This window comes from Callorhinchus milii, unplaced genomic scaffold (genome assembly GCF_018977255.1).
Source record: "Callorhinchus milii isolate IMCB2004 unplaced genomic scaffold, IMCB_Cmil_1.0 Scaffold3, whole genome shotgun sequence".
NCBI classification, from domain to species: Eukaryota; Metazoa; Chordata; class Chondrichthyes; order Chimaeriformes; family Callorhinchidae; genus Callorhinchus; species Callorhinchus milii.
The window spans coordinates 6,679,906-6,796,199 of NW_024704744.1; the positions used below are offsets into that span (position 1 = coordinate 6,679,906).

General features: G+C 43.7%; 3 protein-coding genes across 4 annotated transcripts; 1 reads left to right on the forward strand and 2 right to left on the reverse strand.

The window, feature by feature from the left end:
• Window positions 1-8,380: 8,380 nt before the first annotated feature.
• On the forward strand, window positions 8,381-16,364 carry rab23 (RAB23, member RAS oncogene family). The gene is made up of 6 exons (XM_007894070.2): window positions 8,381-8,849; window positions 11,323-11,408; window positions 11,923-12,079; window positions 13,384-13,466; window positions 14,155-14,247; window positions 15,005-16,364. Exons 1-6 carry the CDS (start codon window positions 8,695-8,697, stop codon window positions 15,130-15,132), a joined length of 702 nt encoding a protein of 233 aa, XP_007892261.1. The 5' UTR covers window positions 8,381-8,694; the 3' UTR covers window positions 15,133-16,364.
• A 1,804-nt stretch (window positions 16,365-18,168) lies between these two features.
• Window positions 18,169-30,256, reverse strand: bag2 (BCL2 associated athanogene 2). 2 transcript variants are annotated; one of them, XM_042333232.1, is made up of 4 exons: window positions 30,020-30,256; window positions 23,922-24,036; window positions 22,448-22,802; window positions 18,169-18,226 (listed from the first exon to the last, which is right to left on the reverse strand). In XM_042333232.1, exons 1-4 carry the CDS (start codon window positions 30,131-30,133, stop codon window positions 18,169-18,171), a joined length of 642 nt encoding a protein of 213 aa, XP_042189166.1. In that variant the 5' UTR covers window positions 30,134-30,256. The 2 variants fall into 2 exon arrangements, with proteins under 2 accessions (XP_042189166.1, XP_042189167.1); XM_042333233.1 differs by lacking the exon at window positions 18,169-18,226 and having other exon boundaries at window positions 22,155-22,802.
• A 5,016-nt stretch (window positions 30,257-35,272) lies between these two features.
• On the reverse strand, window positions 35,273-74,353 carry znf451 (zinc finger protein 451). Its single transcript, XM_042333582.1, has 15 exons — window positions 74,301-74,353; window positions 67,418-67,504; window positions 66,515-66,598; window positions 59,197-59,322; window positions 54,839-54,953; window positions 52,785-52,932; window positions 48,906-49,032; window positions 47,608-47,767; window positions 46,996-47,143; window positions 44,848-46,433; window positions 41,586-41,750; window positions 39,583-39,713; window positions 39,147-39,333; window positions 37,400-37,486; window positions 35,273-36,223 (listed from the first exon to the last, which is right to left on the reverse strand). The coding sequence occupies exons 2-15, from the start codon at window positions 67,484-67,486 to the stop codon at window positions 36,177-36,179; spliced, it is 3,180 nt and encodes a 1,059-aa protein (XP_042189516.1). The 5' UTR covers window positions 67,487-67,504; window positions 74,301-74,353; the 3' UTR covers window positions 35,273-36,176.
• Between the last annotated feature and the right edge of the window lie 41,941 nt (window positions 74,354-116,294).

Below are 116,294 nucleotides of genomic sequence, written 5' to 3' on the forward strand. Positions count from 1 at the left end.
GACAGCACTGAGTGTGAGAGAGAGACACAGCACTGAGTGTGAGAGAGAGACACAGCACTGAGTGTGAGAGAGACACAGCACTGAGTGTGAGAGAGACACAGCACTGAGTGTGAGAGAGACACAGCACTGAGTGTGAGAGAGACACAGCACTGAGTGTGAGAGAGACACAGCACTGAGTGTGAGAGAGAGACACAGCACTGAGTGTGAGAGAGAGACACAGCACTGAGTGTGAGAGAGACACAGCACTGAGTGTGAGAGAGAGACACAGCACTGAGTGTGTGAGAGAGAGACACAGCACTGAGTGTGAGAGAGAGACACAGCACTGAGTGTGAGAGAGAGACACAGCACTGAGTGTGAGAGAGAGACACAGCACTGAGTGTGAGAGAGAGAGACACAGCACTGAGTGTGAGAGAGAGAGACACAGCACTGAGTGTGAGAGAGAGAGACACAGCACTGAGTGTGAGAGAGAGAGACACAGCACTGAGTGTGAGAGAGAGAGACACAGCACTGAGTGTGAGAGAGAGAGAGACACAGCACTGAGTGTGAGAGAGAGAGACACAGCACTGAGTGTGAGAGAGAGACAGCACTGAGTGTGAGAGAGAGACACAGCACTGAGTGAGAGAGAGAGACACAGCACTGAGTGTGAGAGAGAGAGAGAGCACTGAGTGAGAGAGACAACACTGAGTGTGAGAGAGACACAGCACTGAGTGTGAGAGAGAGAGAGAGAGAGACACAGCACTGAGTGTGAGAGAGAGACACAGCACTGAGTGAGAGAGAGAGACACAGCACTGAGTGTGAGAGAGAGACACAGCACTGAGTGTGAGAGAGAGACACAGCACTGAGTGTGAGAGAGACACAGCACTGAGTGTGAGAGAGAGAGACACAGCACTGAGTGTGAGAGAGAGACACAGCACTGAGTGTGAGAGAGAGAGACACAGCACTGAGTGTGAGAGAGAGACACAGCACTGAGTGTGAGAGAGAGACACAGCACTGAGTGTGAGAGAGAGAGAGAGACACAGCACTGAGTGTGTGAGAGAGACACAGCACTGAGTGTGTGAGAGAGAGACACAGCACTGAGTGTGTGAGAGAGAGACACAGCACTGAGTGTGAGAGAGAGACACCGCACTGAGTGTGGAGAGAGAGAGAGACACAGCACTGAGTGTGAGAGAGAGAGACACAGCACTGAGTGTGAGAGAGAGAGACACAGCACTGAGTGTGAGAGAGAGACACAGCACTGAGTGTGAGAGAGAGAGACACAGCACTGAGTGTGAGAGAGAGACACAGCACTGAGTGTGAGAGAGAGACACAGCACTGAAGTGAGAGAGAGAGAGACTGAAAGTGAGGTAAACTTTGTGTGTGGAGGAGGCGTAGTTTACTGGGGAACTAAGTTAATACAGTTTTATTTTTCCTTTACTGCCATTCCCGGGCATTTGGCTCCAGAAACAAAATCATTTGGTGGCGTTGGATTCAGGATAACCATCTTCCTGACCACTGCTGGGTTTCAGATCTTCTATGTCGCTGCTGCTGATGGAAAATGGTTAATGTTATAATGTTAGTGCACATGTAAAGTTGAGGCACTTAACTCCACCTAAAAAAGAGAACAATTCTTACACCATTAACACCCAACTTTGCCTTTTCTCTCTTCTGTGAAGTCCGCTTTCAAGATCTCTTAATTCCACGAAAGCATAAATCGTCCACTGAACCATGTAGTCAAATCTTACTTCTCTCTGTCCCTTTGCAGTATGGTATTTTTAATTTTATCACTTATGACTCTGCTTCCACCCTGTGTTCAAAATACAAAGTCAAGTCCTCTTTAAATTCTTTGCTTAAAACAGCTGATGCAGTGAGAGGATTTGGTGAGGGAGCGAAAAAAAAACATTCTTGATTTCCCCAGATTGTACATGGGCCCGTTTACAAGTCCCAGTGATCCATCTTTATTATAAACTAAGTAAGCACTTCAGCGTCTTGGAACGTCCTCCTGACGTGAAAGGCGCTTGTACGAATGTAATCTTGTTGTTGCGAAGGGCACTATACAAATGGAAGTTGTTAATTTGTACGGTTCTTTTGAAGAACCGCTCAACTGGCTTTCAAATTAAGATTAAATCGAAGAACTTTTCATAAATCATATAATCTTAGATATTTTTTTAGTCAAAATGGTCTTATAGGCTAAAGACCAGTGGAATTTAAGGCAGGAGAAGTTTCCTGTTGGGCAGGGAAATTAAAGGGACCAACCTGAAATGTGAGCTTGAATGATAGGCGCGAAAACCTGCGGAGAGGGCTGTTGGGCGGAGGAGTTGGAGACCGAAGGGGATGGGGAAGCAAAATCTGACAGACAAAGCGACGACTAACTTTCTGCATCACCTATGAATATTTTACCATTGTCAAACTCTTGGCGGAAATGCGCTTTTGTTCCATTTTGTTTTTGAATATTTATGAAGTAAAGTTCTTTCAGTTTTGAAGATCACATGAAGATAGACAGCCTTCTGTTAGCTGAAAATAATAATCCTTGCATTAGGTATAGTGCCTTATCACGTCGCTGAGATGTCTCAAAGTGCTCACAGAATATACTGTATTTTTACTGTATTTTGTGGGTGAATTGCAGCAGCTAATTGCGCACAGCAGTGTCCCACATACAGTCATGGATTGAATGACTAATTTTTTTGGGGAGGGATTATTATTCCAGGAAACAACAACAGCATTACATTTGTATTGCAATCCACAAGCGACTAATAACCAGGTTCCTACTTAATACCAGATAAACAGAGCCATGTGGAGTAAGGAAACTTGCCTAAGGTTTCACCCTGCCCAGGAGTTCGCTCGCTTGCGAGGCGAGTGCACTAACTACTACACTACAGGACTGCACATGTTGTATAACTTATTAAAAAATAACCTGAGTAGAGATACTTTTCTTGTTTTCCAGTTCTCAAGAGTATAGAAAATATTGGTGTTAGCTTTGTTAAAACATCTGAGCAGTACAGTAAGAAGCTGGAAGCTGAGCTTCGGAAGCAACGGTTTCACTTCAGAGTAAGTTTTTTTTAAATACAGTGCACGTTAGGTTTTAAGAAATTAAATGGAAAACATTTGGTTGCCTCCCTCCCTCAAGTACTGACCTCTGCTCCTTTCTCTCTCGCCATTCCCTCTTTGAACCCCTCCGCGCTGCCCACAGCCCGGAAACAGCCCTGGGGGTCACAGTCACTAATGACATTCTGAACATCTGTGATCAGGGCTCCCTCTGGCTCCTTGTTCTCTCGACCTCTGGCGCCTTTGACACTGTTGACCACTCCATCCTCATATGCTTTACTCAATCTTCACGGATCTGCCCTTACCTGATTCGATTCCTATCTCTCTCACCGTCTCCACTTTGTTGCCTCTAACAATTTCTCCTCCAGCCCCCGCACTGTCACATCTGGCGTCCCCCAGGGCTCTGTCCTTGGCCCTCTCCTCTTTAATATCTACATGCTCCCCCTTGGTGACATTATCCGCAGACATGGGGTCAACTTCCACATGTATGCAGATGACACCCAACTCTATCTTTACCTCCACCCTCAACTCCAGGACCACTGCTGTGGTGAGGGCAAATGTCCTACAATTGAATGTGAACAAGACGGAGGCCCTCCTGATTGGCTCGCGCCAGCGCCTCAGCACCTCAGCTCTGGCAGCATCAACCCCCATGGTTGCACACTACAACTCACCAAGCCAGTCAGGAGCCCAGGGTATTGTTCTACCCTCAACTGTCTTTTCTCTCGTCATTCCTGAAATGACATCATGAAAATGTGCTTTATCAAATGCCAGGATTATCATGTCGTTAAAATGAATGGGTTGATCGGGTGGGGGACATAAAACAGGCAGCGTTCGCTGAGCGGTGAGCACAGCAGGGCTGGTCGGAGATTGGCAGCCAGTGGAGAGGGAGTGGTTGATTCTGGCTTGCAGGGGAACGAGGAGTCGAAGCTGCGTGGCCAGAAATGGTGTGGGGGTGAGGTTGAGAATGCTTCAAGTGTTTTTTTTTCTTGGAAAGAGGAAAGAGTCCTGTAGCTCAGTGGTTAGAGCACTCGCCTCGCAAGCGAGACACCTGGGCTCAATTCCAGGCAGAGGGCGAAACCTTGGGCAAGTTTCCTTACTCCACACACCGAATAATAATCCCTCCAAAACAATAATAAATTGGTCATTTTCAATCCGCGACTGTTTGTGGGACACTGCTGTGCGCAATTGGCTGCCGCGTTTCATCCACAAATATACAGTCAATTCACTTCACAGTATATTCTGCGAAACGCTTTGAGACGTCGAGAAGACGTGAAAAGCGCTTATTCAGATTGATGTCCAATGTGATTTAATGATCCTATTTTTAAAAAAATGACACGTTACAAAAATGGCTTTAAAGGATTGTCGCTCGGTAAAATCCTGTTACACAAGTGTATGTTGTTTTGATGTAAAAATGAATAACCTATATTAATTTGTACCAATGTTGGGGATCAGAGGAAAAAGATCAAAATCTTAATGTAAAGATTAGGTGTTGTGGCCATGGGACTGTCAAATTACCTGGCAACCCTGTAACAACACAAATTGGTTTATAATAATCCTTTCATTTGATATAGCGCTTTTCACGTCTTCTCGACGTCTCAAAGCGCTTCACAGAATATACTGTAAATTGAATTGAGAAATAAGGAAATTTGCCCAAAGGTATAGCTCTGCCGGAAATTGAAACCAGGTCTCTCGCTTGTGAGGCGAATGCTCTAACCACTGAGCTGCAGGACTGTGAACAGGACTCAGCTGCAGGACTCCTAGACATTATGTAACAATGTCTAGGACCCATTTGGTACCACTACAAAGAGAAAAACATCTTTTCAGTTTGTTTGGAACAGATTAAATGTTGACATTTTTCAGGATTAAAAGGATTTTTCCGCCCTCGAGCAATGAGAATCAGAGTTACTTCTGTTGTAGAAACGGTATCAAGGGCCTATTCTTACTGTTGAACACAAGCTGGAGGTGTTCTGTTGAATGCTTCCTTATAGTAATAATAATAATCCTTGCACGTATTCGAGATGTATATTCACAGAATATACTGTAAAGTGTAGTGACTCTTATTTTGTGGGCGAAACGCGGCGGCCAATGGACACAGCAGTATCCCACAAACAGTCATGGATTGAAGTGTCCCAATTTTTTTTTGAGGAATTATTACCCCCGGAAAAGCAATTCGCCAATCGACTAACAACTGGGTTCCTGCTTACTGCTCGGTAAACAGAGGTGTGTGGAGAAAGAAAACTTGCCCAACATTTCACCCTGCCTGGGATCGAACCCAGGTCTCTCGCTTGCGAGGCGAGTGCTCTAATCACTGAGCCTCAAGACTCCACAACTGCCACTGAAATAAATACATTTCCATTACTGTCCCAGCATCTTCACTTCATCTTGTCTTACGACTTCTCCTTCCACCCCCGCACAGCTACATTCAGTGTTCCTCAAGGCGTCAGTCCTCTGCTTTTCACCACTTGGTGATATCATCCACAGACTATGGGGTCCACTTTCACATCTATGTAGATGATATCCAATTCTATCTCTGCCTCTACCCTTGACTCCAGAACCACCATTTGTTCTGACTGATTGCCTGTCAGAAATTAATAGACATGCAGCCCGGCTGAGATTAATAAACTCAATGCAGACCAGGACTCGAATGAGTGAGGTCCTGGTCTCTACACTGCAGCTCTCAACAGAAAACTCACTTCCTTCTGGTGCTGTACATTCTTTTTAAAAACTAATTTCATCTGCGACATCAGATCTAAACTACAAGCCGATACTTCTTAACATTGATCTTGTAGGAATTCACTTCAAGTAAATTTAAGATCTGCTTAAAATATAAGAAGCATGAATAAGCAGCACAACATGAAGCCTCCTGGGAAGTGCCGAGAAAGGGGAGACCACAGTGTGATTTGAAAGATAAAATCTAATCTTGAGGTCCAGTTGATAATTAATTGATATAAACTTTATTTGGCGCATTATATCCTCTGGATATAAAAGTCCCAATATAAATATAAATTTGTATAGTGTGTTTATTGTGATACCCTTTCAATTCCTTTATCAGATAATTGCCATACAATATTCCTAGGTATTTAAATTTAAAAATTAACCCTTTTTTATGCTTGTATAAAAAGCTGTTCCATGGATGACCACAATTTTACTTAATAATGGTTGATTAGAAATCTTCATAATCTTTGAGCAAGTTCTTGTTCAATAAACTGCTACGTTGTATGTAATATCTTTTGTTTGAATTAGGCTTGAGCAACTTAAAATGTTCAGATGACGGTCTAGATTGGATTTAGTGTACTGTGTTGCAAATTTACAGTTTGCATTTTATCATTGGCTTTTTTTTCTCGTTTCATAGATGTTTTGAAACTTTGATAATGTAATATTAAGCATTTAAGGAATTTAATGATAATAATAATAATCCTTATATTTGGTATTGCGTGTTTGACATTGGACGATGACCCGAAGAACTTCACAAGATATACGAATGTGTATCGGATAAGTAAATTGCAGAGACTGTTTTTTTGTTCTTCATTAGGGAACCGGGTGTGTTAATTGAAACAGAATCATGTAGGTACGGTTATTTGGTTTATTCATTACAATTATTTGAACTGTATTGACAGCATAAAGTTTTTTTTATTTTGTTTGCCATTTAAACCACCACCAAAAAAAATTACATTTGTGTAGAGCTTTTCAGGTAGGAAGGATGTCCCAAGTTAGGGATTTGGTCTCGAGCTGCGAGTTGGGATTAGGAAGGATGGAGGGCAGGGTAGGAGGGTGACCGAAGGCATGATCGAAGAGGAACGTCTTGAGATGGGCCTTGAAGGAGACAAGGGAGGGAGTGAGGGGAAGGAAATGTGGGATGGAGTTGCAAAGGGTGGGGGCAGAGAGGCTGAAGGCCCGACCACTGATGGTGGGGGACATTGAGTAGGCCGGAGCCCGCTGAGCAGACAGGTCGATGTGGAGTTAGCAGATCAAAGAGGTAAGGAGGAGGGAGCAAGGCTGTGGAGTGCTTTGAAGGCGAGGCTGAGGTTTTTGAACTCTATTCTCTGGGGGATGGGAAGCCAGTGGAACCGGGCGAGGGTGGGGATGATAGGATCACGGAGCCAGATACATGAGAGACCACGAGCTGCAGAGTTCTGGACGATCTGCAGCTTGTAGAGGGAAGAGTTGGGAAAGCCGACAAGCAGGGAGTTAGCGTAGTCAAGCCTGGATGTGATGAATGCGCCAAGACTATTTTACCTCCCGAAGGCAGAAAATCATTTTGTCCAAACACTGTGTACCTTTTCATTAATTCAACAACAAAAAAACACAAGTAAACCTCTGAACTAACAGCAATTTTGCCAAGAACAAACCCAAATACCTTAAAATAACCCAACCACAGGTTTAGAAGTGCTTGGGATTTGCACATAATTGTGGAGTGAATTGGTCGAAGGGTATTGGAATTAAACTGAGGCTGTAAAGTGAAATTAAGATGAAAAACAGATTTAAATTTTAAACAAGGAATGAACCTTATAAATCTGTGTGAAATTCTATACTTTTTAATGTGTTTTATTGTCCTTTCCCTTTTCTTTGGTGGAATGATGATGGGTTGAATCTCAGCTATCCACTTACATTATTTGTTCAGCCCATTAATCTCATTCAGTAGAACAAATGTAAAATGTGCAGCATCAGACTCATGCGCATGAACAGTGCTATATAAATGTAAGTTGTTGTTAGCAAAGGAACCTTTTGAATTTATGGTTCACTGTTAAAACAACTGAGAGGTCTTTCCCTTGCCAACTTCCTCCCTTCTTGAAGGCACCGTGGACTCCCTTTCCTTCTACTGAACGTGTGGGGGAAAGGTTACAACTTCATATGCAACAGTCACCTTTTAGTAACTCATCGATGTGGCCATTATTCATTTGTTGAATATTGGCAGGCTGTGCAGGAAGTGTCACAGCCCAAACCCAGTCCTGTCCTCACCTGACATCCACTCCTCCAAGGAGTGAGAATCCCGGTAACTTTTTTCTTTTTTCTCTCTCATATTGAAGTCAATCCCAGGTAACTCAGCACAACTGGCAATGGGATCTGGGCCTTTCAGGTAACCGCTCGACTGGTACTGACTTCCTGCTCATCCCTCGCACCCTCTGCCCCACCATCGGAGGTCGCGCTTTCAGCCACTACGCCCCGAAACTCTGGAAGCCTCTCCCTCAATCCCTCCGCCTTGCCTCCCCCCTCTCCCCTTTTTCAAATCCTGCATGAAAACCTTCCTCTTCGATTGTGCTTACGGCCACCTCCCCAGCTCCGAGTCAGGCTCCGCCACTGTTAAGAGCTCTGAGACGTGTGGAAGGTGCTATATAAGTGCAAGTTGTTGTTATTGTAAGTATGGTGATTATGTCAAATGGTAATACTAATTTCTCATGCATTATGACCTACTTGTCACAAATTTATTCTTGGGGAGGCACTCATAGAACATCAAATGAAAAAATCTTTGGGTTTTATTTATTATAAGATGCAAATGCTGTTTAATTTCCATTGGGGGTTACATAAAACAAATCCCTAGAGTTAAAGCAAAACTGTCTTTTGCAGGTGAATGAACTGGAGGGGGACTGCTTCACTTACAACTGCAGGTAGTGTGGTCGGAAGGCCATAGACATCAACAAGTGTGTAACCACAGTCAAAACATACAGTTCAGCCATGTTGGAAGAGGATATGGAAGTGGCCATCAAGGTGGTGGTGGTTGGAAATGGGGCAGTGGGGAAATCGAGCATGATCCAACGGTACTGCAAGGGTATTTTCACCAAAGACTACAAGAAAACCATTGGTGTGGATTTCCTGGAAAGGCAAATTCAGTGAGTAATGACCTCTTCTCTGGTGCACTAATAAAAACATGAGAGATTCAACAGCTATTTAAGATGGGGGAGAAGAAACTACACATAATCCTTTTACACATGGCTGCAGAATGTCCATAGTGTTGTTTATTTTGCAAACCCCCTACAGTCTCTACAGAGGAAAATGTATGGGCAGAAAAAAAGTTAAAAGAACATATTAAAATTGAAATGTGTTTGCTCGGGGCAAGTTTCCTCAAGGTATATTTGAAGTTAAAACATCATGAACTGCAGGAAACATTTGAGTATGTTAAGTCTGGTAAATGATTTACATTTATATAACATGAGACGAGGGGAGTTCCAGAGGATAGTGGAATAGTGGAGTCCTGTTGCTAAGTGGTTAGAGCACTACCAAGCGAGAGGACCTGGGTTTGATTCCCGGCAGGGGCAAAACGTTGGGAAAGTTTTCTTACTCCACACACCTCTGTTCACCTGGCGGTAAATAGGAACCCGGTTGTGAGTCAATTAGTGGATGGCATTTCTGGGGGTAATAATCCCTTCGGAAAAAAAATTGGTCACTAAATCCACGACTGCTGTGTGCAATTTGCTGCCACATTTCACCCAAAAATATAGTCAATTCACTACAATATATTCTGTGAAGTGCTTTGAGATGCCTCAAAGATGTGATAAGGCGCTATATCAAGTGCAAGGATTATTATTATGTATTTTAGTTGCTGAAGGCTTGCACGTCTGATGGTGGATCAGAGGGAGCGGAGGATTTGGTGTAAGAAAGGAGTCAATTTGGGTAATGTGGTGAAGTTGAACAAAATGGGTCTTGGATAGGAACCTAATGTCAGGAAGAAGAGCTGAGGATTGAACCGAATACTAGGATTGTGCATTAGTTTGTGTTTGTGAGAGAGGCTAATGAATTTGAGGAGGGTCATAACTGGATGTGAGGAGACGTTGAAGAGAGATGGGGAGGATGGTTTCCGTCTTACCCATTTTGAAATGTAGGAAATTTTGGCTCATCCAGGCCTCGATGAGCAAGCAGACAGAATAGAGGTGGAGAAATAGATTTACATGTCATCCGCATACATAAGATTAATAATAATAATCTTTGCATTTGATATGGCGCCTTATCACGTCATTGAGACGTCTCAAAGCGGTTCAAGGGATATACTGTAAAGTGTAGTGTCTCTGTATTTTGTGGATGAAACATGGCAGCCAATTCCGTACAACACTGTCCCATAAATAGTTGTCGATTGAGTGACCAAATTTTTATTTTTTTGGAGTGGTTTTGCTCCTTGCTTTGGACACAGGATGTATTTATGCTTCATAAGCACACTTCACCACCATTCTTTCATTGTCAGCTGAAATGAAAGCTCCAAGTACGCCCATCTTTTCGTTGACTCTCCTGTTACTTTGAAATGTACTTCTAAAGCCTTTACTATAATGACAACTGATCTCTTTGTGATCCAAATCCTTTCATATATAATAAAGGATTAGGCAGTGTACTTGAGCAGTCCATTATTTCTCGAGTGTTGAGTCCTGTAGCTCAGTGATTAGAGTACTTGCTCCGCAAGCGAGAGAACTGAGTTCGATTCCCAGCTGGGCAATAGGTTGGACAAGTTTCCTTACTCCACACGCTTCTGTTTACCTAGTAGTAGGTAGGAACCCAGTTGTTAGTCGATTGGCGGATCGCTTTTCCTTCAAAAAAAAATTCATAAATTGGTCACTTCAATCCACGATTGTTTGTGGACCACTGCTGTGCGCAATTGGCTGCCGAGCTTCGCCCACAAAATATACAGTCATTTCACTTTACAGTATATTCTGTGAAGCGCTTTGAGACATCTCAAAGACGTGATAAGGCACTATATCAAATGCAAGGATTATTATTATTATGAAGAGAAGAATATGATTTTGTGCCATTGATTTATTTATGCAGGTTTCCCTTTACTAGGCTGCGAGGTGAGGGTCGTTCACCTTAGTTTGTTCTTGGGTGTCTCTAGGTTGGCTTTGGCAGGGAAATGCGATCATTATTTCTTGTTAAGCCATTGAAATTATAGCCTTTTTAAAACGAGTGAACACAATTAAGTCAAACTAATTGAATCATTAAAATTCCTGCAAGTAAAACTTTGGCTGCACATCTTATTGCATCTTATTGTTTTTGATTGGCAATTGTGTTCAGAGCCTAATTAAGGAGAAGGATTTTTAGTTTTCTATTTGAGAGCATTAAACGGATTCAAAGAACTTCTGTAGTGTTAGAACAAAGTAAGTGGGACAGTCCTTAGATACCACAGTGGTCATGAGCTGCAATTTTTGTTGCCAAACAGCTGTGGTTTGAGGTCTGAGCTATTTGGAAGTGGTTATTTGCAATTAACCGCATTAAGCCTGAATTCACATTCCATCAAACGTTTCTCGTGGACAGCATTTAGATGCTTTTTTTAAAATGGAATTTGAATACAGGATTTGATCTGAATGCCACTATATCTTTCAGAGTTAATGATGAGGACGTCAGGTTGATGCTGTGGGACACAGCCGGGCAAGAGGAGTTTGATGCTATAACAAAAGCGTACTATAGAGGTAAGTTAAGAACCATTCAAAATTTATAAAAGATTGCTGGTTTTGTTATCGTATTTCAGCTTGTCAATAGCTAAAATATTTAACCATTGTACAATAATCTGCATAGAAATGATTGTTTTGGGGCTGAATTTTCCATTTCTCAAAATAAAATGTTTTAGAACAGACATTGCAGATTACATGTAATAAAAATTACGTTCAATGTGGCATATGGTCTCAGTATTCCTGGAGTGATGAATGGAATCTAAGCATCTGCCTCCCACAAAGCCTTTCCTGAAAACATGGAATTAAGCCCTTCTGAGTATTTTTTTTAGATCAGTCGGGTGTCTGACACATGAGGAAACCCATCACCATTCTAAAGAGTATCCAAATCAACCTGCGATTTCCATGTATTTCATACGTTTATTTATGAAATAAAGTTCATGTTCAAAGATCAGTACAATGCAGTATATCGGAGATAGTCACAAAATTAGTAATTCTTAATGTGTTGATTGTTCTTGTGTTTGTATAACCTTAGGTGCCCAGGCCTGTGTCCTGGTGTTCTCAACTACTGACAGAGAGTCTTTCGAGGTTATCCCTGGTTGGAAGGAGAAAGTAGAGGCTGAAGTTGGAGATATCCCCACAGTCTTAGTACAGAACAAAATTGACTTACTGGATGATACAGTGATTAAAAAGTAAGAGGATATTCACTTTACTAATAGCTCATTGTCATTCAGTATTTGAGCATGGCCTTTGAAGTACATTTTTAGACACATTTTCTTTACACCTGTCGACTCTGAGTGTTCCAGGGGACAAAGGCAATTACCTTTATTTAAAACATTTAGGTTGACCAAAAAGTTATTGGTTAATGTTGATAATAAAAATCCTTGCATTCGATATAGTTTCTTTAACATTAGGGGACATCTCAAAATGCTTTACAGTGCAGTGGCTATAGATTTTGTAAGTTAAATGTGGACCAGGAACAATGTTGATTATTTTCCTAAGCCCCAGAGGGTAATGATAAATCACCAGGGATTTGTTGCCTTGTGGTGATTAAATGGAAGACAAAAGGGTATGGAGTTCAACCTAAAGTGGCTGGGCTGTAACCTTGAATAAATAGAAAGAGGTCCAGGAAGGTGAAGGAGAAGAGCAAGGATTAAAAACAGTAATAATAATAATCCTTGCATTTAATAGAGCACCTTATCATGTCATTGAGAAATCTCAAAACACTCCTCAGAATATATTGTAAAGTGAATTATAAAGCAATGAGGAGGATCTGCAGCATATTACTTGCCTGGTGTGAACAAATGAGTCATTTTAAGGGATAAGTTGTGAATAAAAGCACAGGTGTTTTTAAGTAAGTATAAAATACTGATAAATGTTATTGAAATTCACCAGCAAAGGTCGATCTCCCTATTTGGATAATGGTTGCAAGGTTGATATCATATCTGCACCATTAAGTGTCATTCATGAACCATCAACGTGCCTTGAAATACTGCAGACCTTCAACGTCAGTAAAAATATTATCTCTCTTACATTTCCTTCCTTAACCTTCCCCTCGCTTTTTTTAAGAACTGTTATTTTATTACCTTTGAAAGGGGGAAGGGATGAGTCAAACCACTGGGATTTGACCCCAATACCTTTTGGTACTCAACCAACTGAACTAACAAAGATGCAGCTGCTCTTGAACTAGAATTCTACAAAGTTCTTAGATTAGCAGTAGTAAAGGTTCCTCTACAAATATGGAAAGGATGAAATTCAGAATTAAACATGATTTGCTGACTCAGAGTTCCTGAAAGCTTGCATTGTGACTTGCTTGTTGTACTTCAGTATGTCTTTGCAACTCCAGAACAAAGTTCATAAGACATCTCAACTGTTATAGCTGTGTTGTGCAATGTCTCCCCTTACTCAATTTTATAGAAATTATGTGTGCTGTATTACCTATGAAATGCTCAGATTGTTCACTAATCATTTTGTTTTTCTTCTGATTTGGAAATAGTGAAGAGGCAGAGGGTTTGGCTAAAAGATTGAAGTTGAGATTTTATCGGGCTTCTGTGAAGGAGGATCTAAACGTGAATGAAGGTGAGTGTTCCTGGCAGAACTTTGTCTCTGGAATCGGGTGCACCAGTTTTGCTCTGCGCTTCCTGTATGGTGTTTCTGAGGAGCCTTGCCTAATATATGCTGCCCTTAGATTGCTTGGTAATTAACAGAGGTGCTTATTACCTGCCCACAAACATGAACCCACACGTGTACATACAGGAGCCAATGCAATGGGCCAGAAGGTTGCCTTCTGTGATACAAGAATAGGAAGTGTTGTGCCAACCTTTGGGAACTCCACTCCAATACTCCCAGAGGTTAATTGTGTAGTTTACATGGGCCAATAGGACATATTGATGGTTTCTGGCAGTGTCATAATTTTGGCAACTATCAGTGCTGTGGGAGCCTGTCTCTCGTCCCAATCTCAGGGAGTTGAAAAGGATTTGCACAGAAGATATTATGTATAATGAGGTGATCTTGGTGAAACAATAGTTTAATTGGATCAGTTTATATCACCTCTTTGATGAGTTTTAGGAAAACAAATCTTAGATAAACTCAGTGTATTTAATAATAGTCCTTGCATTTGATATAGCGCCTTATCAAAGTGCTTCACAGGGTTTACTGTGAAGTGGATTGACTGTGCATTTTGTGGGTGAGAATAGTTTTAAAACGATAAAATCAGTGGGAGACTGCATTTCAGAGAATCCAGATTAACATCCATTTGTTCACACAGTTTTCAAGTATCTGGCTGACAAGTACCTTCTGCGGCTCAAACAGCAAACAACAGAAGAACAGGAACAAGTGCACACAACAAGCAATCGAATAGGTATCTAGTGATTCATTTTGTAATTGCTATTGTCACAAGTCCAAAGTAAAACAACCAGAACTGTTAAGCAAGTGAATTGTGATGAAAATATTTCTGATAGCTGCAAGGAGAACCACATTCATCTGAATTACTGCAAAAGGTCGCATTTCACCTAAAGACAACATCTCCTACAATGCAGCGCTCCCCCAGTATTGCACTGGAATATCAGCCTGGACTACGAGTTTAAGTCCCAATATGGGCCTTTTGAGGCATGAGTGCTACCAACTGTGCCAAGCGGGCACCTTAAAGCTATTATATAAAATATTTCTTTCCATAGAGGGCCATCGGAATATAGAATACTCTTCTGCAAACTATTGTTGAAACATCAATTGAAAAGTTGGTTGTGCATCCATTGAGTTGTTTAAATTTGAAATAAACTGGAATTCCCCGAACTAATGTTGAAATGCTGCTTCGTGGGAAAGATCAAAATTGTTGCCTTGCTGGTTCAACAGTTGAGCAATCAACTTTTGGGTTAAAAACATTTGAACAAAGTTAGAGGAACGTTCTCCCTTCCCCCACCCCGTGGCAGCCATCAACTGGAACCTTGTCGTGATTGGAATGCCCCATGATGTGATAATTATTACCCGTGGTTGAAAGTGTTGCTTCCCATTAGGTACTTTTTACCCATCTGGTCTTATTGGCAGTCGCTAGTAACCATGGTTAGTTTAGTCATGTTAAAATACAATTGATTGAAATCTGCCTCCTTGGTTTCTTCCAGGTGTGTTCAACACAGCGGGTGGAAGTCACTCTGGCCAGAATTCCAGCATGATTAATGGGGAGATCATTAACCTTCGGCCAAACAAGCAGAGAACCAAGAAGAACAAAAACCCTTTTAGTAGCTGCTGAATACTCTAGCAGTTGAATCCTGCTGCAGTATATATAGTCTCTGCAATTGTTCAGATCAGTCAGGGTTACAATCTAGGTATCTCGGTCCTTCGGAGAGACGGTTTAATACAGTGAAGACCTGCAGTACTTGGCAGTTGGCTAACCCAAACTCTGCTTTGTGAAGACGTCAGAAAACAATCATTCAGTCTGAATTTGGAATAGGTTTTCAGAGTTCAGAATGAGACTCCTGGTGAGTGTAAGCGGGATGACTATCACAAGCTTGTCTAATTCATGTAAGGTTTTGTTTTAATTGATTGATATGTTTGATTGTTTACAAGCTAGTCACCTATGTTCTGAGACAGATGTGTTTGTGCTGCGCTGCCTCTCTGGAAACGATCTGCTCTTGCAGTATCTAGAAGGAAAGCAGTGGCGGATTCAATGTGATGATGTTCTAGCAAAGCACAATGCTTTGAGCTAGAGAGGATTCCAATACCTGGACTAAGGAACACCAGATCAAAAGTGTGATGCATTCCTTCAGGGTATTTACTAAAAAGCCTTTTTGTGTTTTAATGAATTATGAAATTCTATTGTCATTTGAACAGATGCAAAGAAAGCATTGCCATTTGTGCTTTAGATTTGTGATTGTTAATTGACATAACTAACTCCTATAAATTGTGCAATATTTCTGTGTTGGATGCAGCCTGAAGCAAATTACTTTGCTACTAGGAGCAGTTTTATCTAAAGGTGGTTTTTGAGTTGATAATTGTACTGTTTAGATATTTTAGGTAAGGAACCATTTTTGCCATTCAGTAATAATATTCACCGTTTCTAGTCTTAAGATGGGTCATTTGCTTTTTGTATGCTTGACATTTTACGATGTAATCATGTCTGTCAATTGTACGCATGGCATATTAGGAAAACTTCCTTCACGGGTCTTAACATTATTCCAAGGAAGAGAATTACACGAGTGCCAAGATGGGCCTGCAATTCTTGCTTTGCCTTTTTGTCTTGGAACAGGTAGACTGAGAAAGCTGTGAAAATCTCACACTTGGAGAATGCGAATGGCAAATAATCACAACAGATTAAAGCTGCATTACTTGCCAGCTGGAAAATCACTCTTGAATAATCCTGCCGTTTGCATCGTTTTTGGGGGGTGGGAAGGGGAGAAAATAAAATCTTGACTGTGTGCTTAAAAACAAAATATGCATCGCACCTTTAGTGCGCTCGGTCCGGATTACATTTGGCAACTGCACCACGTTCAGGCTCCAGCTGCTGTTTGCGCCCTGAGCAACAGCACCAGCATCAAACAGTCTCAGCTTCCCCCCGGCTGATTAGACAGAGCTGAGGAAGCCCTGTTTGGATTATTTAAAGCTTATTGTGTTCATGTGAGTTTACAGTTAGAGAAACGTGCACCCTTTGTGGTGCCTTTGTCGCCCTATGTTCCTATCTTTCAGAATTTGATGCTGGGGAGAACACAGTCTTTATGTAAAATTGTAAAATGAGTCACCAGATGAGTAAAGGCACAGCCCAGTGTGGAGCGGAGTCAGCTAGCCCAGGAAAGACCAGGGTTCAATTCCTGCTCTACTCAGTGAGCTGGTGTCCTACGCAGTTAATGTAAGTACTGTTAGATATTGTCTTTACAAAAGATGTGCACAATTAATATTTATAAAAATGCAACGGTTCCTCATCGTGAGAGGGAATAGGACATTATAATTCCAGGTTGGTGGGCAGACATGGAACAAACGCATTCGGCCCTTCAAGACGATTCCTTCCACCGACCACTTACAAATTTGCTCCAGCGGGGATTTTACCCAATTTTTCTTTTCTCCCCCTTCCCCCACCCCAACCTCCACCGCCATCCCCATAGTATTATAGCACTGTACTAGAATCCTGCAAGATTCTCTCTGCCCACACTCACTTTAAAAGACTATCAAAATTAACACTACGCTCATTATATAGCTGTTGGATTTTTAGGCTTCCGATTTGTTTACTTGGTTCTGGAACATTTGCTACATCACTCCCCTCACTGGAACCTGCAAAATTCTTTTTTTTTAAGATTTTGGTTCTGGATAATGGTGGAGATGACTGACTGAGGCCTAACGAGTAATCCAGATTTATTAGTTGGTGGAATATTGGTTTCTTGAACAATAAGCATGTCAAAACAGTCAGCTATTCTGCAGCTTTGATTCCTCTTGCACGTGTCGAGGATTCCACTCTGGTCATTGGAAGATTCCCTCTTCTTGATATTAACTTGGTTACACAGCAATATCACTCTGTTAGGGCAAGTGGAACTAATTTTGAGCAAGAATTTTCATGTAACTATGTTTCTTTTATTATAGCTCATAAAAATATCAATGAATTTCATTTTAAATTCTGTGAATAATGGCGGCAATAATAATGGCGTTTGTCGAAGGTATTACAAATATTTGTGCATCTGTATAAGTTTTGAATAAGTTAAAAATGTACTGCTCTTTGGGTTCCGGAGAATTCTTTGATTTTACTTATGAAATTCCATAAACTGAGCATTAATGATTATGGAAAAGACCAGTGTACAGTAAACCTCACAAGTCATATCAGATGGGACCGTACATTTAATATGACTTATGCAAAGTATGAGTTATGTCAAACTTACATAGAATATAAACTCTTGAATGGGACTTGGACAGATGTATGTCTTAGGAAATTATACAATTTATACAGATCAGACTTTAGTGAGTTTTACTGTATTTTGAAAGCTGAAAGTTTTCAATGAGTTAAATATAAGAATCCCAGCTTTTCTTTTCTCGTTCTATGATAAATATGATAGATATGATAAATACCTTTCAGAAGTAAAATTATATTTTTAGCAACAAACCTTTGTGCAACAAAGCTGTTGTATATTCTAAAATATATACAGTATATTGATATTTGATACAGGTTGTTTCAAAGCTTCTAAAAAGGCTTGAAATGTGACTGCTGCTTCAAAATTCCAAATTGTTTCATGCAAACAATTTACTGGGGACCCTTACGTAGTGTTGGCAAACCATTTATGCTGACGTTTTACAGTGGCAGTCAGCCTTAATTTGATTTGCTAAAGATATTTTTCTGTACAGTGCAATTTAAGTGGCCTTCGCTGCTGCGTTCAGAATTTATCTAGTATATGTCATATTATAGTATCACAGGCTTAATGCATGTGTTCTAGACCTTTGCCCCTTCTGGTTTACATGATGTGATCCATCAGAAAGCTTTACACCTTAAGTTCTCCTGGTCACTTGATGTGTTGCTACCTTCGGGACTCTAGCTCTGAAAGCTGCTTTTATGTTAACAATATACACGGTATATAATTACTACAATGGACATGTATGGAATAGAGATTTGGGCAATGGCAATTTCTTAACCTCTAACCAGTACCCAAACAAATCAAATTTTACTTTTACAATTTAACATTCCTCAATTCCTGTGTTGCAGCCTTTTGTGGAGCTCTTGTGGAGTAGTGTGTTGATATCTGGGAGAAGCACTAAGGAAGAGATTTCACATGTTATTATTGGATCATGAAAAACAACCTTGTACACACCATGTGCTCATACTTACCTAAATATAGATATTAATTACTGCCTTTAACTCTCTCTGGCTACCTGCCAAATTGCTATGCCCTGACAAATTATGCATATTTCATTTTCTTCACTTCATTTCATCCCTCCAATAAACCCTGAGTTTTCCCAAACAAACAGGGCTGCACCAGCACTGTTCTGCAATGTCTGGTTGGTTTGGCTTTGAATTCTTTTCGCTCTATTTAGGTTTGGCTGAGAGTGCAAGCTCACCACACGTGAGCATATTCCAGCAAAGGAGGAGGCATTTGGTCCATCAACCCATTAATTGGCTCCCATGTTTCACCCATAAAACACACAGTAAATCCACTTGACAATATATTTTGTCAAGTGCTTTGACGACATATTAAGGTGCTGCATCAAATGCAAGGTTTAGTATTATTATTAAGGAAACGTGGGCAAGTGTTTGTACCTGATGTGCTTCTTGCTGGTTTGTCACTTAAATGATGGGCTGCAGTTTTTATTTGTAGAAGATGTAAAATCCCGGAGTTTTATGGATATTTTGCACTGCGGACTCATTTCCATACGTAGATGTAAAAATATTGTGAACTAAATCAAACCATATTGATCCTGTCAGAGTCTGACGATTGTTTATTGCACAGAGGTACTGGGTACAGACAGGTCTGCTATATCATGTCAAATCTTCACAGTTCAGTTTGGTCCATTTTTTTCTGTTTTTAATTCCATTAGGTAGAGCTTCTATTTAGGATTCAAGGCTGCTTGTTCTGTGTAAATTAAACTGGATTGGTAGGAGGGAGAGGAAACATACCCACTCACTCAATACCTGCCACCTTAACTCACCCAGAACTTAAAAGTTCAGTGTTAAGACTTAAACAACACTTATTATTAAGGAAAACTAAGGTAGATTTGATTTTCCTGTCACTGTTATGTAAAGGAATACTTGCACACAATCTATATACGGTAATTTCAAGCGGAACTCATATATTTTCAAATCAGATTTAGTTTTTGGTTTGTTTGAATATTCGAAAAATAATGGAATGGAGCAACAATGCTGCTGTATACTTTTTCTGACCCAGAACCAAATATAAATGGTATAAAATGACTCTTATTATTTGCCTTGATTCATTTCATTTTCCTCCCTAAACTTTCAATTTAAATTAGGCTCCAGTTGTCATGTATTGCGGTGTGATAAAGTACATTTTCTGCACTACGTGGTCAATTTCTCCACTTGCAAGCAGTACATTACACAGTACAAGTGTGATTTTCATCAGTTGAGCTGTTCAACTTCCTGCAGGGACAATTTACTACAACTGCAATTAAACCTGATTGTGTTTATTCACCAAATGTACATTGATTTGTCCTTTGGACTGTGATGCATTGTAAAGTTGTCCAACATGCAAGTGATTCTAAATTTGTTATTGGATTTGTACTTCAAGGTGTGAAATAATTGTTTTGTGGTTTACTTTAACTAGTGTTGAATTCTTAAAATGCTCCTTATTTGGTTGCACAAATGTTCATATGCATGTCTGTTGCAATAGTGCCACACTCAAACTAATCACACTACACCTTAGCAAATTTATTTTGTTATGTCTGTATTGATCTTATAGATATTTAATAAAAATCACCTTAAGTTTTGAATTCTTTGCTTTTTTTCCCCCCCTTTTGCCAGGTCTTTGGATTTTGTTGCCGTTTTCAGTAATTCTGCACTGTACTTTATAAGAAAGGAAACTTAAATATTTATAGCATTTTATCGCTTCAAAGAAACTTGCAGCACTTTACATGAATTGTTTTTTGAAGAGAAACAACAGCCATTTGTGGCACAAAGGCCCAACAGCCAATTTATCTGGAGGATTATTGGGAAGGATAAAGAAACACCCCATTGCTGCAGTACAGCACCTCACGAGTGACCACTGGATTGTCAGCCGAGAACCATGAACTCAAATCCCAATGTGAGGCTTGAATCCACAACCCTCAGACCCGGAGGCAAAAGGGCTACAAATTGATTACTAGATGTAGAATCAAAGCTTAATTTTAACACATATGCCTTTCTACCCCCAACCTCTGGAACTCCATCCCGGAGCCCTTCCAGCCTTGCCTCTTCTTGCCTCCTTCAAGTTTGTCTCAAGACCTTCCTCCAGTCATCTTCCCACCCCCACCACCCTTGCTCTCCACCTCTCCAACCCCCAGCTCGGGTGCAAACCCTTCATGGTGCAGTGAAGGTCCACTGGACCGTGAAGGGTTTGCACTCGAGTTGGGGGTTGGAATCAAGGGGTGAAGAGCCTTGGGACATCCTCCTGATTTGAAAGGCGCTATATAAATCCAAGTTGTTAACTGTAGTAATGGGGAACCACGAGTGCCCGACTGAGGTCAGCTGACTCAGCACAGGGCTGGGGATCAAAACTGGAACTGTCAAAATATCCAAATTAAAAACAAAAAAATCTTTGTAACATTAAATCACAACAAATAGATGTTTGTCTTTTTTTAACACTTTATTTTTAATGCAGTGGAAGTGTGCATTGTGCAGAAAGTGCTTGTGTGATTTTGTGTTTTTTTTTAAAAAAAGCCCTGGAATTTACATAGGAATGTAAAACACACTTCATATATTCTGCAACATGACTGCAAACATAACCAACTATTGTTTTACTACAAACCAGCAGACATCATGCAATCTTACAAGCCATTGTTTTCCAAAGCTATTACATTGAAACCATCAGATGGAGATAACCTTGTTGTAATCCATTATTTGTTTTAACCAATGAAAATGTCAACTGGGGCAAAATTTGCAGCATCTCTATAACTTGATACGAGGAACCCAAGATGAAACGGCAAAATTTATGTTCCTTAACACTGCCTGCAATCGGTGATTTCCTCCTCCACAGAACCTTTGCTCAACCCGGGTTCTATCCTTATTCTTTCCCGGGGTCCTGCTCAAATCTACTTTGCTAAAAGCATTACAGGAGTGGAAAATAGATTTATTTCATCTTCCAGGAAGCATCGAGAAAGGCAACGGGATTGAGTTCAGACACGGATCAAGTGACAAGATTCCTTAATGTTTCGTAATGTGTTCCTTATGTTATCAAAATCTGCAAACTATCTCAAAATCAGCCAAATAAATTCTATTTCTCTCCCCCCCCCCCCCCCCCAACTACCAACTAACCAACTCTATATTTTTACTATGTCCTGTTTTCTCTCCATGCCTCTTAATAACCTTATTCCTCAACAACGGGAAGAAATATTTTCTATGTTCCCTTGTTCTAGATTAATTTACCAGAGGGAAAAGTTCTTCCCTTTTGACTGTCATTTCCCTTTATTACTGTAACTTCAATCAAATAACACTTTAACTTCTACAGCGGAATGGAACAAACCCCAGGCATCTCAAATTGATAGCTTGATTTCAGGTTGTTTAACTACCTCCAAGGCTAAAATTTATTTTGCCAACAAAATACACAGTCACTACGGTCTATAGTAAATCACGTGAAGCACTTTGAGGCATCAATGATATGATAAGGTGCTATATTAAATGCAAGGATTATTATTCCATATGTGGGGAATCCAAATTGAGTGCAATGTTCCATTAGGACTATATCTATTTCTTTGTTTAGGATTTCTTTATTAGGATTAGTCCGGTGGCTGGTAGTCCTAGTTGTTAGACATCTCTTGCGGGAAACTTTAGAATTGTAATGTGTACCTTTTCCAATGAGCTACTGTTTAAATTGTTTTATTTCCGCCTGGCACAGTGACGTGGAGTTTATAATGGATGGCTATTAATGGTAGGCTTCTCTTTCTGTTGATCCAAGAGCCTGATAGACTTGTCTGCGTTGCTCACGTTCCTGATCAAGGTTTCCAATCTCCTTTTAAGTTTCTTCTGATCCTCCAAGGCGCAGCCTATCATTATGGCTTGAAACTTCTGATCGACCGGGCCAGGCAGAGCCTCTGAGGTGCAGGCATTATGCATGGCCATAAGACGATCCTTCGCACTGCCCAAGTCTTTGAGGATCTGGTTAGCGATCTCATCGATCAAGGCGGTGGCTTTCCCCAGGAATTCCTCCTGCTGAGGGCTACGAATGATCTCCAGGGAAATGTTAACAGTTAGAGTACGGTCCAAGAGGCGATTCGCTGTCAAATTAAGTTCTTCCCTTTCCCCTGTTTGAAGACGAATATCAAATGATGAACGAAAATGTTTACAACTTTCTAATTCAATGAGAACGATGCACAAGATGCCACTGATAGGAGCAGATCTTTTGATCACTTCCTCTGCCTTTTCTCCCTACACCTTCATGCCACATATCTATCCATCTGCTCTTTAAATGTCTTGATTGAGTGATTGATTGATTCTGTCTCTATTGGCCTTCTGGAGAAGAGCATTCGACAATTAATACAGTCAATCCATTTTATAGTCTGTGAAGCGCTTTGAGATGTCTCAATGACGTGGTAGGGCGCTGTATCAAATGCAAGGATTATTTTTATTATAAATCTGCTTTGATCAGCCAGGTGTCTGACATATGTGGAAACCCATCATGATGCTTAAGGGCACGCAAACCAGAGTTCCCTGCAGCCCACCTACACGTGGCCATTCCTGTGTATTTTATCCTGTGAATTCTCCAAATAAGTCACCTAATCTAATTCCATAATAATTGTTTCTACAATTTCTTTGATATTCCCCTTTAAAATAATGAGTGAGTGAATAATCGAGTAAGAGAATTCCACATTCCACCTTTTGTCGAATTATTTTTTCTAAGCTCTTTAATTCCTTTAGTGATTACGTTACAGTTTACAGCAGAAGTGCAGTTCAAGAGCCACAGTTAAAACATAACAGCATAATATTTGCAGCACATAATAAGGCCATTCAGCTGATCGTGTCTGTGCTGGACTCAAAGAGCCATTCAGTCCTATTCCCCCCTCGCTCCCTACTTTTCAAACCTGCCTCAACATTTACTTCTTTGACCACACTTTCGGTCGTCTCCATCCCACCACCCCTTTTCACCTCTTCCCCTGGCTCAGGTGCTCAGCCAGCTGTGGGAAGTTATTATTAATATCCTTGTAATTGAAGCAAGCGCCAGTAAATAAAGGGCATTAATATACTGTAATTTTTCACCGAATTGAAGATAGTAATATCTAAGTGGGGCTAGTTTTAGGTGAAGAGGCTGCATTGTATGATGTTAAGCACCATCGTAACTCAAGCACAGTGTCACTTTGTTAAGTCACTCAACACATGAAGACACTCTCCAAATATAGGTGAACTGTGTTTACTCAAGCACTCACCATCACTAATATTCCTCATTTCTTGGCTGCTTTGTACACTCTGGATCAGCTCCAGCAGGGACTCCTTCTCTTGTTCTATGGAGATTGCTGCTTCACGCATCGATTCAACCCTGAGACAATCACATTGACATTATTAACAGTTATGGAAGAAATAATGTAAAGTCCTGTAGCGTAGTGGTTAGCACACTCACCACACAAGCCAGAGGACCTGGGTTCTATTTCCAGGCAGAACAAAACCTTAGTTAAGTTCCTGTTTACCTAGTTGGAACCTGGTTGTTAGTCGATTGGCGGATAACTTTCCAGGTGTAATAATCCCTTAAAATAAAGAATTTGGTCACTTAATCCACGACTGTTTGTGGGACACTTTTGTTTCGTCCACAAAATACACAGTCAATTGACTTTACAGCATATTCTGTGAAGCACTTTGAGATGTCTCAACAATGTGACAAGGCGCTATATCAAATGCAAGGATTATTATAAATAAAACAGACCTTCAGAAATTAACTTTCACAACTTCATTGGGCTCTGCTGGAGGGAACAAGTGACACAGTTACAGGGTAGCCCCAGTCTGCTGAACACAGGACCTGGGACTCAGAGTCCTATATTGACACATACAGGATCATTTGCGCTTAGTGACCTACACCAATAATAATAATAATAATCCAGGTATTTAATATAACCAATATGTTTCAAAGTTCTTGATGGCTAATTGCTGTAAATATAGTGACTGAGTATTTTGTAGGCAAATGCAGCATCTATATGTAATCACTGTAAGGTCCCACACACATCCACAAATGATTAATTTATCAAAATAATAATAATCCTTGCATTTGGTATCGCACTTGATCACATCTTTGAGGCATCTCAAAGCGCTTCACAGAATATACTGTAAAGTGAATTGACTGTATATTTGTGGGCGAAACGGGGCAGCCAATTGAAACCTGAAGGATTCTTGGTCAACAACACCAGATGATCCACTCCTCTCTTTGAATTGTGCTGCATGAATAAGCAGATGGGACCTTGGTTTAAAGTCTTGTTCAAAGGATGGTCCCTCTCAAACTCAGCCCTCCCAGGCATTGCACTGGTCAGTCTAGACTATGAGCTCATAAGATCATAAGAACTCCAGTTCCAATGTGTATTTCTGACTCAGAGGCACGAGTGATACCAACTGCATAGGCCTTCACCTCTTGAGAGTTGTGTGAAGGTTCATGCTTTCTTCTGTGTACCAACAGTTCCCACTACGTGCACTATATAGCAATCAGATACTTGAATTTTATGATCTCCTTTGCTCTGGGGAGCTCAGGCCCATTGTAGTAGCTCTTACTACAAACAAACAGGAGCATGCAATGCACACACACAGATAAGCACACTACTAGGACACATGGTAGAACAAGAAACTGCAAATAGTTTGAAAAGGGAAATAAACAACTTTTTGTCACGTAAAAAGGCTTCGAGGTTTGTAAATTTATAATAATGGTAATTATCTTTGCATTTGATATCATGCATCCTTGGGGATGAGCCTTGGGACATCCTTCCGACGTGAAAGGCGCTATACAAATGTGATCTTGTTGTTGCATTGTCACAATGTTGAGACGTCTCAAAACGCTTCACAGGAAACACTGTAAAGTGCAGTGACTGTATTTTGTGGACAAAAGCCCACACAGCAATATCACACAATCATGGAGTGAGTGACCAGTTTTATTTGGGGGATTGTTGGCCAGAACACCGGAAGAAATGCCCTTCACTTTTCGAATAGTACCATGGGATCTTTAATATCCAGCTGAACAGACAGATGGGATCTCAGTTTAATGTCTCATCCGAAGGACAGCATCTCCGACAATGCAACACCCCCCAGCGCTGCATTGGAACATCAGCTTAGACAATGCGATTCCAAGTCTCAATGTTGGGCTTGAACCCACAACCTTCTGACTCAGAGGCAAGAGTACTACCACTGAACCAGGTTGGGAAATTGGATGGGCAGGCTCGCTGAATCAATGGCCTAAACCTGCCTCACTCATATGGTAACTGCTATATATATTTCTTCTGCTTCAGCTGAGTACAGCTAACTCAGCTGGAGACTGGAGATTGAACCATGGAATATTATGTTGTCTGGGATATTTTCTTGTCTGGGATATAGAATCATTGAAATTTATGTCAGAAAGAGACCATTTGACTGGCTCTCAGAATAAGATGTTCATTCAATTCTACTGCCCTGCCTTATCTCCAAACCACTTCAAGTCTCTATCATTCATAAACCTACTTATTCCCTCTTAAAATCCATAATGTGAAGTCCTGCAGCTTAGTGGTTAGAGTGTACGCCTCTCGACCGAGAGGACCTGGGCTTGATTCCTGGCAGGGCGAAACATTGGGCAAGTTTCCTTACTACGCTCTCCTCTGTTTACCTAGCAGTAAGTAGGAATCCGGTTGTTAGTCAATTGGCGGATTTCTTTCCGGGGTTAATAATCCCTCCAAAAAATAAACTATTTGGTCACTCAATCCACGATTGTTTGTGGGACACTGCTGTTCGCTGCTGCGTTTCATCCAGAAAATATACAATCAATTCACTTTACAGTGTATTCTGTGAAGCACTTTGAGATGTCCTGAAGACGTGATAAGGCGCTAAATAAAATACAAGGATTATTATTATTATAATAGACTCTGCTTCCAATTCCTTGTCTGCATGGCTGCTTTCACACTATTCTTGGGGGGTCAGCCAGGTGTCTGACACATGCGGAAACCCATTACCGTGCTTAAGAGTATCTAAACCAAGCTGAGCATTCCATGCATCCTACCTACATGTAGAAATTCCAGAGATAGATTGCTGGAAGGATGGATTCTGCTTACCTAATTCTGGAAAGTATTAGGCGCAGGTTGACCAGAGCCAAAGATTGGGGACCTGGAGTTTGTGTTGGGGTAACTGCTGGAGTCTGACCAGCTAAAACTGCATTGCTTGCCATTGATATTGCTGTTCGGCAAGTTTTCCCGCTACTTGTCGCACTAGAACCACGCTACCCGTTAGGTCTTTGGCTTGCAACAACAACAACAGGATTACATTTGTACAGCGCCTTTCACGTTGGGAGGACGTCCCAAGGCGCTGGACAGAGTACAGCATTACAGCGTCTCAGACCCAAGCTGTAGTTGGGGGGGAAGGAAGGGAAGGGGAAGGGGGGTGGCCGATGGCATGGTCGAAGAGGAGGGTCTTGAGGCGGGACTTGAAGGAGGCTAAAGAGGGGGCGAGGCGGAGTGATTGGGGGATAGAATTCCAGAGGTTGGGGGCAGAGTGGCTGAAAGCTCTCCCGCCAATGGTGGGGCGGGTGGGTCAGGGGACATGGAGCAGGCCAGAGCCGGCTGAGCGGAAGGAACGGGCGGGTTGGTAGGGGGTTAGGAGGACACAGAGGTAAGGTGGGGCGAGGCAAGGATAACAGTAGCTGGTTGGGAAGTGTCCCTGCTCCCAGTGACTGGTCTGCTCTTCCAGATCCTGCCAATGTCATCAGCAGTGCCCTGGAATACTGCGGACCTGCCCGGCTTATGAACTGGACCACAGAGACCGCCAGCCAGAGGGCTGACTCGATTCCCACATTCGATTGCCAAAAGTGTCATCTCGTTTGCCCCCTTACTGACTTGGCGCAAATGAAGAATCGCCAGGTTTTCTCTCACAATCTCTCGCAAAGCCACGAGTAGAGGCTAACCTTTCTTATGGGGATGTGGAGGGCAAATCAGCAAGTCAAAACAACAGGAGCATTGCAGCTACAGGTGGTACGTGATTTAGGGAATCCTTTCAAAGGAAGACAGAAAAAGAGCAATTGCAAAAGGCAACAATAGAGAAACATACCCACGTGGGAAGAATCTTAATATAATAATAATAATATAATAATAATCCTTGCATTTGATATAGCGCTTTTCACGTCGGGAGGACGTTCCAAAGCACTTCACAGAACACACTGTAAAGTGAATTGACTGTATATTTGTGGGCGAACGCGGCAGCCAATTGCGCACAGCAATGTCCCACAAACAGTCGTAGATTCAAAATGACCAATTTATTATTGTTTTGGGTTTTTGGAGGGATTATTATTAGGCTCTATGTGGAGTAAGGAAACTTGCCCAAGGTTTCGCCCTCTGCCTGGAAATGAACGCAGGTCTCTCGCTTGCAAAGCGAGTGCTCTAACCACTGAGCTACAGGACTCTGTTTCAGTTCTATTGAAACCCCAGACAACAAGTATATGTCATCAGACCACTGGTCTGGAACAGAGGTCTGGCTCAATTCCGATATTCCGTTGTCAAGCATTGGAGCCAGTTCAGCTCCATTGAGTCCCCACTTTCACAGTAGAACAATGTGGCTTTATTAATTGAGCTATTGGGCAAAAAAGACAAAGCGCTAAATCCAACACAGTTAGCATTCATACAGCGCCTTTCACATCAGGAAGATGTCTCAAAGCACTTCACGCAGCTTGCCGGGCAGCCAAACTGGGGGGAGGGAGAGAGATAGAAAGGATGAAGGGAAAGATGACAACAACAACAACAACTTTCATTTATATAGCACCCTTCATGCGAGGTGGAGTCTTGGAGAGCTTAAAAGACCAAAGTAGCGGTTAAAGAGGTACTGTATATCTTAAGGTGAGTTTTAACAATGGGGAGGAAGGGGACAAGTCAAAAGGACTCTGGGATGGAGTTCTAGCAAGTGAGGGCAGAATGGCTGAAAGCTCTCCCACCTACTTAACAAGGAATTAGAAAAATACATGAGGATAAATACTGATGTGGAATAAGCATCATTGCTTATCTAACTAGGACTACCCTAGCCATTAGGATTTTATTTTAATAGGAACAATAATCCCTGCATTTGCCGAACGTTTCGCCCAGGCCGGACGAATATTAGGCAAGTTTCTTTACTGAACACACCCCGGTTTACCGAGCAGGGAGTAGGAACCCAGTTGTTAGTCGATTGGCAGATCGCTTTTCTGGTGGTAATATTCCCTTCAAAATTTTCTTAAACAAACAAGCAAACAAGTAAACAAATAAATTGGTCGCTGAATCCACAAATATTTGTGGGACTCTGATGTGTGCAATTGGCTGCTGTTTTTCGTGCACAAAATATAACCAATTCATTTGAGTATATTCCGTGAAGCACTTTGTGATATCTCAAAGACATGATAAGGCACTATATCAAATGCAAGTGTTATTATTATTCCCGCCCAGGAATTGAACCCAGGTCTGTCATCAGCCCTGGAGTAACGAAGACCTGCCTGGTTTGTTATGTGTTAGTCGTATAAAATCTGACTTATGGATAACTTGTGTTTTGCGTAAGTCATAGTAAATGTGATTATTTGGACTGATATGATTTATGCGAGTGTAGCTGAATTCGATAGCCGGTCAACTTAACTTGGGAGCTTTCTCCAAATAAACCTTCACCTGAACTAACAACAACCCCCAACACTAATGTGGGATCATACAAAATACAAATCAATTTAATTTTTAATTTGTTTTTTTTTAAAATTGGTAACATCTGACGTAAGATAAGAGAATATAAGCATTCAGTGAGATTAGAAAGTAAGTGGGGCTTGGCGTTTCTGTAAAGCCACTGTGAAAACCAGCAAGTGAAATCACTAACTGGAGCATAAGGCAAAAAAGGTCTTGTCTAAAAATAGGCACAAGAAGCACTTCTCAGTATCACAAGAAGCCTCGCTGGATGCAGAACTATCTTTAGGTTTCTTACCTCTTTTCCAATAGCTCTTCTTCACGTCTATTTGTGGTTAACCACTGAGAGAGCAACAAGCCTTGAATTGCTTTTTTTTTTGTCTCTCTCTCTCTGAGCTAGTTTTATAAACTCCATGGGGGATGAGGGTGTTAAACAAATAAAATAGAGCAAATAACACAACAGCAATGAACAGTGCAGTCTTTGGCAACACTGGATTGAGTGAGATCATTAATAGCACAAGGCAACAGCACAAGAATTGCACAGTAACGTCTTAGTGACATGTCCTTTCACACTGCATTCATTCCAAGGCAGTGCTCGGGTGCGATACTGTGTGTGTGTGTGTTTGTTTGTGTCTTGGGAGAAGAAAGGAGGAATTGCCACAATCACAACCGTTTTCCTTACCTTATTCTAAATCATCTAAAATTTCCAGCAGTCTGCCAGATCGGGCTGCCATGGAGATGGAACGACAGAATTTATTCTCGGGATCGCAGGCTCTACCGTTTATTTTAAGCTGTGCCATGGCTCTGTGTTGCTGTTCTGCTGCAAGAGTGAGAGTCGAGGTCTGAGCGTCTGATCCAAACCACCCACTTCTCCTTCCTTGCTTCCCCGGGGAGGGAGCTGGTGTGAGCTCAGTCACACACACACACACACACTGCTGCGCTGTGCTGTGCTGTCCTCTGTTCGCCACAAACCTTTGCAGCATTGCCAAACATGGGCATTGCCAAACAACACCACACTTTCACCTGTTATTATGCAACCGACCGATTCGTCTGATCATTTCTTGTACTAAAATTTATAAATGTATTTTTTGGTCAGCCTGGTGTCTGACACATGTGGCAATCCATCAAAATAATAATAATAATAATAATAATAGTAGAAATCCTTGCATTTGATATAGCGCCTTATCATACCTTCAAGATGCTCCAAACCCTTCACAGAATATACTGTGAAGTGAATTAACTATCTTGTGGGCGAAACACGGCAACCAATTGCGTACAGCAGTGTCCCACAAACTCTCACATCTCACATATACAGGGAAATTCCACAGATACTGAACCTTTTTGTTTAGATGTTCAACTAAAACAATTTCAGGATTCAATGGCGACTGCTGGCTTGTGCTCTCCTCTCACCCTGAGGGCGGAAGATGGGGCTGTTTATGTATGTGACATTCATTTCCACGATGCGATAATTGGGAACAAAGTGAAGAGAGTCCTTTAAATTCACTGCTCTGAATATATTGATCTGCCTTGTGTATCGGCAGCTCAATTGACTCGTAATCCCCCAGATAAAATTGGTCACTCCCTTAAAAACTCTTCTGGGGGACACTGCTGTGCGAAATTGGCTGCCGCCTTCACCTGTTCGCTACTGGTGGTGTAGCTAAGGAATGGAAATTTGGGTGGGCACCAACTTATAGTGGATGAGCAGTGACTAAATTTCCAATAGCGGCTACGTTCTCTGTGAGGGGAAGAGATGGAGCAGAAGGTATGATGCAGTGGCATAGCTAGGAATGGAAATTCAGTCATTGCCTATAAATTGGTGAGAGGCGAACAGGAGATATAATAATAATACTAATACTGATAATAATAATCCTTGCATTTGATAAGAGCGTTTTCACGTCTTCTCGACGTCTCAAAGTGCTCCACAGAATAGACTGTAAAGTGAATTGACTGTATATTTGTGGACGAAATGCAGCAGCCGATTGCGCACAGCAGTGTCCCACAAACAATTGTGGATTGAAATGACCAATTTATTATTGTTTTATTTTGAGGGATTATTATCAGGCGTGTGGAGTAAGGAAAGTTGCCCAAGGCTTCTCCTGCCAGGAATCAAACCCAGGTCTCTCGTTTGCAAAGCGAGTGCTCTAACCACTGAGCTACAGGACTCCACGATATGAGCTAACATGGAGAGCAGCTTGTGTACTCTTGCGCACCAAGCTCCGCAACCCCATCACTCCCACCTTTGCCACATCCCTCAGAGGATCGAACTCAAGATCCTCATCCTCACTTTCAAGCCCATCCATGGCCTTGCCCACTCCTACCTCGCCGACCTGCTGACTCCCTACCAACCTATCTGTTCAGCAGGCACCGGCCTGCTCAATGTCTCCCGCCTGACCCGCTCTACCATTCGGTGGCCGGGCTTTCAGCCTTTCTGCTCCCACACTCTGGAAGTCCATCCCACAATCCCTTCGCCTCGCTTCTTCCCTTGCCTCCTTCTAGGCCGGTCTCAAGACCCTCCTCTTCGATCGTGTCTTCAGTGGCCCTCCCACCTCTTTGCCTTCCCTCAACACCACCCCTTCCCTATGCTCGGGTCCTGACCCCTGACCATCCAGCACCTTGGGACGTTCTCCTGACGTGAAAGGCAGTCTCTTAATGTAATTTTGTTGTTGTTGAGCAACGGGTGTGCCTGGGTGCTAATTGGCTAAGTGGTCATTGCTCGCCCATGGCTAGGTCCTTGGTCATTATGCTTTACGGTAAAATCCTTTAAGTTTTGTGCAGCGCTCCGAGACGCTATCCTGCATGAAGGTGTCATAAAAATGCAAGTTGTTGCTTGTTATTTGAAATGCAAAGATTATTATTATTATTTTAAATGTTCTGGACCTTCAACAAAAGAGGGTAATAATATGTGGGAGAGCTGTGGGAAGGAAAGAGTCCTTTTCCAATTGCTTGGCAAATGTACATCATCTGTGTTTGAGCTTATAACTGGAAATGTAACTGCCCGTTGACAACCCGTTTCCTTTTATGGGAATGAAAAATTAAATGGGAATCTGAAACAATAAAGCAGAAATGCTGGAAAACCACAGGCTGTAAAACATCTGATCCAGAAAAATAAATGATGTTGAGATCACAGCTCCCACCCCCATTCCCTCATTTGAACTCCCGACAACCCCCGTCCCCCCGTGAAGGGTCGTTCGCCTGAGTTATTTTCAATGAAACATGGGAGGATGGAAAACAGAGGATACAGAGAGAAAATATCAGAAGGAAGCCAAGGTTTGCAAATTGCAGCTTGGGCCTTAAACCTCGTAACGTATTTCTTTGACCGAACTTTCAGTCTTCTTTCCTCTCCTCACCCTCCCACCCCTCTGCCCCCAAGACCCCACCACAAATTTACATTGATACATTGGGAGGACCCAACTCCCACTCTCAGCTCTGATATCTAGCCTGAATTGCCTAGCGTTTTTTGAGACATCCTCCTGAAGTGAGACACTACAGTGATTGAGAGCAAATTGTATTGTTTAATAAAGATTTAAAAAGTATGGACAGTGCTCTGGGACGCTACCCTGCGTATGGGCGCTATATAAATGTAGGTTGTTGTTGGATGTAAGCAAGCAGATTATAATGAACCTTGTCTATCTCCTTTTCTATAATTATTCATAACTTTGTATTATGGTCAGACATTTAAATCCCTGACCTGCTCTGATTCACTGCCCACAACTGGGTCGAGCAGTGCTTCTCCTCATGTTGGATATGATTAAGTCTGGTCTGAATGGAATATTCTGGACGCCTAAAAGTCATAGCCTTGCAAAATTTGTCACACTTTACTCGCATAATTGTTTGTGGGACCCACAAAATACAGTGAATTCACTTTACAGTATATTCTGTGAAGCGCTTTGAGACGTCTCAACGTGATAAGGCGGTGTATCAAATGGAAAGTTTATTATTATTATGAAAGGCCACGGCGGCAAATTCAATTGAGGATGTTTAAAAGGGAGATAGGTGCTTAGGATGCAAGGGATTATTAAAGAATATTAGGAAAAGACAACAAAACGGGATCAAAAAAAACTTTCATTTATATAGTGTCCTTCACAGGATAGGGTCTCAGAATGCTAAAATGGGATTAATGACCTGCTGATCCGTTAAAGTGCTATGATCTAATAAAGTGGCGAAAAAGTCTTAGTGAGTTAAACTGGAACCAAAAATTAATCTGGATTACCACGCAACACAAATATTCGACTTTTAAAAATATTTAGCTATTTATAGAGGTACTGTACACAGAGCCTTGCAAATGTTTCTATTTCCTTTTCACGTATATATCCAATTTTGAAATAATAATGATCCACGCATTTGATATAGATTTGGGAGGATGGATTGTTTGATCAGAGGCAACAGAGGGAGCCCTGATCACAGAGAGAGAAAGAGAGGATATGTGGTTTACCTTGTTGAGGGCTATCTCAACACAAAAAAATTACATCTGCATAGCGCCTATCACGTTGGGAGGACTTCCGAAGGCGCTGAGGGAGTGGCAACACAGCGTTCATTGGAACAGAGGGTTGAGGAAGCTAATATAGATTCTGCCTCAATCACCACTCCCAGTAGGGCATTCGACTGTATGAAAAAAACAACCTCCTCATCTCCGTCTTCGCTCTTTAAAATTTAGGAGAGGGTTTTGATAGTCGTCAACAGGGAGAAATTATTTCCATTGGTCAGTGTGTCATTGACTAGTGGGCATTAATTTAAAATAGTTAGTAAATGAGTGGTGGTTGTGGCAGAACCTATTAGCTTCCAAAAGGAAACAGCGTTGCTACCGAAAAGGAGTAAACTACAGGAATAATATTATAATCCTTGCATTTGATATAGTGCTTTATCACATCTTCAAGACGTCTCAAAGCGCTTCACGGAATATACTGCAAAGTGAATTGACTGTATATTTTGTGGGTGAAACGCATCAGTCAATTACGCACAGCAGTATTCCACAAACACTCGCGGATTGAAGTTACCCATTTATTATTATTTTTCAAAGGAATTATTACCCCCAGAACAGCGATCCACCAATTGACTAACAATCAGGTTCTACTTACTGCTAGGTAAACAGAAGCGTGTGGAGCAAGGAAACTCACCCAATGTTTAGCCCTGCCGGGAATCAAACCTAGGTCCCTTGCTTGCTCGGCGAGTGCTTGAATCCCTGAGCTACAGGACTCCACAGGAATATGGAGAACAGGCAGGAAAATGGGACTGAAAGGATTGTTCTTAAAAGAGCCAACACAGAAATGATGACCTGTAAATTTCTATGCTCCTTAAAAACCCATCTTAACTGCATCTATGGTCACCTCACTTTCCGCCCTCGTCTTTGCTCAACGTCCAACCATGTCTCTGTGAAGTACTCTTGGAGACTCCATGCTACGCGAAGTGTGTTATATAAATAAATGCTAGTTGTTGTTGTAGTTGTTGTTTAATAATGGAGGCCAGCATAGCAAAATCGAGATGCTCACTTGATTTGTTTTCAATTAGTAAATAATCCCTGCATTTGATAATAACAATCCTTGCATTTGATATAAGCCCCTTATCACGTCTTCGAGGTATCTCAAAGAGCTTAACAGAATATACTGTAAAATGAATTGACTGTATTTTGTGGGCGAAACACAGCAGTCAATTCCACACAGCAGTATTCCACAAACAGTTGTGGATTGAATGACCAAATTATTATTTTTTAAGGGAACATTATCCCTAGAAACAAGATTCACCAATCGACTAATAACCATATTCCTATTTATTGCAAGGTAATAAGGAATGAATGTGGAGTAATGAAACTTGTCTAAAGTTTCACCCTGTCTGGGAACCGACCCCTGTCCTCTCCCTAACCAATACACTACAGGACTCCATGCTTAACATTTGTTTTGCTCTGTACAGGATACGCCGCTCAGAGCCATCAAAAAAAAAGTACAGCACGTGAAAGGAACTTTTATTTTCGTTCATAAAAAAACTCCCAAAATATCAGGTACAGCAGGAACTCAAACAATACAAGAAACCCGGTCGCTCCTCCCATTCTCACGGTAAAGCTCACAAACCAACATTCATCTTTAGAGCTCCAGTGATAAACAAAAAAAAATGAAGACAACAGAAAAGGGCAGAAAATAAAAGCAATATCTGAGAGGATATCTACTGCAGCAGGTTTATAAATCAAAAATTGTGTCTTCATCCCATCCTGTGGGTTTCAACCCAATAATAGATGAAATCAAGAAATGCAAAGAAAAATAAATGTATTCTTTGTTCTATCTTCTAATCCAAGCGCCAGGGTTAGCAGTAACAGGAGTAACCAGTGTTAATACCTTTTTTTCAAATGGCTCCAATCAATGTAAAGCACTGCATAATACAGTACGTCAATGCGGTGATGCAAGCTGGATTTTCTCTCTCTGTCTCAACTGCACTGCTCACAGGCACCGCAGATCTGTGCAGGGCAAGTTAGTGTTGCATTCTTTCAAGTTCCAAAGGCATCTATCTCACTCTTAATCCTCAACGTCCATTTAACGGAAGCTTCGTTTCTGTCGTCAATGAAAGGTCTTTCTTCCACACCTGCCAATGGCCAAGACCTGACTGGCGTTGACAGGGAGCTCGTTCTACTTTAAACATCTGCTTTTCTTTTTTTTAGCCCCCTCTAATTCTTCGCTTCCCTTTTTCGTTCTTTCCCCCCACTCCACCACAACAAAATGCCAGATAAAGGATTACATTTTCTTTGGTTAACGATCACGGAACAGCCTTCAGGACCCGACAAGTTTGCACAAGCGAGCCCGTGAGCAGCGAGTTAATATTCCCCTCCCCTTCCCCCAACCTTCAATGGCTTCTCCTCATTTATTTTTCCTCCAGACTTCGCAGAATGGCTTCTTCGAGCTCCGTATCTGAAACAAACGCAGGCATCAATAACCTGAACCAAGCCCCCGATGCATCGCCACAGGACTTGTGAAACACCTTTATTACCAGACAGAAGACTCGACACAAATGCCCTGCATCAGTCAACTCTCGTATGTTGAGTCCATCGGTGTGAAAGCCTGAAAGACGGTTCTGGACAGACATGTTTTGGGTGGCAGAAAACAGAAAACGCACACGCAAAAAGGTCAGCAAAGCAAACAGGTACAATCTTAGTTGAGGAGACTGTTCATTGGAACAGAAATCTTTCTCTCTCTCTCTCTCTCTCACGCTGACTTAAGCGCTGTGTATTTCTAGTGTGACACCTTTCGGGAAAAAAAGGAAGTTGACTGAAGATATATGCTGGAGACAGCGATCACAACTCAGGCAAGTCTTGTTCCCCTGAGGTTAGCTGCGAAGGGAGGTTCTGACATGTAATACAGTAAAGCTCATAGAATATTTTCTGTGAAGCGCTTTGAGACGTCTTAGTGACGTGATAAGGTGCTATATCAAATGCAAGGATGATTATTATAAACTCCCTTCCATTTTCAAATAATCCCGTGGGATCTTTAACATCCACCAGAACAGACAGATTTCACATCGGTTTAACGTCTCAATTTAAGGACGGTAACTCGGACCCAAGGACTACCCCAGCAATGAACTGGAGTGTCAGCCTGGACTGTGAGCTCCAACTCACAAATGGGGGCTGAACCCATTTGTTTTGGAGGCAAAAGTCCCACCAACTGAGCCAGACTGACACCATGTATTACACAGGGACGTCCAGCAGTCAGGAGAGGTTAACAAGGAGTGACAGAGGATAGTCCAATGCACTAATTGATTATTAATAATAATTCTTGCATGTGATATAGCGCATTTACACATTGTTGAGTCGTCTCAAAACGCTTCACAGGATTTACTGTAAAGTGGATTGACTGTGTAGTTTATGGGCGAAACACGACAGCCAGTGCGCACAGCAGTGTCCCACGAACAGTCATGGACTGAGTGACCAAATTTTATTTGGAGGATTGTTGGCCAGGAAATCAGGAGAGGGATAATCCGAAGGACAGATTATTTGAACAATAATGAACCCCATTCTTTGAAATCGTCAACAACTGACTGCAAAAACGGCCACAAATAGTAATAAACAAACACAAAAGATTGCACTGCACCTTCATCAACGGTGACCTGCTTTTTCAGGCTCTCCTCCAAACTGACAGCCAGGGCCTCTTGAAGGGCATCATCCTCATCATCACTACCTGGAATGTAAGAAAGGAAATAAAGTCAACCCACCACACAGAGCGGAGAGGCCGGGCGGGAATCAGAACCAGTTACCTTCTACAACACAAGACCGGGACTGACTGAGATCAGAGCTCTCTTCACCTTCTTTCTCCTCAACACAGGAACAACAAAAAAAACTTTGCTTTTGAATACAGCTCTGTCTACCCTCTGAACCATTTGTCTGTACTTGGTTTGTGGGCAAGTTCTTTATTGAATTGCAGGAAGGTAGATAAGTGTTCAGCAAAAACACTTCTCCCTTAAGCTGAGTAAATGGTTTCCTTTGTGATCCGGATCTCTTATGATTACCCCCAGCCCATTGGAACTTTTTGTTACGTATTTATATATCTATATATATTTCCAGTTCTTGTGGGATCTCTTACATGGAGGGGGAGGGAGCAAATTCAGTGCTTCCCCAATTCGCAAGTAATAACAGTTCAATAACAATAACCCTTCATTTGATATAGCATCTTATCAAGTCGTTGAGAATAATTATTNAAAAAATCCTTGCATTTGATAATAGTTCCTTATCACATCGTTGAGAATTCTCAAAGTGTTTCGCAGAATATACTGTTATACACAGAATATACAACGAATTGACTGTATATTTTGTGGGTGAAACGCGGCAGCCAATTGCACACAGCAGTGTCCCACAAACAGTCGTGGATTGAGTAACCACATTTTTATTTTTAGTTTTAAGAAGGAAATTATTACTCCCGGAAAGCAACCTGCTAATCAACTAACATTGCTAGGTAAACAGAGATGTGAGAAGGAAGAAACTTGCCTAAGGTTTCGCCCTGCCCGAGAATAAGGAATCCTCTTGCTCTAACCAATACACTACAGGATAACTGCTCCAGGACTCCACGGTTCAAACTGTCGATGTACATGCTGAAATAACTCGAGCTTTTCCTATGAACGTCCGTCCACGCAGCTCTAACCTAGCTGCTTCCCATCCTTTTAAAGCAGAGATGTTCCTTCCTGATAAAACTGGCACCTTTTAAAAATCCTCTCATCTGAATGGCAAAAAAATATATTTTTAAACATTAAGACAGAATTCAGCCCAGAATTCATAGACATGGGTTATTTGCTGCCTATCGGGACCCTCTATTGATTGGTAACTTATTTAAGATTAATAGCCACTAAATCAGTAAACCTTGGGTTCCACTGGAATAGCCAAATACATTAAGGGGCAGAGGGGCTCCATATACTTCCATAAAACACAGCCAAAATACACACTTCACAGTATACAAAATAAACACTTTACAGTATACATGAGGATACAACAACAATTTTCATTTATACAGCGCCCTTCATGTGGGTAGTGTCTTGATGTAATACACCGTTTAAAAACCACACTTTACAGTGCATCCCGGTGAAGCACAATGTAAAGTCCCTCTGATGTGAAAGGCGCTACCTCAAATGTAAGGATCATCATTAAGTTATTATTATCCTACAGTTCCCTCAAAAATCCAAGTCAAGCCAATGACACCGAAGTCGAAAGAGATGGTTTTCTGAACGAGGGCGACATCTCGCAGCGAATGGTTGCAAAAGAACTGAACCCGATACTGAGGTGGTAATAGATCCATTTATTTCAGTTAATCACTGTAACGGGATAACCTTATCAAAGCACTTCTGGCCCACCTTTTCCAATATCTGATATACTATTCAGTAAGGCACACATCATCTCTCCTTCCATGTGGTGAGGGTTAAGCACGTGACCAGGCCTCATCGTTTTCTTCAGTTGGTTCTTTAGCTCCTCAAAGCCCTTGTCTCCAGAGAGGACGGTGAAGGGGATGTGCTTTGGCAGCTGCTCATCCATACGGCCAGCCTGGGGAGAGGGTTACATTGTAAGAGAAGATCCTCCGGGGGATGGGGAGCCTGTGAAGCCAAGCGAGTATGGGGGTGATCGGCTCCACAGAGCTGAACTCGACAGAGGGAGCTACACGTCCAGACTCAAGTCATCCCACAGATTTTACCTTCCCCTCCCCAAATACACACACACACACACAGAACTCCACTCCCCACACACGACATACACACATGTTACAATTAATATACAAAGAGCAAAACCACAAACATGCATGCAGATGGCAAAGTCCGCAGCGTCCTTCCGGTCGCTGCACGGTGGATGCAGGAAGAAGGAGCCAGTGTTGACCAAGTAATTGTAGATTGGGCAGTTTTCTGGCTGTTTCCAGACGGTCTTCCCACCTTTTTAAAAAAGACATTTAAAAAACTTGCTTGAAAATAGCAGTACCAAATTCTTCTAATAATCTTACAAAGGATTAATATCATAATAATACTTGTACTATAGCGCCTTTCCACTTCGTCGAGATGTCTCAAACCCTTCCCAGAATATAATGTAAAGTGGATTGACCGTGTATTTTGTGGGCGAAACGTGGCGAAACAGTCGTGGATTGAGTGACCAAATTATTATTATTTTAGCGAGTGAAGTAGGATGCAGAAGGACAGAAGTGGTGGGGCGTGGGATGGGGGTGGGGAAAGGTCTAGGCTGCTTCATTCCTTAAATGCAACCAGTTCACACCACCTTGGTTAAAGCGGAGCTAAAAGAGGCAATGCCACAGAGATGCGGAATTCAGCACCTGCAGGTCAGAAAGGAACTTGCTGCTCAGGAACTCCAAACGGTTCACTATCAGCTCATACTCAGGGCAGACACCCCAATACACAGCTGCGAGAGCACTCAATCGTCAGAGGGCGGATGAGACATTAAATTGAGGTAAAACCCCCCTGTTTAGGTGTACGTCACAAAATCCAATGGCATGACTCAAAGAGAATGGATTTCTTCCTGTGTTCTGGCCAACAATTCCCCCCAAATAAGCCCAACCATTAATTTCCTGGCTTTTTGTGGGATATCGCTGTGCTCAAATTGGCTGGCCCGTTTGCCTGCAAAATACACAGTCACTACACATCCTGTGAAGCACTTTGCGGCGGCCTCCCAACCTGAAAGGCGCCATGTCAAATGCAAGGATTAGTATAATTATTGTGTTTTAAGAGCCTTGCCTCTCTGCAGATAACAAGCTTAGAGACATTGTTGTCCCTACACGAACCGTACAAATTACAAAAACTAAATAATATATTTAAGACGTCTCAAAGCGCTCCACAGAATATATTGTAAAGTGGATCGACTGTGTATGTTGTGGGTGAAACGCGGAAGATAATTGCACTCAGCAGCGTCCCACAAACAGTTGTGGATTGAGTGATTATTATCATTAATTTTATGAATTTTATATTGGGGGAAGGAATTGTTACCCCAGGAAAGCGATGCACCAATCAATTAACTAGCAACCGGGTTCTTAATTACTGCTAGAGGATACTGATAGAGGATGATTGACCCCAGTTGCTTGCAACTATAAAGCAGTAAATCACAGAGAAAATAAATGGCAAAGGCCCTGGAGGTCAGAGCGCAGTTGAAGTATATCACAGCTCATTACTCTTTGGGCTCCTCAAGCCATTTACTTTGTCACATGAGCCTGCTTTGGACTCAGGCCTCTGCTAACTCCTGCTCCACGTTGCATTTGGGTCAGTGCTCCAAGACTCTACCTCGCATCCAAGAAGCTATATAAATGCAAGCTGTTGTTGGGAAGAGGAGGACAACGGCCTGGGAGATGGGCCAGGGGAGGAATGGGGGTGGGGGGAGCTGGGAAGTAAGATTGCAGGGATAAAGCCGTGGATGGAAGCATTTGAAAACAAGTATGACTATCCTAAAGTTGGTCCGCTAGCTGACAGGGAGTCAGTGGAGGAGGGTGGGGGTGGGGTGAGGGGCTAATGGAACCCGGTGCATGAAAGATGGTAGACTGCCGAGTTCTGGATGATCTGGAACTGAAGGGAGAGCGGGCAAGGCTGGTGAGCGGGCAGGGCAAGGCCAGTCACAACATGTTTGTGGGAAGCTGCTGCGCGCAATTGGCTGCTGCGTTTCGCCCACAAACTATACAGTCAATTCACTCCCGTGTATTCCTTGAAGCGCTTTGAGACATCTCGAAGATGTGATAAGGCGCTAAATCGAATGCAAGGATGATTCGTTTTATCCTCCTGACATTGACCTAATCAACACATCAGACCAACCTTTAAAGCCCCAGAAGAAGGTTCCTTGGTTAAGATGCCCCGGTAAATGTTTGAAGAAGCCGGCCCAGTTGTCCAAATCAATGAAGACGAGATGTGTCATGGTGCGGAGGTAGTCCAGGTCTGGCAGACACAGCTCTTCCTCCATGGCCGTTACACCTTCCTTCTCTAGTGAGAGGGTGATGGTGGGGGGTAAGAGAAGAGAAAAACAAAATAAAACATCATTACCATCGTCACAAATGCAGCGCTCACCCTTGTGATCCACTTACATCTCATCAGCAGCTTTAGCACGACTTGCGAATTGCAAAGTAAAGGCGGAATATCTCAGAATATTCCGAGAAACTCGGACAACTCAAACTGCTACAACTTGGCACGGAAACCGGAACTATCGCAGGAGACTAAGCCTTCTCTCACGTAGCTTTCAGGTCCCCAATGTTGAAATATACTGACTATTACCTCAGGATACATTGGTATATTTCAAACAGCAACCGAATGTTTCAGAAGGTTTGATAGTTAAATGGTTAAAAGTAGCTTTGCTGGACGGGCTGAGGTCAGCTTCTGATTACATTTCAGATTTTCCTGGGAAGATGTTCGCTCCTCTGAGATAATGAGCGATCAGGTCCTTGAGCACAGATGTAAGAACAAAGGACCACAGAAAGAAAAGACAGGAGCCTCAGACACCCGCCTATCTCAAGGCTGCCCAGAAGTTGTCCATATCTTTCTCCTTATCAGGTATCTTCCCATGCAAAAAGAGACTGCTCAAAGATCGCTAGCAGCCTGTGAAGGGTGGGGGCTATCTCTGTGACAAGGGGCGGTGGAGCTAGAAACACATAAAAGATGTAACTTCAAAATAGTTGGAGTCGTGTAGAGGGTCAGAACACTTCCCAGTGGAATCGATATCGATTCTACTGTATCTATGTATATGTACAGGGGTGAGGGAATTTACTTCCAGTAAGAAAGTGACCATTAAAAGGGAAAAAGGAGGACTAGTGGGTAATATTTTTTCGGTTTTGTTTGCTAGGCAAAGAAGTAATAACAGTAAGCAGTGGTCGGTCCGTTTGAAACCCAGAAGTCAGGTTAGACAGTGCGAGTGAGGTACTGGGCTAAGAGCTGATGGTTTCTGGTGGGTTTCCAGGAGCCACTCACTGTGATGCTTTGTTATACTTCTGTGATCTTTTCAGTCCAAGTCAAGGTGTGATCCCAGGTCTACTGTTTGGTCTGGAGTACGAAACAGAGCCTGGATACGTGTTGTCGTCGCTGTATCATCAGTACTATTGTCGCTGTGTATGACTAGTTGGATCCGAGGATTTACTGGACACCAGTCCCTGTTTATAGTGTTTTGTGTTACAGAGTCTGCTGTGTATTTTGAGGTGTGTTTGTCTGGAGTGCTGAGCAGCCCCTGTGTGCATGCTGTGTGGTAAATGTTTTGCTCACAAAAATGTGCTGTGTTGTTATTGTGTTGTTATATGGAGTATTATGTGATTACAGATTGTTAAACCTTACATTTCATCTTATGCAATCAACTCTATACTCTTACCACCGCCTGTCGAATTAATAACACCGAGCCTCTTGCCAACCTATATAATAAATAATAATCATCCTTGCATTTGATATAGCGCTTTTCACGTCTTCTAGACGTCTCAAAGCGCTTCACGGAATAGACTGCAAAATGAATTAACTGTATATTTGTGGGCGAAACCCATGTCTCATACTCTCTGGGATAAGGGAAGCAGGATATGTCCCTCCAGGGAGAGAGTGCGCATTCCATGGAATTGTTAGCTTGGTTTAGATACTCTTAAGCACAGTGATGGGTTTCCGCATGGGTCAGACACCTGGTTGAGCAAAAAAAAACTATTCACTGGACCACAGCAGCCCCTTGGACTGCAGATATAATGGGCAACAAAATTCCTTTTTGTTTGAAATAAAATAATTTATCATTCATTAGGATCAGCAGAAACACTTTTGTTTCAATAAATACTTGCAAGGAGAAAAATTAATGTGCCTTTTTACTCTTTGCTTAAAAAAAGACCAATTCTTTCCGATGAGAGACCTGAACCACAGAAAGCGTCTCAAATTCAAGTCTAAAATTCTGCTTGGGATTTGTTCTTACATTTCTTGTGTTTTTTAATACTTGGGGAAACCTATCACCGTGCGTGCCTAAGAGTACCCAAATCAGAGGTCCACATATGTATGCACTCTCTCCCTCCACGGCCTTACTTCTCCCTTCTCCCCACCTCTGGCTATTGGCGGTCGGGGCCTTCAGCCTCTCTACCCCCACCCTACAATCTCTTTGTCTCACTCCCTCCCTTGCCTCCTTCAACGCCCACCCACCAGTTTTGGGCATGACTCTTTCCTCCTCCCTCTCTCCGCCAAAACACAGATTCTGGCATAAGGTTTTGGCCCAGTGCTCCCTTTCCTTGGGAGTCCTGGAGCTCAGTAGTTAGCGCACTCGCAAGTGAGAGACCTTGGTTCCCGACAGGGTGAAACGTTGAGCAAGTTTCCTTACTCCACACCACTGTTTACCCATACAACAACTTGCGTTCTTCACGCAGGTTAGCGTCCTGGCGAGCTTCACAGTGGCAGAGTCTGACAATGAGCCAAGGGGAAAGGGAGGGGGAGGTGACTGTAAGCACAATCAAAAATAAAGGTCTTTAAGCGGGATTTGAAGTTGTGGAAGGAGGGGGCAAGACAGAGGGATTCAAGGAGTGATTTCCAGAGTTTCGGGGCGTTGTGGCTGAAGGCACAGCCATCGACAGTGGAATGTGAGGCACGAGGGGCAAAGAGGAAGCCAGCCGAGCGGAGGCAGAGAGTGGTGGAGTGGGGGGTAAGCAGGTTGAATCAGTAGGGAGGTGCGAGGGCATGAAGGGATTTGAAAACAAGTGAGAGGATCTTGAGGTCGATCCGTTCAGTGATTGGGAGCCAGTGGAGGATGGTAATGACTGGTGTGATCGGGCGGGTAGGTGTGTGGAGTAAGGAAACTTTTAACCGTTTGCCCTGCCCGGGAATCAAACTTGGGTCCCTCGCTTGCGAGGCAAGGGCGCTAACCACCATGCTTCAGGACTCCATTTAGCAACGCCCGGTTGAAGCTCGTTGGGAGGGTTAATTAACACAGCGGGACTTCAACAAACCACCCGCACTCAACTTCCTAAACTGAACCTACATCCCACTACCTTTTGGCTTTGGTCTCTTGGCAGAACGTTTTGGGGAGCGAGCGGCACTGACCCAGCCGCCGGCCGGGGTCGAGTTACCCTGAGACGTGGACTACCTTCGGTGGCTTTTAACCCCTTGCGGCTGGTGGAAGCCTCGGCTCCGTCTCCCGGGGTCTCCTGGTCGAGCCGGGGGGGTTTCCGCGGGGCGGCGTGCTTGCTGTGGTAGTGCATCTGTGCCGCCTCCTGGTTGATGAAGCTCTTGTGGCAGCTGGCACACTTGATGACGAAGGCCCCTTTGTCGACGAGCGAGGCATCGTGTCTGTCCAGAAGGTGGGCCCTCATGCCCCCCAGCGACTGAGCCGTACTGGGACAGGAGCCGCAGCGGTACCAGAGCCTCCCCGTCTCGAACAGGGTCTTGGCGCACCTGCTCTCGTCCTCCTTCTTCAGCTTCTTGGAGCTGTAGTTGGCCCGGCAGCCACAGGACAGCCGGTGGCCCCCCTGCTCGGGGTCCTTGCCTTCCGCCGCGTCCCTGTGCCGCAAGAACAGGTACTCGGTGCTGTGGAAGGTGTGGTAGTGCCTCAGGAACTCCTGCTCGCAGTCGCACACCACGTCGTCGCACAAGCCGCAGAAGTACTTGACCCTGACCTGCCCTGCGTGCTGCTCCATGCAGTGATGGCAGGCCATCTCCGCCAGGTGGAAGCGCTGCCCACACAACCCGCAGCTGTACCTGTGGAACTGGTGGCTGCCCACCGCCCCGCAGTGCCTGGCCACGCTCTCCTCCGACTCGAACATCTCCCCGCACAGCGCGCACTGCCAGGCGCCCTCCGAGGGGCTGTGCAGGTCGGGCGTGGGGCTGGGGGGGCCAGTCACGGGGGGGCCGGGCTCCAGCCGGACCCCTTCGACCTCCGGCTTGACTCCTGGCGCAGGCTGGGACGGTCCAGAGGGCTCGAAATCCATGGGGCTCTCGCCCCGCTCGCCTTCCTCCTCCTCCTCGCCCGGCCCCTGGATGTAGTAGTAAGTGTGGCCGCTGTGACGCTCGCCGATGTGGGCCATCAGATCCTCTCTGCTCGGCAGCTCGGCCTGGCAGCCGCTGCACCAGAAGTGGAAGCTGGACAGGTGGGCCCCGCCGTGGATGCGGCTCATGTGCAGCCCGATGATGCCGGCCTCCAGCGCCCGCTTCCCGCACACCTGGCACCTGTACCGCACGTCGTTGGCCACCATCACGTGGGTCTCCGCCGTTTTCTCCGACTCGAAGCTCTGCTGGCACTCGCAGCGCCACGTCTGGCTCCCCAATAACCCCTCGCTCTCCCTCCTCTCCTCCTTCACCCGCCGCACCTCGCCGTTCAATTCCAGCCGAATCCTCTTGCTGACCGTGGGCTCGGAGCTGGAGCCGGAGCGCAGAGCCACGAGGGGCCGCTTAAAGGGGCTTTGCTTCTTCCCCTTGGACTGGTCGAGGAGCATGCGCAGGTCGGAGGGGGTCTTGCTGTTCTCGTTGAAGCGGCAGAACTCCAGGATGGCCCGCTCCATGGACTGGATCCACTGGACGCTGTGGCTGGTGGCCTCCGAGTGCTGCCTCACCTGCTCCTCGGACACAAACAGCCGTCCGCAGTCCAGGCAACGGCCGCACACTTTAAAGATGGCCGCCACCTGGCTGATGCTCTTGGCTGCCATAGCAATGGGGCCGGCCTTCCTGCACCGCGTCCTACACAGGAAACACAACGGACGCACACACATGTATGTCAGACACTGTGTATTTTGTGGACGAAATGCGGCAGCCAATTGCACACAGCAGTGTCCCGCAAGCAGTCGTGGATTGAGAGACCAAATTTATTTTTTTAAAAAGGAAATTATTTCCTCCCGCAAAAGCAATTCCCCCCGACACCCCGCCCCGCAATCGGATAACGACTGAGTTCCTATTTACTGCTGGGTAAACAGAGGCGTGTGGAGGGAGAAACCCTGCCCAAGGTTTCGTCAGCCTCATCTTATTTGGGTGCTAGAATCAGACTCGATAGGATTGAGGGGAAGATGGAATTTAAATGAATTAAAAAATTTTTTTTTCAAGTTTTCTAAAGGGAACTGGATACGTACCTGACGAGGAAAAATTTGCAGGGCAATGGGGCAAAAGCAGGGGGAAGTGGGACTAGTTGGTGGCTTTTTTCCCCCCCAAAGAGCCGGCACAGTCATAATGGCCAGAATGACCATTATAATGTGCTGTAAGATTCTATGGTTCTGTGAAATGTTTGCGCGCTGTTGCCACCACAAACCTGAAATGTGCCGTCACTTCCGTGTGGGTGCGTAGCTTCTGCTGACAAGCCGTGCACTTCACCTGGAAGGGAACTTCCTGGCACAAGGACACCAACAGCTTCTTTGCGTAGCCAGGTATCGGAAGTGGACACCGCGTTGCCGGCTCCTCTGCGACGGTCATCGGGAGGGGAAAAGAGAACGAAAAGGATTAAATTTGAGACCCGGCTTTGGCATAAAATAATCAGAATTAAAATAATTACATCTGCTGTAATAATGCTTGCATCTGGTATGCAGCTTTATTACGTCGTCGAGACACCTCAAAAGGCTTGACAGAATATATCGTGAAGTGGACTGACTGTGCATACACCCGCTCCGAGATACCGTCCTGCATGAAGGGCGCTGTAGGCGTGCAAGTTGTTGTTGTGTTTTGTGTGCGATATTGTGCCTTTCACATCGTGAGGATGTTTCGCAGGATTTACTGTAAAGTGTGGACAGAGTGCGGATTTTGTAGCCGATCGCTGTAGCCAATTTGTGGTGAAGCGTTTTGTGGCTTTGACAAACGTCTCTGTGGAAAACGTTCTCAATCTTGCAGAAACGCCTGGAAAGGGCCACAGTGAAACCGCTCGACCTACCTGGCAGGGCGTGGGTTGAAACAAAATGGCTCCTTTTAGCCATATGCTGTAGACATTGGTCCCTCAGGTTAAAGAACAGATAACAGGTGGGACAGGCGTAGCACTGCACAATCTGAGGCTGCAAATCTGGCTGATGCCCCTCAGTATCCTGAGAACTGGCCTACAAAATAAAGAGTTTTTCAGATGAACTGCACAACAACAACTACTTGCACTTATATAGTGCTCCTCATACAGGACACATGCCTGCACGTTCCTCACCAATGTGGCAATACGCAGCGAGCTCACAGCTGGTGTTACCAAATAAATAAATAATCCTTACATTTGATATAGCGCCTTCTCACGTCGTTGAGGCGTCTCAAAGCGCTTTACAGGAGGCACTGTAAAGAGATTTTGACTGTGTATTTTGCTGGCAACAATAGAGAAAACACACACGTATCTATGCACACACGGTGGAATTGCAAGTAGCCTATTTTTGTTCATATATTTATATTATCAATGGTAACACGCTTTAGCTCACCGGAGCCGGTTTATAAATCCACCCCACACACATAGACTTACCTAAGGGAAGGCAAAACAAAAAAAGTGCCAAGATTAAAATGAATAAAATAATGAACCTTTGCAGTTGTTTTAGCACGTTTCACATCAGGAGGATGTGTCAAAAGTGCTTGACACGATTAACTATAAAGCGCAGACTATTTCTTTTATTAAGCGAAGACAAAACATAACACACAGCAATGGCCCACAAACTGGCATGGAATGAATGACCAATTCGATCTGGTGGATTGTTGGCCAGAAGAAACTCCCTTCTCCCTTCGAATAGTGCCACTTGATCTTTAACATCCACCTGATTAGGTAGACGGGGCCTCTTAATGTCTCATTTGAAGGACGATGCAGTATTCCAACAATGCAGTAATCCCCCAGCACTGTATTGGAATATCAGCCTCGATTGTGAGTTCAAAGTCCTGACGTGGGGCCTGAAACCATAACCTCTGACTCAGTGGCAAGAGTTGACTTTGACTGAGCCAGGCTGACATGTCAGGAAGACATCTCAAAGCGCTTCACAGGATTTACTGTAAAGTGTGGTGACTATTTAGCCGCTACACTTTACGGTTAGTGTTTCTGTAACACTAACGCAAGATTTAACAAAATCTAGCAGCCCTGCCCCTGCAGTCCACAGCCAAGGAATAACAGTCAACAGTTAACATTGCCAAAAGTATGAAAACGTGTAAAAAGAAATCGATTGCACCAGTGTGATACTTAACATCCGAATGACATGCTGCACAGAATATTTGTCATACCTTTGAAGACACATGATCTTCATACTGCTTCACGTTTAAGAAGCGCTGGTAACACACCACGCAAATGTATGAGACAGACGGGCACCCATGGAGGGTGATGGTGGGATCGCAGGGAGAATGATCAAACCTGCAAAACAACATAAAAATAAGTGAGTTAACAGTGCACACCGGGTCCCAATGTCAGCCTGGATCAGTCAGTCACACCCTTGCCTTATTGTCATTACATGGAGTCCTGTAACTCAGTGGTTAGACACGTGCCTCACAAGCGAGAGACCTGGGCTTGATTCCCGGCAGGACGAAATGGCAGGGCAAGTTTCCTTACTCCACACACCCCTGTTTACTAAGCAGTAAGTAGGAACCCGGTTGTTAGTGGATTAGCTTTTCGGGGATCATAACTCCTTCAGACTGTTTGTGGGACACTGCTGTGCACAATTGTCTATTGCGTTTTGCCTACAAAATATACAATCAATTCACTTTACAGTATAAGCCAATTGCGCAAGACAGTGTCCCAAAAACGTGGATTGAGTGACCAATTTTTTTTGTTTGTTTTTGTTTGAGGGATAATTATCCCCAGAAAGCGATCCACCAATTGACAAATAATCAGGTTCCTACGCACTGCTAGGCAAACTAACACATGCAAAGTAAGGAAACTTGCCCAAGGTTTTGTCTTGCCCGGGAATCGAACCAGGGACCCGTCGCTTGCGAGGCGAGTGCTGTAACCAATACTCTACAGGACTCCATTAACTCTAAAGATCTCCAAACTGGGCCAGAAGGTTGTGGGCTCAAACCTCACTTTGGGACTTTGACCTCGTCGTCCAGGTTGACATTCCAGTGCAGTGCTGGGAGAAGCACGAGTTCTCAGAAGTGCTGTACTTTGGAAGGCTCAAAGTGCTTCACACAGCTGACTGAGAGCCCAAGACTTGGAGAGGGTGCTGAGGAAGTGGGGGGGTGGGGGGGAAGAAAGAGTAAGTGAAGTGTCCAAAGGAGCAGTCGAAAAGATAAATTCATGAGGTCCCATCGACCAGTTTATGTGGATGTGAAAGCTATTTGAAAGGAGAAGGGGAGTTTCTCCCGTGGTCCTGGCCAACAATCATCCAGTTAATGTGGTCAACAACAACAAGATTCCATTTATAGAGCGCCTTTCACGTCGGGAGGACGTCCCAAGGCGCTGTACAGTTGTGTCAGGAAACGAGCAGGGGGAAATGGTTAGGGTGAGGGGAGGGAAGGGAGGGAGCGAGGAGGGGGGAAATGGTCAGGTGAGGGGAGGGAAGGGAGGGGACAAAGAGTTGAGAGGGGAGCTGAAGGCACGGTCAAAGAGAAAGGTCTTGAGACCGGCCTTGAAGGAGGAAAGGGAGGAAGGAAGGCGAAGGCACTGGGGGATAGAGTTCCAGAACCTCGGGGCTGAGAGGCTGAAGGCCCGGCCACCGATGGTAGGGCGGTTGGGGCGGGGGATGTGGAGCAGACCGGAGCCAGAGGAACGGAGGGTACGGGCAGGTAGGTAGGGGGATAGTAGGTCGGAGAGGTAGGAGGGAGCAAGGCCGTGAATGGCCTTGTAGGTGAGGATGAGGATCTTGAATTCGATCCTCTGGGGGATGGGGAGCCAGTGGAGGCGAGCGAGGGTGGGAGTGATGTGGTCCGAAGCCTGGTGCGGGACAGTACACGAGCTGCAGAGTTCTGAATGACCTGCAGCTTGTGGAGGGAGGTGGCGGGAAGGCCGGCGAGGAGAGAGTTCCCATAGTCCAGCCTTGAGGTGATAAAGGCGTGGACCAGAGTTTCAGCAGCGTGAGGGGTGAGGTAGTGCCGTAGTCTGGCGATGTTCCGGAGGTGATGGAAGGCAGTGCCAGTTGTAGCGCAGATATGAGGAAGAAAGGACAGCTCAGGGTCGAACAAAACGCCGAGGTTCCTGACTGGCTTTGAGAGGTGGAGAGTGCAGCCTTGGATGCTGATGGTGTCAGCGCCTGAGGTGCGGAGGCGCTGACGTGAGCCAATCAGGAGGGCCTCAGTTTTGCGCACGTTGAGCTGAAGAAAGTTGTCTCTCGTCCAGGACTCGATGTCGGACAGGCAGCTGTCAGGACATCGGTGGTCGTGGAGTTGAGGGTAGAGGAGGAAAGGTAGAGTTGGGTGTCATCCGCATACATGTGGAAGTTAACCCCATGTCTGCGGATGATGTCACCAAGGGGGAGCATATAGAGGGTGAAGAGGAGGGGACCGAGGACAGAGCCCTGAGGGACACCGCACGAGACAGTGCGGGGCTGGAGGAAAAGCCGTTTGTGGAAACAAAATGAAGACGGTGGGAGAGGTACGACCTAAACCACTCAAGGACAGGGCCTTGAAGGTTGAGGTGGGAGGACAAGCGGTGGAGGAGGATAGCGTGGTCGACCGTATCGAATGCTGCCGATAGGTCGAGGAGGACGAGGAGGCAGAGGGAGCCCTGGTCACAGATGGTCAGGATGTCATTGGTGACCTTGACCAGGGCAGTTTCTGTGCTATGGGCAGCACGGAAACCCGACTGAAGGGGTTCGAATAGTGAATGGGTGGAGAGGAAAGAGCGCAGCTGGGAGGCGACAACTCTTTCAAGGACCTTGGACAGGAAGGGGAGGTTGGAGATGGGCCGGTAGCTTGATAGCTGCGACGCATCAAGGGAGGGTTTTTTCAAAGTGGGAGTGATGATGGCAGTTTTTAAGGGAATGGGAACAGAGCCAGAGGAGAGGGACAGGTTGATGATGTCTGTGATATGTGGGGCAAGGAGGTGGAGCTGAGAGATAAGGAGTGGAGTGGGGATGGGGTCAAGGGAGCAGGTGGTGGGTTTCAGGGATAGGATGAGTTTGGTGACAGAGGGTGGGGAAACGGGTACGAAGGTGTGTAGGGGAGGATGGGTAGGAGTCGGAGTGTGGGAGGGAGGGGGTGGGGTGGAAGTTGGAGGGGAAGTGACCGCGGAGCGGATTCCCTTGATTTTGGATTCAAGGAAATCCAGCATCTCCTCGCAGTGAAGGTTGGAGGAGATGACCTGCGCGGGGTGGGGGGGACGGAGGAGTCGGGATGTGGTAGAAAACAGTAGCCTGGGGTTGTTCTTCGCCTCCAGGATTATCCTGGAGTAGAAGGACGACTTGGCCGAGGCTAGAGTGGAGCGGTAGATTTTGAGGAGGTCCAGCCAGATTTGTCGGTGGACCGTTAGGCCAGATTTGAGCAGGTGCGTTCAGCGGCCCGCACCTGGCTCTTCAGTGAGCGGAGGTGGGTGGTGAACCAGGGGGAGGAGCGAGAGTAGGAGACAGTACGGGAGGTGATGGGGGCAAGAGTGTCGAGTGTGGAGGAGAGGAGAAGAGGAGTCAGTGAGGGTTGAAGGCCAGAGGGAGAGGAATTCAGAGGACTCCAAGGCAGCGGTTAGGGATTGTGGGGGTAACTTCTTCCAGGGGCGGTAGAAGATGGTGGTGGGTCTGGTGGAGGTGGGGAGGGGGGTGGAGGTGGTGAAGGAGATGAAGTGGTGATCGGAGACGGCCTTGTCGGTAATGGTGACATCCGAGACACTGAGGCCCCGGGTGATCACCAACTCAAGTGGGTGGCCGTGACTTTGAGTGGCGGAGTTGATGTGGAGGGAGAGGTTGAGCGAGGAGAACAGGGAAGAGAAGTCTGAGGAGATGGAGCAGGAGGGGTTGAAGTAATAATAATATTATTACTTGTGCAGGTTGGTCATTCAGATCACAGCTGTCTGTGTGACCAATTGGCTGCTGGAGGCGAGAGAGAGAGAGAGAAAAAAAACAGTCGCAAGTCTTAATTCTTCCGTATCTGTGGTTGCCGAGTGAGACAAGCAACAGGTTCCTCGGTCACCTCGCCACACTGCATTACCTTTCATCGCAGTCAGGGTCAAGAGGAAATGCTCACCTTTTCAAATGACCCAGCAGCAGTTGTTTGTGGTCAAACTGCCGATTGCAGTTCATTACCGGGCAGTCAATGGGATCTACAGTCAATGGCTTCACCGGATGTCTCTTCACAGCCCTGCGATCAAGGTTAAAACAACCAGGCTTCAGTCCTGTTTTGAAAAAGCACATTCACAAAATCAGTTCACATGAACAAGATTAGTTTAGATGAAGAAGGCCATTTGGCCGGCCCATCTGATAATAATAATATTCCTTACATTTGAAATCGTACCTTATCACGTCTTCAAGACGTCTCAAAGCGCTTCACGGAACATACTGTAAAGTGAATCGACTTGTATATTTTGCGGGTGAAACTCGGCAGCCAATTGCGCACAGCAGTGTCCCACAAACAGTCGTGGATTGAGTGACCAAATTATTATCTGATCTTATCTCTCCAGAACACCCACCCTACTCTCCTCCCATCACAGCAATAAGCTGCTTCTTAAACATGTCCTGCCCTCAACTACCTTTCCTGGCAATCTGTTCCAGTTGTTAATTACCCTCTGCATAAAGAAAAAACTTCCTGGTATCAGTCCTGAAATTGCCCTTTGCAACTCTAAACCTATTTTCTTTTGTTCTACTGCCTTGATCCATCCTAAAGTATTGATCTGGGTTCACCGTTTCAATCCCATTTAAAATGTTATACCCCTTCGGAGTTTAAAAGTTCCTTCTAATTAGTCTTCTCTCGAGAATGACTTGAAAAATGAATCGGACAAGGCAACATGAAACTATTTTGCAAATTTAAATAATGCAGATAAATTATACCGAGTCTATCTTATGACGTTAATTCTTCATAAGTTTTTTTTGTCTTTTAGCCCTGCTCAATTAGTAGCAACTTTGCTTCATGGTCAGAAAGTTTTGAATTAAAGACCCACATTGGGACTTGAGTTCAGACAAGGCTGATAATCCAGAACAGTACTGAGGGGGTGGCAGCATTGTTCGAGGTACTGACTTCTCTCACATGAATTCAATGTCACACCCATCTGCCTGTTCAAGGTCTTATGCTAAAGGACCCACAATATTATAAGTTTGTTGGTCATTTGTCCTGTAGCTCAGTGGTTAGAGCACTCGCTTCACAAGCGAGAGGACCTGGGTGCAATTCTCCGGCAGAGCGAAATCATGGGCAAGTTTCCTTACTCCACACGCCTCCGTTTGCCTAGCAGTAGGTTCCCAGTTGTTAGTTGATTGGCAGATCACTTTTCCGGGGATAATAATTCCTCCAAAATAAATAAAAAATAATTTGGTTACTCATTACAATGCAATTGCTGCGTTTTGCCCACAAAATATAGTCAAATCACTTTACAGAATATTCTATGAAGCACTTTGAGACGTCTCGAAGACCTGATAAAGCGCTATATCAAAAAGCAAGGATTTTTATTATTATATTCACCTCACATTTGTTTGTGGGACTTTGCTGTGTACAAAATGCTGCTGCATTTGCCTACACAAAAACACAGCTACTGCCAACAAGTTACTGTGAAACACTTTTTGAGATGTTTTGACGTGAGAAGGGGCTTTAAAAATGCAAATTCTTTTCTCACAACAGTGAAGTTCCCTGTGAAACCGGGAATGTTTGGGTCACTGAAGATCGATGACGTAACATTCAACCCAAACAAACAGCAACAAACTACATTTGTGAAGTACCTTTCACATCGGGAGGACGTCCCAAGGCCCTGGACAGTCATGGATTGGGGCCCGAGCTGGGATTGGGATCAGGAGGGGTAGGAGGGTGACCGAAGGCGCGGTCAAAGAGGGTTTTGAGATGGGCCTTAAAGGAGGGGGTGAGGCGCAGAGACTATGGGACAAAGTTCCAAAGGGTGGAGGCTGAGAGGCTGAAGTCCCAGCCATTGATGGTGAGGCCAGTTGGACAGGGGACATCCCAATGTTGGACGAGAAAGAAAACAAATCTTGGCATATTTTACAGAGTGTCATCATGTTGGAATTCCAAACCGAGAGTTGGAATCCTCCCACCTAGACTCAAAGAGAACTGGACAGCGAGGTTAACAAGGTATACCACACCTGGCACTTTCAACCACCAGTCCACGCATCTTCTCGCTTCCTCCACTGCTGCTGTTTGTCCCTGAATAAATTCCAGCTCCTGTAGGCCATGGGCGTGCTGAGAATCCATCTTCTCCTGCAGGAGCACACAAGGTCCAAAGCTGAGAAACCAAACCCATCCAGCCTGCCCTCACCCACTTCCCAATTCACTTCTGCTGCACAGAAAGAAGGAAGCGCTACAAGGAATAACCTCTGGAGGTCGTGGTCAATTGATAGCACTCCCCTGAGTTAGAAGGTTGTGGGTTCAAGCACATCAGCTTTGCAAGCGAGAGACCTGAGTTCAATTCCAGGCAGGGCGAAACCTTGGGCAAGTTTCCTTACTCCACACGCCTAATAATAATCCCTCCAAAACCAAAAACAATAATAAAATTGGCATTTTCAATCTACGACTGTTTGTGGACATTGCTGTGCGCAATTGGCTGCCGCGTTCGCCCACAAATTTACAGTCAATTCACTTTACAGTGTGTTCTGTGAAGCGCTTTGGGACGTCCTTCCGACGTGAAAAGCGCTATATCAAATGCAAGGATTATTATTATTATTATTATTATCAGGGCTTGTAACTTATAAAGTCTAGGATGTCACTGTGACAGCACTACATCATCGCAGGTGTGCCTTAAACTGAGACAAGTTGTCTACCCGAATGCCTGATCAGTTGGATATTCATGAATTCCACCGCACTATTCACGAAGAGAAAGGAATTTCTCCCAATATTCTGGCCATTAATCCCCCAAATAAAACTAGTATTTCACTTCACGATTGTTTTTTGGACACGTGCGGAAATATTTGCCCACAGATCAGTCACTCCACTTTGCAGTATATCCTGTGAAGGGTTTTGAGGTCTTCCTGGGTGAAAGGCGCCTGTATGAAATGTAAGGATTATTATTATTATTAGGTCCGCTTGATCCATGTAAATATACTAATAATAATCCTATAATAATAATCCTTGTCACGTCTTCGAGACGTCTCAAAGTGCTTCACAGAAAATACTGTAAAGTGTATCAACTGTATATTTTATGGGCAAAAGTATTTTATACTAGCTGTGGATCAGGCCAATTAACAGGTTAGGGTTTCCGTGCTGGATAGCAATCCACATTTTCCCAGGACTGTATCGAGTTACAGGGCCTTTAATAAAGTACAGCCCTGTACAGACACCTTCAGAAAATATTCCCTAGACTTGCAATCAAAAGCAAAGCATCAATTATTGCACATCACATATATGTAACCAACAGAGGCAAAGAAATTTTCAGCACAGAAGCCATTCAGCCCATCGTGTCTGTGCTGATCCTTTTAAGAACAATCTTTTCAGCCCCATTTACCGCGCTTTCCCAATACTCCTGTATCTTACTCCTTTTTAAGAAGTTTATCAAGCTCCCAAAATATACAGTTTTATGCACATTGCATCCCCAAATAAAACAACCCATAGGCAAAGTGATATATAAAACATCATACGTTTTACTATTCCCAGGATTAAGAGGAAGAGGGGAAAAGAAGGTTGTGCATTCAACTCCCATTTTGGCTCTTGAGCTCACAGTCCAGGTTGATGCTCCCCAAAACAATTTCATTGATACTGTGCCTTTCGCGTTGGAAGAACGCCTCAAATCGTTTCACAGTTAAATGTGACCCCAGACTGGGGAAGGTGGGGGTGGGGGGGGAAAAAAAATGTGTGGAGGGGAGAGGTAAATCTCTGGAACAGGACCCCTAGCGACACGGTGAATCAGAAAGTGTTGATTCTTTCAAATGCAAATTTCTTTCAGGAAATAATATTTTGGGATACAGCATTCGAGTAGTTCAGAACATGATATGTGCTCACGACTGCCAGGATGGTGGAAGGTGAACTGGATCGACTGAAGTAATGCATTATTGAAATGAGAGGTTCACTGAGGTCCTCTCTGCCTACTCTTCAGGTGGATGACAAATATCCCATAACACTGTTCGAAGAGAAGGGAATTTTGTTGTTGTTGTCCCCCCACCCCCCCATTCTGACCAACAATCTTCCAGGTTAACTTGGAGTCCCTTAGAGTCCTACAGTTCAGTGGTTAGAGGCCTCGCCTTGCAAGCAAGAGACCCGAGATCTATTCCCGGAAAGTTTTCTTATACCACACACCTCGGTTTACCAAGCAGTAAGTAGGAACTCGGTTGTTAGTCGATTGGTGGATCGCTTCTCCGGGGGTAATAATTCCTTAAACAAAATAATAATTTGGTCACTCAATCCACGGCTATTTGTGGGACACTGCTGTGCGCAATTGGCTGCTGCATTCCACCCACAAAATATACGGTCAATTCAGTTTACAGTATATTCTGTGAAGCGCTTTGAGACTCCTGAAGACGTGATAAGGCGCTATATCAAATGCAAAGATTATTCAAATGCAAGGAATATTCACATAATGACTGCTTGAGGGGCATTGCTTTGTGCAACGTAGCCTGCTGCATTTGCCTACAGAAAAAAAAGTCACTAAATAACCACAACAACTGTGGAGAACTATGAGATATTGACGTGATAAAGTGCCATTACTTTCAACTGATGTTTGCAAACCTAATAAGATTTTATTAGCCTGACAAACTAAGATATAGAAATCTGAAATATGAGCAATTTAACATCTGAGATACTAGTTTCAGAAATTGGAGACCCAGCAGATTGCTTAGTTGTCAAAGTTCTTCTTTGTGCAAACGCACAGTGCAATACACAGGTCACATCAAATAGGTACAAAACCGCTCTTTGCACAGGAGAGGCCACTGTCAACACAGTAAACCTCACACAAGTCGTAGCAGTTGGGACTGTACATTTAATGACTTATGCAAAGTATGAGTTACGCCAAACTATAAACTCTTGAACAGGACTCAGGCAGATGTACGAATTAGGCAAATATATGATTTTTTACAACAAATTACATTTGTATTGCGACTTTTACGTCGGAAGAATGTCCCAAGGTCCTGGACAGTCAAGAATTTATACCTGAGCAGGGGGTTGGGATCAGGAGGGTGGATGGCTGATATATGATGCATCAGCAAGCTATTTTAAGGGGTTGCTCAGACACACAGAGCAGAAGGGTCAAGGTTCCATCCCCAGTCTGTGCTGAATTAGTGAATGTCAGGCGAGAGAGCAATGGCATTGCTACGAGGGTGGGTAGGAAAAATTTAAGCTTTTTAAAAAAGAAAACAAACTTCATTGGATTTAGGAAGAGGAAATATTAGCTATATATATATGTATATAAACACAAATATATATACACACCCACACACACACTTATACAATTGCACACAGCATGTCCCACAAACAGTCGTAGATTGACTGACCAAATTTTTTTTATATATTACATACTGCTAGGTCTGAAATACTGTACACTGTCCAGCACCTTGGGACGTCCTCCCGACGTGAAAGGCGCTATACAAATGTAATCTTGTTGTCGTTGTAGTAGGTCAACACGGGTGTGTGGAGCAAGGAAACCCGCCCAACTTTTCTCCCTGCCCGTGAATCGAACCCAGGACCTTTGCTTGTGAGGCAAGTGCCCTAACCACTAAGTTATAGGACTCCACAAAAGTACTGTATTTTGCACTAAGGCAACCCATGATCTTTACCTCTTTACCCCTGGCATGATGGCTGCTCCCCATAAGGATTATTAAATGGTCGGATTTGCTGTTCCAACCCAATAAAAAACACTCCAGCTTGCTTATCATTTTACAAAGGACAGCCACGTTGTCAATGTAGCCAGGCAACCAGCAAACCTCACCAATAATCAGTTACCTATGTCTACACAATGAGAGAACGGGGATCAGGCAAATAAAATAATCTGGCAATTTAAAACTGCGATTGCCCCACCACATGAGAAAACTGACCTTTAACCATCAAATGATCCACTGAAAAAGGCTGGAGGTTATTTGTGCAAGAATAATCCTGACTTATAGGCAGTGAAATTTAAGTGTTTATTATATGTATTATAAACACTTATTATTTACAGTTTACACACTAATGTAACCTATATATGTGTGTGTACTAAACATCCTAAGGTTTTTCAATGTTTGAACTGGTTTTAATTTGAAAACTACAAAGATGCTCAACAGGAAAAAAAAACACTTTGCAAATGAATTTCAGTTTGAATGGGGCAGACGGAACCTCGGTTATCCTATCCGAAAGACGGCACCTCCTGCAATGGACACCCTGCCAGCACTGTATTGGAGCGTCATCTTAGATGATGTGAGTTCAAGTCCCGAGTTGGGGCTTTGTACCCACAACCTGCTGACTCAGAGTTGAGACCTACCACTGAGCCAAGGCTAAGTCTGCCTTTGCTTTACCAAACTACTTGATTAAGGGTGGAAGTTACCTGAAAAGCTTTGCACTTCTCTTCCTTCAGCTGCTTCTCTACCTCCACGTGTCGGGCCAGTCGATCCAATGTCGATATCACCCTTCTTTTTTGCCAATCAATGTGATCTTTTGTCTTCTGCTTGGGCTGTAAGCATCACGCATGGAACAAGATTAGAAAGATCACAACAACAACTTGTGTTTATGTATCTTCTATGTTTGTAAAACAATGTCTGTCTGCGTTTCAAGAAAGATCACCAATTGACGGAGAGACATGATTTATACCTCATCAGAAAGGTCTTGCATCTAGGAGTGACATGGACATATTTGTTTTCGGGTATCTCCTAACGTTCATGGGTTATGACCTAAAATGTATTTCAGTTTTGCATTTTTCGCTGCAGTTATACCTAGTGGCCACCGGCTAGTTGACAGTGGGGCTGCGGCATCGTGCATCACAGAGAACCTAAGTATGTACGTACGCATTGCAGTTACACCTGGTGGCCGCCCTGGCTGACCGTGGCGCTGTGGCATCCTGTGTTACAGAGCACGCACGAAGCCAAGCGGCGACGGGAACAAAATAAAGAACACAGACGAAGCTAAGCCGCAGCAACAACTTTACATTTTTAAGCGACTTTCGTGGTGGGAGGACGTCTCAGTGATTACAAATTGTACATTTATATTTATCATTATAAAGATGTCCAAGCGAAAATCAAACCTAAGGGTAAGTAAAAATGCTAGTCAAAAGCCCATTAAATGAAACTGAAGAACAAAGAACAGCGCGGCTGCACTTCAATGCTGAAAGGACTGCAACAGTGCGCCAAAATGAGTTGCCCACTCAAAGAACAGCACGGTTGAACTTAGACGCAGAAAGGCATACAAGAACACGGGAAAATGCAGCAGAGGTCACTCCATTTACCTGCGCGCAACTGTGATCCAGGCAGAGACTACAAATCAGAAGGCACCCAACATACTGGAAAAATGTCAAATATATGGAGCACCGTGGAGCCATGAAATGGGCAAAAGAAGTTTATTCCATGTGTTGCTCGCTTGGAAAGGTGAAACCAGAGCGACCCACAGAGCCACCTGAACCCCTGAAAAGTCTGAGTGGCATATGACTGATTATAAACATTTTCTAGCAAATCTTAGGAAATACAATTTGTGCTTCCTGCGGACCTCTTTTGGTGCAACTAGAGAAATTAAAGAGGCAGGTTACATGCTAACATTTGAAGTGCAAGACCAAGTGTATCACTTATCGGGATCTCTAAACGTTTTACCTAATGAGTCACCAAAATTCTTACAGATCTACTTCATGATGAACCGAGAAGCACAAACCATGCAGCGTAGAAGCGATGTTCTGGGGTTGAACAAAACTCATATTAGATCTGCAAGACATGCTTCGCAACAGAAACACATACGTCAGGAGCTTCAAGTACGCAATGGAAAGAAGGACTGCAGAAGAATATAGAATCCATGCAGACAAGACACCTGCTGGCCAGCATGAGAGAAGGTACAGTACAATCCACCAACTACTGACGAAGTCGCCATCCTGATTATAGGTGAAGAACATGGTAAGCGGGACATTGAGGTGGTGGATTCCACGCAGTACTGACACACAACAGACAGGAGGTGGAATTGGACAACCGTTGGGTTTTCCCATACAATCCCCATTTCTCTCGGCTCTTCAATGCTCACATCAATGTTGAGTTTTGCAACACTGTTAAGAGCATCAAATGTGTGCAAATATGTGAACAAAGTTTGGGACATGGCTATGTTTGGTCCCGAGAGGGAGGAAGGCCGAAGATACGAGGTAATATACTACCAGATAGGCCGATATGTGAGCACCATTGAAGCAATCTGGAGAATTTTTGGCTTCCACATACATGTTCGACATCCAGTGGTCCAACACCTTCAGGTTCACTTTGAAAACGGCCAAAGGATGTGTTTTTTTATTAACAGAAGTAAATATTTGGGAACATTCACTTGAACCTCCCAAAACCATGCTAACTGTATTCTTCCAATTATGCCAACAGGACAAGTTTGCAAAAATCCTTCTCTACTGTGAGGTCCCAAAGTATTTCACACGGAACAACCAGACCAAGAAGTGAAAACGAAGAGGTCGAGGTACTCATGTTAAACGCTATCCCTGTGTCAAGTCCAGTGAACTGCTCGGCAGAGTGTACACGGTGCATCCAAACAACTTCCTAAGGCTTTTGCTACCCACTGTGAGAGACCCAACAAGCTATAAGGATCTTACCACCGTTGATGGTGAAGTCTGCGATACGTTCCAAGAAGCATGCCACCACAGGGGTTTCTTAGAAGACGATGCCCGCTGGAACCAGACATTAGAAGAAGCAGCCATGGCACGATTTACTATCAGACTGAGGGATTTGTTTGCCATCATGTTACACACCTGCGGTCTGTCTAATCCAACACAGCTGTGGGATAACCACAAAGAAAGCATGTCAGAAGACGTTTTCCATCAGCTACGCTGTGCAAATCCACAAACTGAGGTGGACTACAGTGGTGCCCAGGCCCTCACACACTAAGAAGGCAAGTAATGGCATTGGGGGGAAAAGGCATTGCAACACTATGGTCTGCCCTGTACTCACAGAACAGAAGATGTCACTTTGGCCAGAGAAATTTGCCAGGAACTGAACTATAACCAAGATGAAATGCAGCACTTTATCCAGTAGAGAGAATCAACCACGACAGAAGATCAAGCTGCAGGGTATCACAGTATCCTTCACAAAGTGTACCACAATGCAGGAGGCATTATCTTTCTTGATGCACCTGGGTACAGGAAAAACATACCTCATCTTGACCAACATTCGGTCCAGGGGCCAAATTGCACTTGCTGTTGCGTCCTCTGATACTGCAGCAACTCTACTTACAGGTGGCAGAATAGCCCATTCTGCCTTCAAGCTGCCACTGAACCTTTCTCATACAGAGGATGCAGTGTGCAATATCAAGAAGGGTACAGCTACAACCACATTGATCAAAGACTGTAAAACCATCGTGTGGGATGAATGTACAAGCCTGAACAGGACACTTCACCCCGATGATGAGAGGGATAACACTTATTTTGTCACGAGACTTCCGCCAGACACTACCTCTCATACAACGTGGTACCCGTGCTGATGAACTCGATGCCAGTCTTAAGGCTTCCAGGCTGTGGGCGTGTGAGGAGAAGATGAGCCTCAGAAAAACATGCAAGTCCATCTTCATGGCAGTTCTGCAGCTGTGGCATGTGCCGACCTCCTTCTGCTCTGGAAATTGGGGATAGCAAAATTCCAGTGGATCCAACAGATGGACAAATTCAGATTCCCGCAAGGTTGTGGGATCATTGTACAAGATATAGCAGAGCTCAAAAACAAAATTTTCTCGAACCACAGCCAGAACTACACAAATCAGAAGTGGTTGTATCAACGGGCAATCCTTGCTCCAAAAAAACTAGTCAATTCCCAGCTACTCAATGACTTCCCTGGCCAAGAAACTGTGTGCAAGTCCATAGATACTGTTCCTGACATTGAAAATACTGTCCACTATCCAACTGAGTTTTTAAACTCTTTAGAACCATCCGGTATGCCTCCATACAAACTCATACTAAGCTTTGATGCATAATCATGCTGCTGAGGAATCTAAATGCTCCGAAGCTATGCAATGGCACAAGGCTGTAGTAAAGCAGTTGATGCCACATGTTACAGAAGCAGCTATTCTGACTGATCTGTTCAAGGGGAATATATTAATTCCTCACATCCCACTGCTCCCAAGTGACTACCCGTTTGAGTTCAAAAGGCTCCAATCCCTGTTCAAATATGTTTTGCCATGTCAATTAACAAGTCACAGGGGCAGAGCTTAAAGGTTGCTGGTCTTTTCTTGAATATACCCTGCTTTTCCCCATGGACAGTTCTATGTCGGATGCTCACGTGCGGGTTCATCTCAAAACCTACATCATGGCCGTAGGAGATAAAACTGCAAATGTCATCTACATGGAAGCACTGCAATAACTCGAGGACCAGCTGCATCACACAATAAACCCCTTCGGTTAGCGTAGCTTTGACATGAGGCTTCGCCACAGGAGGCTGGATAAAGATGAAATGTTTGTCTGTATGTCAATCTACATTCCATTTTGGATCCTTTGGGTGCAAGCGTAGCTGCAACGGGTATAGCTAGTGTGTGTGTGTACATATATATACACACACAGACACAGCATTCAAGTAGGATAACATCACAGCGCTTCACAAGGACAGGAAAAATATCACTGCAGCAAAACAGCTCACCGAGTTTCACATGATTTACTGGAGAAGTAGTGACTGCGTATTTCTGTGGATGAACACGGCAGCTAATTTGGGCACAGCAATATATCTGCGAACAGCCGTGAATGAATTACCAATTTATTTATAAAATCTTGGCACATCTTTTAATGCCAGTGTTCTATCCTTTCCATCTCTTTTTTAAACATCTCCATTGATTTTGCATCCACAGCTTTTTAGGACAGAGCATTGCACATGTCATGTTCTAAACTATGCCCTGTATCACGAGGTGTTATTTCCTCACAGAAATCTACCTAATTTGAAAGACTCAACACTTTCTGCTACCAACCCTCTATGTGAAGAAATTCTTCCTTAAAATCAGTCCTGAGTGCTTTAAAAATAATAATAATTTTGGTTATTAATAATAATAATACTGTTGTGCTCAATTGACTGTTGCGTTTCGCCCACAAAGTATACAATCAATTCACTTTACAGTAAATTCTGTGAAGCGCTTTGAGACGTCTTGAAGATGTGATAAGGCTCTATATCAAATGCAAGGATTATTATTATTCTCTGCAACCTCCTAACCCTACTAACCTGCCCGCACCCTCCACCTAGCAGCCTGCTTCAAGTCCCCCGCCTCGCCCACCCCACCCCGCAGTTCCTCCATCTCGCCCCCTCCCTTGCTTCATTCAAGGCCTGTCTCAAGGCCTTCCTCTTCGACCGTGCCTCCGGTCACCCTGCTTCCCCACTGCCCCCTCCCCGATCCCGATCCCCACCTCAAGTCCGAAATATTGGTTGCCCAGGGCCTTGGGACGTCCTCCAGACATGAAAGGCGCTGTATAAATGTAATTTTGTTGTTGTTGTAATTATTATTATAACTCTGACTTTAAGTTAATGCACCTTTGTGATCCCTCTACCAGATAGAGCAGTCGTCCACTATCTAACCTGCCAATTGCATTCATTTTTTTTCTTGCCTCAATTAAAATCAACGCTAAGCCACCTTTGCTCTAAGGAATATAACCTCAGCCTCTGCTATTTCAACCAACAGAGTGAATGGCATGCAAATCTCATGACCTTGCATTTCCTCATTATTTAGGCTGGTCTGTTCAGCAGATCAAGATGACAAAAAAAATAATCCTCACATTTAATTTAGTGCTTTTCATGACGGCTGAAAGTCCTTCACTGAATTTACTGTAAAGTGTATTGACTGTATTTTCTAGATGAATGTGGCTGCCAATTGCACACAGCAACATCCCACAAACAACCGTGAAGCAAAACAACCAATTTTATTTGGGTGGGGGGTTGAGGTGGGAAAGAGGATTGTCGGCTAGGACACAGGGAGAAACTCCCTTCTCCTTTTGAGCCAAAACCAGTATTTCTTTTCTTATTTCATTTTAAAACAAAATTTTGTTTTGATATAAAGCGTTAAGACAATATTACAAGGTGCGTTGAAGGATACACGAGCGAGAATATACGGGAGTGAAATCTTGTAGGGAAAATTATAGCAGCTCTTTCCTCGTGCGCTTTAATCTGCATCTGGCAATGGGTTAACAACTTCAGCTGTTGAGCTCGCAGGCTGGAATTTGTCAGTGTAATCCGGTCGGGGCTTTTCATATTCCAAACGAGCAAGATTGCTACGCCAGTGCCAGAGTTGAGCTGTGACCAACTGCAGTACATATGTGAAAGAGCAATGATAACAACATCTGTTAGGAGCTCTTACAACGTAATCCCCTATGTAACAAGTGCTGCATTGAACTCTTGCTTTCGACTGCGTTTCTTCTCACTGGCCACAGGGGGGAGGGGGAAGAGAACATTGGGAATGGAAAGGAGGACGGAATTATAGGTTAACACTGAGAAGAATATACTGTAAAGTGTAGTGACTGTGTGTTTCGCCCACAGAGTACACAGTCACTACACTTTACAGTATATTCTGTGAAGTGCTTTGAGATGTTTCAACGACTTGATGTGGTGCTATATCAAAATGCAAGGATTATAATTATTAATCAGTGGCTCATAGTTTGTTTATTACAATGACTTTTACTGCAGACCTGCTCAGGAGCAGAGAGCATGAATCAAAGACAAGACTACCATTCCCTTACCTCCCAGGACGGTACCTACCGATTCAAAAGCAAAATGCATGTAAAATACTTGCATTTCCAGTTACCAATAGCACAATTTATTTCCGCTTTCAATTGCCATTTTCAGAGCTCCTTGATGAGGAAAAAGCTGAGTGTGGGAGTGTCTGCCTGTCAGTTTACCTTGGCACAATTCACTCTACAACCCCGATAAAACTGGACATCTCGCCTTAGCCTAACTGCTCTAGATGTTAATTCGGGCACCAATGGTTGAGGCCGATTTACATTGACTAATACAGAAGGGATAGGGATTCTTGTCACTCAGCTCCCCTGTTAACCCTACAAAGGTAAAGCCCTAATGGGTAGGGTGGTCAGTTTTGCCTGGACAAGCAGTGGGAAGCTTGTGAGACAGTGCTAACAATAACGTGTGTCAGCCTGGCATAATGGTAGCGCTCACTCCACTGAGTCAGAAGGTTGTGGGTATAAGCCCCACGTCAGGACTTGGAATCACATAATCTAAGCTGACAATCCAATACAGTGATTGGGGGGGGGTTTGCATCGTCGTGAGGCGCCGTCCTTCAGATGAGACATTAAACCAAGGTCACATCTGACTGTTCAGGTGGATATTAAAGGATGCCACGGCATTATTCAAACAGCAAAGGGAGTATCTCCCGGTGTCCCAGCCAACAATCCCCCAAATAAAACTGGTCACTCACTCCATGGCTGTTCGTGAGACATTGCTGTGGGCAAATTGGTTGTCTTATTTCTCCCGCACAACACAATTGTTTACAGTATATCCAGAACTTTACAGTATACCTTGCAAAGTATACAGTATATCCAGAACTTAACAATATATCCTGCGAAGTACATAGTAGATCCAGAACTTTACAGTAAGTATATCCTGTGAAGCTCTTTGAGACAAAGTGATATGCCACTATATCAAATGCAAGGATTAAGGGCGAGGTGAAATCTGAGATCAACAGATATTGCAGTTCAGCAAACTACTGACCTGACTCAGTTGTTTGTCGCTCCCCTCAGTGTCTTCGTCACTTGACAGATCAATGTAGTCCAAAATAGGTCTTATTGGCTGCTCCTTTTACACCCGTGGCCCCATGGAAAAAACAAAGTCAAAAAGTTAATACATTAATTACCCAACAACAACAACATGGGTGTCACTCGCATGTGGAAGTTAGCCCCATGTCTTCGGATGACGTCACCAGGACACATATAGAACAGATAAGATCTTTTCAAAATTATTCAACCACAAGTTGCAATTGCTACAATGACACAGGGGTAGGCCATTCAGCCCCTCAAGCCTGTTCCGCCTTCTATAAGATCATGGCTGATCTGTACCTCAACTCCAATTATCCGCCCTTGCCCAATATGCCTTGATACCCTGACCTAACAAATATCTATCCACCACAGTCTCGAAAATGTGAATGGATGTATCATGAGCACCAAATACAAATAGTATGAGCATCAAATCCATTCCAGTATTCAATTCACAGGTGTACTGGACAAGTCTAAGAGCTGGAGGCAAAAGGGATCTAAAGGCTCGTCGTCGTCCCCCACCCACCTCGTCTCCACACAAGGAGAAGAACTCCAAGGTTTTATTTATTCCACTGGGTGACCTCTTAAACTGGATTGTCTAAAAAGTATTCACATTGGGACAGACTGCAGTTGGCAATGAACTTGCCGACAATAGAGCTGTTGATTACCACAACAACAGATTATATTTGTTTTGCACCTTTCAAGTCGGGAGGAAGTCCTCAGGCGCTGGACAGTCAGGGGTTTCCATCCGAGCTGAGGACAGTCAGCCCTCGACTTGATTTCAAGGTCTCATCATCCGAAGGAAGGCCAGGACGGACAGGTATTGGTTTGGGTGGAAAACCCACACAATCAGAATACTTACACTCACAAACACCACCTCTTCTTCACTCTCTCGCTTCTCCACTGGTAGCGGTCCATCGCTAGACGACATGATGATAGAAGATGGAATCTGCATGTAAACAACATAACACAACAGAAAGCAATCAGGGTCAAGTTGAGTCAAAAGCCTTGGCGAGTTATCTAAACGATTTCATAATGATGCCTTTCCATTCAAGACCGCAGGTAAAGTCTTTCCAACACCAAATTACATTGTAAAGCACCTTTCCAAGGAACAATAGAAACAATGAAAAATGGAACTCTTCCTGTAAGATGAGCAGTAAAAAATATGGAGAAAGAAGGAAAAAGTGGAGATAGAGACGGCTCAGACACAATGGGTCGATTGCTCTGTCTGCACCGAAAATTTCTGTAGGATTCCCAAAGGTGATGCCATTGACAACAGCAGTTCAACAGCAATGTACATTTATGTAGTGCCTTTCATATGGGGAGAACGTCTCAAAAATGTTACACTGTTGTAAACTGAAATCTAATATTTTAATAATGATCATCCTTGCATTGGATATAACACCTTATCATGTCGTTGGGACGTCTCAAAGCGCTTCACAGAATATATTGTATTGTGGATTGACCGTGTATTTTGTGGGAAAAACACAGCAGCCAATTGCGCACAATAGTGTCGCACAAACAATTTGTTTTGGATGGATCATTACCCCCCGGAAAGCTATCTGCCACTTGACCAACGACCGGATTCCTTCTTACTTCTAGGTAAACAGGGGTACATGGAGTAAAGAAACTTGCCTAAAGTTTCACCTGGCCCGGGAATCTAACCCGGGTCCTCTCGCTTGAGAGGCGAGCGCAGTAACCAATATGCTAAAGGACTCCACAATTTAAGGCAGTACGTTGATTTTCCTTCTGTTTTCTCTCTAGCTCTTTCATCATGGCCTCCGTGTGCCTCAGACCCAGCACCCATAGGGCAAATACCAAATCACAACAGGCCTTTGCCAAAACACTCAGCTGTCAACAAATAAGATACAGCTCCCTAATTCTCTTCCAGCTGTGTCTAGCCTCAACATGGCACCTCTTTCCAGGAAAATTAATTAACGATGAGGAAGACTGCGGAGCTCGGGGGGAGGGTGTGGCAGGGTGTGTGTAAGGCGCGGGGTGGGGGGAGGGAAAGACACACAACTCCTTCCGCACTTCAGAACACTGTTGCCAAACTGGACCGCCTCTCACAAACCAACATGGATTTTTTTTTAAAAACCACAATTAACAACCATTTATAATGATATATAATAATCCTTGCATTTGATACAGCACGTTATCACATCATTGAGACGACTCAAAGCTCTTCACAGAATAGACTGTAAAGTGAACTGACTCTATGGAGTCCTGTAGCTTTGTGGTTAGAGCACTCGCTTTACAAGCGAGAGACCTGAGTTCAATTCCAGGCAGAGGGCGAAACCTTGGGCAAGTTTCCTTACTCCACACAGAGCCTAATAATAATCCCTCCAAAACAAAATAATAATAAATTGGTCATTTTCAATCTACGACTGTTTGTGGGACATTGCTGTGCGCAATTGGCTGCCGCGTTCGCCCACAAATATACAGTCAATTCACTTTACAGTGTGTTCTGTGAAGCGCTTTGGGACGTCCTCCCGACGTGAAAAGCGCTATATCAAATGCAAGGATTATTATTATTATTATTATATTTTGTGGGCGAAACGCAGCCGCCAATTGCACACAGCAGTGACCCAAAAAGTCAGGAATTGCGTGAACAATTTTTCTTGAGGGATTGATAACGGCAGAATTCGATCAGCCACTCGACTAACAACCAGGTTCCAATTTACTGCTACGTATAGGTGTGCGGAGTAAGGAATCTTGCCTACGGTTTTGGTCCGCCTGGGAATCGAACCAGGATCCTCTCACATACAAGACGAGCGCGCTAACTACTATGCTACAGGACTGCACAGGAGCAAGAAAGTATGATCAGAACAATACTTTCTCACCCCCAGTGTTACCTTGAATAATCTGTCACCCTATCCTCGTGTCATCATCAATAATCTGTGACCCCCACCCTCACCGCCCCCGTATCACCATGAATAGTTCCTAGGCCAGGTAGAGAACAGTTAGCTGTAAAGTAAAAATTCGTATCACTTCTGTCATCGGGTTTCCGTGCCGGCCAAGGCAAAGAAACAGCTTTGGTCCAAGTGAAAACTGACATTTGGTCCATCTGCAATCAGGGCTCTCTCTCTGCCTCTTCGTTCTCCTTGACCTCTCTGCTGCCTTCAATACCGTCGACCACTCTATCCTCCCCCACCAATCTCCTCTCACCTCAATCTTATAATAATAATAATCCCTGCATTTGATATAGAGCTTTTCACGTCTTCGAAATGTCTCAAAGCGCTTCACAGAGTACACTGTAAAAGTGAATGGACTGTATATTTGTGGGCGAAACGCGGCAGCCAATTGTGCACAGCTGTGGATCGAGCGACCAAATTATTATTTTTTTAAAGGATTATTATCCCCAGAAAAGCGATCCGCCAATCAACTAACAACCGTGTTCCTACTTACTGCTAGTAAACCGAGGCGTGCGGAGTAAAGAAACATTTCGCCCTGCCGGGAATAGTACCCAGATATCTCACTTGCGAGGCGAGTGCTCTAACCACCGAACTACAGGACTAAATATCTGGAATGTTAACAGTATCAGGTCTTTCAGTTAGATAAGAGCGGAGCGGTATGGAGGCACTCACTTTTGATTTTAATGCTTTGTACCTTGACAAGTCCATATAATGAAGGATAATTGGAAACAATGATATTAAACAATTTTTGGAAGTGTTCCACATCACTTTTGTTTTCAAACCCAAATTGGCACCAAATGCCCATTCTGGCAAATCAGATTTCTGTGTGGCCTGCACAGTGCATAGCGAGGATAAACAGTCAACCTTTAAATCCCCCTATTCAATTTCCTCCATGCTTTTCTGTGGTACTGTCCATATAATCCATAATTTACAATTTAAAATACTATTTTTCCAAACCCCACTGCTCTATTGAACAAACACACACACACACAGTCACACAACAACAACAGGATTACATCTCGGGAGGACATCCCAAGGTACGTTGAAACACACACACACACACACACACACACGCACAGAGTCAGTCACACACGCACACAGAGTCAGTCACACACACACTTCATTTTGTGCATTTGGGAGCCTTGCCTCTCCTCGTTTCTGAACAGTCTGGCACCCTTCAGGGTATTTGGTGCTGGTTCAAGTGTGCAAGATGATGGTTGTGGAGCTCAGGTTAGTGACTGACAGCTACTGTCCTTGGTCCCCTCCTCTTCAATACCTATATGCTCCCTCTTGGTGACATCATCCGCAGACATGGGGTCAACTTCCACATGTATGCGGATGACACCCAACTCGTATCTCTCTGCCTCCACCCTCGACTCCAGGACCACTGCTGTCCTGAGAGAATGGCTGTCAGACATCAAGTCTTGGATGAGAGCTAACTTTCTACAGTTGAACGTCAACAAGACCAAAGCTCTCCTGATCGGCTCCCGTCAGCGCCTCCATCCATGGACGCACACTCCACCTTGCTAAGCCAGTCTGGAACCTTGGCGTCTTGTTCGACCCTCAACTGTCTTTTCTATCCCACATCTGCGCTAAGACCCGCTCTGCCTTCCCCCACCTCCGCAATTTTGCCCGACTCCGCCACTGCCCCAACCCTCAAGCCGCCGAAACCCTCATCCACGCGTTCATCACATCTTGGCTCGACTACACCAACTCCCTGCTTGTCGGCCTCCCCAACTCTTCCCTCCACAAGCCGCAGATTATCCAGAATTCTGCAGCTCGTGTCCTCTCCTGCACCAGGCTCCGTGGCCCCATCACACCCACCCTCGCCCAGCTCCAGTGGCTCTCCATCCCTCAGAGGATAGAGTTCAAAATCCTCATCCTCACCTTCAAGGCCCTCCATGGCCTTGCCTCTCACTACCTCTGCCACCTGCTGACCCCATATCAATCTGTCCGCTCCCTCCGCTCAGCAGCCTGTTCCACGTCCCACGCCCGGCCCATTCCACCTTCGGCGGTCGGGCCTTGAGCCTTTCTGCCCCCACCCTACGGAAGTGTATCCCACATTCCCTTCGCCTTGCTCCCTCCTTTCCTTCAAGACGTGTCTCGGCCACTCTCCCACCCTCCCCTATCCCGACCCCCAGCTCAAGTCCAAATCCCTGACTGTCCAGCGCCTTGGGATGTCCTCCCAATGTGAAAGGCGCTATACAAATGTAATTTGCATTGAATTGTCATCAAAACAGATCTGAACTCCAACCTCAGAATGCTAAATCTGCTGCTATTTGCCACAACTGTGCACCCGATGCTCTCTCGAAGAGACAGACTAAATAAGTGAGGGCAAGAGGTTTCCTATTACTGGCCCATTTTACTATTACTTTACCTGAGCACTGGCCTGAGTGAACCTGCCCCAAACTCACTTCATATCAAATCTGTGTAACAATAATAATCCTTGGAATTTTAATGCAGTGCTTTATATTGTTGAGATGTCTCAACATCAACAAAAATTACGTTTGTATAGTGCCTTTCACGTCGGGAGGACGTCCCAAGGCGCTGGACCATCAATGTTTCGGACCTGAGCTGGAGGTCGGGATCGGGGAAGGTGGAGGGCAGGGTCGGGGGGAGGAAGGAGGGTGATCGAAGGCATGGTCGAAGAGGATGGTCTTGAGACGGGTCTTCCACGATTTACTGTGAACACCGTGCATTTTGTTGACAAACAAGGCAGCCACTTTGTGCAGGGCAAAGTCCCACAAGCCGTCCCGAGGTTAATGACCAGTTTTATTTTGGGGATTGTTGGCCAGGGCACCAAGAGAAATTCCTTTTACTTTACAGATCGTGCCATGGGGATCTTTAACGTCCACTTGCACAGACAGACTAGGGGCCTTGGATTAACGTTTCATTCGAAGAATGGCACCTTTAACAACGCAGCACTCAAAGTCACGGAACTTGGTATTTTATACACACTACTTCAGTGATTAGAGTGGGGGTTTCTCGAGTTAGGAGGACAAAACCATTAACCCATTTATATTAACAAATTTAAAATAAATAAATCTCGAAATAACTTTAAAATGTTTAATGGGGCATAGATTTTGACGACACCCCTAACCCATTTATATTAACAAATTTAAAATAAATAAACCTCGAAATAACTTTAAAATGTTTAATGGGGCATAGATTTTGACGACACCCCAGAGCCTTAAATTAAGTCGGAGTCGTAATGCATAAAATGTACTTATGGTTTGAGCAGGGGAGCGAGCTGACCCACTTGTTTGTTACAAGTCCCTCCAAGGTGCAACTCTGCTGTCGGCTCAAACACCTCGTGCTTTATCCCCTTGTGCTTGTCCTCTCACACTCCACAATCACATTCATACAGACGTTAAGTTTGCATGTAAATCAGGCCTCCTTCATAATACAACAACAACATCCTTTGACAGTTTCTGCTACCCGTGGGGTGTAAATGACTGGAACAATACCATGCAAACAGCAAAAGCAACATCTTAGCAGACATCAGTCTCCATTGAAACAAGTATTCAATTGAGTTTGCAGGTTCCCTGGTCATGATGTCACCACCGTCTCACCACCCTCCCTCCTCAAGCATTGCGCTATAGCATCAACCTAGTCTGTGAAATTGGTCATTCCTTTCATGGCTGATTGTGGGTCACTGCTGTACGCAAACTGGCTGCCAACAAAATACACAGTCAGCAGATCCTGTGAAGCGCTTTGCGGCGTCATCGCGACATGAAAGGCACGAATGTAAGAACGGTTATGATAGGTGAAGTATTATGATTATATGATATGAAAAACAACAACGAAACAATGACAGGGAAACAGACTCTGCATAACAGAGTAGTTATCAAGCCCGCTCCAATTACATCGCGTCATCCATTGAGTACTCCTAGTTTATATACTGACTGCAGTTCCCAGTAACGCCAGAGATGAAACAACACATTACATTTGTCTCGCGCTTTTCACGTCAGGAGGAGCTCCCAAGGCACTGGACAGTCAGGGATTTGGACCTGAGCTGGGGGTTGGGATCAGGAGGGTTGGAGGGCAGTGAGGGTAGGGGTTGGAGGGTGACTGAACGCATGTCAAAGAGGAGGGAAACAGCTTTGTAACCTTTACATAAAAAAAATTATGTGAACCTTTACTTACAGAACACCTGAAATCCGTCGACTAGAGCCACAAACCTGGATTCCGACAACAAGGTAATGGAAGTCAATGATAGTTATACAGCAAAAATAAATCACCTGTGTGCTCTGTACCATGTGCCACTCAATTCACAATTAGAGGCGGCGGGGGGGGGGGGGGGAAGGAGAGAAGAGAATCAGAGGATAAGACAGGATGGGGGGGAGTCAAAAGAATGCGGGTGGAGGGGAAAAGAGTCCGAGGATGGGTTGGGTTTGTGGGGGTAGAAGTCAGAGCATGGATGGGGGAGCGGGAGGGGAGAAAAAGGGAGTCAGGAGATGGGTTAAGGAGTCAGATGGATGTGGAGGGAGTCAGATAGATGGGTGCAGGGTGTTGAGGGGGTGGGGGGGGGGGGGGGGGGAGATAGAGGTTCAGGTGAAGATCAGCCAGGAGTTTAGAAGCTGTTGGCCAAAGCGCTCAACAAAAATCAAACAATCACTGTAATGCCAATGAAATAATAGCTCCTGAAATCACCCTCCCAAGCCTGCTCCATGCATGAAGCACTCCCAGAGAGGGGAAGGGGGGGGGATGCCTTGGGCAGTGTTGACAAGACACATCCTTCCCTCTCCCCTCCAACCTCTCCAAATCCACCCCCCACACCACCCCCAGCTTTGCATTCACATTGAGTGGCAGTATTGGGGCAAGAGCTACCTTGTGTTTACACTGTATGGTCCCAGCAGTGCTAAGTTGCTCCTGACTGCTTGTGCTTTCAGCATGGCTCTGCAATGCATCTGCTAAGCAGGAAGAGGCAGGGACTTTGGCTAGACTTTTAATGCTGGATAGGTTTAGCATCAAATCAGCTGACAGGAAGAGTTTTGCAGTATATATATATATATAAATACAAATGCACATACACTTCACAGAACACATACCCAGCAAAACATGTTCCAGCAAATCATATTTTTTTTTCCCCCCCAAAAAATTTTTTTTTTACACACACACACACACACACACAATTTCAAATCTTTTTTGGGGTTTTAAGTAATTCCAATATTTGGAAAAATGCCTCCACTTCAAAAACCACTTTAAAAAATGATTCAGTTCCAATATTTTTTTTATAAAGAAAAATAATTCAATGTCACCATTGCAAACGTCATGCAGTTTCAAATATTTTTTGAAATAGTTGAATTTTAAAATGTTTTCAGAATAATTTCCACAGATTCTCCCCTCCCCCCCCCCCCCCACCCACCAACCAGGCTAAAGTCCATCTCTACGTTAACTGAAGAAAAAAATAATTATTGACAATTGTTTGCCTAGACAGTGAAATGCAGCAACATGCACAAACTAGGCTACTAGCGAGGACCGGCCACCCTCACGAAATTCGCTGTCTCAAATCGCTCCACCTTGCCCCCTCTTTGCCCGGCTTCAGATCGCACCTGAACACTTTCCTCTTCTACTGTACCTAGAGTCCCGTAACAAATTGGTTAGCGTGCTCGCCTCGCAAGCGATAGGACCCGGGTTGGATTCCCGGGCGGGGCGAAACCCTAGGCACGTTTCCTTACTCCGCACCTCTCTGTTTACCCAGCGGTAAGTAGGAACAACAACAACAACTTGGATTTATATAACAGTTTGGATTTATATATAAATCCAAAGAGACGGCGTCTCAGAGCGCTTCACAGTAACGGATCCCGGGACTGAGCCAGGGGAGGGGGAAGAAGGTGACCAAAGGCGTGGTTGAAAGGAAAGGTCGTCAGCCGAGACCTGAAAGTAGGAAGAGAGGGGGCGAGGAGAAGGGAGTGAGGAAGGAACCTGTTTGGTAGTCGATTGGCGGATTGCTTTCCACAAAATTTACAGTCAATCTACGATACAATTCTGTGAAGCGCTCTGAGACGTCTCAACGACGTGATGAGGCGCTATATCAAATGCAAGGATTATTATTATATGTTATGATTTGGGGGCGAAAAAATGTAGCATCCAACCAACCAAGCGGGTTGGGTGGGACGGGCACCAGCTCTGAGTACCCAGGGAGATAGCTAATCCCTGGGGGTCCAAAGAAAGACACAAAGAAAGATCCCCATCACACGGTGGTGGTAGGGGCACACATTCCCATCCCATTCCAGAGCCCTGGAATACTGCAGACCTGTCTGGCTCAGGAACTGGATGACTGAGACCGCCACAGAGGGGTGGCTCAATTCCGGCATTATGTTGCCAGGCATGTCACCTTGAAGCCAATTCAGCTTCAAAGGAGATCCCAGGTATTCTCTCCCCCTACTCCCCGGTGGATCATCAGGCAGCAGAGAGTGCGTTCCCCCTCCCAAAGGGTTTTTGCTAACAAATAAAATGCAGTTTATAGCCCAAAGCTAACCAAATACTAGCCCAAATGTAGCCCAATGTTGTTATTGTTCTGCATTGCCTCATATTAGCAGAGTGGCTGGTTGAGGTCAGTCCTTTTGATATCATATGTTAAGAAAAGGTCTTGAAGGGGCTGAAGAAAAACGTCTTGCAAGTTTCTGGAGTCCTGTAGCTCAATGGTTAGAGCACTCGCCTCACAAGCGAGAGACCTGGGTTTGATTCCCAGCAGGGCGAAACCTTGGGCAAGTTTCCTTACTCCACACGCCTAATAATAATCCCTCAGGGGAAAAAAAAATATTTAGTCATTTCAATCCACGACTGTTTGTGGGACATTGCTGTGCGCAATTGGCTGCCGCGTTTCTCCCACAAAATAAACAGACAATTCACTTTACAGTATATTCTGTGAAGCATTTTGAGACGTCTAGAAGACGTGAAAAGCGCTATATCAAATGCAAGGATTATTACTATTATTATTATTATTATTTAAATTAGGCACCCAACCAAAGCGGGATGTTTTTCACGCCACAAAAAAAGCCCACAATTGGGTATGAAACCTGCTCTAATCTGGTAACATTGGACACGCGTGATGGAAATGCTATCAGGGGGAGCAAATGTTCTAACTCTGCAGAGGAGGGAGTGAGGGGGGGAAAAAGAGGGAGGAGTGAGGCCGGGAAAAGAGGAGTGATGGGGGAAATAGCATTACGAGGGGCGGGTGGGTGAGGGGGGAATTGCATTACAGTATGGGAGTGAGGGGGGAAAGAGGGGAGGTGAGGGGGTTTGCATTACAGAGGGAGATGAGGGAGTAATTGCATTACAGGGTGGGGGTGAGGGGGGATTGCATTACAGCGGGGTGAGTGAGGGGGCTAATGCTTTACTTTGTGCTGTGTCTCTTGGTTGAGGGTCCTTCGGGCAGATGCAGGGTCTCGCGGTTGTCATTGGTCTAGAAGCAAAGATTCTCAGGCTGTGGTTCAGAAGCTTTTCCTTTTCCTTCTTTCTCCTCCTCTCATTTCTCTCTCCCTCTCCCTTTCTCCTTCTCTCTGTCTCTCCCTCTCGCTTTCTTTCCTCCTTTCTCCCCACCTTCTCTCTCTCTTTTTCCTGTGTGTGTATTTTTGTCAACCACCTTCTCTCTCCAACTGGCGAACAAAATAAAAACCTCTAGAGTGTTTTGCCTCCCTTTTTTATGAACGCTATATTTGAGCATCGCTTTCCCAGTACAATGTGCCCGCCAACCTGTCACTGCACCTCACACACAGTCAGTGCCTGAGTCACAATGCAGCACCGTCAGTCACACACACACAGCAGCCCCTGCACATGGCTAACACAGGCAAATTTGCAGATTAAAGGGTTGGGGGGCGTTTAAGATATTCCCCCTAAATCACCATTTCCTCTTGTTCGTACTTTTGCAAATAAATGCACAGCACAATTCATTACACTCTAATAATAATCCTTGCATTTGATATAGTGCCGGATCATGTCGTGGAGATGTCTCAAAGCGCTTCACAGAATAATAATAATATTAATAATAATCTTTGCATTTGATACAGCGCTTTTCACGTCAGGAGGACGTCCCAAAGCGCTTCACAGAACACACTGTAAAGTGAATTGACTGTATATTTGTGGGCGAACGCGGCAGCCAATTGCGCACAGCAATGTCCCACAAACAGTCGTAGATTGAAAATGACCAATTTTTTTTATTGTTTTGGGTTTTGGAGGGATTATTATTAGGCTCTGTGTGGAGTAAGGAAACTTGCCCAAGGTTTCGCCCTCTGCCTGGAATTGAACTCAGGTCTCTCACTTGCAAAGCGAGTGCTCTAACCACTGAGCTACAGGACTCCACACTGTATTGTAAAGTGGATATACTGTATTGAATATACTGTATTGTAAAGTGGATCGATTGACAATGTATTTTGTGGGCCATGGGTTTAATATTTAATATTTTTTGGTGGATGACTAAAGTGAATATTACACCCAACCCCCCACCCCACCTCCTCCACTGGAAAGTGATCCGCCAATCGACTAACAACCAGGTTCCTGTTTACTGCTAGGTAAACAGGCATTTGGAGTAAGGAAGCTTGCCTAAGGTTTCACCCTGAACGGGAATCAAACCTGGGTCCTCTCACTTGCAAGCTAAAAACTATACTAAGGGATTCTTGGAATTCTGGAAGGATGAGATTAAATGGGCCAAAGGATTTTTTCATCCGAGAAAAAGATATTGAAAGCTTGCAAATTACCTGAGAATCGGTTTCCCTGAGGTGACGGCAACTTTCTGCCTTTCACATAGGGCCAACTCACACTCTTGAGTCACCAAACCTTGGCTTCTGCCAACCTGCGCTTAATAGTTTCGAGAATTTAGGTAAGCAGGAATGCGTCCCTCCAGGGAGAGAGTGTGCATTCCATTCCAACAACTTATCTCTAGGATTTCCATGTGTAGGTGGGATGCATGGAAATCTCAGCTTGGTTTGGATACTCTTAAGCATGGTGATGGGTTTTCTCGTTTGTCAGACACACGGCTGACCCCAAAAAATCACATAGATTGGAACCCTAAGCGCTTCACAAGATTTACAGATTCCAGTGTATTTTTTGTAGGCAGCCGGCAACCAGATTTACACATGTGGTGATTGTACGCATATGGATTGCAGGTGTATTTGGCTTCTGTATTGATTTCCTCTATTTGAAATCTATGTACACAGTCATTTCAATTGAGCAGGAAAGGCTGCCTCCATGAATCCCTTTCTCCGTGTGTTCCATACCCATGTCATACTGTAGTTCCCTTCATGTGAATACCTCGCAATAGCACTTCTGTCTCCTTTTCTTACTGGAAAGTATTTATAAAAAATCTCAGTCACGAAATACAAAAATGGCTGTGAAATAGAAATGCTGTGTAGGATTGACATATGGAGTAAGCAAGGCATTTTGCAACATCTGTTCAGAGCAGAAAGGGTATGATTACAATAATAATCCTTACATTTGATAATAGTGATTACCACGTTTCACCCACAAAACACACAGTCAATCCACTTTACAGTTCATGCTGTGAAGCGCTTTGAGACGTATCAACGATGTGATGAGGCGTATTATCAAATGCAAGGATTATTATTTAGTATTATTATTATTGTTACTGTTATATGTCTCATAGTGCTTTACAAAATTTACTGTAAAGCATAGTGCCTGTGTATTTTTTAAGTGAACATGGCAGCCAATCTGTGCATGGAAATGTCCCACAAGCAGCCATGGAGTGAAAGACCAATTTGTATCTAGGTGATTGTGGCCTTTGACACCGACTCTCTTCCTTTTTGAACGACATCATGGGATCTTTAACTTCTACCTGTACAGGCAGACGGGACCTCAGTTTAACATCTTTCATCCAAAAGACGACACCTCTGACAATGCAACGCTTTCCCTGCACTGCATTGGAGGGTGAGCCTGGATTATTATTAGCACAGGGGGAGGCGACAGAAGCTTATATAAAAAAGCTTATATAAAAATTCTAGGTTCATAAAATATTTAATTCGGCCAGTATTGAAGTAGGAATGATTTGCCTGGTCACAAATACTGTGATTTACTCATTAAACATTTTACTGGAGGAAATTGGAATATTGATCAAAGCAGTACGCTATGTTTCTTGGCAAACAACTTGCAATTTCTCAGGGGTCAGCAGTACTTTAAAATGAATGTGTTAAAAAACATCCGATGTGATCGAAATATATAAATTTGCCCACAAAATAAACGGTCAATCCACTTTATAATATATTCTGTGAAGCTCTTTGACACGTGTCAACAATGTGATAAGGCGCTATATCAAATGCATGGATTATTATTATTATTATTATTATTTAATTGCTATGTAACAAAAAACTTTTATTTATATATGTGCCCTTCAAGCGGGATAGCATCTCGGAGTGCTTGTACCTTTTAAAGCATTTTTTTCAGCAAAAACATTCACATTAAAATGGAAGAATTACAACAACAACTCCTCACATTTATAGAGCTCCCTTCACGCCAGACGGCATCTGGGAGCGCTTCCTGTACTGCACACAGGAAATTACAGGGTACCTTCCTGTGTGCAGCAACATTATTAATAATAATCCTTGCATTTGATGTAATGCCCTATCACCTCCTCGAGATGTCTCAAAGCACTCACCGGATATATAGTGAAGTGGATTAATTGTGTATTTTGTGGGTGAATATTACCCTTCAATTCTGACAAACTGCAGTATGAGCCCTTTGAAACTTTGTCTGATGGGAGACCATCAGACCATTCAGCCAACCTGCCCAATTTCCCACAAGATTCCTTCATTGCACCTATCAAATTGTAACTAGTGACGGTGTCAGCCTGTCAGTTGGTAGTAATCTCGGCCTCCAAGTAAGGAGCTTGTTGGTTGAAGCCCCACAAGTCAGGACTCACAGTCCAGGGAGGCTGACATTCCAGTGCAGTGCTGGGAGTTGCTGCATCACTGGAGATGTCGTCTTTCAAATGACATGTAAAATTGCACCCAGTCTGCCAGTTCAGGTGGACGTTACAGATGCCGCGGCACTAAGTTTTTTTTAAGTCAACCAGGGGTTCAACACACACAGAAGCCTATCACCATGCTTAAGAGTATCCAACAACTACAACAAAATTACATTTTAAAAGGCCTTTCACGTTGGGAGGACGTCCCAAGGCACTGGACAATAAATGTTTCGGACCCAAGCTGGCGGTTGAGATTGGGGAAGGTGGAGGGCGAAGTGGAAGAGGGTCATCGAAGGCACGGTCGAAGAGAAGGGTCTTGAGATGGGTCTTGAGGCAAGGGACCAAACCAAAATAAGAGCTCTATGCATCCCACCTATGCAGTATATGGAAATTTCAGAGATATTTATTGGAATGAACGCACATTCTCTCCCTGGAGGAACATATCCTGCTTATGTAAGCGCTCTGGGACGTTATCTGGGAAGGGCACTATATAAAAGCATGTTATTGTTGTTACTTAAGCTCAGAAAGTATTAGGTGCAGATTGGCAAGAGCCAAGGGTTGGGGTCTTCGGACTGTGCGTTGGGGTTCCTGCTAGAGTCTAACCTGCTAAAACTGCATAGCTTGCCATTGTCACCACTGTCTGGCAAGCTTTCCCCCTGCTTGTCCAGCTAGGGCCACACTACCCGTTAGGGCTTTGTCTTACAAGGTGGTGAGTGAGAAGAATCCCCACCCCCAGTAAGTGGTCTGACCTTTCAAGTCCTTCCTGGCTGTTAGTAGTAGTGCCCTGGAGTACTGTGGACCCACCTGGCTCAGGAAATGGACTACCAGAACCGCCACAGAGGGTGGGCTAACTTCTGGCATTCCGTTGTAAACATGTCACCTTGGAGACAGTTTAGCTCCAAGGAGACCCCAGTTATCTCCCCATTGTTTGAAAAGAGAAAGGAGTTTCTCTTGGGGTTCTGGACAACAACCCCCCAAATAAAATCAGTCACTCACTTCATTGGCTGTTGAGGGACATTGCTATGATCAAATTGGTTGAGGCGTTCACATACAAATACAGTCACCAAACTCGCTACACAATATATCCTGTGAAGTGCTTTGAGGTGTCTCGATGATAAGGCTCTGTATTAAATGCAAGGATTATGTAATAATAACTCTGAATCTTTTGAGTTGACAATAATCAAAAAGGTGAATGAAATATTAGCCTTTATCTCAAGGAGCCTGGAATACAAAGGGGAAGAAATGATGCTTCAGCTGTATAAAGCTTTAGTCAGACCCCATCTGGAGACTGCGTTCAATTTTGGGCACCACACCTCAGGAAAGATATATTGACCCTGGAAGGGGTGTAGCGCAGGTTCATCAGAATGTTACCAGGCCTAAAGGGGTTAAGTTACGAGGAAAGGCTGCGTAAACTTGGAGAATATTGCCTTGAGTTCAGAAGGTTGAGGGGTGATTTGATTGAGGTGTTTAAGATGATAAAGGGATTCGATAGTGTAGATACAGAGAAGCTATTTCCTCTGGTGGGGAATCCAAAACAAGGCCAAATTAAAACCAGGCCATTTAAGAGTGAAATCAGGAAGCATTTTTTCACTCAAAGGGTGGTAGAAATCTAGAATTCTCTCCCCCGTGGATTCTGGATCCATCCACACCTTCCTAGAGTGAGGTTGATAGAATTTTGGAAGTTCAGGGTATTGAGGGATATGGGGAGAAAGCAGGAAATTGGAATTGAAAGGATTAGTTGAGGTACAGAATAGCCATTAACTAATTAAATGGCTCGAAGGGCTGAATGGCCTATTCCTGTTCCTATGTTCCTATGAACTTGTTTCATTTCCTTTTCAATTATNAAAAACAATAATAACATTGGTCATTTCAATCCACGACTGTTTGTGGGATGCTGCTGTGCAATTGGCTGCCATGGTTCGCCCACAAATATACAGTCAATTCACTTTACAGTCTATTCTGTGAAGCGCTTTGAGACGTCTAGAAGACGCGAAAAGCACTATATCAAATGCAAGGATTATTATTATCTTGTAGTTTTTTGTTTTACTACTTGTTCTGATAGTCTGTTCTATTTGCCTATCACACTTTTGTGCGCTGGGTGAGGGTCACTATATGAATGCAAGTTGTTGTGGTGTAAAATCATGTTTCCTGAATTTACCTTTCTTTTTTGTTGTTCTTATTTGGGCACTTATTCTTGGTTTTTATCCCCTTTCTACTGGCTGATGAGTATCAGTGCAGCTCAGAAAGCAGCACTCTCGCCATTGAGCCTTGGGCCTCAAGCCATACTTTGGGATTTTGAACTCAAGATCTCGATGTCGAGCTGTAGGTATATTCCATTGTGCTTCAGGTGAGATGATAAACTAAGCTTCCGTCTGTCTGTTCAGTTGGTGTTAATGATTCTATGGCATCATTTGAAAAGAGAAAAGAGTTTCTCCTGGTTTGTGGTACATTGCTGCGCGCAAATAGGCTTGAAGGTATATTTGTTCATCTACAAATACACAGTCACAATACTTGACAATAAATCTTGTTGAGTACTTTGATATGATATTTTAAGAGATGCTCTATCAGATACAGGGACCATTCTCTATTTTACGGGCCTAAAATATATGCAACAGTCTATCCAATTACAATACATTTTTGATTTATACAATGCCTTTCATTTATATAGTGCCTTTCATGTCAGGAGGACATAATAATATAACAATAATAATATAGCACATCATCTAGACGTCTCAAAGCGCTTCACAGGATTTATTGTAAAGTGCTTTTTGACTGTGCATTTTAGGGGTGGAATGTGGCAGCCAGTTGCCTCAAATCACAGTAGTGTCCCACAAACAGCCATGGAATGGGTGACCAGTTTTATTTGGAGGATTGTGGTCAGGACACCAGGAGAAACTCCCTTCTCTTTTCGAATTGTGTCAAGAGATCTTTTACGTCCACCTGAACAGGCAGACAGGACCTAGGTATAATGTCTCATCCAAAAGACGACACCGTCAACAATACAACACAACCCCAGCCACGCACTGGAATGTCAGCTTAGACTATGTGATTCCAAATCCCGATGTGGGACTTGAACCTGCAGCTTTCTGATTCAGAGGCGAAAGAGCCAAACTGACACACAACTCAAAACACTTGAGACCTGACATCCCACAAACAACCATGATGTGGATCATACACATGTTTAGCTGGTTTGTCTGATTGTTGGCCAAGCCACCAGGAGAAATCCCCTTTTCCTTTCGAGGAACACCATGGGATCTGAACAGGCAGACGGGATTTATAGCTCCATACGTGAAACAGTGTCAGGAGCATTCCTCAAATCCCAGTAAATGACACCCAGGATCTAATCCTTATTCAAAAGATCAGCAATCTCCTCAACAAAATCCAATAAGACTGTTAAACACAGCCTCCAAAATTGATATAATCCTGCTTCTTGTTTGCCCCAGGCTAGTTCGGATATGATGATCAAGCCAATATTGTTCTCTGTGCACTGCTCTAAAATGAATCTTAACTCCAACCTATTGCATCAACAAAGGGCTAATGCCATTTCTCTACATTCTTGTAGTTTGCGTAAGGCTATCAATTTGCTGCTGATTCAAGCAGAATTATGGGCACTTTGGGGTTTGGAAGTATTCACAGCAGAAAACCAAACTGAAATTGCTCATGTGCATTGCAAACAACCACGTTAACATTTCACAAAGAGAGCCAAGTCTTTTATTGTCGTTCACCGGACTGAAAAAAGATGTTGCTCTCCAATGCGATCTGCTGGTGTCACACACATGTCAGCCATATATGGTACAGGAAACCATATACGAATGCACAATGTATTGAAATAAGTGGAAGGGAGAAAAACAAAGAAAAATGGATTGCTTATTTTTCAAGGTGCAGATGAGCTAAAGTTTAGTATTTTGATACTTCGCCTACACAATACATTATATTTTACAGTAAATCCTGTAAGGCGCTTTGAGGTGTTCTCCTGATGTGAAAGGTGATGTGAAATACAAGGTTTATTCATATTATTATTATTATAGCTATCTGTGTTTATCGTCAGATGGTTCAGATTCAGTCAGTGTAATCTTTCACAGATAATAATCCTTGCATTTGATATAGACCATTTCACGTCGTTGAGACGTCTCAAAGCTCTTCACAGAATATACTGTAAAGTGTAATTGTGACTATGTATTTTGTGGGTGAAACACTGCAACCAGTAAACAACTTGCTCCTCCTTTATATAGCTCCTCTCTTGCGGGGTAGCGTCCCAGAGTGCTTAACTGCCTTATATAATAATAACCTTATAATAATAATCCTTGCATTTGATATAGCATTTTTCACGTTTTCTAGACGTCTCAAAGTACTTCACAGAATATACTGTAAAATGAATTGACTGTGCATTTTGTGGGCGAATGCGGCAGCCAATTGCTCACAGCGGTGTTCCACAAACAGTCATGGATTGAAGTGAATAATTTATTATTGTGTTTTTTTTTCTTGAGGATCTATTATCAAATGTGTGGGGTAAGGAAATTTGTCCAAGGTTTTGCCCTGCCGGGAATCAAAACCAGGTCTCTTGCTTGCGAGGCGAGTTCTCTAACCACTGAGCTACAGGACTCCACAATATCACATGTTATCACATCGTTCAGATGTCTCAATGCGCTTCACAGAATACACTGTAAAGTGAATTGACTATATTTTGTGCGCAAAATATACAGATTTATATGGAGAAATATTTATACAGAAATACATAGATTAGTGGGTTTCTTCAAACACAGTTGTGCCCTGGGTATGAATAGACTGAAACCAAGGCAGCTATTTGTCACTTCACTCAATGGTATAATAAAGGGACGCAGATAACCTAGCATCAAGCAGTGCCTGTCGATAGGTTTATGTTAAACCAACAGTGATCCATTAGGAGCAATTCTTTGATGTCTGCTCATGGGATTGAAGCCAATATTCCTCAGGCTTTGTGTCGTTTACTGCCGCAGTATTGTTTGGCTGACATTGTTGAGTTATTTTTAGATCAAGAAATATTGCTCAGTGATCTTCGTCACCTTGGCATTTCCTACAGTTAGCGCTCAGTGCATCTTGATGTCAGTTCTGTACATGTTGTGGCCTTTGCAATTCTAACTGAAACTCACCATCAACTGCTCTTAATATGTATTTTGCGGGTGAATGTTGCAGCCCATGTACAAAGAGAAATGACCCGCAAACAGCCATGTGAGTGACGATGACAACAATAACAACAACAAATTGCATTTATATAGTGCCTTTCACGTCAGGAGGGCATCCCAACTTTATTTGGGGGAGTCCAGAAAACACAGGCCTTTAATGGACTTTTTCATTATAATCACACATACAAAATTACATTTGTAAAGCGCCTTTCAATCTTACAATCTTTCGCCCACTAAAATATACAGTCAATTCACTTCACAGTAAATTCTGTGAAGCTCTTTGAGACGTCCCGAAGACGTGATAAGGCGCTATATGAAATGCAAGGATTATTATTATAAATATTGCCTCTGAACCCACCTCGACTGCTTGCGGGAATAGAACATTCCACATCTTCACAACCCTGTGTATGGTTCTATCTTTTAGTTTGCGAACTCTGGGGTAAAGTTCGAGGAAGGAATCAGTGCTGGATCTAGTTCTGGGGAATGATGTGGGGCAAATGGAGTCCTGTAGCTCAGTGGTTAGAGCACTCGCTTTGCAAGTGAGAGACCTGAGTTCAATTCCAGGCAGAGGGCGAAACCTTGGGCAAGTTTCCTTACTCTACACAGAGCCTAATAATAATCCCTCCAAAAAACAAAAGCAATAATAAATTGGTCATTTTCAATCTATGACTGTTTGTGGGACACTGCTGTGCGCAATTGGCTGCCGCGTTCGCCCACAAATATACAGTCAATTCACTTTACAGTATATTCTGTGAAGCGCTTTGGGACGTCTAGAAGACGTGAAAATCGCTATATTAAATGCAAGGATTATTATTATTAGTAGTAGTATTATTATTATTTCAGTAGGAGAGCATCTGGACAACAATGATCACAACATCACAAGGAACAATCAAAGTTGAAGATACTCAACTGGAGGAGCGTTAATTTCAGTGAATTAAAAGGGACCTCGCCAAGGTAGACTGGAAAGAAAGATTGGCAGGTAAAACAGCTGTTTGTTATGTCCCTGAACTATCTCCTCTTTTAAGGCTTCCCAATTTCCAAGTTGTGTATCCATGCTGCTACGATCCCTTTCATAATGTGAGCTCTATTTTGCTGACAACTCACTTATGTGGCACTTTATCAAACACCTTTTGTAAATGCATATAAACTACATCAACTGCACTACCTTCATCCTCTCTGTTACTTCATCAAAAAACTCTATTAGGTTTGTTAAACACGATTTGCCTTTAGCGAATCCATGTTGGCTGTCCTTTATTAACCCATATTTTTCTAAGTGAAAATTTATTTTGTCCCGAATTATTGTCTCTAGAAGTTTCCCCACTATTTATGTTAGGCTGACTGGCCTGTAGTTCCTGGATTTATCCTTCTGCCCCTTTTTGTACAGTGGAATAACATTTGCAACCCTCCAGTCCTCTGGCACCACCCCAGTGTCCAAGGAGGATTGAAAGATTGTTGCCAGAGCCTCCGTTATTTCCACCCTTACTTTCCTCAGTAACCTATGATGCATCCCATCCGGACCGGGTAACTTATCTACCTTGAGCAATGTCAACCTTTTCAGTACCTCCTCTCGGTTTATTCTTATCTTATCCAATATCTCTACCTTCTCCTCTGATACTGTCGCATTGGCTGCATTCTCTTCTTTTGTGAAGACAAATGCAATGTACTCATTCAGTATGTCAACCATACCCTCTGCCTCCATAAGAAGATTTCTTCTTTGGTTCCCAATTGGACCCACTCCACCTTTGACTAACCATTTATTCTTTATATGCTTATAAAATACCTTAGGCATCCCTGCCTACTGACCTGCCTGCTCACTCCATTCAGCGGGCTCTGGCCTGCTCCATATCTCCCGCCCGACCTGCCCTACCATCGTTGGCCGGGTCCTCAGCCTCTCTGCCCTCACACTCTGAACTCGAACCCACAGACCCTTCGCCTTGCTTCCTCCCTTGCCTTCTTCAAGGCCGGTCTCAAGACCCTCCTTTTCGATCATGTCTTCAGTCGACTTCCCGCCTCTCTGCCTTCCCTCACCCCTACCCCACTCCTCCCCCATGCTCAGGTTTTGACTCCTGACCCCTGACTGTCCAGCGCCTTGGGACGTCCTCCCAATGTGAAAGGCGCTCCATATATGTAATTTTGTTGTTGTTGTTGGTGGTGGTGGTGACAGTGTGAGATTTTTCTCCCTCTCTCTGCCACTATTTTGAGCTTCGAGACAGCTGCAGTTGTTTGAATATCGCACAAGTTTCTTTCCAATGACAGCTCGTTATCCCATAGTTGTCTGTGTGGTGCTGTCCGTATGGTGGAGTCTCGGTAGTCTGGTTGCTGAGTCAGGCGGATCCCCAGTTCTCCAGGACACAGCCAGTCTGGCTCATCGGCAGGACCTGGAAGGGCAGACCAGACACTGGGGGCAGGGACTCATCCCACTCAGCTCCTGTTAACCCTGCAAGCCAAAGCCTTAACTAGTAGGGTGGTCCTAGCTGGACAAGCAGCAGGAAAACTGCGGTGGCAGTAACTGAGACATGGCTCAAGCGTGGACAGGAATGGGAGTTAAATATTCCAGGATATAATGTGTTCAGGAAGGATAGAGATGGAAGAAAAGGAGGAGGGGTGGCAATATTACAACAACAACAAGATTCCATTTATAGAGCGCCTTTCACGTCGGGAGGACGTCCCAAGGCGCTGTACAGTTGGGTCAGGACCCGAGCACAGGAGAAATGGTCAGGTGAGGGGAGGGAAGGGAGGGAGCGAGGAGGGGGTAGAGAGTCGAGAGGGGAGGTGAAGGCACGGTCAAAGAGAAAGGTCTTGAGACCGGCCTTGAAGGAGGAAAGGGAGGAAGGAAGGCGAAGGCACTGGGGGATAGAATTCCAGAGCCTAGGGGCTGAGAGGCTAAAGGCTCAGCCACCGATGGTAGGGCGGTTGGGGCGGGGGATGTGGAGCAGACCGGAGTCAGAGGAACGGAGCGTATGGGCAGGTAGGTAGGGGGATAGTAGGTTGGAGAGGTAGGAGGGAGCGAGGCCGTGAATGGCCTTGTAGGTGAGGATGAGGATCTTGAATTCGATCCTCTGGGGGATGGGGAGCCAGTGGAGGCGAGCGAGGGTGGGAGTGATGTGGTCGCGGTGTCTGGTGCGGGACAGTACACGAGCTGCAGAGTTCTGAATGACCTGCAGCTTGTGGAGGGAGGTGGCGGGAAGGCCGGCGAGGAGAAAGTTCCCATAGTCCAGCCTTGAGGTGATAAAGGCGTGGACCAGAGTTTCAGCAGCGTGAGGGGTGAGGTAGTGCCGTAGTCTGGCGACATTCCGGAGGTGATGGAAGGCGGTGCCAGTTGTGGTGCGGATATGAGGGAGAAAGGACAGCTCAGGGTCGAACAGAACACCGAGGTTCCTGACTGACTTTGAGAGGTGGAGAGTGCAGCGTTGGATGCTGATTTACCCACAAAACACACAGTCACTGCACTTTATAGTAAATCTTGTGAAGAGTGGCCTCCTGACGTGAAAGCCATACTCGGAGGTCATCTCAAAATACTCCACGGGATTTACTGTAACGGGTTCCCGACGTGAAAGGCGCTCTCTAAATGGAATCTTGTTGTTGTTGTTGTAGTGACGGTGTATTTTTGTAGGTGAAATGAAGTTCCGTGCCTTTGCCTATAACTATCACTATGAGAATGAAAGTAACACAGCAGACAAACAAACATGTGCTCTTTGGTTTTTTAAAAAATTTATTCCATATATAAAACCAGGGGAATTTAAATCCAAAAGAATCATTACAGGGAAAAGAATAGAGGGCAAAACAAACAATGCGACTCTCAAGGACAAATCGGAAAGTTTAGTAGATTTGCATATTACAGTTGGAAGGGTCAGAATGAAATGCCCTATGGGGAAATACGTAGCAATTAAGTGTTATGGTACATTTATATCGTGCCTTCCACATTGGGAGGACATCTCAAAGTGCTTAAAACTCATAAGAGATAAGTAATGGGTACTGTATACAAGTGCTTTTAAATGTTTACACTCAAAACTGTGAACTGCTGATAGCAAAAATGTTTGCCCAGTTTCAATAAATATTTATGAGTGACATCCATGGGAACACAAGGGCAATGAAACAGGTATTCGGTTCATCCAGTTCACCTCAACGTTCATGAGCAGGAGCTGCAGGGTAAGTCAGGAATATATCCAGATCCTTTTTAAATGCTACAACTGAGTGGCAGCAAGCAGTAACAGAAGTTACCTTGAGAGGGAAGTTGTTACAGAATCAAAAGTAGCTTTAAAAGTCTCATTGTATTTCTTCACTGTTGGCCTCCCTCTCTTCCCCCAACCATGTCTGGTTCGTGTTTTCTCCCTGAAGATTTCTTTACAGCTCCAAAGGACCTAGTACTGCTCGGAGTGGCCTTTAAATGCATTTTGAAAGCTCCTCTGCCCTTTTCTAAATATTACAACACAACACGCCGTTGTGATACTACCTCTGCTTTGTAACATGATATCAGTTCCTAACACTTTACACAGTAATATTTAATTTGCATGGACAATTGCTATAGTGCAATGTGATAACGCATTCAACATTTGCTCGGTCAAGCATGCACACATCTGTTTCCTGGTGCACTTAATGTAACAAAGCCCTCCTTAATGAACATGATACATCCTTCAGTGAACAATCACTTCTGCTTCAAGTTTCCTTACTCCACACGCCACTCTTTACCAAGCAATAAGCAGGAACCCGGTTGTTAGTCGATTGTTCGGATCTGGAATGCATTACCTGAAAGGGTAGCGGAAGCCGATTCAATAACAACTTTTAAAAGAGAAGTAGATGGCTACAGCACCTTGGGACTTCCTCCCGACGTGAAAGGCGCTATACAAATGTAATCTTGTTGTTGTATTTGGGGAGGACAGAATTGCAGGGCTATGGAGAGAAAGCGGGCCAGTGGGATTGAGTTGGTTTGCTCTTTTAGGAGCAGATGCGATGGGCCGAACGGCCTCTTTCTGTGTGGTTGATTCTATGATTCTATGATTGGCGGATTGCTTTCTGGAGGTACTAATCCCTCCCCCCAAAAAAAATTCAGTCACTCAATCCATGACTGTTTGTGGGACACTGCTGTGCGCAATTGGCTGCCGTGTTTCGCCGACAAAATACACAGTCAATTGACTTTACAATATATTCGGTGAAGCGCTTTAAGACGTGTCAACAACGGGATAAGGCGCTCTATTAAATGCGAGGATTATTATTATTAACATTATTATTATCATTTTAAACTGCCTGCTTCAATTTCATTACTCTTAATTACCATTTAGCTTCTTAAAAGGATATCCTTCAGCCTCCTCCTCACTCCCACTCATCATTCACCTGTGTGAAGCGCTTTGAGACATCAGCAACAACAACAAATTGTATTTGTCTAGCGCCTTACACGTCGGGAGGACGTTCCAAGGCACAGAGGGAAGTACTACTAGCAGAGCCGGGCAATGTTCCGGAGGTGGGGGAAGGCATAGCGCGTCATGTAGGGTAGAAAGGGTAGTTGAGGAGCAATCAAGACTTCAGACTGGCTCAGTGAGTTGTAGAGTGCATCCATGGATGGTGATGCTGCCAGTGTCTGTGGTGCGGAGGCGCTCACAGGAACCAATGAGGAGGACATCAGCCTTGTTGGCATTCAACTGGAGAAAGTTAGCTCTCATCCAAGTATTGAGGAGGCACATCCTCCCGAAGTGAAAGCTGTCGACATACGTGTAAATTGTTGTCGCGTACTGTAATATTCTACGACCCCGAAAGATCGTACATAATGTTTTAGCGACATTGGCACAGATTAAAGAGCATAGAGGGCACAGAGGGTAGCAGATGGTGGGGATCAGCAGAAGCATAACTGATCCATATAAATTCATATAAAAATAAGAGAATTGTGCTTAACAAAGCTTCTAGATGCATCTCAAGTGTAAAATCTATTCCAGAAAATAGCTTACGATCTGGACATTTCAGCTACTGCTTTTCTATCTCTTTTGAAAGTAATAAGGGATTTTCCACAAAGCCGGGAAGGGCAGTTTTACAGGTTACCGTTGTATAATGATTAACGTTATATAATGAGCTCTCCAAAAAAAAAGGATGCCAAACAGATGTGATTGGAGGTACGTCTAGGCAGAATCATTTAAATACTGTATATATAATACTGTTTATACATTTATTGTATATACACCCTCTCTCTCACACACCCATACACACACACAATTTTAAATAACTGTTAAGTGTATTTATATTTATACTAAATTCTTGTTCAGAAAAAAGACCAACCCCTATAATTAATGTGAAAAACAGAATCAGAGATGCTGAGGATGGGGCAAATAAAGAAATACATTTTTGTAGCTCCTTATATGATAGCAAAGCATCATGAAGCAATTCAAGAGTAATTGCTGTCGATAATTACTGTGAAGTGGAGCGTCTGTTTTTCTAGATGCAGCTGGTTGCTGGACAAAGAAGGATTTGCTTGAATGTTTTTAGGAACTTTCTCCCTAGAGGTAAGAGTGGGTTAGATAGAACTTCAGTCTAAAGGAATGGAAATCCTCCTTGTCTCACCTCCAAGAAGGATAGTCCTTGTGTGTTTGGGCGAGAAGAGAGTTGCTTTGTGAATTTTGTTTTGGTCAGCTGGGTGTCTGACACTTGCGGAAGCCCATTACCATGCTTAAGAGTATCCAAACCAAACAAAGTCCTGTAGCTTAAAAACAACAATAACTTGCATTTATATAGTGCCCCTCATGCAGGGTAGCATCCCAGAGTGCATGATAGTGGCAGAGGACGACTCTGAGCTGGAGGGAGGGGGAAGTGACCATAGGCACAGTCGAACAGCAAAGTCTTCAGGCGTGACCTAAAAATGGGGAAGGAAAGGGCAAGCCAGAGGGATAGAGAAAGAGTATTCCAGAGTTTTGGGTCGTAGTTGCTAAAGTACCAATGGTGGAATGGAGGGCATGGAGGACATGCAGAAGGCCGGAGCCAGTTGAGCGGAGATAGTGGGTTGTGGGTTGGGGGGTAAGCAGGTTGGAGTGGTAGGCGCTCTGAGATGCCGTCCGATGTGGAGGGCGCTATATAAATCCAAGTTGTTGTTGTTGTTGTTGCTGCGAGGATCTTGAAATCGACCCGTTCGGTGATAGGGAGTCATGGAGTTTGGCTAGAACTGATGTGATGCGGGTACAGAGTTTAGTACGGGTGAGTATGCGGGCGATGGAGTTTTGGATCAGTTGGATGCTGTGCATGGTGAAGCTGGGGAGACTGGCAAAGGGGCATTTGAGAAGTCCAGTCGGAAGATGCCGAATGCATGGACGAGTATTTCGGCTATGTAGGGGGTAAGGTATGGTCAGAGGCGGGCAAGGTGGCAGAGGTGGAAGTAGGCGGTCCTGGTTCAGAATCAGATGTGGGTAAGGAAGGACAACTGCGGGTCGCACCTGATGCCTAGGTTGCACACTGGTTCGGTAAGTCTGAGGGATAGACCGGGGATGTTGAGGAGGTCAGAGCTACAGGATAGAAGATGTTGACAGGAGCCAACGAGTATGGCTTCCACCTTATCAACATTGAGTTGTAAGAAGTTTTCGCTCGTCCAGGCCCTGATGTCCACTAGACAAGCTGAGAGAACATCGGCGGACCTGGAGTTGCAGCTGGAGGAGGATTAGATTTGTATGTCATTCGCATACATGTCAAAGTTTACCCCATGTCTGCGGATGACATCACCCAGAGGGAGCTTATAGGTGAGGAAGAGGAGGAGGAGAAGGAGGAGGAGGAGGCAAGGATGGAGCCCTGGGGTATACCATAGGTGACCGTGGGGGCGGAAGGAGAAACCGTTTGAGGAGGTAAAGTGAAGATAGTTTTTTAGATAGGACTTGAACCAGTATAGTGTGGTCCCACTGAGGTGGATGAGGGAGGAGAGGCTGTGGATGAGGATGGCGTGGTCGACTGTGTCGAACACAGCGGAGAGGTCCAGGAGGACAAGGAGGCAGAGGGAGCCCTGGTCACAGAGAGAGAAAATGTTGTTTCTGACCTTGACAAGCGCCATCTCTGTGCTGTGGACAGAGCGGAAACCAGGAGGGGCTCGAGGGGGAGTGGAGGGAAAGGTGAGAACAAAGCTGGTTAGCGACAGCTCGTCGCAGAGATATGGCAAGGAAGAGTAGGTTAGAAATGGGTCGATAATTTGTGAGGTGGTGGAGAAGGGCTTCGAAGGGAAGGTAGGGACTGTTTTAGGCTCTGGGGGAGAATTGACCATGGAGTGTGGGGTTGGGAGTTTGAAAGGGTAAAGATGTGGATGAGGGAAGGAGTGTTTGCCTTTCGGAGGTGAGGGAGGCAACTGTGTTCGTAGAGTGGGTGATGGGGCAGTTGGGGTGGCTGCTTTCCCGGGCAGGGCAAAACAAATTTGATTCCCGGGCAGGGCAAAACCTTGGATAAGTTTCCTTACTCCACACGCCTCTGTTTCCCTTTCAGTAAGTAGGAACCTGGTTGTTAGTCGATTGACGCATTGGTTTCTGGGGATAATAATCCCTTTTTAAAAAAAATAATAATTTGGTCACTTGACTGTTTGTAGGACACTACTGTGTGCAATTGGCTGCCGCATTTTGTCCATAAAATATATACAGTCAATTCACTTTACAGTATATTCTGTGAAGAGCTTTTAGATGTCTCAACAATGTGATAAGGCTCTATGCCAAAGGCAAGTATTATTATTATTTCATGAAAATTCCAGAGATGTTTTATTGGAATCTCTCCTTGAATCCTCCTTACCTAATTGTGTAGAGCTGTCAAAGCAAAGCAAAAACACCAAAAACACACCTCTTAACACCAAAATGTTGATGAAACTTTACCACCCCATTATATTCAAGAGCCTCTGTGAAAGCAAAAGTTGAAGACTCAATGGGGCATTCAGTTCTTATTCAGAAAGCTTAAACAAAAGTCGCACGCTTCATTCAATGTGAACAATATCTGGATTATCAGGTTTCACTCCAGTAACAGATGTTTACAAAAGACCACCATTCACATATAAACCCATCTCATACAGAGGTTTAAGCATGTGTTCCACAACTAACTTGGTCACTCAATCAATGTTTGTGCGTTTTGCCCACAAAATATACAGTTAATTCACTTTACAATATATTCTGTGATGCACTTTGAGATGTCTCAAAGACGTGATAAGGCATAAAAGCAAATGCCAGGACTATTATTAACTAAACAGAAGTGCACCTTACTGTGCTGTATCTCCTGGCAAAGATTTGCCTAACAATAAACAGTCACTTCACTTTACAACAACAACAACAAATTACATTTATATGGTGCCTTTCATGTTGGAAGGACTTCCCAAGGTGCTGAAAATGTGAACAATACTTGGATTGTCAGGTTTATGTTAAAATCCTTCAATGACATGAAAAGGTATGATATCAAATAAAAAGATGATAATTATTATTATAATACACAATTATTTCAATTCACTACACAATATATTCTGTGAAGGACTTTGAGACGTCTCAATAACTTGATAAGGCACTATTTCAAATGCAAGGATTATTATCATGATAATAATAATAAAATGGTGCTTTTACCAGACCAAAACAATTCACACCCATCTGCCAATAAAATTCCACCAAACAGCAAGAAAATCTAGGCCGGTCTCCCCTTTGTCTATACGTTGACTTTTCATTTCTTTTCCATTTCAGGTAAAATTGTTATTAGCTAATGTTTAAGTTTACTTTATACTGTTAAATATGTGGCTGGTGATAAATAGATATTCAAAGTATAAACTTGACTTAAGCTACTCATGATTTACCATGTACACCTTTCTTTGTTCCAAATATACTTTTCATCCACCCATTCAATTTCAATCCACGACTGTTTGTGGGACACTGCTGTGCGCAATTGGCTGCCGCATTTCGCCCACAAATATACAGTCAATTCACTTTACAGTATATTCTGTGAAGCGCTTTGAGATGTCTAGAAGATGTGAAAAGCGCTATATCAAATGCAAGGATTATTATTATTATTATTACTGGGGCTCGAGATTTCTTACATTTTTAAATTTAACACCATTGTTTTGAAATTTTACACTCTGCAGAATTTTGGGAAAATTCCTCCACCCAGCCTTAAATTGAAAAACGGCCTCCAAATTAAGACTGGATTTGGAAATTTTCTGAAACTCTTCCCATCTCATGACCTTCCTCTTTGACTGCGCCTTCAATCATCTTCCCACCATCACCCCACTTGTCCTCCACCCCTCTTGACTCCAGCCCGCAGCTCAGGTGCAAACCCTTGGCTGTCTAGCGCCTTGGAACGTCCTACCGACGTGAAAGACACTATATAAATGCAATTTGTTGTTATTTGTTGTGGTTACATTTCTTAAGACAAAGATCAAGTTTGAACCTCATGTGTCTCAACAGGTTGGCATGTTAACACACAAAAGAACCAAGAACATACACAAATGAAATGATCATAATAATAATCCTTGCATTTGATATAGCACCTTATCATGTTGTCGAGGTTTTGCACAGAAGGAGGCCATTCGATCCATTGTGTCTGTGGCGGCTCTTTGAAAAGAGCTATCCAAATCAATCCCACTTCCCCGCTCTCTACCCATAGCCCTGCAAACTTGTCCTCCCCAAATAATTATCGACATTGAACAACAAATTACATGAATTACGCAGGGGAATTTAGGAAAGTGCTGGTATCATCTGGAAACAGGCAATGATGTGCAAACGTTACAGATAAAACTACTGATGACAATGGCAGTTTGCCACAGATAAGTATAAATAGATAGTTACACAGGACAGCGTATTTCAGAGGAATAGATATTTCACACTTGAATTTTTTTGACATTCATATCTGCAAACTCACTTTCAAGAAGCATCCAACCCAAACCTGATCATAACTTGACTATTTATCATTTTCAAGTTTGCGCTACCAAAAATTCATGCAGTGTTTCATTGTAGCAATAACTCATAAACATCCGACATACAATAAATATCCAACCAAGTGCCAAAATTTCATATTGAACCTCAGACAGCGGAAGCCAGCCTTCCCAACTCAACCCTCTACAAGGGCCTGATCATCCAGAACTCCGCAGCAGGAACAAGGCTCTATGAGTGCAGGCTTCACTGCTTCCTTATTTCTCAGTAGATTTACTTTAAGTTCCTTGTTCCTTGTTCCTTGTTCAATTGTCTGCACAACCTTGCCCCACCTTACCTGTCAGCCTGGCTCAGTGCAGGAAACCCAGATCAATACTTTAGGGCGCAACAAGATAGCAGAACAAGAGGACATATGTTTGGAATTGTAAAGGGCAATTTCAGGAAGATATCAAATCTAAAATGTAGGTTGTACAAGTTGCAGGTATCAGCCTGGCTCTCCCCTCTGAGTCTGAAGGTTTAAGCCCCACATCAAAACTTTGAGCAACTCCGCTGTTTCTGTATCATTCTGTTCTGCTGATATTGCACCTGACTTTCAAACTGTAGACATCTGTACCTATCAAACCAGAAATGGAAAGAGGTATTTTTTAATAAACGTGAACAAAGATAATAATGATAATAATTCTTACGTTCTATATAATTTCTCTGTAAATCCATCCCAGACTTGCTCCCTCCCTCCCCTCGTTCAATGGATGTGTCAGATGTACCTCTTTGATCACCCTTTGGGTCATCTTTCGCCTCCCACCCACCTTGTCTGCTGTCCCTAGCTTGAGTACCCAAGTGTTAAGCGTTTCGAGATGTCCTCCTGACTTGAAAGGCATGTATGAATGTAAATTGTACTGTAACATTGCACTGTAACACTTCACGTAGGATAATATCACGGAGCGCTTCAAAGAAAGTAGACGGTCAGAGCAAGAGAAGAGAGGTTACCCTAGGCACATTCGACAAAGTTATTTTTTTAGACAGGATTTAAAGACAAAATGGAGAGGGGGAGTTGAGACAGAGGAGTAGAGGAAGATAGTTACAGAGGTTAATGGCATAATAAACGCTCTGGGACGCTACCCTGCATGAGGGCGCTATATTAATGCTTATTGCCGTTGTTTGCCATGTTTGTCCCTCGCCCCCTCTGCTCCATCATCGGTGGCCGTGCCTTCAGCCACTATGCCCCAAAACTCTGGGACTCTCTCCCTCAATCCCTCAACCCCTTACACACTTCCTGACCACCTTCAAATCCCGCCTAAAGACTTTCGTTTTTGATTGTGCTTACGGTCACCACTGCCCCTCCCCCTGGCTCGGTGTCAGATTCCACCACTGTCAAGCTCCGAGATACTACCCCACGTGAAGGGCGCTACATAAATGCAAATCGGGGACAGATGGTCGAATATCTCTTCAAACCTGAGAATTTCGATCACCCAAATAGCAAGGAGATTGAATCTACCTGCACTGTGATCGTTTGGTTGAGACCCATAATAATGACAGCTGTTTTATTGTTGTTGGGCCTGTGATTTCATTCCATGAGAGGCTCATTCAATTTATATAAAAGACTCTCAAGTGTTTTGAGCAGTTAACAGGGCCACCATCTGCATCGGACAGAAGATTTATTGGAACGTTATTTGATTAAAATTTTCGCTCTGCCTCGGATGCCAGATTATTAACAAACACTGTATACAGATTTGAAGAATGTTAATTCATACAAACAGGCTATTTGGCCCTTAGAGTACAGGCAAGTTACCCAATCTAATCCCATTCAGGTGTTTCTTCCTTATTTTACTGATATTCCTCTTTTTGTCAACCTTTTTTTAATCTTTGTAATAATCCCTCTCCTTCTACCCCAAACAATTGGTCACTTAATCCACAACTGTTTGTGGGACATTACTATGTGCAATTGGCTGCTGCATTTCTCCCACAAAATACACAGTTAATCCACTATAAAATATATTCTGTGAAGCGCTTTGAGATGTCTCAATGACACGATAAGCGCTATATCAAATACAAGCATTATTATTGTTTTACAGCAATCCTTTTTAAAACAAATTTAGACCTCAAATTGTGGGGCAGAGAATTCCACGTTTCAAATACATATAAATACATACATAGACACACATACATATACACACACAAATACCACCTTTGCATTTGATAATAGCCTTTCACAAGGTCCCGTCTACCTGTTCAAGTGGACGTTAAAGATCCCATGGCACTTTTCAAATAGAGAAGGCAATTTCTTCCGTTGTATTGGCTGACAATCCCTCTGATAAAATTGGTCACTTGCTTCCTTGCTGTTTGTGGGGACATTGCTGTGCACACATTAGCTGCTGCGTTTGCCTACAAAATATACAGTCTCTGCACTTTACAGTAAATCCTTTAACCTAAGTCCCAACATGTGGCTTGAATTCACCAATTTAGTGACCCAGAGGCAAGAATGCTACAACTAAGCCAAACAGTCTGTTTCATTGGTCAATTTGAAACGAGATAGCAGTATTTGTATTACAATGAGCCTGACTGCTACTGGGTTACAGGAGACAAGATTCCCTCTCCTGATTTTTATCCACTGTCCATTATATGGCAAGTGAGCAGGACAGTGAGAATAGAGTAGATGGCTCATGTGGAGGGACAACAACAACAACTTGCACTTATATAGCGCCCTCCATGCAGGGTAGTGTCTCAGAGCACTTAACAATGGCGGAGTCCGACTCCGAGCCTGGGGATGGTGGGAGATGGCCGTAGGCATGGGCGAAGAGGAAGGCTTTCAGGTGGGACTAGAAAAAGGGGAGAGAGGGGGCAAGGCAGAGGATTTGAGGGAGAGTATTTCAGAGTTTTGGGACGTAATGGCTGAAAGTGTGACCTCCGATGGTGGGGCGGAGGGTGCGAGGGACGAGCAGGAGCCGGTGCCAGTCGACCAGAGGTGATGGGGTGGTGGATTGGGGAGTGAGGAGGTCGGAGAGGTAGAGAGGTGCCAGGGAGTGAAGGGATTTGAACACAAGTGTGAGGATCTTGAAGTCGATCCGTTCGGTGATGGTGAGCCAGTGGAGCCTGGGCCAGAACTGGTGAGATGTGGGTACGGAGCTTGGTCTGGGTCAGTATGTGGGCGGCAGAGTTTTGAATGAACTGGATCTTGTGAATGGTGGAGCTGGGGAGACCGGTGAGGAGTGCGTTGGAGTAATCCAGGCAGGAGGTGACAAATGCATGCACAAGTTGTTTCAGCTGCGTTTGGGGTAAGGTACTGTCAGAAGTGGGCAATGTGGTGGAGGTGGAAGAAGGTAGTCTTGGTCAGGGTCCAAATGTGGGAGAGAAAGGACAGCTGGGGGTTGAGCCGGTCCCCTAGATTGCTCACTGGTTCGGTGAATCTGAGGGCGAGCCCAGAGAGATTGAGGAGTTTAGATCCGCAGGAGTGAAGATGTTGACGGGAGCCAAGGAGTATGACTTCCATTTTGTCCATATTCAGCTGCAGGAAGTTTGCACTCATCCAGGCCCTGATGTCTGCCAGACAAGCTGATAGAAAATCGGCGGACCTGGAGTTGGTACTGCAGGAGGCAAAGTAGATTTGTGTGTCATCCGCATACACGTTCCATATCTGCAGATGACATCGCCCAGAGGGAGGTTGGTTAAGTAGGACTCAAACCATATGAGTGCGGTCCCACTAAGGTAGATGAGGGAGGAGAGCTGATGGAGGAGGATGGCATGGTCGACTCTGTCGAACACGGCAGAGAGATCCAGGATGATGAGGAGGCAGAGGGAGCCCTGGACACAGATAGAGAGAATGTTGTTTGTGACTTTGACAAGCGCTGTCTCTGTGCTGTGGGGAGGGCAAAAACCTGACTGCAGGGGCTCGAGGAGGGAGAGGTGTTTATCTGCAACAATGCATTCCAGGACTTTGGCAAGGAAGGTTAGCTTGGAGATGGGGTGGCAGTGTGCGAGATTAGAGAGATCAAGGGTGGGTTTTTTTGAGGAGGAGTATGATGACAGCGGTTTTCAGGGGGAGTGGAACAGAGCCTGCGGAGATAGACTGGTTGACCGTGTTGGCCAGCAGGGAGGAGAGAAAGGGGGAGTTGAGTGACCAGCAGCTGGGTGGGGTCAAGGTAGCAGGTCGTGAACTTCATCCGGGTGATTATGGTTGAGAGAGGGGAGGGAAAAATGGAGGCAAAGGAAGGTGGAGTGGTAGGAGCCATGGAGGAGGGAGAAGGTGGTGTGGATGGTCTAGGTGGGGTGGAAAGGGACATGGTGGGGGGGAGTGTGGGGAGACGATGCAGCCAAGGGGATGTTTTTAATTTTTGAGGCGAAGAAGTCTTGGACCTCTTCGCACTTGGCAAAGGAGGATGGTCATTTAGAGAAAGCTTCCAGTGCAGATGTGTCAGATTGAGTAGGAATCGACTCAAAGCCCCTTTATTTACCAAATAGCCCAATTTACACTCACTGTCTATCCTCGCAAATGATGAACAATAATAATAATCTTTGCATTTGATACAGCAACTTATTATGTTGTTGAGACATCTCAAAATGCTTCACAGAATATACTGTGTATTTACAAATATTTTTGTGGGCAAAATGTGGCAGCCAATTGTGCATAGCGGTGTCCCACAAACAATCATGGATTGAGTGACCACAATTTTTTTAGGGATTATTACCCCAGAAAGTGATCTGCCAATTGACTAACAACTGGGATCCTCTTTACTGATAGGTAAACAGAAGCATGTGGAGTAAGAAAACTTGCCAAGGTTTTGCCCTGCCTGGGAATCGAACCTGGGCCCTCACGCTTGCAAAGCGAGTGCTCTAACCAATACAGTACCGGACTCCATGATATACGGGTTGATATACGGGAAGCTTGGACTGGGTCTGGGGAAGAGTATTCAGGAGGGGGAGAAAATTGTAGGGAATCAATTCAGTTTATTGCACTCTCGCCTCTGGGTTGGAAGGTCATGGGCTCGAGTCCCAGATTGGAATTTGAGCTGATAGTCACTTTAGTACAGTCCCTGGGGAGCGTTGCATTAATGGAGTTGCTGTTCTTCATATAAAAGACGTTAAACAGAGGTCCCGCAGCTAATACAGAACAAACAAAAAGGGGCACATTAAAGATTCAGTGACTATTTGAAATGAATAGGAAGTTTTTTTCGGTGTCTTAGCCAACAACCCTGCAGATTAATCAGGCGGTGACCTCGTGCTTGTTTGTGGGACTTTGTTGAGCACAAAAATGACGGCTGGATTTGCCTTCAAAAACAGTTAGTACACTTGACAGCAATTACAATGAAGTGCTATGAGAGCGCACTGTACCTCGCCTCTGTTTACCTAGCAGTAAGTAGGAACCCGGTTGTAAGTTGATTGTCAGATCACTTTTCCAGGGGTAATAAACCGTCCAAAAAAATTAAAATAATAATAATTTGGTCACTCAATACACAACTGTTTGTGGAACACAGCTGAATGCAATTGGCTGCCACATTTTGCCCACAAAATATACAGTCAATCCACTTCACAGTATATTCTGCAAAGCGCTTTAAAACATCTCAGCGACATGATAAGGTGCTATATCAAATGCAAGAATTATTATTATCATTATCATGAGACGTTTTGATATGACAGTGTGCTTTAAATACATAACATTCTTCTTTCTGACAGTATTCGGATACTGCTAGGGTGGCAAGATTTTTCCAGATTCACACAACAATTCATCGAAATTGCCCAACAATGTTAAAAACTAATAGTTGCTATTTTAAACCACGGCTGAGGGATCGAAAGGGACAACGTGAGCCAGAGATCCATATTCAAGCATGTGACTGAAGAGAAGGGAAATTTTGTCTACATGGACAGAACTAAGAATATCCTTTGTTTCGCCCTCAAAATATAGTCAATTCACTTTACAGTATATTCTGTGAAGGGTTTTGAGACGTCTCGAAAATGTTATAAGGCGCTAAATCAAATGCAAGAATTATTATTATTACTATTATTGTTTTTCACCCTCCAATCTTGGATAATTAAAGGCTAAAGGGGGTGGGGGAAAGCATACAGAATCATTTATTACACCGAGCATCAGAACATACCCCAGTACTTGGTCTCAGCAAACAGCAGCAGAATATTAATTTGAGAAAGAATGCAAAACTGCCAAAAGTACTTCTGATGCACTATGTTCCAATTGCAAAAGAGCAAGATTATTGCTCAAGCAGTTGATTTTAATGTATTCTTGATAAACAAACACACATATAAATGACTTGTGAATATTAGGATCACGCTGTCAGAGATGCAATTAAGTCTGTCACATTACTACTCTGAACAGTCATACTTAGTTTGTTACTAAAATAGTCTTTAGCTGTTAACATTGATGGTTGCTTTCAAGACGAGGACAATGCTGATTTGACAATGTTGACAAATATAGTATGATAAGCTATTGTACAATTTATTTTCCCTCCTTGTTGATTTTCTCTTCTCTCTAGAAGACATATTTTTCCCTTTCTTCTCAAGAAGGACAATTCCATTGCAGAGTCCTGTAGCTCAGCGGTTAGAGCACTTGCCTTGCAAGTGAGAGACCTGGGTTCAATTCCCTTCAGGGCGAAATGTTGAGCAGGTTTCCTTACTCCACCTGCCTCTGTTTACCGAGCAGTAAGTAGGAACCCGGTTGTTAGTCGATTGGCAGATCGATTTTCCGGGGATAATAATACCTCAAAACAATACTGTAATAATTTGGTCGCTCAGTCCATGACTGTTTGTGGGACACTGCTGTGTGTAATTGGCTGTCATGTTTCGCCCAAAAATATACAAGTCAATTCACTTTACAGTGTATTCTGTGAAGTGATTTGAGACGTCTAGAAGATGTGAAAAGTGCTATATCAAATGTAAGGATTATTAATGCCCTTGGTTCCTTGTCCAAGTTAACATTAAATTAATAATGATATTTGCATTGATATAAAATAATGCATCATAATCCTTGCATTTGATATCGCATCTTATGTTCTGGAAATGTCTCAAAACGCTTCACAGGATTTAATGTGAAGTGTAGTGACTATGTATTTCATAGGCGAATATGGCAGCCAATTTATGCATAGCAATGTCCCACTAACAGTCATGAGGTGAATGTACAATTTTATCTGGGAGATTCTTGGTTAGGATACTAGCAGAAAAAGCGAGGATTAATTATAATAATAATAATAACAACCCATTCAACATAAATTTGTATCAGCGAAACAACTTCATGAAAGAGAATATCATCAGAAAACTGGTGATCGAACAGATATTTTGGGGGTCAGCGGGGTATCTAACACGTATAGATAACCATCGCCATGCTTAAGAGTATCCAAACAAGATGGAGAGTTACACATGTGTATGCCACCTATACATGGAAAATTCCTCACATCTGGAAATGGAATGCACACCCTTTCCCTGGAGCGACACCACTTACTTGCCTGTTTCCGGAGAGAGTCAGGTACAGATTGGCAAGAGCCAAGGAATGGGGAACTCCAGAGTGTGTGAAGGGGTGCTGCTGGAGTTTGTCAATGAAAGCACTGCCTGGCAAGCTTGCCGCTTCTCCAGTCAGGACCACACTACCTAGTAGGGCTTTGGCTTGCAGACTAAACAGGAGCTCAATGGGATGAATCCCCACTCCCAGTGATCTGCTCCTCCAAGGTTAGCCAGTGTGTCATCAACAGTGCCCTGGAGTCTGATAGACATGTGCCATGTGTTACTCGAAAAACTGCAGCACCCAACTCCCAGACCGTTCCTAATCCAAAGCTCTAGCCAATTAACAGTTCTTGCTTTCTTGAGGGCCTTATTAATATTCCTTCCTCCTGCCTCATGGGAAGCTTCTAACATTTCTTTTTCATGTATTACCAGTTATGCATATACCCTCTGTCTCTTCACGCATGGTGTGAACACCAATATGGCCTTACAACATCAGTGACAGCTGCGAGACAGATTCAGCATTTTCACACAAATTTGCGTTTAGCCTTTTTAGATACGTTCGCTGGGATCTACCAATAAATAACCACTTGCAAATTTACCCTTTTCCTGAAAAAATCAGAGTTTTCAATTGAGGTCAATTCAGGTACCGTACCGTATCAGACGCCTTAGTTCTCTACCCAGTCCTCTCCTGTTCAGGTTGTGTATTACTTGTGCCTGCAAAGATGGGCAACCAGCTTCCTGTTCATAGCCAATGACATTTTTAAGCCGGCTGTTTGTAGATACATTGCACACTGGTGCAGTATTGGGGGAGCACTGCATTGTTTGAGGTGCCATCCTTCAAGCGAGATGTTTAAGGCCAAATTCCATTTCATCTGCTTGTTCAGGTGAAGGTTAAAGATCCCACAGCACTATTTGAAAACAGAAATGCTGTGGCGATGTCTCAAAGTGCTTCACAGGATTCAATGTGAAGTGTAGTGGCTGTGTATTTCAGTGCGCTGGTTGGAAAACCTCCAGATATAATTGGTCTTTCGTTTCATGGATGTTTGTGGGACATGGCTGTGCNTTTTTTTTGGCTGCAGATGTAGTCACTACACTTGAATTGATTTAACGTAAAAGCATCTTTTTGAGATGTTTTGACATTATCTGCAATACATCTGATGCAAGAATTATTATTAATGTGGAGCCCCATTATAAGTCGGTTGTTAGGGTCCAGGAAATGCTTCCATTTCTAACAAGGACTTGTGACAATTTCCCCCCCACACAAAAAAAATCTCTGCCTGGAAATGGGCTAGAATTTTGCTTGGAAAAAAACAACCCTGAATTATTCCTTTAAATAATAGTCACTTTTCTTGGAGGGAGAGGTTTTGGGGGGAAAAGAATATTTATATCGAGGAGAGGGCAAAAGCTTTGCATTTCAAACAAGGGCTTGTGACACTTTTTCCAACAAAAAAAAATCTCCGCTTGGAAATGGGATGGAATTTTGTTTTGAAACCAAAGCAAATGATATATCTAAGTAAAACAATTTTGATTGCAATTTCTTGGGAAGGAAATGTTTTAGGATTTAGAGCTCTGCGTTACAAGAAATGATACCGTTTTTGAAAGGTTGGGGTCGCTTGGGTCAAGTTTAAGTGGGGAGGGGGAAAGATAGAGGAGAAGGGGAAAAAATGATTTCAAACAGGGACTTGCGACGATAAAAAATAATCTGCAAAAGATTTGTTTTGCAAACAAAACAAAATGATATTACCTTAAAAAGTGACGGTGGTGGCGGAGGTGGGGGGGTGACTTATTTCAATCCTATTTAAAGCCATCACTTTATCAGTCTGGGAATTCTGGAGGGGGCTTTAGTTTAAACAAACAGCAGTCCGCCAGCATAGACATGATGGGTCATACAATATAGGCACATACACACAGTTACACACAAGTACATACATGCACACACACTTACTTACATGTACACATACTTACACATGCATGCGTACACATGCACTTACACACACACACACATATGTGCTGTGTTGTCCATTTCTAATAAGCTGTCTAGTCTAGTCGGATTTCAAACCTGGGCGCCTCCTGTCGGAAATTGACGAGAGCTGCTTTGCCATTGAAATGATGTGAAAGAATAAAGCATCTTTTTTTTAAAAAAAGGGCATTTGATTCCCAACCAACCAAATTGCCCCCCCAGGGAAGTTTTATACGTCATGAACGGAGAAATCACCACCCCGAAAAATAGCACAGAAAGAAACAGAGAGCGATTAACGTATCAGGTTGAATGGCTGATTAGTTGAACTCCCACTCCGGAGATGAGCGCATCTAATCAAAACTATTCACCCCCAAACCATCCCCAATGTTATCATCACGTTTTTACCACTTGATCAATAACCTATTACTCTGGTGGTCAATTGACTGAAATTAATTATGAATAACACACATGACTATCCTCCTTTGGGTGGGGGGTGTTAAATGGGGTCTGTTTGGAGCTCAACTGGCTGTGAGGTGACATGTTTGTCAATCGAATGTCGGAATCGAGCCCACCCTCTATAGTGGTCTCCAGTCCGGTTCCTGAACCAGGCCTATCTGCAGTATTTCTGGGCACTGCTGATGACAGCACAGCACAGCCTGGCTCATCAGCAGGACCTGGAAGGACAGACCAGTCACTGGAGGCAGGGAATCATCTCACTCAGCTCCTGATAACCCTGTAAGTCAAAGCCCTAACAGGTAGGGTGGTCTTAGCCGGACAAGCAGTGGGAAAGCTTGCCAGACAGTGCTGTCAATGGGCTTTTGATGCGGTTTTAGCTGGTTGGATTCCAGCAGTACTCCCAACGCACACTCTGTGGCCCCAAGCCTTGGCTTTTGCCAACCTGCGCCAAATATTTTACGGAATTAGGGAAGCAGGATGCATCTCTCCAGGGAGACAGTGCACATTCCATTCAAATAATGTATCTCTGGGATTTCCATGTGTAGGTGGGATGCATGGAATTCTCAGTTTGGTTTGGATACTCTTAAGCATAAACACCTGAAAATAACACATTTATATAGTTACATACCCCCCACTGCCCCACTTCTTCATTTTCTTAAGATTTTTTAACGCTTTTCACCTTCTTGGGTATATAAAAAAAATCAGGCATTGAACCTTGTGTTACAAGAACAAACTTTGTTTTAAAAGTTGGGATAACATTTCTTTGTCATATTTCCAGTTATTTCTCATAAATAAGTTGGAGGGATTTGTTATGAATAACCTATATTTGCCAAATGCCAGACCTTTTTTAAACAAAAAAATTTCCCTGTATATGATCATATTTTTTTCTAAGTTGTGGAGGAAAAATATTGACTATTCTGCATCAACTGGTCCACTAAATATGAGAATAACATCCTAAATAAGTGCTGAAAAGCACTAGGTCTCACACTGTGGTGTAAGTGCAGTCCTCTCAATGGACACTATGTGGTGTCCAGCTATGTAGTTTTAGCTGATTAGACTCCAGCAGTTACCCCAAAGTACACTCTGGGGTCCCCAAGTCTTGGCTCTTGCCAACCTGCGCCTAATACTTTCTGGAATTAGGTAAGCAGGATGCGTCCATCCAGGAAGAGCGAGTGCTCATTCCATTCCAACAATCTATCTCTGGGATTTCCATGTGTAGGTGGAATGCATGGAATTATCAGTTTGGTTTGGATACTCTGAAGCATGGTGATGGGTTTCCGCGTGTGTCAGACACCCGGCAGACCAAAAAAAAAGCATTCGCCAACTGCTGGTCTCAACAGCCAGTGAGGAGATGAAACCATTGATAACATGCATTGACAGCAATAAAGTGCTATAGATATCTCCAGCAGTGGGAGCTCAATCCACCCGTTGTAATCGTATCACTGGAAGCTCCTCCAATGTCTGACCCGGAGTAGACATATCCCCGATACAATACCTGTGTGTTTTTTTCCCAGCCTCTCTTCTGTTGGGAAACAGAAAACTTCTGAGCAGAGTAGAGTGAGCACCCACCAAGAAAGAGTCTGATCCCATCACCTCTCCAGGGCATATTTTTTAAAAGGAATTGTCAATTGTGGGGACTGAATTGGTTGCCGCATTTCGCCCACAAATATACACTCAATTCATTTTACAGTCTATTCTGTGAAGCGCTTTGAGACATCTAGAAGACGTGAAAAGCGCTATATCAAGTGCAAGGATGATTATTATTATCCAGCAACATTAAAAACAGATTCTACAGATGAAACAATGCTGTTTCATGTATTTGTTTCAAACCTTACGATTAATTGAAATAATATGAAAGCAGGAAACTAATAAATAATAAGCATACGATGTCTTTAATTATTATTTCTTCTTCTTATTGTTGTTGTTAGTATTATTATTGTTAGTAGTTCCAGATGTGAAAGGCACTATATAAATCTAATTTTGATGTTGTTGCTGTTATTATTATTGTTATTATTGTTATTATTATTATGATAATGGTGGAAGGACAATTTACTGGTGGAGAATTTTGAAACGACTGCTGGAGAATTCCTAGGGATGGATAGGGATTTTCCCCAGCATTTTATATGTCAAAAAAAAACCACGCTCTCTCAGTCGATCCATCGCAAACACTTGAGAAGAAAGAAGAGCGGGGAGGGCAAAGGAGAAAAGAGATAAAATAATAAAAAGAGATAAAAATGTTGGGATTTACAGTACTTACAGATCTGCGTGTGGGTGTCCCTTGCACTGAATGGTAAAACTCGGGCTGCACCCGGCTGCTTTTCTTGATCTTTCTCTTCCTCACACCATGTTCCTGGTCACTTTCTGGTACCTCCACCAGGGAGACAGTCTCATCCGACCCCCTGGTCCTGGCGCTCCTCCTGGCGTGTCTTGGGCTGTGTCTGAACCCCTTATTAGGAGGACAACATGCAAAGGAAAACAGAAGAGCATTCAGTCTCATTCACTTTCCCTTTCTCTCTCTACAACACACAATCTGCCTTCCCCGAATGTGATTTTTGGACTGAGTCACTGACTGTGCACTTTAGGTGGATTGAAGGTCGGGAGGCGGGTTTTGAGTGCAGTGTTTGTGCAGCAATGTTGTCGATTTGTTATTATATCTTCCAATATGATTCACGACCAGAATCTGACTAACCCCAGCTCTGTAACTGATATGTTCAGATCCTACCTCTCACACTATCTCCACTTCATCTCCACAAACGGTTTCTCCTCTAGCCCCCGCACCGTCTTCAAGGCTCTGTCCTTGGTCCCCTCCTTTTCAATATCTATATGCTCCCACTTGGTGATATCATCCGCAGACATGGTATCAATTTCCACATGTATGCGGATGAGGCCCAACTCTACATCTCTGCCTCCACCCTCGACTCCAGGACCACTGCTGTCCTGACAGAATGTCTGTCAGACATCAAGCACCATGACCCTATCACCCCCATCCTCGCCTGTCTCCACTGGCTTCCCATCACACAGAGGACACAGTTCAAGATTTTGGTCCTCACCTTCAAAGCCCTCCATGGTCTTGCTCCCCACTACCTCTGCGACCTACCAACCTGCCCGCTCCCTCCGTTCAGCGGGTTCCGGCCTGCTTCACATCCTCCACCTCACCTGCCCCACCCTTGAACCTTCTGCCATTCTGCCCCACCCTCTGGAGCTCCATCCCGCAGTCCCTCCACCTCACCCCCTCCCTTGCTTCCTTCAAGACCCGTCTCAAGATCCTCCTCTTCGACCGTGCCTTCAATCACCCTGCTTACCCCCTGCCCTCCACCCTCCCCAATCCTGATCCCCAGTTCGGGTCCGAAACACTGATTGTCCAGTGCCTTGGGCTGTCCTCCCAACCTGAAAGGCACTATACACATGTAATTTTGTTGTTGTAACTAACCACCCCTCACTCTAGAGGTAAAGAAGGCTTTGTGTTATCCTTTGGTATCCCGGGTTGCTCTTATAATTGATTATTCTTAAATGTAACTTTAATATGGTCACTGGCGCTTGTATTTGATCAGAGGATAGAATCCCAAAGTAAGCCCAGATCAGGGACACAAAGTGAAGCGAGCTCAATGGAAATAGCCCCTGTAGCCCACTCTGACTCAGTTAAGCAGATGAGTTGGAATAGGTTGTAATTGAATCCTGCATTTGGAATTACAGTGCAAAAGAAAAGTTTCTGCACTCAAACAACAAGGCTGGATCAGGAATTTGTGTTTTAACTATATAGTAATGCTACTAACTATTCATATACATTTGTCAGGAGGATGTCTCAAAGCGCTTCACAGTATTTACAGTAGAGCATAGGGACTGTATATTTTGTGGGTAAGCACACACAATTGATTGCATTCTTTAAGAATAAGAATAATTCTTGCATTTGATATAATGTCTTATCATGTCGTTGAGACATCTCAAAGCACTTCACAGAACATATTGTAAAGTGGATTGACTGTGCATTTTGTGGGCAAAATGCGGTAGCAGGGTCTCACAAACAGTCATAGGTTGATTAACCGCATTTAAGTGACATGGATTAACTAATATGCAAAGAATTCCAATGCGTTTGACCTTCCTGATCTTTACTGTTAACGGTGAGTCGCATGTGTCCCTCAGGCAATAAATCCTGGTATTTTGTCCCAACGATTAAGTCCTATTATAATTGTTATTTTGCCATGAGTTGCCGAGATTTATAGCTGCAAATAAAGCCAAGATATGGCTGTGATACAGTACAGCTTGCATTATTATGCATTATTATTATTAAGAATTATTCTTATTCTTAAAGTCTGATCTGTATAAATGATATAATTGCCTAATTCATGCATCTACCCAAGTCCCCTTCAAGAGTTTAAATTCAATGTAAGTGTGACATAATTCATACTTTGCATTAAATGTATGGTCCCAACTGATAAGACTTAAGTGAGTTTTACTGTATGTTGGAGCAATTCAAGAGGAAAGCAAGTTCATTATGTGAGTTAGAGAAGTGATACTATTATTTAGATATTGGGCTTTTCAGGGAAAGCCTATTCCTGTGTTTCATTGGTTATACTGAGAATATGGTCATATTGTTTCATATACTACAGGTATTGGTATATCTGTAAAACAATCCGAGCTTTAGGAACACATTAATCTATCCTTTGAATCATCTACTTAATAATAAATACTCTGCCATCATCCATCCTGAACTAATCTTTGACCATCATGGACACTTAAGACCAGAAGTGTTATTTGGAAAGCTTCAGTCATTCACTTTCCATATGTGTGATTGCTGAGCTCTTTCTGGGAGGTATTTGACAAAAATCAGATAGATACACTGAGCCTTCTTTGCAGGTTATTAACAAGCATCTTGATGGTTGCGTTTAGTTAAACAAGGTAACAGAAATAGATTGGTACTTATAATTCTTTGCGTTTGATAATGCACCTTAACGTGACATGTCTCAAAGTGCTTCACAGGATTTTACTATCAAGTGGTAGTGATTGTATTTGTAGGCAAGTGTGACAGCCAAGTAGCACACAGCAATGTTCCACAAACAGCCATAAAGTGAATGATCAATTTTATCCAGGGGATTATTGGACAGGACACCGGGAGAAACTCTCTTCTCTTTCAAATAATGCCAATGGGATCTTTAATGTCTGCTTGATCAAGCAGGACCTCAATGTAATATCTGAAGGACAGCAACTTAACAATGCAGTGTACCCCCAGAAATGCATTTGAGTGTCCAGTCTGGAGTAGACTGAGCTCAAAATCCTGACGTGGATCTTGAACCCACAGCCTTCTGACTCGGAGGCAAGAGTGCTACCGACTAAGCCAGGCTGTCTTCTGTGAGCCTTCGTTTCCTAAAATTCTCCCAATGTCCACTTTAAAATCATCCTTGCAATTGATGTAGCATCTATAACAATGAAACATTTCAGGGCTTCACAGGAAATTGTTGCCAAATGTAATGACTACGCACCATAATAATAATAATTATAATCCTTGCATTTGGTATAGCGCCTTATCACTGTATTTTTATTTTATTACTTAGCACTGTATATAAACATGGTACTATATAAATGTGAGTTGTTGTTCTTGTAACCATTTTGCATCTTGCTGGCTAGGATACACCAGGAGAAATTCCTTTGTTTCAAAGAAGTTTCAAAGAGTGTCAGGGAACGGTTAATTTCCACCTGAACAGGCAGATAGGACTGGTGGTTCAATGTTTAACCTGAACCAGGGCACTGCTGACAATGCAGCACTGCCCTAAGATTGTCAGCTTGTACTGTGATTTCACTCACGTCTGACGTGGGGCTTGAACCCACAACCTTCTGACTCAGAGGTGGATCTGCTTCCGAGTGAGCCAGGCTGACACCATTTGCTACGCGAACTCTGGTGATTTTTCACATAGCAGAAAGGAAAGTGATGACTCTCTAGTGTGAAACGTTATAGTCTTTATCTGTTATATTAGTGATCGATCAATAAACCTGCGGCGCTTGGAGACACAGGTACCATTCTCCACATCCAGCCCTCATTTTTATTGATTTCTGGACACTGTAGTCACCAGCAATTCTTTTCTGTCTTCACATTAAAAACAAAGGTTTAACACAACAGAACTTACTTTTTTAAAATTCAGCCTTATAAAGTTGAAATGTTTAGAATGAATCACTGTTAAGTGTAGCATCCACAGCCAGTACTCACAAACAACCTAATGATCAATTAAAGCTGGAGAATAGTTGGCCAGCACACTCTTGTTTTCTTTTAGGAAATAATATCTCGGGATACAGTATATAATTTGGAACGTGACATGTGCATGCGACTGCTAGGATGGTGGTGGAAGGCAAACTGGATGGACCTTGGTCTTTTTACGGTCTAACAATTCTTATGTTCTTACGTTTTCTTTCCAAATAGCATAATGAAATATTTAATTTTGCACCTGAACAGGCAGACGGCATATTTTGAACATCTCAGTCAAAATGTGTCACCTCTATCAACATAGCAGGCTGCCAGTAATGCACTGGAGTCTGTACTGTGAGTACATGTCTCATTGTGGGGTTTCAACAACAACAGTTTATATTTATATAGAACCTTTCACACTGGGAGGATGTCTTAAATCATTTCGAACCCATAAACCTCTGACCTTGAGGTTAGAGTACTATACCAATGGAACTATCACCTGCACCTGTATGTAATTCAGTTGAGACATTCCTCACTAGAACTAATTGTGTGTTCGTATTTATGTAGGAGATGGGATTGACTACTCTTAAAGAGACAACATTGATATCAGATCACGTGAGCTTGATTATCCATTCTTCAATTTTATGAAGACCTCATAGTGGAGTCCTGTAGCTCAGTGGTTAGAGCACTTGCCTCGCAAGCGAAAGACCTGGGATCGATTCTCCACAGGATGAAACCTTGGGCAAGTTTCATTACTCCACACGCCTGATAATAATCCCTCAAGAAGAAAAAAACGATAATAAATTGGTCACTTCAATCCATGATTGTTTGTGGGACACTGCAGTGCGCAATTGGCTGCCGAGTTTCACCCACAAATATGCAGTCAATTCACTTTACAGTATATTCTGTGAAGCACTTTGAGATGTCCACAAAATGTGAAAAGCCCTATCTCAAAATGCAAGGATTATTATAGTCACACTAGCTGCAAATTGTCCGAATCACCAGAGACCCTATTGCAAGTTATAATAACAATAATAATCCTTGCATTTGATATAGTGCCTTATCAAGTCTTTGAGACGTCTCAAAACGCTTCACAGAATACACTGTAAGGTGAATTGAATGTATATTTTGTGTGAGAAATGTAGCAGCCAATTGCACACAGCAGTGTCTGTACCACAAACAGTCGTGGATTGAGTGACCAAATTAGTATTATTTTTTATTTTATTTATTTTTTTAGATTATTACCCCCGGAAAAGCCATACGCCAATCGACTAACAACCGGGTTACTACTTACTGATACATGAACAGAGGAATGTAGAGTAAGGAAACTTGCCTAAAGTTTCGCCCAGCCCGGGAATCAATCCCAGGTGCTCTCAATTACGAAGCGAGTGCTCTAACCAACAACTCTCCACCCCCCCGACAGATGAAGAATCATAAGTCCTTTGATATTGCCACTGTTCCACCTCAAGACCTCTGTTACAAGCCAAGGACACTTCATGTAGCTGAAATTTTTATCCAATAAATTTGATGAGGAAACTCGCATAAGTTAATCAAGGACAGTCAGCGTGGATTTGTGAAGGGCAGATCCTGTTTTACGAATTTAATAGAGTTCAATGACGAAGTAACTGAAAACGTAGATCAAGGCAGTGTTACGGATGTTGTAAATTTGGATTTCCAAAAGGCGTTTGAGAAAGAGTCACACAGAAGACTGGTAGAGAAATTCAGAGCACATGGAAAATAGGGACACATGGATAGATTTGGTTGAAGGATAGAAAACAGTGAGTTGGGCTAACAGATTGTTTTTCCAGCTGGAGGAAAATAGTGGAGGGCCCAGGGATCTGTGCTGTGGCTTCTACTTTTCTCCATAGCTGTGAAGCATTTTGACAACGTGGAGTTCTGTAGCTCAGTGGTTAGAGCACTCGCTTTGCAAGCGAGAGACCTGAGTTCAATTCCAGGCAGAGCGAAACCTTGGGCAAGTTTCCTTACTCCACACACCTAATAATAATCCCTCCAAAACCAAAAAAAACAATAATAAATTGGTCATTTTCAATCTACGACTGTTTGTGGGACATTGCTGTGCGCAATTGGCTGCCACGTTCGCCCATAAATATACAGTCAATTCACTTTACAGTGTTCTGTGAAGCGCTTTGGGACGTCCTCCCGACGTGAAAAGCGTTATATCAAATGCAAAGGATTATTATTATTATAACGTGCTATATCAAATGCAAGGATTATTACTATTATATCAATGACTTTGACTTGGAGATATGGTATCAATGTTTGTGGACGATACCAAGCTCAGAAGTATAGTGAATAGTGATGAGGATGGCAAGAGATTGCAAGAGGATTCAAACAGATTTGCGCAATGAGCAAATCAGTGGCAAATTAACTTTTATCAAACAAAATGTGAGGTGATTAACTTTGGTAGAAAAAGCAAGAGATTAGATAGTGTTAGTGTTCAGAGGGATTTGGGTGTCCTTGTACACCAGTCTCAAAAAGTTAGTTTGCAGGTGCAGCAGCAACGAAGGCGAACGGCATGTTAGTGTTCATTGCAAAAGGTTTAGAGTACAAGAGTAGGGAAGTCTTGCTGTAACTGTATAGGGCCTTGGTGAGACCGCACCTAGAGTATTGTGTGCAATTTTCGTCTCCTTATTTAAAAAAGGACATACTTGACCTCGAGGGGGTGCAGCGTAGATTCACTCAGTTAGTTCCTGGGATGAGGGGACTGACCTATGAGGATAGGCTGAATAAACTAGGGCTGTATTCTCTAGAGTACAGAAGAATTAGGGGAGATCTTATCGAAACACATAAGATTCTTAAAAGGCTGATAAAGTAGACACTGAGGGACTGTTTCCCCTGGTAGGAGAATCTATAACCAGGGGTCACAGTCTTAAAATTAAGGGTCAGCCTTTTAGAACAGAGTTGAGAAAACATTTCTTCACTCAGAGGGTCGTGAACTTATGGAGTTCACTACCCCAGAAGGCTGTAGATGCTCAGTCCTTGAACATTTTCAAGGCTGAGACTGATAGATTTTTTAAAAATAGAGGGATTAGGGGATATGGGGATAGGGCAGGTAATCAGAGTTAGGTCACTGAAAGTGGCGTTACAAGTGGCAAAAGCTGAAAGAAAGAATAGCATGTTGGATTTTATATACAGGGGTACAGAGTCGAATAGCAAAGTAATAATGCTAAGGCCGCAAATGGAGTACTGCATCCAGTTTTGGGCACCTCACTTCAGGAAAGGTATTAAGGCCGTCAAAGGGTTCCAGAGTAATTTACAAGAATGATTCCATGGATGAAGGGCTGCAGTCACAAGGAGAGATATGGAAGCTGGGTCTGTTTTCAATGGAGAGAGAACCTGATTAAGGTGTACAAAATTACGAAGGGTGTTGACAGGATGAATAGGGAGCAGTTATTTCCATTGATCCAGTAGTCGGTGACTACAGACATAATTGTACGATGGCCACAAGATCAGTGAAAGGAGAATTTAGGAGGATTTTTTTCACCCTAGAGTTGTTCTGATGGGAATAATCTGCTAATTGGTGTGGTAGAGGGCAGAGTCCATTGTAGCTTTCAGGGGGGGGAAGTAGACAGGTATATGAAAGAGAGGGGTTTGAATGTGTTTGGGGAAAAGGCAGGGTAATTGAATTAATCTCCTTGCTCTGTGAACTGGTGTGGACAACGGGGTGAAGCACCATGTCTTCAGCACCTCAGCTCTGGCAGCATCAACCTCCATGGTCGCACACTACAACTCACCAAGCCAGTCAGGAACCTAGGTGTCTTGTTTGACCCTCAACTGTCTTTTCTTCCCCACATCCAAGCCATGACCCGCTCTGCCTTCCCTCACCTCCGTAACATCGCCCGACTCCG

What these genes read in the sequence shown, in the direction of transcription:
- rab23 (XM_007894070.2), top strand. Translation starts at nt 8,695, where the DNA reads ATGTTGGAAGAGGATATGGAAGTGGCCATCAAGGTGGTGGTGGTTGGA. An exon ending in GATGATACAGTGATTAAAAA is followed by an intron (nt 12,080 to 13,383) that starts GTAAGAGGATAT and finishes ATTTGGAAATAG; the next exon opens with TGAAGAGGCAGAGGGTTTGG. An exon ending in GGATCTAAACGTGAATGAAG is followed by an intron (nt 13,467 to 14,154) that starts GTGAGTGTTCCT and finishes TTGTTCACACAG; the next exon opens with TTTTCAAGTATCTGGCTGAC.
- bag2 (XM_042333232.1), bottom strand. Translation starts at nt 30,133, where the DNA reads ATGGCACAGCTTAAAATAAACGGTAGAGCCTGCGATCCCGAGAATAAA. An exon ending in AAATTTTAGATGATTTAGAA is followed by an intron (nt 24,037 to 30,019) that starts TAAGGTAAGGAA and finishes CAATGTGATTGT; the next exon opens with CTCAGGGTTGAATCGATGCG. An exon ending in TCTATCAGGCTCTTGGATCA is followed by an intron (nt 18,227 to 22,447) that starts ACAGAAAGAGAA and finishes TTCTGAACGCAG; the next exon opens with CAGCGAAGGCCACTTAAATT.
- znf451 (XM_042333582.1), bottom strand. Translation starts at nt 67,486, where the DNA reads ATGTCGTCTAGCGATGGACCGCTACCAGTGGAGAAGCGAGAGAGTGAA. An exon ending in GCGACAAACAACTGAGTCAG is followed by an intron (nt 59,323 to 66,514) that starts GTCAGTAGTTTG and finishes TGATGCTTACAG; the next exon opens with CCCAAGCAGAAGACAAAAGA. An exon ending in CTGGTGGTTGAAAGTGCCAG is followed by an intron (nt 52,933 to 54,838) that starts GTGTGGTATACC and finishes TTTTCAAAACAG; the next exon opens with GACTGAAGCCTGGTTGTTTT.